This window comes from Anomaloglossus baeobatrachus, chromosome 5 (assembly GCF_048569485.1).
Source record: "Anomaloglossus baeobatrachus isolate aAnoBae1 chromosome 5, aAnoBae1.hap1, whole genome shotgun sequence".
NCBI classification, from domain to species: Eukaryota; Metazoa; Chordata; class Amphibia; order Anura; family Aromobatidae; genus Anomaloglossus; species Anomaloglossus baeobatrachus.
In genome coordinates, this window is record NC_134357.1 from 156,322,798 (window position 1) to 156,466,976 (window position 144,179).

The window sequence follows — 144,179 nt, forward strand, 5'->3', positions numbered from 1 at the left end:
GCACCAGCAGGTAGTGTAAAGCTGGGTTCACACTAAGCGACAGCGACAACGACGTCGCTGTTACGTCATCATTTTCGGTGACGTAACAGCGACCTTGTAAGTCGCTGTTATGATCGCTGCTTAGCTGTCAAACACAGCAGAAGCAGCGATCATAACGTCGCTACATGTTCAGAGAGCAGGGAACCGTGCTTAGCGCTGGCTCCTTGCTCTCCTAGGTACAGTACACATCGGCTTAATTAACCCGATGTGTGCTGCAGCTACATGTCACAGTGCAGAGAGCAGGGAGCCGCGCGCACTGCTTAGCGCTGGCTCCTTGCTCTCATTGCTACAGTATACATCGGGTTAATTAACCCGATGTGTACTGCAGCTACATGTCACAGTGCAGGAGCCGGCACTGGCAGCAAGAGCGGAGGCTGGTAACCAGCGTAAACATCGGGTAACCAGGGAAAGGTCTTCCCTTGGTTACCCGATGTTTACGCTGGTTACAGCTTACCGCAGCTGCCAGTGCCGGCTCCTGCTCGCTTCATTTCGTCGCTCTCTCGCTGTCACACACAGCGATGTGTGTGTCACAGCGGGAGAGTGACGACCAAAAAATGAAGCTGGACATTCAGCAACGACCGGCGACCTCACAGCAGGGGCCAGGTCGTTGCTGGATGTCACACACAGCGACAGCGACGGGACGTCGCTGCAACGTCACAGAAAATGGTGACGTAGCAGCGACGTCGTTGTCGTTGTCGCTGTGTGTGACACCAGCTTTAGGCAATGAACCATAAGTCCTTATCAGGGCTAATTTACATACATCCTATTCTCTAATAATACCACTTGTTGCTGTAATTAGTTTAGGTAGAATTTCTGGAGCAGAGATAGTGTATAAGAGGCATTTACACAGAGCTGAATGTTTTACAGTCATTATTGCCACATACCAACAGTCCTTTTAGGACCAATTTAAGCAGATTCTAGTCTATAATAACCCCGCTGGGAGTCTACAAGTAGTGTAGGGTTAGTTTCTGAATTAAGGATAATGTATTAGATGTATTAAAAGCATTTAGGCAGGGTTCATTGCTGTACAGTCCATTTTTCTGCCACGAACAAGCAAAAAAAATTTCCGGGCCAATTTAAGCAGAATCTAGGTTTTAATAACACTGTTCTGAGTCTGCAAGTAGTGTAGTGTTATTTTCTGGAATGGGGATAGTGTGTAAGAGCCATGTAGGCAGGTCGTCACAGGGAATTGTGCAATCTGCCCTTCTGCACAGTATCCACCCTCCTTGGTTACGGATCCTGGTCCTTTGGTGTTGCTAACAGCTTAGCCAATCAAAATCCTAGGAACACTTCCCACTTTAACCTACTAAACACACCATTTGGGGGCCTGAAGGGAATAGGGCCACCCACATGGGGGGTTGGTGAGGGGAAAGTGAGGAAAGTGACAGTCGAGTGGAGGAAGTCGAGAGGAGAGAGTGAAAGGAGAGGAGGTGTAGTGGTGGCTCTCGTGAGGAGAAGCCACGGCGGAGAGCTACTGTGTACTAGGTGGCAGACGTTGGTCTGGGCCCATTAGGAGCTGGAACCCCGGTCGCAGGGGACAGTGTCAAGGGGCACGGACTGCCGAGGAGGGCGGTTGGCAGCCTTGAGCTATCACTGGGCAGGGGCCAGGGCACGACGGGGTACGTGAACCCTAGGCCAGAAAGTAGCTTCACACGGTTCGGTAATTTACCTGACGGGGTGAAGACTTCAAGTGTCATCCCCAACCGGCTCCAAAATCGGGGTAATAGCACACCGATGGCATAGGACTTTCCCACTACAGTCCAAATAAATCCTATGCGTGAACCCTAAGAGCAAGCTCACTTCGTTAGCCATACGGGTATACAGGTGAGCGGGACCCAAAGAGTTTTATACCTACGGGTTCAACAGAGACGAAGGTGCCAAGGACAGGGCCACAGGCTAACAGCAACACCAAAGGCATGAACCCAAGTGTGCTCCCTACAAGCTACAGTGGTACTCAGAATTCTGGTTTGCAAGCTGTCGGTGTAGTTATTCCAGGACTGAGTGAGTCCCCTTTCCCTATCCAAAACGGCACCCAACTACCATCCCACCATCAACGGGCCCCGGGACACAAAGTCATTACCCACGAAGGGGTTAAACATCAGGCTGCCACACCATCGTCACCAGGCTCCCCAACGGCAGCAGTGGTTCCTCACATTACCACGCACCGTGGGTGGCATCACAAACTTTCCAAACCCCCCCTGTACATACTTCCCCCTTTTTTTTCAGTCCGGAGACCCCTCGAGCCCGGCTGCTGGCACGGGGGCAGCACAAGTCCACTACATACTCTCTGTGATCAGGTGGCGAACCTGACTCAGCTGGTCCAGGATCTAGCTATGGAGCATCAGAAGTTAGAATCTTTGCAGACTCAGCTGCAGGGGCAATTTTATAGTACATTGGCTGTAGGCATGACTTCTGGACTGACTTTCATCCAATTGAGCTCTACCGAACCTGTGGTGTGTTCCTTGATAAGTTTTCAGGGGAAAAGACTAGTTCATAATTTTCAGGGAGAGCTGCAAATTATTTTTTACATTATGACCCCGATCATCAGGGAATGAGTCCCAGCGGGTGGGAATTGTTATGTCCTTTTTAAGGGGGGATCCTCAAACAAGGGCATTTTCTATGTCTCCATTTGCATCAGAATGGTCTTCTGTTGACACATGTTTTTGACACTTTGGGGTTGATATATGATGAACCCTGCAGAATTCAGGTGGCTGAGGCAAAGATCATGAATCTGAAACAGAGAAGACGCACCACTGAGCATTATAGTTCTGAATTCAGACAATAGTTTTCAGAAGTCCTGTGGAATGATGATGCCCTCAGGTGTCAGTTTCTCAGAGGCCTGTCAGATACGTTAAAGGATGGTCTGGCTCTCCATTCTCCACCTTGTTCACTGGGGGAGGCCATGACTCAGACTGTCCAAATGGATCGCAGGATATGGGAGAGATGTGAGATTCAACAGGAGGGACCCTTCAGTCCTCCCAGTCTTGATCATCTACCTGAGGCAGAGCCTATGGAAGTTGGTGCAGCCAACCCTAGAGAAAAGGAGAGAAGATGACGTTACGATCTTGGACTTTGATTCAACTGTGGTTGCGCTGGAAATTTTTGGAAGGACTGCTTGGCACACACCCCAGCAGACAAACTATTGGGAAATGCCTAAGTCTGGGTGATTATTGAGGAGGTCACCCAGACTTCCAGGTACCTCTAAACCTCTCAAGTAAAGTGTTAGTGAATGTGGAACTACTCCTTAAGCACCGATTTATATCAGCATTTGCTTTCATTGACTGTGGATCTGTAGCTAATTTTATTGATTCTGGACTGGTTATGAAACCAGGTTTAGGGACAATTAGATTGGAAGGATCCATTCAGATTGTTGCCATTGACAAAACCCTGTTACTCAAGAACCTGGTCCGGTTTGTAACGGTAGAATTCACACTCAATTTGGGATCTCTTCACACCAAGGCCATCTCCTGTTATGTGATGGATAATTTACCTGTGGGGTTGGTATTGGGAATCCCTTGGTTACCTATGCATAATCCTGTCATTAATTAGTGTCAAAGGGATATTGCCAAATGTGGTTCTTATTGTCATAAGAAATGTCTCAAATCTGTTCAGGTTTTCTCTGCTAGTCCAGAGGATCTTCCGGAGTACCTGAAGGATTTAAGAGATGTTTTTTCGTAAAAAGAGGCAGAGATCTTACCGTCCCATCATCCTTATGATTGTGCTATTAACCTTGTCCTTAATGCCAAATTGCCTGAAGCTCGCTTGTATAATTTGTCTGTCCCTGAGCGGGCTACCATTAAGGCATACGTAAGCGAACGTTTACAGAAAGAGCATATTCATCCTTCCTCCTCTCCTGTAGCTGCTAGATTTTTCCTTGTCAATAAAAATATGGAGGACTCAGTCCCTGCCTCGGTTTCCATGAATTGAATAAAATAATGATTAAAAATACCTATCCACTTCCACTTATTCCTGATCTATATAACCAGCTTACTGGGGCCAAATGATTTTCTAAGCTCAATCTTTGAGTGGCTTATAATTTAATACAGGAGGGTAATGAGTGGAAGATGGCATTTTTAATGTCCCAGGGTATGTTTGAGAATCTTATGATGCCTTTTGGACAGACCAATGCACCGGCTGTTTTTCAAAACTTTATGAACAATATTTTTTCTGATTACATTGGAAGGTTTATTGTGGTTTATCTGGATGATATTTTAATTTAATTTTTTTGCCTGATTTGGATTCTCATTATGGACATATCAGTTCTGTTTTACAAAGGCTTAGAGAAAATTCTTTGCTCACTAAGTTAGAAAATGTACATTTGCCGTTCAAATAATCTCATTCCTAGTGTTCATTGTGTCAGTGATTGGGTTTAAAATGGACCCTAGGAAGGTGAAAGCCATAATTGGTTGGGCCCAACCTAGCAACCTTAAAGCATTGCAGCATTTTCTGGGGTTTGTCAATTACTACAGATAATTTATTAAGGGGTTTTCTCAGATCAGTAAATCTCTGACCGATTTCACACGTAAGGGAGCAAATCTGAGGCTGTTGGTGCCTTTCATCAGTTGAAAATTTGTTTTATGTCTGCACCAGTTCTTATTCAGCCGGACCTCACAAGGTCGTTTATTGTGGAGGTGGATGCTTCTGAAGTTGGGGTAGGAGCTGTATTGTCTCAAGGCCCTAAGACATTAACCAACTTATGGCCATGTGCCTTTTTCTCTAAAAAAATTGTTTAAAAGAACAGAGAGTCCTCAGTGGTTGATACCTTTTAATGGCTAACTGAAAAGATGGTAATAATTGCAAGCTTTCGAGACTACTCAGGTCTCTTCATCAGGCATGGTATAACACAAAATCTGAAGAGTCACGTATTTATACACAACAGGACTTAGAATAGTGCAGTAAAAAAAAAAAAAAAAAATAAAAAAAGAACAAGTTATATGAAACAGAACTATCTCTATGGCAGGGGGACAAGCTGTTCTAGCCATAAATACTGCTGCAGTTCAGTGTGAAAGTTTTATTGTCCTTTGATAAGGGTCTGGTCCAGGGCTGTGACATGCTCGGATGGTCAGAGGAGCACATCTTTTAACTGATGTAAAAAGACATGAATCCATGAGACACATTCATTCCTTCTCTGAATGTGTCAAAGGTCATCATAAGTTTGTACTCCCATAGTCTCCTGTCTCTCTGGGACTTGAAGTTTCCTTTCAATACCAGCAATTTCATGTCCATGATGCTGTGGTCTGGGTTACACTCTTCAGATTTTGTGTTATACCATGCCTGATGAAGAGACCTGAGTAGTCTCGAAAGCTTGCAATTATTACCATCTTTTCAGTTAGCCATTAAAAGGTATCAACCACTGAGGACTCTCTGTTCTTTTAAACAATTTTTTTATCTCTACTGGCTAACACGGTACAAAGATATATTTTACTTTTTCTCTAAAAACATTCTCAACTGCAGAGAAGAATTATGATGTTGGAAATCGTGAGCTGCTTGCTGTTAAACTTGTGTTTGAGGAATGGAGGCATTTTTGGGAGGGTGCTGTTCATTAAATCATGGTTATTTCTGATCATAAAAATTTAGTTTACATTGAATCAGTCAAACGGTTGATCCATAGACAGGCAGGCGGTCAATATTTTTCTCGAGATTCAATTTTTCCATCACGTTCAGGCCAGTGTCTAAGAACATGGAGGCTGACGCTTTGTCACAGTCTGGATCCTGTATCTTCTCCAGAACCTCCATCCTCCATTCTTACTCAGGGTATTGTTATTGCCATGGTTTCCTCTGAGTTGGAGGCAGAGATCCGTTATTGTACAGTTGTTGGCTTCTTCCACTACTCTTGAGTCCAAGTTATTTCATCCTGTATACCTGAGGTTGTGTTTGTTGCAGGAATTTCATAACTCTATGTTAAGTGGTCACCCTGGGGTCATGGCCACCTAAAGGGTTATTTCCAGGCTTTTCTGGTGGTCATCCATTCATAATGATTGTAAGGATTTTGTATCCGCTTGTGAAACTTGTGCACTCAATAAAGCAAGTCATAACCGGCTGGACGGGGAACTGGTTCCATTACCAATTCTTGAAAGACTGTGGACCCATTTGTTCATGGATTTCATTACCGATTTACCTACATCTGGTGGGAAGAGGGTGATTTGGGTAGTAGCTTACCTATGTAGTAAATAAGCATACTTTGTTCCACTATCGGGGTTACCCAATGCCAAAATGTTTTCCAGGTTGTTCATCAGTCATGTGGTAAGATTGCATGTTATCCCCCTGAATATCGTGTCCGATAGCGGGGTGCAATTTATTTCTAAATTTTGGAGGGCATTCTGTAAAAGATTGGGCATTGATTTGTCATTTTCACCTGCTTATCACCCTGAAACCAACAGACAGACCGAAAGGACAAATCAGTAGTTGGAACACATTTTATGGTGTTTTGTTGTGGCTCAGCAGGATGACTGGTGCTTGTTCTTACCTTTTCCAAAGTTTGCCTTTAACAGTTAGGCCAATCAGTCTACTGGAACCTCACCTTTCTTTTGTAATTATGATTTTCATCCTCATTTTGGAGAATTTTGTAGGATGAGTTGTGGGTGTCCTGGAGTAGACATAGCCATACAAAAACCTGGGGATGTCTGGAGGGAGGTACAAAAGAATATCAGGGTGGCCCAATGTCCCCAGAAACTTAAGGCTGATAGGAAACATTCTTCAGGTCCCATCTTTAAGGAGGGAGATAGGCTGTGGTTGTTTTCTAAGAGTATTAAGCTCAAAGTACCCTTGATAATTTTGGGTCCTAAATTTATTGGGCCATATGAGATCTTGGAGTTGGTCAATCCAGTTGCCTTTATACTGAGACTTCCTCAGTCTTTGCATATCCCGAATGTGTTTCATAAGTCCCTGTTGATTAAATTTGCTCCCTCAACCTTGTCTCCCTCATACTTACCTCCTACTGTTCCTATTGATGGAGGTTTAGAAAATGAGGTGCAGAGGATTGTTGCCTCTCATAGGGTCCTGAATTCCCTTTATTAATTGGTTCTTTGGAAGGGATACGGACCCGAAGAGAGATCTTGGGTCCCGACTCATTCGGTGATAGACAATTGATTGGTTAGGGCCTTCCATCGGAGGTTTCCTGAGGTGGTACAATTAGAGAAACAAGTGAACCACTTCAGTATTTGTAAGCCAAAATCAGGCCTGGGTGATAAATGCAGGATGTAAAAAAAACACCAAATATACAACATGGGCATGAGACCTTAGAACAGATGATTACTTGTTTTCACTGGAGAATCTCTGTAAGTGCATATTTCCTACTGTCTAATAGTCACTGGACAGAGAGGGGTTAAACATATTTACTCTCTATTGGAAATAAAGAATCTTCCTCTTATTGATATCAGATAAAAAAAACAACCACAATCTACTGTACCAAGACCAATAATACACATACCACTGAGAAATACTGCCATACCATGACCAGACCACATATTACTACAACATAGTGACCGAATAATATCACATACAAGGAAAAAATTCCAAGAGAACATGACCAAACCATATTATATCACCACAAAGTGACCAAATAATAGTATAATAATAAAATAGAATGAAAATTACAATACTAATATTACCACTAATGACATTATACACAGTAGCTCTGTATATAGTGTCAGTTTACAGGTAATACAGTTATCACCGGTGACATTATACTCAGTATATAGGGTCAGTGTACATGTCTAAATCCTATCTGCAGAAATCTGATATTGGGGAAGAGTCAGGTCTTCATACACTGGTGGACATCAGATCTTGCAGATATGGATCAGAGAATCTAGAATATAACTGGTCATTGACATTAAACAGGGTCTGAAAAGGTAAATTACGGCACAGGGTTCACCCTGAGTTTCTCTACCGCTGCCCCTCAAACCTAACACTATATACTAGGGTTGCACAAAATCTTTTGGTCCAAGGGCCACATTGCCATACTGAACCAATCCCATGAGCCCCCAAAAATTTAAAGGGATACTTCTATAAATACATCAGCAGAACCACCATCAGTAAATTAATATATCACAATAACCAAGTTTTGAGTTTTTTAGGAAGATTTGGAGAGATTATGCTCAGTTTAAAAAAAAATAAATTCTAACATATGCTACCATACATTGAATTTTTGAAGCGGAACCTCAACAATTCCTCCCAATAAAAATCCTCAAAACGTAGAGTTTGGAGATTAAGTTTTAACATAACCATGAAGCAGGTTTTGGATTGCTAGATGTGTACAAGATCACAACCAACGTTAGTAGATGAATATAATACCAGAACAACCGTCAGTAGATGAATGCATTGCCAGAACCACCAAAATCACACTATCACTCCTCTGCATATTGCCTCCATGATACGGTGACTTCAGAGTGATTGTGACAGGAAGTGATGGACTCAGCTGGGTGATGACCTCAGTAGGGTGACAGTGGAAGAAAGATGATCACCTCTGTCGGGTGGTGACCTTTCATAACTTATGGATTGCTACATGTGTCCACAATCAGATTCACCATCAGCACATGAATCCACCAGCAGAACTACCGTTAGTACATGAAAGCTGCACCAAGCGTAATACAGGAATCAATTACAATGTCAGGTCAGCCGCCCAAACACTTATATCGCATAAACCCGCAACTCCCAGTATGTCCTTAAAGAAACCTCCCTCTAAGATTTTGATTTATTAAATGTTTGCGTATGTGCATGTAATGTAGTGTGCATTTATTCATATACTCACCTCCTGCTGCTCTCTCTGGTGTCCAGTGTCATTCTTCTCTGATTCTTAGTGACATCACTGCATAACTATAGTTGCAATTAACCTTTTCACCATATGCTCTCTGCATGACCCAGAAGTCTCTATTACAATGAAAGTCTATAGGGTTTTGTTTGTCACTTCATATAATTACACTGTAAAGCTGTCACGCCCCCGGTGTCCCGGCACCACTCCTTACCCACTGATCCGATCCCGGTGTCCCGGAGCCACCCCGTACCCACTGGTCTGGTCCCGGTGTCCCGGTGCTGCTCCGTACCCACTGATCTGGTCCCTGTGCTCACCGACCGCGGCCGTGGCTCCTGCTCCTGCTCCCCTGCGTCCCCCGTGCTTCCTGCTCGGCGGTCCCCCTGGCTTGCTGCGACTCGGGACTCTGCTTCCGGCTCCTCTGCATCCTTTCCCCAGCCTCCTGTGCTTGCCTCTGGCTCCCGGGCTTCACGCACGCGCATTAGGACACGGGCACGCTCATTCACCTTTTCTTAAAGGGCCAACATTCCTGGAACAGGATATGGCTGATTGTAGGTGCAGAGTATAAAAGACTTCCTCTTACATACGAGCGGTGCTTGTTCAACAAGTCCTCACAGCTTAGTATCTTGTGATAGTGTTCAAGCCCTCTGTGTTCTGTTCCTGGATTAACCCTGTCTCTGTCCTCAGAACCTGATGCCCGGTGTGTCACAGCTGGTCTGGCTCCCTGGAGATTCCCCGGTGTCCGTTTGCAGTGGACCTCTCCATCGTCCCTCTGCTTCACTTCGCCACCGGCTCCGGATTACATCTGAAGTTTCCAGCCTGCACTTGTCACTGGTCCCGGACTCCGCCTGCTGTCTTCAGCCAGCTCCGGTCATCCGTTCTGATTCCCTCCGATCCGAAGTCATCACATGACTGGCCTCAGTATTCCCTCCGGACTTTACAAGGATGCTCCCGGTATCCCACCTGTGTTCCGGCCACTTTACATCTAGGTCCTCTGGGGTGGTCGCCAGAAAGTCCCTGCATAGGGGTTCGCTCCTGGTGATTTCCCTGGGGGAGTCCGGTGCACGGCCCAGTGGGTCCACACCTTGACTGAACCTAACTGATTAAACAAGCCATGGACCCCGCCTAGATACAGGCGTCCCAGCTGGCTGGATTGCAACAGGAACTGGTGTGACAGCGGGAAACCCAAACCCGCATGCTGACTTTCATGTTGTCTGTGGACAACCATTTGAATGCTCTACAGGCCACAGCCACGACCCTGTTGGCGCAACAAACCGCGACAGCGTCCGCACTGGTGTTTCCCTCTGCGTCGCAAGTCCACCTCGTTGCTCCGCCTCGCTATGCTGGGGATCCCAAGACCTGCAGAGGCTTTCTGAACCAAAGCTCCTTGCACTTCAAGTTACTCCCACATCTGTTTGTCTCGGACCAAGCAAAGGTCGCCTTCCTGATGTCTCATCTGGAGGGGGAGGCGTTGGCTTGGATGAACCCCCTGTGGGAGAGAGAAGATCCAGTTACCCACAACATTCGGGAGTTTTTGGAGTCCTTTCGCAGAACCTTTGACGAGCCCGGACGCACCACCTCAGCGGCTTCTTCACTCCTTTGGTTACGCAAAGGCTCCCTAACGGTTCGCCAGTACGCCATTCGTTTTCGCACGCTTGCCTCCGAACTCGGCTGGAATAACGAAGCATTGTCCACCGCCTTCTGGGAGGGCCTTTCCGGTCGCATCAAGGATGAGTTGGCCGGTCGTGATGTACCAACCACCCTGGAAGGCCTAATCACTCTCGCCTCCCGGATTGACCTCCGCTTTCAAGAACGAACCCAGGAAGCAATCCTTGAGAGGAGACCGGTACGCCAGGTTCCTACTTCGAAGACTTCCGTTCTCCCACCGTTGCAGTCGTCCGGTACTCCAACCTCCGAGCCCATGCAAGTGGATCGTCTGGGTCAAGCTGCACTACGCCGGGAAGAACGGCTCGCTAAGGGTCTATACCTCTATTGTGGAGACAACACACACCAGATCCGTTCCTGTCCAGAGAGGCCGGGAAACTCCAAGGCCTAGGGTTGGTAGGAGAGGCCACCCTAGGTGCCAAGTCCCTCTCATCCACGGTCACTCTGACTGTCCAAGTGACAGCAGAGGAGGTCCGGTTCACTGCGGAGGCGTATCTGGATTCCGGCTCAGCGGTAAACTTTATACAACAGGCCACGGTGGACAGATATCACATTCCGGTCATGCCGCTCTCAGATTCCCTGGTAATCGCTTCCGTGGTCGGGAGACCGCTCTCTGAGGCTGTGCTCTTCATCACTACTCCTGTGTGACTCCGTATAGGTGCATTGCACACAGAACAGATTTCCTTCTACGTTCTGCCAAACCTTGCTCACCCAATCCTGTTGGGACTACCATGGCTGCGAGCACATGAACCCGTCGTCAGTTGGCGTTCCGGGGAGGTCACTAGATGGGGTCAGGCCTGCCATGAGACTTGTCTGTAGCCAGTTCATCCACTCCATCTGCATCCGACACCGGATTCCCTACCAAGACTTCCGTCCACCTATTGGTCCTTTGCGGACGTCTTTGACAAAAAGGAAGCTGAGGTATTGCCACCGCATAGACCCTATAACTGTGCCATAGACCTGCAGCCAGGGTCTACTCCACCCCGAGGGCAAATCTATCCCTTGTTACCTGCAGAGACACAGGCCATGTCGGAATACATCGCTGAGAACCTGGTAAGGGGGTTTATACGGAGATCCGCATCCCCTGCAGAGGCCGAATTCTTCTTCGTGTCAAAAGAAGGATGGTTCCCTCCAGCCATGCATCGACTACAGGGGTCTAAACCAGATTACTATGAAAAACAAATACCCTCTTTCTCCCATCCCGGAACTCTTTGATCGGCTCAGAGGGGCCCGCATTTTTACCAAACTAGATCTCCGTGGAGCATACAACTTGGTCCGTATTCGCCCGGGCGATGAATGGAAGACCGCCTTTAACACCCGGGATGGACACTACGAATACCGTGTGATGCCGTTCGGTCTCTGTAACTCCCCGGCTCTCTTTCAGGAGTTTGTGAATGACGTTTTCCGGGACCATTTGTACGTCTGTGTGGTTGTCTATCCGGACGACATCCTGTGTTTTTCCTCGGACATATCGACTCACCGGAGGCATATGCGTCTCGTCCTGCAGAAGCTTCGAGAGAACCGTCTGTATGCCAAGTATGAGAAGTGCGTGTTTGAACAGACGTCCCTTCTTTTTCTTGGTTATGTTATTTCTGATACGGGTCTTCAGATGGATCCGGAGAAGGTGTCCTCCATCCTCAAATGGCCTCTTCCCTCCGGATTGAAAGCCATTCAGCGGTTCCGTGGATTCGCGAATTATTATCGCCAATTCATCCCCCACTTCTCGGTCCGGACAGCCCTTCTCTCCGCCATGACTAGGAAAGGGGCGAATCCCCAGGAGTGGTCTCCTGAAGCTGAGGATGCCTTCCGTTCCTTGAAACAGGCGTTTGCCTCCGCTCCAGTCCTCCATAGACCTGAGCTTAATCGGCAATTCACGTTGGAAGTGGACGCCTCCTCTTCAGCCGCCGGTGCCATCCTCATGCAGAAATCATCTTCCGTAAGAATGATTACCTGCGGCTTCTTCTCCAAGGCCTTCTCTGTCACGGAATGCAACTATACCATTGGCGATCGGGAACTCCTTGCTATCAAGTTGGCCCTGGAGGAGTGGCGATACCTACTGGAGGGAGCAATATATCCGGTCATAATCTACACCGACCATAAAAATCTGGTGTACCTGCAGTTGGCCCAAAGACTGAATCCGCGACAAGCCCGGTGGTCCCTGTTTTTTGCCTGGCTTGATTTTCAACTCCATTTCTGGGCCGCTGACAAGAATGTGCGGGCGGATCCCCTGTCCCGGTCCTTTGTACCTGCAGAGCAGGAGGACAAGAAGGACCTGTTACACCTCGTGGCTCTCCTGTGGCAAGGAATGAAACAGTCTCCTTGCCTGCCACGAGCGCTCCTGCTCCGCAGCGCCGAAGGTCTGCCAGACTGCGCAGAGTGCAGGAGAAACCTCCTCAGAGAGGCAGCACAAGGGTGACACCTAGTGGTACTCCTGTTGCAAGAAATGAGGCGGTCTCCCATTCCTTGCCTGCCGCAGCTCCTCCTGCTCAGCAGCCTCGAAGGTCTGTGAGGTTGCGCAATGTGCAGAGATTTGCTGCTCAGGGAAGCAGTGAGACTCCCGTTATCTCTACACATTGTGAGACCGAGGATCCCGCCTCTATTTCCCAGAGGCAGGAGGGTGAGCATGTGCTATGCTTGGTGGATCCTGATTCGCCCACTGACGTCACACGGCTTGATGACAAGGCTGGTGACGTGGTGAATCCTGACTGGCCAGGCTGGGATGTCGTGGATCCTGATTGGGTCAAGTCCGTCATCTCCGCCTCGCGCCCGCCCTTGGCTGGAGCTACACCTCCTTAAAAGCTCCTCCTGCCATCATGGCGGCGCGCGACCGTCCTTCTATGTTTGGATGTCTGGCAGCGTGCTGCCACGCCACTGCTCAGGCATTATCTTCTTCTGTGGGCTTGGCCCTTGCTGCTTAGGCAGCACCTGGTTTGCAGGCCATGTCCCTGCCTTGCTGCTCCGGCAGTCGCTCCTTCTACAGGCCGTGTTCCTGTCCCAGGTGAGCTCCTCGAGTCTCCACTGGACTCACCTGGTTATTGAAAGCACACGTGCGTGGGCACCTCTGTGCTACCCTCGTGCCATATTCTCGTGACTTCCACTGGCACACGTGCATGGGCACCTCTGTGCTTCCCCGTGCAACAGGTACACCGAGCCGTGTGATCCCTGCCATACAACCCACACGGGTTAGGGCAGACCGGTGTACATAGATCGTCTGTGACATTCCAGACGATCGCTAGCAGCAACCCGCTCACTCTTCACCCACCATAGCAGCGGTCCCTTACACCGCACAGTGGAACTTGACCGGTGGAAGCTGTCCATTCCCCATCTTGGCACGCTTCCCCGGGTCCCCCTCGTAACATTACGGTCGCGCCAAAGGTCTGGCTATGGCTGAAGAGCAGCAGCAGTTTCTGCGTTATGTGCAGCAGTTGGAATCACGTTTGGCAGCAGTGGAGCAGTCTTCCTCCGACAAGACTGCTCTGACGACAGTCGCCACCCAGGCGGCCACCCAGGCTGTGCTATTGGGCGGAAGGTCTCCTCGCCTTGCGCTTCCAGAGCGCTTTAGCGGGGACAGCTCCGAGTGCCGTGGGTTTATAAACCAAGTTACCACCTACTTAGAGCTGTCCGCGACTCTTTACGCTACCGAGAAGGCGAAGGTAGCCTTCGTCCAGTCCCTGCTGACAGGGAGAGCGCTGAAGTGGTCCACGCCGTTGTGGGAGCGCGGAGATCGGGTGGTGAATAACTTAGCATCTTATCTTGGGGCCATGAGAATGGTGTTCCTCGGGCCTCAAGTCACCCACGACTCCGCGCTGCGCCTCCTACGACTTCGGCAAGGGTCCGCTTCAGTCGGGGACTTTGCCGTACACTTTAGGACACTTGCCGCAGAGCTGGACTGGCCCGATAAGGTCCTTGTCCCTGTGTTCTGGGAGGGCCTGGCAGGGTTCGTCAAAGACGCACTGGCCACGCGTGAGGTGCCTGCTACTTTAGAGTCCTTGATTGTGGTTGCCTCTCGCATAGACATCCGCCAGGCGGAGCGGAGGCTCGAGGTCTCTTCAGCACCCACGTCCTCACGGCCTAAAAAGCGTCTGGCTCCCGTATTCCACCAGACAGGTCTCCCAGCCAGCTCTGTAGGCGACTCCGTGGAGTCAATGGAGGTGTCCAAAGCGGTCTCCTCTACCCCAGGTTCTCAGTCTGGTGTCATCTGCTTTTCCTGTGGGCAGAGGGGACACATAGCTACACGATGTCCCAAACCGTCGGGAAAAGACAGCGTCTAGTTTCCATCAGAGGGGGGTTACTAGACGCTGTTTCTCCCTCTAGGTTGACTATCAGCGCCCAGTTGCAGTTTGGCACTACTCTCTTCTCTGCTCTGGCCTGCCTGGACTCAGGCGCTGATGGCAATTTCATTTCGACCTCCCTGGCAACCCGATACTCAGTTCCCCTGGTTCTCTTACCCAAGCCACTCAGGGTTCGGGTAGTCAACGGGTCCCTACTAGTCGATCCCATCACCCAGATCACCATCCCTCTCAGGATGGAAGTACCACCAGGACACCATGAGCAGGTGTCCTTCCTGGTGCTTCCAGGGGGGACGGATGAGATCCTACTGGGCCTCCCCTGGTTGAGACAGCATGCTCCTATACTCAACTGGGCAACAGGGGAGATCTCATCATGGGCAGGATCCTGTAGGGAGCACCTCGTGACTACCGAACCACCCGCTACCATTAGGTCGGTTGGGTCCTCAGGGAATACAGGGGAGCCAGGTTTACCGACACCTTATGAGGCCTACAGGGACGTCTTCTCCAAGAGGGCCGCAGATACCCTTCCTCCCCACCGGCCATACGATTGCCGAATAGACCTGAAGCCAGGCTCCGAGCCCCCTAGGGGCAGAGTGTATCCCCTCTCTGCTCCAGAGACTGAGGCTATGTCCAAATATATTCAGGACAGCCTGGCAAAAGGGTTCATTCGCAAGTCTATTTCACCGGCCGGTGCGGGGTTCTTCTTCGTGCAAAAGAAGGAAGGGGATCTACGCCCCTGTATCGATTACAGGGGATTAAATGCAATCACGATCAAAAACAAATACCCTTTGCCCCTCATTACGGAGTTATTTGATCGATTCCGCGGGGCAAAGATCTTCACGAAGCTGGATCTACGCGGGGCGTATAATCTAGTGCGAGTCCGAGAGGGCGATGAGTGGAAGACCGCCTTCAACACCAGGGACGGTCACTACGAGTATCTCGTAATGCCCTTCGGACTCTGCAATGCCCCCGCCGTATTTCAAGACTTTGTGAATGATGTTTTCCGGGATTTGTATCTTTCCGTGGTTGCATACCTGGATGATATCCTTATCTTCTCCCCCGATCTTGCCACCCATCGGAGGGATGTCATCCGAGTACTTAAGAGGCTCCGCACTCATTCGTTATATGCTAAGCTAGAAAAGTGCGTTTTTGAACGTGAATCCTTGCCGTTCCTGGGGTATATCGTGTCCAGTCAGGGGTTAGCAATGGATCCGGGGAAGTTGGAGACAGTGATGAAATGGCCTGAGCCCCGCTCGCTGAAAGCGATCCAGCGATTCTTGGGGTTTATCAATTATTATCGCCAGTTCATTCCCAACTTCTCGACGGTGGCAGCACCCATCATTGCCCTTACCCGCAAGGGCGCTAATCCCAAAGCATGGACACGGGAAACGGTAGAGGCATTTCACACTCTCAAAACTTACTTCTCCAGAGCTCCCATCCTTCATCGTCCAGACATCTCCAAACCCTTTCTACTAGAGGTAGACGCCTCTTCGGTCGGTGCTGGTGCAGTCCTGTACCAGAAAGACGAACGAGGAAGGAAGCATCCTTGTTTCTTTTTCTCCAAGACCTTTTCTCCGGCCGAGAGGAACTACTCCATAGGGGATAGGGAGTTACTGGCGATGAAACTAGCATTCCAGGAATGGCGGCATCTCCTGGAGGGTGCAAAGCATCCATTTGAAGTATTTTCCGACCATAAAAACCTCACATACCTCCAGACAGCACAACGCCTGAACCCAAGGCAGGCCCGTTGGTCCTTGTTCTTCTCCCGGTTCCGCTTTATTATCCGCCACCTGGCCGGTGAGAAGAACGTACGGGCCGATGCCTTGTCACGTTGTATGGTTGTGTTGGAGGAGGACGAGGAGGAGCCTCGTCTTATACTACCCCCGGACAGCATGAGGATGGTCACTCCCACTTCTTTGGACCAGGTGCCACCTGGCAAGACCCTCGTTCCCCCTGAACTACGGAATGAGGTGCTATCGTGGGCCCATGCCTCCAAGGTCGGGGGTCACTTTGGGGTCAAAAGGACCAGAGACCTTGTGACTAGGCACTATTGGTGGCCGAGACTACCCCAGGACATACAGGAGTATGTGGGAGCCTGTATGTCGTGTGCACGGAATAAGCCGTCCCGGCAGAGACCGGCAGGTCTTCTTCACCCACTGCCAGTGCCGGATCGTCCCTGGGAAGTGGTGGGAATGGACTTCCTGGGAGATCTGCCCAAGTCAGCAGGTCACAAGGTCGTATGGGTCATCACGGATCACTTCTCTAAAATGGTCCACTTGGTGCCTCTCCCACGACTCCCGACGTCACATGCTCTCGCCACCTTATTCATTAGGCATGTATTTAGGCTACATGGCATGCCTGACAAGGTGGTGAGCGACCGGGGTCCCCAGTTCGCGTCTCGCTTCTGGAGAGAGCTCTGTAAGCTCCTGCAGATAGAGCTGAACATCTCCTCCGCATACCATCCCGAAACCAATGGACTGGTAGAGAGGACCAATCAGACCTTGGTAACTTACCTCCGCCATTTTATCTCCGCGCACCACGACAACTGGGCTAACCTCCTTCCTTGGGCCGAATTTGCCATTAATAATTCGGTCCATGAATCCTCTGGTCAGACTCCGTTCCTGCTCAATAACGGACAACATCCCAGAATCCCGGTTCCGATGCCCATTACGTCACCCGATCCTAGAGTGGAGGATTGGGCGACCGAGGCCCGGGAGATCTGGGATAACACCCAAGAGGCCCTTAAGAGGGCTAAAGACCGGATGGTGACAACGGCTGATGAGCGCCACCGCCCTGCACCATCCTTCGCCCCTGGTGACCTAGTGTGGCTGTCCTCTAAGAATGTTAACCTACGGGTACAGGCAGCCAAGTTCGCCCCTAGGTACCTGGGTCCGTTTAAAGTGCTAGAGCAGGTGAACCCGGTGGCATACCGACTCCAGCTCCCTCCAGGCTGGGCTATAGCCAACACCTTTCACGTGTCCCTCCTGAAACCCGTACGACTTAATAAGTTCTCGGGGTCCCTGACGCCTCAAACTGACTCCCCGCCCGACGACTCTGAGGTGGCGAAGCTTGTGGAGACAAAAGTTATACGGGGCAGGAGGTACTACCTCGTGGAGTGGGTCGGCCGTGGTCCGGAGCATAGATCCTGGGAATTGGAGGATCATATCCACGCCCCGGGTTTGATAGCGGCCTTCGAGCACGGGCAGGGGGGGGGGGCCTAGACGGGGGGGTAATGTTACACCTCGTGGCTCTCCTGTGGCAAGGAATGAGACAGTCTCCTTGCCTGCCACGAGCGCTCCTGCTCCGCAGCGCCGAAGGTCTGCCAGACTGCGCAGAGTGCAGGAGAAACCTCCTCAGAGAGGCAGCACAAGGGTGACACCTAGTGGTACTCCTGTTGCAAGAAATGAGGCGGTCTCCCATTCCTTGCCTGCCGCAGCTCCTCCTGCTCAGCAGCCTCGAAGGTCTGTGAGGTTGCGCAATGTGCAGAGATTTGCTGCTCAGGGAAGCAGTGAGACTCCCGTTATCTCTACACATTGTGAGACCGAGGATCCCGCCTCTATTTCCCAGAGGCAGGAGGGTGAGCATGTGCTATGCTTGGTGGATCCTGATTCGCCCACTGACGTCACACGGCTTGATGACAAGGCTGGTGACGTGGTGAATCCTGACTGGCCAGGCTGGGATGTCGTGGATCCTGATTGGGTCAAGTCCGTCATCTCCGCCTCGCGCCCGCCCTTGGCTGGAGCTACACCTCCTTAAAAGCTCCTCCTGCCATCATGGCGGCGCGCGACCGTCCTTCTATGTTTGGATGTCTGGCAGCGTGCTGCCACGCCACTGCTCAGGCATTATCTTCTTCTGTGGGCTTGGCCCTTGCTGCTTAGGCAGCACCTGGTTTGCAGGCCGTGTCCCTGCCTTGCTGCTCCGGCAGTCGCTCCTTCTACAGGCCGTGTTCCTGTCCCAGGTGAGCTCCTCGAGTCTCCACTGGACTCACCTGGTTATTGAGAGCACACGTGCGTGGGCACCTCTGTGCTACCCTCGTGCCATATTCTCGTGACTTCCACTGGCACACGTGCATGGGCACCTCTGTGCTTCCCCGTGCAACAGGTACACCGAGCCGTGTGATCCCTGCCATACAACCCACACGGGTTAGGGCAGACCGGTGTACATAGATCGTCTGTGACATTCCAGACGATCGCTAGCAGCAACCCGCTCACTCTTCACCCACCATAGCAGCGGTCCCTTACACCGCACAGTGGACCTTGACCGGCGGAAGCTGTCCATTCCCCATCTTGGCACGCTTCCCCGGGTCCCCCTCGTAACAAGGACCAGTCCATCATTTGTCCTTGTAAGGTCATCTCGGTGTCTCCGGTCACCTTGTCATAACTTCCCACGGGGAAGACCTTCGTTGCAGAGAATGACAGAAGGTAAGCTCTTCTGTGGGGCCATTCCTCGAAGGTGGCTGGACATGCGGGCTAGAAGAAGACCTAGTGCCTGATTGCCCGTCACTACTGGTGGCCGTCTCTCTCCAAGGTTGTCATCTCTTTTTTGTCAGCATACCCGTCCTGAGCCCGCAACAAGATCCCCCGGCAGTTGCCCTCTGGTTGTCTCTTGCATCTGCCCATTCCGTCCATCCCGTGGCAGCATATCGCCATGGATTTTATCCCAGACTTGCCCTTGTCTTCTGGATATACAGTCATCTGGGTCGTGGTGGACCGTTTCTCTAAAATGGCTCACTTCGTCCCCTTGCCTGGACTACCCTCTGCTCCGGAACTCGCAAACAACTTTATTCAGCACATTTTCCAACTTCACGGCATTCCTCTGCACATAGTATCCGACAGAGAAACCCAGTTCACCTCACGCTTCTGGAGGGGGCTCTTCAAACTACTAGGAGTGTCCCTGGACATCTCGTCTGCATACCATCCTCAGTCCAACAGCCAAGTCGAATGAGCCAACCAAATTCTGACATCCTTTCTTCGGCACTTTGTCAATTCCCATCATGACGACTGGTCCAAGCTGCTCCCGTGGGCTGAGTTCTGCTACAATCATCATGTCAGTGAATTCTCCTCCAGTTCTCCCTTCTGTGTTGTATATGGTCTTCAGCCTGCAGTACCGCTGCCGGTACAGTTTAGTTATGGTGTTCCTGCTGCTGATGCACTCTCCACAGACTTCTCCAACATATGGAGTGCCGTCAAGACTAGAGTTGAGCATGGTTCATGGTTCGTGGTTCTCCAGTTCGCGGTTCGAGTGATTTGGGGGGCGTTCTAGATAGAACTAGAACTCGAGCTTTTTGCTAAAAGTTCGTTAGCTCGAGTTACGTTCGAGAACGGTTCTATTAGCCAAAAGCCAAGCTAATTACTAGCTGGCTTTTCGCTGTAATAGTGTAAGTCACTCTGTGACTCACACTATTATGAAATTTCAGCGTATAGTGTGCGGGGACTGCGCTTTCAGATCACTGCTGCTGGGATAATGGCGATCGCCATTTTTTTTTCTTCTCTTCCTTCCCTAAGCGCGCATCTAGTGGGGCGGGCCAGCATGCCAGCTAATCCCAGACACACACACACAGCTAAGTGGACTTTTTTGCCAGACAAGCAGGGGAAGGAATCATAGGATGTCCATGTCACATGTCCCTGCATTATAAAAAAAGGGTATCTGCCCGTCTGGAGGCCATTATCTGTCTTCTGCGTCTGGGTGTCATTCACCGCTGGTGCAGCTTCTGTCGCCGATCCTGCTGTGTACGCTGTACACACAGCGCTATACAGAATAGGGATATAAGTTTCTTTCAGCCCTTTTAAGGGCTAATTACAGCAGGCTCAGAGCCATAGGTGACAGTCAGGTCTGTGGAAACAGTTTTTAACAGCTACAGATAACAGCGTCTGTGTAGCTAAGCTCAGGGACTTCCTTGCTGCATTTCACCATTACGAGGGATAGAAAGGGAGGCTTCCTTTCTTCTACACTGACCCACAACCCGGCCACTGTACCCTCCTGCCCTTGTTAGCAAAGCCATTTTAATTGCAGAGTGCTGCCAGTTAGTGGCATCCTAAAAGTGTCTGTTGGACTTCATTAGTGTCCCACTGGTGCCAAGCTATTTGCAGCACCTCTGCATTGCACTCTCAAGCTCATTGTTACTAAGCCATTATAATAGCAAACACTGAGGAAACTTAGTGGCATACAAAAAGTGGCTGTTGGACTTCATTAGTGTCCCACTGGTGCCAAGCTATTTGCAGCACCTCTGCATTGCACCCGCCAGCTCATTGTTACTAAGCCATTAAAATAGCAAAACACTGAGGAAACTTAATGGCATCCAAAAAGTGGCTGTTGGACTTCATTAGTGTCCCACTGGTGCCAAGCTATTTGCAGCACCTCTGCATTGCACCCTCAAGCTCATTGTTACTAAGACATTATAATAGCAAACACTAAGGGGCACTTTGCACACTGCGACATCGCAGGTGCGATGTCGGTGGGGTCAAATTGAAAATGACGCACTTCCGGCATCGCATGCGACATCGCAGTGTGTAAAGGCTGGATGATACGATTAACGAGCGCAAAAGCGTCGTAATCGTATCATCGGTGCAGCGTCGGCGTAATCCATGATTACGCTGACGCGACGGTCCGATGTTGTTCCTCGCTCCTGCGGCAGCACACATCGCTGTGTGTGAAGTCGCAGGAGCGAGGAACGTCTCCTACCGGCCGCACTGCGGCTTCCGTAGGATATGCGGAAGGAAGGAGGTGGGCAGGATGTTTACATCCTGCTCATCTCCGCCCCTCCGCTCTGATTGGCCGCCTGCCGTGTGACGTCGCAGTGACGCCGCACGACCCGCTCCCTTAACAAGGAGGCGGGTCGCCGGCCACAGGGACGTCGCACGGCAGGTGAGTGTGTGTGTGAAGCTGGCGTAGCGATAACTTTCGCTACGCCAGCTATCACCACATATCGCTGCTGCGACGGGGGCGGGCACTATCGCACTCGGCATCGCAGCATCGGGCTGCGATGTCGTAGTGTGCAAAGCCCGCCTGAGGAAACTTAGTGGCATCCAAAACGTGGCTGTTGGACTTCATTAGTGTCCCACTGGTGCAAAGCAATTTGCAGCACATCTGCATTGCACCGTCAAACTCATTTTTACTAAGCTATTAGAATAGCAAACTGTGCTGCCAGTTTAAGGGGCATAGTTGCATTGTCAGAGATAGTTATTGTTGTTTATTCTGCTGTCAATAAAGGTAGACCACCGCTGCAATCTACACCACCTCTCAAATTTTACTACCACATTTTAAGTGCACAATCTTGTCACAATCAAAATGAGTGGCAAAATGACAGATGCTGGTGGAAAGGGGAACAGGCGTGTTGGAAAAGGAAAAAAAGTGTTTGTCCGTGGGGAATGTGGCAAAGCTCCATTAACATCTGCTGAAGATAAGCCATCTTCCAGCAAAAGTAAGATGTCTACTACTTACCGTGAACAATTCGATGTGCTCCCTCTTTTACGGACACGAACAACTGGAACAAAAGGTAGATGATGGCCAAAACAAGAAAATGCTTGAATGGATCTCAAGTGGTCCAACAAGAGCCCTCTCTGCCACCTCATCTACCACATCCAAAAAACACCAGTCCTCTGAGTTGTCATCCCAATCACACTTGCTTTCTCCCAGCTCTCAAGTCTCCATCAACCCTGCACAGTATGGTGGAACAGAGATGACTGAATCTGCAGAGCTGTTCAGTCACACTATAGCCGGGGAATCAGAGGTCTGCTCCCAAGCTACAGTGAGTACAGACTAGGAAATGGTCTGCAGTGATGCCCAGAACCTTTGTGAATCTGATTCAGGCCATGATGACCAAGTTTCTAAGCATAATGTTGACCCTTATTCACAAACTGTAACACCTGTAGCAGGCGAAATGTTGAGGAAGGTGCAGGAGAAAATGAATAAATGTAGGTTGAACTGTCCATGGACATGGAAGACTCAGTGGATGAGGGAGACCTTGGTCAAATTTCAGTTGAAAGAGGTTGGGGGGAGATGTCAGAGGAAGAAAGAATAGTTAGCACCTCTATGCCACAAACACAGCGTGGACTTGGTCCGCATGGCTGCGCAAGACACATGAACGCCTTCTTGGTGCACTACCTCCAACATAACCCTCGTATTGTCAAAATTAGAAGTAATGATGACTACTGGCTTGTCACACTATTAGATCCCCAGTACAAGTCCAAATTTTGTAACATAATTCCAGCCATAGAACGGGACTCACATATGCAGGAGTATCAGCAAAAGCTGTTTCTCGATCTTAACTCGGCTTTTCCACCAAACAACAATGGTGCACGGAGTGAATCTCAAAGTTGTAACTTGACAAACATGGGACAGTCTCATCTTCAAGAGTCTACCCGTACCAGCAGCACCGTATCTGGTGCTGGTAACAGAAATTTTATTGAATCTTTTCATAATTTTTTTAGACCATCCTTTGCAAGGCCACCAGAGACAACAAGTCTGATACATAGTCAACGGCTGGAGAGGATGATACAGGAGTGTCTCCAAATGAACATCGATGCCATGAATTTGCAAATGGAGCCTTGCTCATTTTGGGCTTCAAATCTTGAAAAATGGCCAGAGCTCTCCACTTACGCCTTGGAGATCTTGTCGTGTTCAGCTGCCAGCGTTGTCTCTGAACGTGTCTTCAGTGCTGCTGGGTGTGTGCTGACAGATAAGCGCACGCGTCTGTCCAGTGACAATGTGGGCAGACTAACATTCATCAAAATGAACAAGTCATGGATCCACAAGGAATTTACTACCCCTGTGTCATCCTGGGGAGAGTAAATGCTGGTGGATTTGGAATGTGCTTGATGCAAATCAAAACATCCTGTTTGGAACTAGGGCACAAGTGCTGCCACTGAAGGGGTGTCTGTGTGGCCCAATTTTTGGAAAAAAGGGAGAATCCTCTTGGAGTAACCCTTACTGTGTTTTTTAAAAGGAGCCAAGATGAAGTCATGTTTCAGCAAAGACTTTGCTACCTACCCCGGTGTAATCCTGGGGACGGTTAAGTATGGCGTATTTTTTAATGTGCTTAATGCAAATCTAGCTGTGAAGTGTACAACTGGGGCACAAGTGCTGCCACTGAAGGAGTGGGTGTCTGTATGACCCAATTTTTGGAAAAAAAAGTAGACTCTGCTTGTAGTAACAATTGCTTGCAGTGTTTCTAAAAATGATCCAAGGTGAACAGATCTGGGATCAGCAAAGACTTTGCTACCTACCCCGGTGTCATCTTGGGGACGGTTAAGGATGGCGTATTTTTGAATGTGCTTGATGCAAATCTATCTGTGAAGTGTACAACTGGGGGACAAGTGCTGCCACTGAAGTCGTGTCTGTGTGGCCCAATTTTTGGAAATAAAGGGAGACTCCGCTTGGAGTAACCCTTGCTTGCAGTGTTTCTAAAAATGAGAAAAGATGAACAGATCTGGTATCAGCAAAGACTTTGCTACCTACCCCGGTGTCATCCTGGGGACAGTAAGGGATGGCGTAGTTTTTAATGTGCTTGATGCAAATCTACCTTGGAAGTGTACAACTGGGGCACAAGTGCTGCCACTGAAGGGGTGGGTGTCTGTATGACCCAATTTTTGGAAAAAAAAAGGGAGACTCCGCTTGTAGTAACCCTTTCTTGCAGTATTTCTAAAAATGATCCAAGATGAACAGATCTGGGATCAGCAAAGACTTTGCTACCTACCCCGGTGTCATCCTGGGGGCGGTTAACAATGACATATTTTTGAATGTGCTTGATGCAAGTCTACCTGAAAAGTGTACAACTGCGGCACAAGTGCTGCCACTGAAGGGGTGTCTGTGTGGCCCAATTTTTGAAAAAAAGGGAGACTCCGCTTGGAGTAACCCTTGCTTGCAATGTTTCTAAAAATGATCCAAGATGAACAAATCTGGGATCAGCAAAGACTTTGCTACCTGCCCCGGTGTCATCCTGGGGACAGTTAAGGAAGGCGTATTTTTTAATGTGCTTAATGCAAATCTACCTGTGAAATATACAACTGGGGCACAAGTGCTGCCATTGAAGGGGTGGGTGTCTGTTCGGCCCAATTTTTGGAAAAAAGGGAGACTCCGCTTGGAGTAACCCTTGCTTGCAGTCTTTCTAAAAATAATCCAATATGAACAGATCTGGGATCAGCAAAGACTTTGCTACCTACTAGAAATGAGCGAACCGGCCGTGGTTCGGCTCGAGTTCGGTTCGCCGAACGGAGGTCTCGTTCGAGTTCGGTTTGGCGAACCGCTCGATACGCATAGGAAACAAAGGGAGGCAATCACAAACACATAAAAACACCTAGAAAACACCCTCAAAGGTGTCCAAAAGGTGACAAACAACTCACAACACAACACAAACACATGGGAAAGTGACAAGAACAAATTCTCATGTGAAAATAAAACAGTGTTACAAGGAAAAGAGGATGAGACACATGGGCATGGCATGCCCTTCTAAAATCATGTAAAAAACCGCAAGGTTACTCCAAGCGGAGTCTCCCTTTTTTCCAAAAATTGGGCCCCACACACACCCACCCCTTCAGTGGCAGCACTTGTGCCCCAGTTGTACACTTCACAGCTAGATTTGCATCAAGCACATTCAAAAATTCGCCATATTTAACCGTCTCCAGGATGACACCGGGGTAGGTAGCAAAGTATTTGCTGAACCATGAATTGTTCATCTTGGATCATTTTTAAAAGCACTGTAAGCAAGGGTTACTCCAAGTGGAGTCTCCCTTTTTTCCAAAAATTGGGCCACACACACCCACCCCTTCAGTGGCAGCACTTGTGCCATAGTTGTACACTTCACAGCTAGATTTGCATCAAGCACATTCAAAAATACGCCTTACTTAACCATCCCCAGGATGACAGCGGGGTAGCTAGCTAAGTGTTTCCTGATCCCAGCTCTGTTCATCTTGGATAATTTTTAAAAACAATGTAAGCAAGGGTTACTCCAAGTGGAGTCTCCCTTTTTTCCAAAATATGGGCCTCACACACACCCACCCATTCAGTGGCAGCACTTGTGCCCCAGTTGTACACTTCACAGCTAGATTTGCATCAAACACATTCAAAAATACGCCATATTTAACCGTCCCCAGGATGACACCGGGGTAGGTAGCAAAGTATTTGCGGAACCATGAATTGTTCATCTTGGATCATTTTTAAAAACACTGTAAGCAAGGGTTAATCAAAGCGGAGTCTCCCGATTTTTCAAAAATTGGGCCACACACACACCCACCCCTTCAGTGGCAGCACTTGTGCCCCAGTTGTACACTTGACAGCTAGATTTGCATCAAGAACATTAAAAATCCACAAGCATTTACTCTCCCCAGGAGGACACAGGGGTAGTAAATTCCTTGTGGATCCATGACTTGTTCATTTTGATGAACGTTAGTATGTCCACATTGTCACTGGACAGACGCGTGCGCTTATCTGTCAGCACACACCCAGCAGCACTGAATACACGTTCAGAGACAACACTGGCAGCTGGACACGACAAGATCTCCAAGGCGTAAGTGGAGAGCTCTGGCCATTTTTCAAGATATGAAGCCCAAAATGAGCAAGGCTCCATTTTCAAAGTCATGGCATCGATGTTCAATTGGAGATACTCCTGTATCATCCTCTCCAGCCATTGACTATGTGTCAAACTTTTTGTCTCTGGTGGCCTTGCAAAGGACGGTATAAAAAAATTATGAAAAGATTCAATAAAATTGCTGTTACCAGCACCAGATACGATGCTGCTGGTACGGGTAGACTGTTGAAGATGACGAGACCGTCCCATGTTTGTCAAGTTACAACTGTTAGATTCACTCCCTGCACCAGAGTTGTTTTGTGGAAAAGCCGAGCTAAGATCGAGTAACAGCTTTTGTTGATACTCCTGCATACATGCGTCCCTTTCTATGGTTGGAATTATGTCACAAAATTTGGACTTGTACCGGGGATCTAATAGTGTGGCAAGCCAGTAGTCATCATCACTTCTAATTTTGACAATACGATACAAGGGTCATGTTGGAGGTAGTGCAGCAAGAAGGCGCTCATGTGTCTTGCGCAGCCATGCGGACCAAGTCCACGCTGTGTTTGTTGCATAGAGGTGCTACCCGTTCTTTCTTCCTCTGACATCTCCCCCCAATCTCTTTCAACTGAAATTTGACCAAGGTCTCCCTCATCCACTGAGTCTTTCATGTCCATGGACAGTTCGTCCTCCACTTCTTCATGTTCTCCTGCACCTTCCTCAACATTTCGCCTGTTACCATGCACCCTTGTTGATCCCTGTCACCCATGGTCCCATGCCTGCCGCTTTGGTGATGATGAACGTCTGGACGTTGGTGATGTTGTTGTCTCTTGCGCATATGAAGCCTCCTGTAGTTCCTCCCCTTCCTGTTGTCCCACCCCCTGACTCCGAATAGTGTTTAGCGTGTGCTCCATCATGTATATGACTGGAATTGTCATGCTGATAACGGCATTGTCAGCGCTAAACATATTCGTCGCCATGTCAAAACTGTGCAGAAGGGTGCATAGGTCCTTCATCTGAGACCACTCCATCAGGGTGATCTGCCCCACCTCTGCATCTCGTTGACCCAGGCTATATGTCATGACGTATTGCACCAGGGCTCGACGGTGCTGCCACAGTCGCTGTAACATGGGGAGAGTCGAATTCCAGCGTCTCGGCACATCGCATTTAAGGCGATGAACCGGCAGGCCGAAAGACTTCTGGAGCGATGCAAGTCACTCAGCAGTGGTGCTTGAACGGCGGAAGTGAGCAGACAGTTTTCGTGCCCTGTTCAGAAGGCCATCTAGGCCGGGATAGTGTGTTAAAAATTGCTGGACAACAAGGTTCAACACGTTAGCCATACAAGGCACGTGTGTCACCTTGCCCAGGCGAAGGGCCGCACCCAGGTTTGCAGCATTGTCGCACACGGCCTTACCAGTCTGCAGGTTGAGTGGAGACAACCATTTAACAAACGCAGTCTCCAGAGCTGCCCACAACTCAGCCGCTGTGTGACTCTTAGTTCCAAGACATTTCAAGCTAAAGACCGCCTGATGCCGTTGCGCTCTGCTGCCAGCATAGTAATGAGGGGTGTGTGATTCCTTCTGCGCAGTTAGAACGCTGGTGGCCTGACCAGGCAGGCTTGGGGCGGAGGTGGAGGACCCATACGAGGTGGAGGAGGCAAAAGCAGTGGCGGAACTTGGACAGACAGAGATTTGACACAGAAGTCGTGGGCACGGCAAGACTTGTGCAGCAGACCCTTCACCATCTATCACCATAGTTACCCAGTGCCCTGCCAGCGACATGTAATGTCCCTGTCCATGCTCACTGGTCCAAGTATCGGTGGTGAAATGCACCCGTTCACACACAGAGTTTCTCAAGGAAGCGGTGATGTTGCGTGCGACATGCTGGTGTAGCGCAGGCACACCTTTCTTAGAGAAATAGTGGCGACTGGGCATCTGGTACTGTGGCACAGCGACAGACATAAGGTCTCTAAAATCCTGTGTGTCCACCAGGCGGAAAGGCAGCATTTCGGTAACCAAGAGCTTACAGAGGGATAAAGTCAACCTCTTAGCTTTGTCATGGGTCGCAGGAAATGGCCTTTTATTTGTCCACATCTGAGAGACACATCTGGCTGCTGTGTGTAGACGGTGTATAGTAGGGTGTCCCTGGAAAAATGCAGGTTTGTGAGGAAAGTGCAGGCGTAGACATGATGTTACCTTCATCCAACGTTGGTTCTATCGATGTCTGAGAGAGCTGTACACATGCACTTGTTGCCCCTTCCAAACCAACTGACGACCTACCAAGCAAACTGCCTGTTGCGGTTACAGTGGTGGAAGTTGTGCGTGGAAAACCAGGTGTGACAGCTTTCCCCACAGTCCTAGAAGATAAAGAGCGCGCGGATGCACTGGAAGGGGCAGGCGGTGGATGGTTTACTCCGCTAGGCCGCATTGCAGCACGGTGAGCTTCCCACTGGGACATATGATATTTATTCATGTGACGGTTCATGGAAGAAGTTGTCAAACTGCTGAGGTTTTGCCCTCTACTAACAGAATCACGACAAATTTTACAGATCACATAATTTGGGCGATCTTTTGCTATGTCAAAAAAGGACCAGGCTAGGCAAGGCTTAGAGGGCATGCGACCTGCTGATCCAACCCGACTAGTGCTCAGAGGCACAGTGGTGGCTAAGGATGCAGTTGTAGATGTGCTACCAGTACTCCGACTCTGTCCAGAAAGGCGCAAGGTAACTTCGTCGTCAGTCGCATCCTCCTCCACCGCCTCTGTTGACCTCGTCGAGTGCCTGACTGTGGGTTGACAGTAGGTGGGATCTAGAACTTCCTCATCAATTGTTGTGTTTGCACTCCCCTCACCCTCAGACCGAGCCTCTTCTTGCCCTGACCGAATATTTAAGTCGTCATCCCAATCTGGTATCTGCGTTTCATCGTCATCAGTATGTTCCTCATTGTCTATAACAACAGGTGTTACAGTTTGTGAATAAGGGTCAACATTATGCTCAGAAACTTGGTCCTCACGGCCTGAATGAGAGTCTCAAAGGTTCTGGGCATCACTGCAGACCATTTCCTGGTCTGTACTCACTGTAGCTTGGGAGCACACCTCTGATTCCCAGGCTATAGTGTGACTGAACAGCTCTGCAGACTCAGCCATCTCAGTTCCACCATACTGTGCAGGGCGGATGGAGACTTCAGAGCTGGGAGAAAGCAAGTGTGATTGGGATCACAACTCAGAGGATTGGTGTTTCTTGGATGCGGTAGTTGAGGTGGCGGAGAGGGCACTTGTTGGACCACTTGAGATCTATTCAAGCATTTTCTTTTTTTGGCCATCTTCTACCTTTGATTCAGTTGTTCGTGTCCGTAAAAAAGGGAGCACATCGGATTGTCCACGGTAAGTAGTAGACATCTTACTTTTGACGGAATATGGTCTATCTTCAGCAGATGTTAATGGAGCTTTGCCACCTTACCCACGGACAAACCATTTTTTTCCTTTTCCAACACGCCTCTTCCCCTTTCCACCAGCATCTGTCATTTTGCCACTCATTTTGATTGCGACAAGATTGTGCACTTAAAATGTAGTAGGAAAAATTGAGAGGTGGTGTAGATTGCAGTGGTGGTCTAGCTTTATTAACAGCAGAATAAACAACAATAACTATCCCTGACAGTGCAACTACGGCCCTTAAACTGGCAGCATAGTTTGCTATTGGAATGGCTTAGTAACAATGAGTTTAAGTGTGCAATGCAGAGGTGCTGCAACAAGATTTGCACTAGTGGGACACTAATGGAAGTCCAACAGCCACTTTTAGGATGCCACTAAGTTTCCTCAGTGTTTGTTAGTATAATGGCTTAGTAACAATGAGTTTGAGTGTGCAATGCAGTGGTGCTGCAAATAGCTTTGCACCAGTGGGACAATAATGGAAGTCCCAACAGCCACATTTAGGATGCCACTAAGTTTACTCAGTGTTTGCTAGTTTAATGGCTTTGTAACAACGAGCGTGAGTGTGCATTGCATTGGTGCTGCAAATAGCTTTGCACCAGTGGGACAATAATGGAAGTCCAACAGCCACTTTTAGGATGCCACTAAGTTTACTCAGTGTTTGCTAGTATAATGGCTTAGTAACAATGAGTTTGAGAGTGCACTGCAGTGGTGCTGCAAACAGCTTTGCACTAGTGGGACAAAAATGGAAATCCAACAGCCACTTTTAGGATGCCACTAAGCTTACTCAATGTTTGCCAGTATAATGGCTTAGTAACAATAAGTTTGAGTGTGCAATGCAGAGGCGCTGCAAATATCTTTGCACCAGTGGGACAATAATGGAAGTCCAACAGCCACTTTTAGGATGCCACTAAGTTTACTTAGTGTTTGCTAGTATAATGGCTTAGTAACAATGAGTTTGAGTGTGCAATGCAGAGGTGCTGCAAATAGATTTGCACTAGTGGGACACTAATGGAAGTCCAACAGCCCCTTTTAGGATGCCACTAAGTTTACTCAGTGTTTGCTAGTATAATGGCTTAGTAAAAATGAGCTGAAGTGGGCAATGCAGTGGTGCTGCAAATAGCTTTGCACCAGTGGGACAGTAATGGAAGTTCAACAGCCACTTTTATGATGCCACTAAGTTTACTCAGTGTTTGCTAGTATAATGGCTTAGTAACAATGAGCTTGAGTGTGCAATGCAGTGGTGCTGCAAATAGCTTTGCACCAGTGGGACAATAATGGAAGTTTAACAGCCACTTTTAGGATGCCACTATGTTTACTCAGTGTTTGCTAGTATATTGGCTTAGTAACAATAAGTTTGATTGTGTAACGCAGAGGTGCTGCAAATAGATTTCCACTAGTGGGAAACTAATGGAAGTTCAACAGCCACTTTTAGGATGCCACTAAGTTTACTCAGTGTTTGCAAGTATAATGGCTTAGTAACAATGAGCTTGAGTGTGCAATGCAGTAGTGCTGCAAACAGCTTTGCACCAGTGGGACAAAATTGGAAGTCCAACAGCCACTTTTAGGATGCCATTAAAATTGCTCAGTGTTTGCTAGTATAATGGCTTAGTAACAATGAGCTTGAGTGTGCAATGCAGTGGTGCTGAAAATAGCTTTGCACCAGTGGGACAATAATGGAAGTTCAACAGCCACTTTTAGGATGCCACTAAGTTTACTCTGTTTGCTAGTATTATGGCTTAGAAACAATGAGCTGGAGTGTGCAATGCAGTGGTGCTGAAAATAGCTTTGCACCAGTGGGACAATAATGAAAGTCCAATAGCCACTTTTAGGATGCCACTAAGTTTACTCAGTGTTTGCTAGTATAATGGCTTAGTAACAATGAGCTTGAGTATGCAATGCAGTGGTGCTGCAAATAGCTTTGCACCAGTGGTACAATAATGGAAGTCCAACAGCCACTTTTAGGATGCCACTAAGTTTACTCAGTGTTTGCTAGTATAAAGGCTTAGTAACAATGAGTTTGAGTGTGCAATGCAGAGGTGCTGCAAATAGATTTGCACTAGTGGGACATTAATGGAAGTCCAACAGCCACTTTTAGGATGCCACTAAGTTTACTCAGTGTTTGCTAGTATAATGGCTTAGTAACAATGAGCTTGAGTATGCAATGCAGTGGTGCTGCAAATAGCTTTGCACCAGTGGTACAATAATGGAAGTCCAACAGCCACTTTTAGGATGCCACTAAGTTTACTCAGTGTTTGCTAGTATAAAGGCTTAGTAACAATGAGTTTGAGTGTGCAATGCAGAGGTGCTGCAAATAGATTTGCACTAGTTGGACATTAATGGAAGTCCAACAGCCACTTTTAGGATGCCACTAAGTTTACTCAGTGTTTGCTAGTGTAATGGCTTAGTAACAATGAGCTGGAGTGTGCAATGCAGTGGTGCTGCAAATAGCTTTGCACCAGTGGGACAATAATGGAAGTCCAACAGCCACTATTAGGATGCCACTAAGTTTACTGAGTGTTTGCTAGTATAAAGGCTTAGTAACAATGAGTTTGAGTGTGCAATGCAGAGGTGCTGCAAATAGATTTGCACTAGTGGGACACTAATGGAAGTCCAACAGCCACTTTTAGGATGCCACTAAGTTTACTCAGTGTTTGATAGTATAATGTCTTAGTAACAATGAGCTTGAGTGTGCAATGCAGTGGTGCTGCAAATAGCTTTGCACCAGTAGGACAATAATAGAAGTCCAACAGCCACTTTTAGGATGCCACTAAGTTTACTCAGTGTTTGCTAGTGTAATGGCTTAGTAACAATGAGCTGGGGTGTGCAATGCAGTGGTGCTGCAAACAGCTTTGCACCAGTGGGACAATAATGGAAGTCCAACAGCCACTTTTAGGATGCCACTAAGTTTACTTAGTGTTTGCTAGTATAATGGCTTAGTAACAATGAGTTTGAGTGTGCAATGCAGAGGTGCTGCAAATAGATTTGCACTAGTGGGACACTAATGGAAGTCCAACAGCCCCTTTTAGGATGCCACTAAGTTTACTCAGTGTTTGCTAGTATAATGGCTTAGTAAAAATGAGCTGAAGTGTGCAATGCAGTGGTGCTGCAAATAGCTTTGCACCAGTGGGACAGTAATGGAAGTTCAACAGCCACTTTTATGATGCCACTAAGTTTACTCAGTGTTTGCTAGTATAATGGCTTAGTAACAATGAGCTTGAGTGTGCAATGCAGTGGTGCTGCAAATAGCTTTGCACCAGTGGGACAATAATGGAAGTTTAACAGCCACTTTTAGGATGCCACTATGTTTACTCAGTGTTTGCTAGTATATTGGCTTAGTAACAATAAGTTTGATTGTGTAACGCAGAGGTGCTGCAAATAGATTTCCCCTAGTGGGAAACTAATGGAAGTTCAACAGCCACTTTTAGGATGCCACTAAGTTTACTCAGTGTTTGCAAGTATAATGGCTTAGTAACAATGAGCTTGAGTGTGCAATGCAGTAGTGCTGCAAACAGCTTTGCACCAGTGGGACAAAATTGGAAGTCCAACAGCCACTTTTAGGATGCCATTAAAATTGCTCAGTGTTTGCTAGTATAATGGCTTAGTAACAATGAGCTTGAGTGTGCAATGCAGTGGTGCTGAGAATAGCTTTGCACCAGTGGGACAATAATGGAAGTTCAACAGCCACTTTTAGGATGCCACTAAGTTTACTCTGTTTGCTAGTATTATGGCTTAGAAACAATGAGCTGGAGTATGCAATGCAGTGGTGCTGCAAATAGCTTTGCACCAGTGGTACAATAATGGAAGTCCAACAGCCACTTTTAGGATGCCACTAAGTTTACTCAGTGTTTGCTAGTATAAAGGCTTAGTAACAATGAGTTTGAGTGTGCAATGCAGAGGTGCTGCAAATAGATTTGCAAGAGTGGGACATTAATGGAAGTCCAACAGCCACTTTTAGGATGCCACTAAGTTTACTCAGTGTTTGCTAGTATAATGGCTTAGTAACAATGAGCTTGAGTATGCAATGCAGTGGTGCTGCAAATAGCTTTGCACCAGTGGTACAATAATGGAAGTCCAACAGCCACTTTTAGGATGCCACTAAGTTTACTCAGTGTTTGCTAGTATAAAGGCTTAGTAACAATGAGTTTGAGTGTGCAATGCAGAGGTGCTGCAAATAGATTTGCACTAGTTGGACATTAATGGAAGTCCAACAGCCACTTTTAGGATGCCACTAAGTTTACTCAGTGTTTGATAGTATAATGTCTTAGTAACAATGAGATTGAGTGTGCAATGCAGTGGTGCTGCAAATAGCTTTGCACCAGTAGGACAGTAATAGAAGTCCAACAGCCACTTTTAGGATGCCACTAAGTTTACTCAGTGTTTGCTAGTGTAATGGCTTAGTAACAATGAGCTGGAGTGTGCAATGCAGTGGTGCTGCAAATAGCTTTGCACCAGTGGGACAATAATGGAAGTCCAACAGCCACTATTAGGATGCCACTAAGTTTACTGAGTGTTTGCTAGTATAAAGGCTTAGTAACAATGAGTTTGAGTGTGCAATGCAGAGGTGCTGCAAATAGATTTGCACTAGTGGGACACTAATGGAAGTCCAACAGCCACTTTTAGGATGCCACTAAGTTTACTCAGTGTTTGATAGTATAATGTCTTAGTAACAATGAGCTTGAGTGTGCAATGCAGTGGTGCTGCAAATAGCTTTGCACCAGTAGGACAATAATAGAAGTCCAACAGCCAATTTTAGGATGCCACTAAGTTTACTCAGTGTTTGCTAGTGTAATGGCTTAGTAACAATGAGCTGGGGTGTGCAATGCAGTGGTTCTGCAAACAGCTTTGCACCAGTGGGACAATAATGGAAGTCCAACAGCCACTATTAGGATGCCACTAAGTTTACTGAGTGTTTGCTAGTATAAAGGCTTAGTAACAATGAGTTTGAGTGTGCAATGCAGAGGTGCTGCAAATAGATTTGCACTAGTGGGATACTAATGGAAGTCCAACAGCCACTTTTAGGATGCCACAAAGTTTACTCAGTGTTTGCTAGTATAATGGCTTAGTAAAAATGAGCTGAAGTGTGCAATGCAGTGGTGCTGCAAATAGCTTTGCACCTGTGGGACAATAATGGAAGTTCAACAGCCACTTTTATGATGCCACTAAGTTTACTCAGTGTTTGCTAGTATAATAGCATAGTAACAATGAGTTTGAGTGTGCAATGCAGTGGTGCTGCAAAAAGATTTGCACTAGTGGGACACTAATGGAAGTCCAACAGCCACTTTTAGGATGCCACTAAGTTTCCTCAGTGTTTGCTAGTATAATGGCTTAGTAACAATGAGCTTGAGTGTGCAATGCAGTGGTGCTGCAAATAGCTTTGCACCAGTGGGACAATAATGGAAGTCCAACAGACACTTTTAGGATTCCACTAAGTTTACTCAGTGTTTACTAGTATAATGGCTTAGTAACATTGAGCTTGATTGTGCAATGCAGTGGTGCTGCAAATAGCTTTGCACCAGTGGGACAATAATGGAAGTTCAACAGCCACTTTTAGGATGCCACTACGTTTACTCAGTGTTTGCTAGTATAATGGCTTAGTGACAATTAGGTTGAGTGTGTAATGCAGAGGTGCGGCAAATAGATTTCCACTAGTGGGAAACTAATTGAAGTCCAACAGCCACTTTTAAGATGCCACTAAGTTTACTCAGTGTTTGCTAGTATAATGGCTTAGTAACAATAAGCTTGAGTGTGCAATGCAGTGGTGCTGCAAATAGCTTTGCACCTGTGGGACAATAATGGAAGTTCAACAGCCACTTTTATGATGCCACTAAGTTTACTCAGTGTTTGCTAGTATAATAGCATAGTAACAATGAGTTTGAGTGTGCAATGCAGTGGTGCTGCAAAAAGATTTGCACTAGTGGGACACTAATGGAAGTCCAACAGCCACTTTTAGGATGCCACTAAGTTTCCTCAGTGTTTGCTAGTATAATGGCTTAGTAACAATGAGCTTGAGTGTGCAATGCAGTGGTGCTGCAAATAGCTTTGCACCAGTGGGACAATAATGGAAGTCCAACAGACACTTTTAGGATTCCACTAAGTTTACTCAGTGTTTACTAGTATAATGGCTTAGTAACATTGAGCTTGATTGTGCAATGCAGTGGTGCTGCAAATAGCTTTGCACCAGTGGGACAATAATGGAAGTTCAACAGCCACTTTTAGGATGCCACTACGTTTACTCAGTGTTTGCTAGTATAATGGCTTAGTGACAATTAGGTTGAGTGTGTAATGCAGAGGTGCGGCAAATAGATTTCCACTAGTGGGAAACTAATTGAAGTCCAACAGCCACTTTTAAGATGCCACTAAGTTTACTCAGTGTTTGCTAGTATAATGGCTTAGTAACAATAAGCTTGAGTGTGCAATGCAGTGGTGCTGCAAATAGCTTTGCACCAGTGGGACAATAATGGAAGTTCAACAGCCACTTTTAGGATGCCACTAAGTTTACTCTGTTTGCTAGTATTATGGCTTAGAAGCAATGAGCTGGAGTGTGCAATGCAGTGGTGCTGCAAATAGCTTTGCACCAGTGGGACAATAATGGAAGTCCAACAGCCACTTTTAGGATGCCACTAAGTTTCCTCAGTGTTTGCTAGCATAATGGCTTAGTAACAATGAGCTTGAATGTGCAATGCAGTGGTGCTGCAAATAGCTTTGCACCAGTGGTACAATAATGGAAGTCCAACAGCCACTTTTAGGATGCCACTAAGTTTACTCAGTGTTTGCTAGTATAAAGGCTTAGTAACAATGAGTTTGAGTGTGCAATGCAGAGGTGCTGCAAATAGATTTGCACTAGTGGGACATTAATGGAAGTCCAACAGCCACTTTTAGGATGCCACTAAGTTTACTCAGTGTTTGCTAGTATAATGGCTTAGTAACAATGAGCTTGAGTATGCAATGCAGTGGTGCTGCAAATAGCTTTGCACCAGTGGTACAATAATGGAAGTCCAACAGCCACTATTAGGATGCCACTAAGTTTACTGAGTGTTTGCTAGTATAAAGGCTTAGTAACAATGAGTTTGAGTGTGCAATGCAGAGGTGCTGCAAATAGATTTGCACTAGTGGGACACTAATGGAAGTCCAACAGCCACTTTTAGGATGCCACTAAGTTTACTCAGTGTTTGATAGTATAATGTCTTAGTAACAATGAGCTTGAGTGTGCAATGCAGTGGTGCTGCAAATAGCTTTGCACCAGTAGGACAATAATAGAAGTCCAACAGCCAATTTTAGGATGCCACTAAGTTTACTCAGTGTTTGCTAGTGTAATGGCTTAGTAACAATGAGCTGGGGTGTGCAATGCAGTGGTTCTGCAAACAGCTTTGCACCAGTGGGACAATAATGGAAGTCCAACAGCCACTATTAGGATGCCACTAAGTTTACTGAGTGTTTGCTAGTATAAAGGCTTAGTAACAATGAGTTTGAGTGTGCAATGCAGAGGTGCTGCAAATAGATTTGCACTAGTGGGATACTAATGGAAGTCCAACAGCCACTTTTAGGATGCCACAAAGTTTACTCAGTGTTTGCTAGTATAATGGCTTAGTAAAAATGAGCTGAAGTGTGCAATGCAGTGGTGCTGCAAATAGCTTTGCACCTGTGGGACAATAATGGAAGTTCAACAGCCACTTTTATGATGCCACTAAGTTTACTCAGTGTTTGCTAGTATAATAGCATAGTAACAATGAGTTTGAGTGTGCAATGCAGTGGTGCTGCAAAAAGATTTGCACTAGTGGGACACTAATGGAAGTCCAACAGCCACTTTTAGGATGCCACTAAGTTTCCTCAGTGTTTGCTAGTATAATGGCTTAGTAACAATGAGCTTGAGTGTGCAATGCAGTGGTGCTGCAAATAGCTTTGCACCAGTGGGACAATAATGGAAGTCCAACAGACACTTTTAGGATTCCACTAAGTTTACTCAGTGTTTACTAGTATAATGGCTTAGTAACATTGAGCTTGATTGTGCAATGCAGTGGTGCTGCAAATAGCTTTGCACCAGTGGGACAATAATGGAAGTTCAACAGCCACTTTTAGGATGCCACTACGTTTACTCAGTGTTTGCTAGTATAATGGCTTAGTGACAATTAGGTTGAGTGTGTAATGCAGAGGTGCGGCAAATAGATTTCCACTAGTGGGAAACTAATTGAAGTCCAACAGCCACTTTTAAGATGCCACTAAGTTTACTCAGTGTTTGCTAGTATAATGGCTTAGTAACAATAAGCTTGAGTGTGCAATGCAGTGGTGCTGCAAATAGCTTTGCACCAGTGGGACAATAATGGAAGTTCAACAGCCACTTTTAGGATGCCACTAAGTTTACTCTGTTTGCTAGTATTATGGCTTAGAAGCAATGAGCTGGAGTGTGCAATGCAGTGGTGCTGCAAATAGCTTTGCACCAGTGGGACAATAATGGAAGTCCAACAGCCACTTTTAGGATGCCACTAAGTTTCCTCAGTGTTTGCTAGTATAATGGCTTAGTAACAATGAGCTTGAATGTGCAATGCAGTGGTGCTGCAAATAGCTTTGCACCAGTGGTACAATAATGGAAGTCCAACAGCCACTTTTAGGATGCCACTAAGTTTACTCAGTGTTTGCTAGTATAAAGGCTTAGTAACAATGAGTTTGAGTGTGCAATGCAGAGGTGCTGCAAATAGATTTGCACTAGTGGGACATTAATGGAAGTCCAACAGCCACTTTTAGGATGCCACTAAGTTTACTCAGTGTTTGCTAGTATAATGGCTTAGTAACAATGAGCTTGAGTATGCAATGCAGTGGTGCTGCAAATAGCTTTGCACCAGTGGTACAATAATGGAAGTCCAACAGCCACTTTTAGGATGCCACTAAGTTTACTCAGTGTTTGCTAGTATAAAGGCTTAGTAACAATGAGTTTGAGTGTGCAATGCAGAGGTGCTGCAAATAGATTTGCACTAGTTGGACATTAATGGAAGTCCAACAGCCACTTTTAGGATGCCACTAAGTTTACTCAGTGTTTGATAGTATAATGTCTTAGTAACAATGAGATTGAGTGTGCAATGCAGTGGTGCTGCAAATAGCTTTGCACCAGTAGGACAATAATAGAAGTCCAACAGCCACTTTTAGGATGCCACTAAGTTTACTCAGTGTTTGCTAGTGTAATGGCTTAGTAACAATGAGCTGGAGTGTGCAATGCAGTGGTGCTGCAAATAGCTTTGCACCAGTGGGACAATAATGGAAGTCCAACAGCCACTATTAGGATGCCACTAAGTTTACTGAGTGTTTGCTAGTATAAAGGCTTAGTAACAATGAGTTTGAGTGTGCAATGCAGAGGTGCTGCAAATAGATTTGCACTAGTGGGACACTAATGGAAGTCCAACAGCCACTTTTAGGATGCCACTAAGTTTACTCAGTGTTTGCTAGTATAATGGCTTAGTAAAAATGAGCTGAAGTGTGCAATGCAGTGGTGCTGCAAATAGCTTTGCACCAGTGGGACAGTAATGGAAGTTCAACAGCCACTTTTATGATGCCACTAAGTTTACTCAGTGTTTGCTAGTATAATGGCTTAGTAACAATGAGCTTGAGTGTGCAATGCAGTGGTGCTGCAAATAGCTTTGCACCAGTGGGACAATAATGGAAGTTTAACAGCCACTTTTAGGATGCCACTATGTTTACTCAGTGTTTGCTAGTATATTGGCTTAGTAACAATAAGTTTGATTGTGCAATGCAGTGGTGCTGCAAATAGCTTTGCACCAGTGGGACAATAATGGAAGTCCAACAGCCACTTTTAGGATGCCACTAAGTTTACTCAGTGTTTGCTAGTATAATGGCTTAGTAACAATGAGCTTGAGTGTGCAATGTAGTGGTGCTGCAAATAGCTTTGCACCAGTGGGACACTAATGGAAATCCAACAGCCACTTTTAGGATGCCACTAAGTTTACTCACTGTTTGCTAGTATAATGGCTTAGTAACAATGATCTTGATTGTGCAATGCAGTGGTGCTGCAAATAGCTTTGCACCAGTGGGACAATAATGGAAGTCCAACTGCCAATTTTAGGATGCCACTAAGTTTACTCAGTGTTTGCTAGTATAATGGCTTAGTAACAATGAGCTTGAGTGTGCAATGCAGTGGTGCTGCAAATTGCTTTGCACCAGTGGGACAATAATGGAAGTGCAACACTCAATTTTAGGATGCCACTAAGTTTACTCAGTGTTTGCTAGTATAAAGGCTTAGTAACAATGAGTTTTTTGTGTGCAATGCAGAGGTGCTGCAAATAGATTTGCACTAGTGAGACAATAATGGAAGTCCAACAGCCACGTTTAGGATGCCACTAAGTTTACTCAGTGTTTGGTAGTATAATGGCTTAGTAACAATGAGTTTGAGTGTGCAATGCAGTGGTGCTGCAAACAGCTTTGCACCAGTGGGAAAAAAATGAAAGTCCAATAGCCACTTTTAGGATGCCACTAAGTTTACTCAGTGTTTGCTAGTATAATGGCTTAGTAACAATGAGCTTGAGTGTGCAATGCAGTGGTGCTGCAAATATCTTTGCACCAGTGGGACAATAATGGAAGTTCAACAGCCACTTTTAGGATTCCACTAAGTTTACTCTGTTTGCTAGTATAATGGCTAAGAAACAATGAGCTGGAGTGTGCAATGCAGTGGTGCTGCAAATGGCTTTGCACCAGTGGGACAATAATGGAAGTCCAACAGCCACTTTTAGGATGCCACTAAGTTTACTCAGTGTTTGCTAGTATAATGGCTTTGTAACAATGATCTTGAGTGTGCAATGCAGTGGTGCTGCAAATAGCTTTGCACCAGTGGGACAATAATGTAAGTCCAACAGCCACTTTTAGGATGCCACTAAGTTTACTCAATGTTTGCTAGTATAATGGCTTAGTAACAATGATCTTGAGTGTGCAATGCAGTGGTGCTGCAAAAAGCTTTGCACCAGTGGGACAATAATGGAAGTCCAACAGCCACTTTTGGGATGCCACTAAGTTTACTCAGTGTTTGCTAGTATAATGGCTTAGTAACAATGAGCTTGAGTGTGCAATGCAGTGGTGCTGCAAATAGCTTTGCACCAGTGGGACAATAATGGAAGTTCAACAGCCACTTTTAGGATGCCACTAAGTTTACCCTGTTTGCTGGTATAATGGCTTAGAAACAATGAGCTGGAGTGTGCAATGCAGTGGTGCTGCAAATAGCTTTGCACCAGTGGGACAATAATGGAAGTCCAACAGCCACTTTTAGGATGCCACTAAGTTTACTCAGTGTTTGCTAGTGTAATGGCTTAGTAACAATGAGCTGGAGTGTGCAATGCAGTGGTGCTGCAAATAGCTTTGCACCAGTGGGACAATAATGGAAGTCCAACAGCCACTATTAGGATGCCACTAAGTTTACTCAGTGTTTGATAGTATAATGTCTTAGTAACAATGAGCTTGAGTGTGCAATGCAGTGGCGCTGCAAATAGCTTTGCACCAGTAGGACAATAATAGAAGTCCAACAGCCACTTTTAGGATGCCACTAAGTTTACTCAGTGTTTGCTAGTGTAATGGCTTAGTAACAATGAGCTGGAGTGTGCAATGCAGTGGTGCTGCAAACAGCTTTGCACCAGTGAGACAATAAGGGAAGTCCAACAGCCACTATTAGGATGCCACTAAGTTTACTGAGTGTTTGCTAGTATAAAGGCTTAGTAACAATGAGTTTGAGTGTGCAATGCAGAGGTGCTGCAAATAGATTTGCACTAGTGGGACACTAATGGAAGTCCAACAGCCACTTTTAGGATGCCACAAAGTTTACTCAGTGTTTGCTAGTATAATGGCTTAGTAAAAATGAGCTGAAGTGTGCAATGCAGTGGTGCTGCAAATAGCTTTGCACCTGTGGGACAATAATGGAAGTTCAACAGACACTTTTATGATGCCACTAAGTTTACTCAGTGTTTGCTAGTATAATAGCATAGTAACAATGAGTTTGAGTGTGCAATGCAGTGGTGCTGCAAAAAGATTTGCACTAGTGGGACACTAATGGAAGTCCAACAGCCACTTTTAGGATGCCACTAAGTTTCCTCAGTGTTTGCTAGTATAATGGCTTAGTAACAATGAGTTTGAGTGTGCAATGCAGAGGTGCTGCAAATAGATTTGCACTAGTGGGACACTAATGGAAGTCCAACAGCCACTTTTAGGATGCCACAAAGTTTACTCAGTGTTTGCTAGTATAATGGCTTAGTAAAAATGAGCTGAAGTGTGCAATGCAGTGGTGCTGCAAATAGCTTTGCACCTGTGGGACAATAATGGAAGTTCAACAGCCACTTTTATGATGCCACTAAGTTTACTCAGTGTTTGCTAGTATAATAGCATAGTAACAATGAGTTTGAGTGTGCAATGCAGTGGTGCTGCAAAAAGATTTGCACTAGTGGGACACTAATGGAAGTCCAACAGCCACTTTTAGGATGCCACTAAGTTTCCTCAGTGTTTGCTAGTATAATGGCTTAGTAACAATGAGCTTGAGTGTGCAATGCAGTGGTGCTGCAAATAGCTTTGCACCAGCGGGACAATAATGGAAGTCCAACAGACACTTTTAGGATTCCACTAAGTTTACTCAGTGTTTACTAGTATAATGGCTTAGTAACATTGAGCTTGATTGTGCAATGCAGTGGTGCTGCAAATAGCTTTGCACCAGTGGGACAATAATGGAAGTTCAACAGCCACTTTTAGGATGCCACTACGTTTACTCAGTGTTTGCTAGTATAAAAGCTTAGTGACAATTAGGTTGAGTGTGTAATGCAGAGGTGCGGCAAATAGATTTCCACTAGTGGGAAACTAATGGAAGTCCAACAGCCACTTTTAAGATGCCACTAAGTTTACTCAGTGTTTACTAGTATAATGGCTTAGTAACAATAAGCTTGAGTGTGCAATGCAGTGGTGCTGCAAATAGCTTTGCACCAGTGGGACAATAATGGAAGTTCAACAGCCACTTTTAGGATGCCACTAAGTTTACTCTGTTTGCTAGTATTATGGCTTAGAAGCAATGAGCTGGAGTGTGCAATGCAGTGGTGCTGCAAATAGCTTTGCACCAGTGGGACAATAATGGAAGTCCAACAGCCACTTTTAGGATGCCACTAAGTTTCCTCAGTGTTTGCTAGTATAATGGCTTAGTAACAATGAGCTTGAATGTGCAATGCAGTGGTGCTGCAAAAAGCTTTGCACCAGTGGGACAATAATGGAAGTTCAAAAGCCACTTTTAGGATGCCACTACGTTTACTCAGTGTTTCCTAGTATAATGGCTTAGTAACAATGAGCTTGAGTGTACAATGCAGTGGTGCTGCAAATAGCATTGCACCAGTGGGACAATAATGGAAGTCCAACAGCCAATTTTAGGATGCCAGTAAGTTTACTCAATGTTTGCTAGTATAAAAGCTTAGTAACAATAAGTTTGAGTGTGCAATGCAGTGGTGCTGCAAACAGCTTTGCACCAGTTGGACAATAATGGAAGTTCAACAGCCACTTTTAGGATGCCAGTAAGTTTACTCAATGTTTGCTAGTATAATAGCTTAGTAACAATAAGTTTGAGTGTGCAATGCAGTGGTGCTGCAAACAGCTTTGCACCAGTTGGACAATAATGGAAGTTCAACAGCCACTTTTAGGATGCCACTAAGTTTACTCTGTTTGCTTGTATAATGGCTTAGAAACAATGAGCTTGATTGTGCAATGCAGTGGTGCTGCAAATAGCTTTGCACCATTGGGACAATAATGGAAGTCCAATAGGCACTTTTAGGATGCCACTAAGTTTACTCAATGTTTGCTAGTATAATGGATTAGTAACAATAAGTTTGAGTGTGCAATGGAGAGGTGCTGCAAATATCTTTGCACCAATGGGACAATAATGGAAGTTCAACAGCCACTTTTAGGATGCCACTAAGTTTACTCTGTTTGCTAGTATAATGGCTAAGAAACAATGAGCTAAAGTGTGCAATGCAGTGGTGCTGCAAATGGCTTTGCACCAGTGGGACAATAATGGAAGTCCAACAGCCACTTTTAGGATGCCACTAAGTTTACTCAGTGTTTGCTAGTATAATGGCTTAGTAACAATGATCTTGAGTGTGCAATGCAGTGGTGCTGCAAATAGCTTTGCACCAGTGGGACAATAATGGAAGTCCAACAGCCACTTTTAGGATGCCACTAAGTTTACTCAATGTTTGCTAGTATAATGGCTTAGTAACAATGATCTTGAGAGTGCAATGCAGTGGTGCTGCAAATAGCTTTGCACCAGTGGGACAATAATGGAAGTCCAACAGCCACTTTTGGGATGCCACTAAGTTTACTCAGTGTTTGCTAGTATAATGGCTTAGTAACAATGAGCTTGAGTGTGCAATGCAGTGGTGCTGCAAATAGCTTTGCACCAGTGGGACAATAATGGAAGTTCAACAGACACTTTTAGGATGCCACTAAGTTTACTCTGTTTGCTAGTATAATGGCTTAGAAACAATGAGCTGGAGTGTGCAATGCAGTGGTGCTGCAAATAGCTTTGCACCAGTGGGACAATAATGAAAGTCCAACAGCCACTTTTAGGATTCCACTAAGTTTACTCAGTGTTTGCTAGTATAATGTATTAGTAACAATGAGTTTGAGTGTGCAATGCAGTGGTGCTGCAAATAGCTTTGCACCAGTGGGACAATAATGGAAGTCCTACAGCCACTTTTAGGATGCCACCAAGTTTACTCAGTGTTTTCTAGTATAATGGCTTAGTAACAATGAGCTTGAGTGTGCAATGCAGAGGTGCTGCAAATAGATTTGCACTAGTGAGACACTAATGGAAGTCCAACAGCCACTTTTAGGATGCCACTAAGTTTACTCAGTGTTTGCTAGTATAATGGCTTAGTAACAATGATCTTGAGTGTGCAATGCAGTGGTGCTGCAAATAGCTTTGCACCAGTGGGACAATAATGGAAGTCCAACAGCCACTTTTAGGATGCCACTAAGTTTACTCAGTGTTTGCTAGTATAATGGCTTAGTAACAATGAGCTTGAGTGTGCAATGTAGTGGTGCTGCAAATAGCTTTGCACCAGTAGGACACTAATGGAAATCCAACAGCCACTTTTAGGATGCCACTAAGTTTACTCACTGTTTGCTAGTATAATGGCTTAGTAACAATGATCTTGAGTGTGCAATGCAGTGGTGCTGCAAATAGCTTTGCACCAGTGGGACAATAATGGAAGTCCAACTGCCAATTTTAGGATGCCACTAAGTTTACTCAGTGTTTGCTAGTATAATGGCTTAGTAACAATGAGCTTGAGTGTGCAATGCAGTGGTGCTGCAAATTGCTTTGCACCAGTGGGACAATAATGGAAGTGCAACACTCAATTTTAGGATGCCACTAAGTTTACTCAGTGTTTGCTAGTATAAAGGCTTAGTAACAATGAGTTTTTTGTGTGCAATGCAGAGGTGCTGCAAATAGATTTGCACTAGTGAGACACTAATGGAAGTCCAACAGCCACTTTTAGGATGCCACTAAGTTTACTCAGTGTTTTGTAGTATAATGGCTTAGTAACAATGAGTTTGAGTGTGCAATGCAGTGGTGCTGCAAACAGCTTTGCACCAGTGGGAAAAAAATGAAAGTCCAATAGCCACTTTTAGGATGCCACTAAGTTTACTCAGTGTTTGCTAGTATAATGGCTTAGTAACAATGAGCTTGAGTGTGCAATGCAGTGGTGCTGCAAATATCTTTGCACCAGTGGGACAATAATGGAAGTCCAACAGCCACTTTTAGGATGCCACTAAGTTTACTCAGTGTTTGCTAGTATAATGGCTTTGTAACAATGATCTTGAGTGTGCAATGCATTGGTGCTGCAAATAGCTTTGCACCAGTGGGACAATAATGTAAGTCCAACAGCCACTTTTAGGATGCCACTAAGTTTACTCAATGTTTGCTAGTATAAAGGCTTAGTAACAATGATCTTGAGTGTGCAATGCAGTGGTGCTGCAAATAGCTTTGCACCAGTGGGACAATAATGGAAGTCCAACAGCCACTTTTGGGATGCCACTAAGTTTACTCAGTGTTTGCTAGTATAATGGCTTAGTAACAATGAGCTTGAGTGTGCAATGCAGTGGTGCTGCAAATAGCTTTGCACCAGTGGGACAATAATGGAAGTTCAACAGCCACTTTTAGGATGCCACTAAGTTTACCCTGTTTGCTGGTATAAGGGCTTAGAAACAATGAGCTGGAGTGTGCAATGCAGTGGTGCTGCAAATAGCTTTGCACCAGTGCGACAATAATGGAAGTCCAACAGCCACTTTTAGGATGCCACTAAGTTTACTCAGGCTTAGTAACAATGAGCTGGAGTGTGCAATGCAGTGGTGCTGCAAATAGCTTTGCACCAGTGGGACAATAATGGAAGTCCAACAGCCACTATTAGGATGCCACTAAGTTTACTCAGTGTTTGATAGTATAATGTCTTAGTAACAATGAGCTTGAGTGTGCAATGCAGTGGCGCTGCAAATAGCTTTGCACCAGTAGGACAATAATAGAAGTCCAACAGCCACTTTTAGGATGCCACTAAGTTTACTCAGTGTTTGCTAGTGTAATGGCTTAGTAACAATGAGCTGGAGTGTGCAATGCAGTGGTGCTGCAAACAGCTTTGCACCAGTGGGACAATAAGGGAAGTCCAACAGCCACTATTAGGATGCCACTAAGTTTACTGAGTGTTTGCTAGTATAAAGGCTTAGTAACAATGAGTTTGAGTGTGCAATGCAGAGGTGCTGCAAATAGATTTGCACTAGTGGGACACTAATGGAAGTCCAACAGCCACTTTTAGGATGCCACAAAGTTTACTCAGTGTTTGCTAGTATAATGGCTTAGTAAAAATGAGCTGAAGTGTGCAATGCAGTGGTGCTGCAAATAGCTTTGCACCTGTGGGACAATAATGGAAGTTCAACAGACACTTTTATGATGCCACTAAGTTTACTCAGTGTTTGCTAGTATAATAGCATAGTAACAATGAGTTTGAGTGTGCAATGCAGTGGTGCTGCAAAAAGATTTGCACTAGTGGGACACTAATGGAAGTCCAACAGCCACTTTTAGGATGCCACTAAGTTTCCTCAGTGTTTGCTAGTATAATGGCTTAGTAACAATGAGCTTGAGTGTGCAATGCAGTGGTGCTGCAAATAGCTTTGCACCAGTGGGACAATAATGGAAGTCCAACAGACACTTTTAGGATGCCACTAAGTTTACTCAGTGTTTACTAGTATAATGGCTTAGTAACATTGAGCTTGATTGTGCAATGCAGTGGTGCTGCAAATAGCTTTGCACCAGTGGGACAATAATGGAAGTTCAACAGCCACTTTTAGGATGCCACTACGTTTACTCAGTGTTTGCTAGTATAATGGCTTAGTGACAATTAGGTTGAGTGTGTAATGCAGAGGTGCGGCAAATAGATTTCCACTAGTGGGAAACTAATGGAAGTCCAACAGCCACTTTTAAGATGCCACTAAGTTTACTCAGTGTTTGCTAGTATAATGGCTTAGTAACAATAAGCTTGAGTGTGCAATGCAGTGGTGCTGCAAATAGCTTTGCACCAGTGGGACAATAATGGAAGTTCAACAGCCACTTTTAGGATGCCACTAAGTTTACTCTGTTTGCTAGTATTATGGCTTAGAAGCAATGAGCTGGAGTGTGCAATGCAGTGGTGCTGCAAATAGCTTTGCACCAGTGGGACAATAATGGAAGTCCAACAGCCACTTTTAGGATGCCACTAAGTTTCCTCAGTGTTTGCTAGTATAATGGCTTAGTAACAATGAGCTTGAATGTGCAATGCAGTGGTGCTGCAAAAAGCTTTGCACCAGTGGGACAATAATGGAAGTTCAACAGCCACTTTTAGGATGCCACTACGTTTACTCAGTGTTTCCTAGTATAATGGCTTAGTAACAATGAGCTTGAGTGTACAATGCAGTGGTGCTGCAAATAGCATTGCACCAGTGGGACAATAATGGAAGTCCAACAGCCACTTTTAGGATGCCAGTAAGTTTACTCAATGTTTGCTAGTATAATAGCTTAGTAACAATAAGTTTGAGTGTGCAATGCAGTGGTGCTGCAAACAGCTTTGCACCAGTTGGACAATAATGGAAGTTCAACAGCCACTTTTAGGATGCCAGTAAGTTTACTCAATGTTTGCTAGTATAATAGCTTAGTAACAATAAGTTTGAGTGTGCAATGCAGTGGTGCTGCAAACAGCTTTGCACCAGTTGGACAATAATGGAAGTTCAACAGCCACTTTTAGGATGCCACTAAGTTTACTCTGTTTGCTTGTATAATGGCTTAGAAACAATGAGCTTGATTGTGCAATGCAGTGGTGCTGCAAATAGCTTTGCACCATTGGGACAATAATGGAAGTCCAATAGGCACTTTTAGGATGCCACTAAGTTTACTCAATGTTTGCTAGTATAATGGCTTAGTAACAATAAGTTTGAGTGTGCAATGGAGAGGTGCTGCAAATATCTTTACACCAATAGGACAATAATGGAAGTTCAACAGCCACTTTTAGGATGCCACTAAGTTTACTCTGTTTGCTAGTATAATGGCTAAGAAACAATGAGCTGAAGTGTGCAATGCAGTGGTGCTGCAAATGGCTTTGCACCAGTGGGACAATAATGGAAGTTCAACAGCCACTTTTAGGATGCCACTAAGTTTACTCAGTGTTTGCTAGTATAATGGCTTAGTAACAATGATCTTGAGTGTGCAATGCAGTGGTGCTGCAAATAGCTTTGCACCAGTGGGACAATAATGGAAGCCCAACAGCCACTTTTAGGATGCCACTAAGTTTACTCAATGTTTGCTAGTATAATGGCTTAGTAACAATGATCTTGAGAGTGCAATGCAGTGGTGCTGCAAATAGCTTTGCACCAGTGGGACAATAATGGAAGTCCAACAGCCACTTTTGGGATGCCACTAAGTTTACTCAGTGTTTGCTAGTATAATGGCTTATTAACAATGAGCTTGAGTGTGCAATGCAGTGGTGCTGCAAATAGCTTTGCACCAGTGGGACAATAATGGAAGTTCAACAGACACTTTTAGGATGCCACTAAGTTTACTCTGTTTGATAGTATAATGGCTTAGAAACAATGAGCTGGAGTGTGCAATGCAGTGGTGCTGCAAATAGCTTTGCACCAGTGGGACAATAATGAAAGTCCAACAGCCACTTTTAGGATTCCACTAAGTTTACTCAGTGTTTGCTAGTATAATGTATTAGTAACAATGAGTTTGAGTGTGCAATGCAGTGGTGCTGCAAATAGCTTTGCACCAGTGGGGCAATAATGGAAGTTCAACAGCCACTTTTAAGATGCCACTACGTTTACTCAGTGTTTGCTAGTATAATGGCTTAGTGACAATTAGGTTGAGTGTGTAATGCAGAGGTGCGGCAAATAGATTTCCACTAGTGGGAAACTAATGGAAGTCCAACAGCCACTTTTTAGATGCCACTAAGTTTACTCAGTGTTTGCTAGTATAATGGCTTAGTAACAATAAGCTTGAGTGTGCAATGCAGTGGTGCTGCAAATAGCTTTGCACCAGTGGGACAATAATGGAAGTCCAACAGCCACTTTTAGGATGCCACTAAGTTTACTCAGTGTTTGCTAGTATAATGGCTTAGTAACAATGAGCTTGAGTGTGCAATGTAGTGGTGCTGCAAATAGCTTTGCACCAGTGGGACACTAATGGAAATCCAACAGCCACTTTTAGGATGCCACTAAGTTTACTCACTGTTTGCTAGTATAATGGCTTAGTAACAATGATCTTGAGTGTGCAATGCAGTGGTGCTGCAAATAGCTTTGCACCAGTGGGACAATAATGGAAGTCCAACTGCCAATTTTAGGATGCCACTAAGTTTACTCAGTGTTTGCTAGTATAATGGCTTAGTAACAATGAGCTTGAGTGTGCAATGCAGTGGTGCTGCAAATTGCTTTGCACCAGTGGGACAATAATGGAAGTGCAACACTCAATTTTAGGATGCCACTAAGTTTACTCAATGTTTGCTAGTATAAAGGCTTAGTAACAATGAGTTTGCGTGTGCAATGCAGAGGTGCTGCAAATAGATTTGCACTAGTGAGACACTAATGGAAGTCCAATAGCCACTTTTAGGATGCCACTAAGTTTACTCAGTGTTTGCTAGTATAATGGCTTAGTAACAATGAGCTTGAGTGTGCAATGCAGTGGTGCTGTAAATATCTTTGCACCAGTGGGACAATAATGGAAGTTCAACAGCCACTTTTAGGATTCCACTAAGTTTACTCTGTTTGCTAGTATAATGGCTAAGAAACAATGAGCTGGAGTGTGCAATGCAGTGGTGCTGCAAATGGCTTTGCACCAGTGGGACAATAATGGAAGTCCAACAGCCACTTTTAGGATGCCACTAAGTTTACTCAGTGTTTGCTAGTATAATGGCTTAGTAACAATGATCTTGAGTGTGCAATGCAGTGGTGCTGCAAATAGCTTTGCACCAGTGGGACAATAATGTAAGTCCAACAGCCACTTTTAGGATGCCACTAAGTTTACTCAGTGTTTGCTAGTATAATGGCTTAGTAACAATGAGCTTGAGTGTGCAATGCAGTGGTGCTGCAAATAGCTTTGCACCAGTGGGACAATAATGGAAGTTCAACAGCCACTTTTAGGATGCCACTAAGTTTACCCTGTTTGCTGGTATAATGGCTTAGAAACAATGAGCTGGAGTGTGCAATGCAGTGGTGCTGCAAATAGCTTTGCACCAGTGGGACAATAATGGAAGTCCAACAGCCACTTTTAGGATGCCACCAAGTTTACTCAGTGTTTGCTAGTATAATGGCTTAGTAACAATGAGTTTGAGTGTGCAATGCAGAGGTGCTGCAAATAGATTTGCACTAGTGAGACACTAATGGAAGTCCAACAGCCAATTTTAGGATGCCACTAAGTTTACTCAGTGTTTGCTAGTATAATGGCTTAGTAACAATGATCTTGAGTGTGCAATGCAGTGGTGCTGCAAATAGCTTTGCACTAGTGGGACAATAATGGAAGTCCAACAGCCACTTTTAGGATGCCACTAAGTTTACTCAGTGTTTGCTAGTATAATGGCTTAGTAACAATGAGCTTGAGTGTGCAATGTAGTGGTGCTGCAAATAGCTTTGCACCAGTGGGACACTAATGGAAATCCAACAGCCACTTTTAGGATGCCACTAAGTTTACTCACTGTTTGCTAGTATAATGGCTTAGTAACAATGAGTTTGAGTGTTCAATGCAGTGGTGCTGCAAATAGATTTGCTCTAGTGGGACACTTATGGAAGTCCAACAACCACTTTTAGGATGCCACTAAGTTTACTCAGTGTTTGCTAGTATAATGGTCTAGTAACAATGAGTTTGAGTGTGCAATGCAGTGGTGCTGCAAACAGCATTGCACCAGTGGGACAATAATGGAAGTCCAACAGCCACTTTTAGGATGCCACTAAGTTTACTCAGTGTTTTCTAGTATAAAGGCTTAGTAACAATGAGTTTGAGTGTGCAATGCAGTGGTGCTGCAAACAGCTTTGCACCAGTGGGACAAAAATGAAAGTCCAATAGCCACTTTTAGGATGCCACTAAGTTTACTCAGTGTTTTCTAGTATAATGGCTTAGTAACAATGAGCTTGAGTGTGCAATGCAGTGGTGCTGCAAATTGCTTTGCACCAGTGGGACAATAATGGAAGTCCAACGCTCAATTTTAGGATGCCACTAAGTTTACTCAGTGTTTGCTAGTATAAAGGCTTAGTAACAATGAGTTTGAGTGTGCAATGCAGAGGTGCTGCAAATAGATTTGCACTAGTGAGACACTAATGGAAGTCCAACAGCCACTTTTAGGATGCCACTAAGTTTACTCAGTGTTTGCTAGTATAATGGCTTAGTAACAATGAGTTTGAGTGTGCAATGCAGTGGTGCTGCAAACAGCTTTGCACCAGTGGGACAAAAATGAAAGTCCAATAGCCACTTTTAGGATGCCACTAAGTTTACTCAGTGTTTGCTAGTATAATGGCTTAGTAACAATGAGCTTGAGTGTGCAATGCAGTGGTGCTGCAAATATCTTTGCACCAGTGGGACAATAATGGAAGTTCAACAGCCACTTTTAGGATGCCACTAAGTTTACTCTGTTTGCTAGTATAATGGCTAAGAAACAATGAGCTGGAGTGTGCAATGCAGTGGTGCTGCAAATGGCTTTGCACCAGTGGGACAATAATGGAAGTCCAACAGCCACTTTTAGGATGCCACTAAGTTTACTCAGTGTTTGCTAGTATAATGGCTTAGTAACAATGATCTTGAGTGTGCAATGCAGTGGTGCTGCAAATAGCTTTGCACCAGTGGGACAATAATGGAAGTCCAACAGCCACTTTTGGGATGCCACTAAGTATACTCAGTGTTTGCTAGTATAATGGCTTAGTAACAATGAGCTTGAGTGTGCAATGCAGTGGTGCTGCAAATAGCTTTGCACCAGTGGGACAATAATGGAAGTTCAACAGCCACTTTTAGGATGCCACTAAGTTTACTCTGTTTGCTAGTATAATGGCTTAGAAACAATGAGCTGGAGTGTGCAATGCAGTGGTGCTGCAAATAGCTTTGCACCAGTGGGACAATAATGGAAGTCCAACAGCCACTTTTAGGATGCCACCAAGTTTACTCAGTGTTTGCTAGTATAATGGCTTAGTAACAATGAGTTTGCGTGTACAATGCAGTGGTGCTGCAAATAGCTTTGCACCAGTGGGACAATAATGGAAGTCCAACAGCCACTTTTAGGATGCCACTAAGTTTACTCAGTGTTTGCTAGTATAATGGCTCAGTAACAATGATCTTGAGTGTGCAATGCAGTGGTGCTGCAAATAGCTTTGCACCAGTGGGACACTAATGGAAATCCAACAGCCACTTTTAGGATGCCACTAAGTTTACTCAGTGTTTGCTAGTATAATGGCTTAGTAACAATGAGTTTGAGTGTTCAATGCAGTGGTGCTGCAAATAGATTTGCACTAGTGGGACACTAATGGAAGTCCAACAACCACTTTTAGGATGCCACTAAGTTTACTCAGTGTTTGCTAGTATAATGGCTTAGTAACAATGAGTTTGAGTGTGCAATGCAGTGGTGCTGCAAATAGCTTTGCACCAGTGGGACAATAATGGAAGTCCAACAGCCACTTTTAGGATGCCACTAAGTTTACTCAGTGTTTGCTAGTATAATGGCTTAGTAACAATGAGTTTGAGTGTGCAATGCAGAGGTGCTGCAAATAGATTTGCACTAGTTAAACACTAATGGAAGTCCAACAGCCACTTTTAGGATGCCACTAAGTTTACTCAGTGTTTGCTAGTATAATGGCTTAGTAACAATGAGTTTGAATGTTCAATGCAGTGGTGCTGCAAACAGCTTTGCACCAGTGGGACAAAAATGAAAGTCCAATAGCCACTTTTAGGATGCCACCAAGTTTACTCAGTGTTTGCTAGTATAATGGCTTAAAAAACATGTGTATATATATTTATATACTGGTAAGCACTTTGGCACCTTATTTAACAACTTTTTCTGCTTATTATTTTGTAATATACAGCTGAATTTTTCTTCCTATTCTGCTCTTTTTTCTTATTGAGATCGGTTTTTGCCATTTGGCTTGAATATTTTTAAAGGTATTTTGGCTGATTAGTTCCTTTCCTTCTTGCAACTTTCATGCGATTTAAATTGCAGGTCTGTATATTACACTCTGTATTTTGAGACTTTTTGGTCATTATTGCGCTTATATTTAAAGATCTTTACTGAATTAGGCTTTAGTCTTACATTTTCATGTGACTTTTATCATAAATTAGCACTTTGCACATTGCATCTTGTTTTTTACTTTTATTTTTGATTTTTTCAGTGATTGTTTCACCCCTATTTTCACAATAATTTTTTGAGTAATATAGCCTTATGCACATTGTGTGTTCTTAATTTTTACATGATTCACACACTATTTTACCTTGAATATTATTGTTATTAATTTTTATAAAGTCACACGTAGATGTTTCTTATCCATCGGCCTATAAAAAAAAAAAAATTTAAAAAAAAGTAGTAATTATTTTTTCATAAGCGCATGAAGGTTTTAATAAGGATATTTAACCTGTATATATATAAAAATTTGGAATACATTGTTTTATGTTATTTAATCTAAATTTGATAAACAGTTTGGCTTTGTATATTCTTTGGTGCACGTCTTATAGTTATTTTTATATTTTTGCTTATATATCGTCCCTCATGTTGAAGCATCATTATTAATATTATTATTATTGATTTTAACATTGATATGCATATTTTTATGAATTATTCAGAAATAAAACTTATTGAAACCACTGTTTTTTTGTGGACATTCCTTGCTCCTCAAATGTTGTTTTGAATTTTATTAGCAGTGAATATTAATTTCAGACCTTTGTTGTTAATAAATAGCTTTGCACCAGTGGGACAATAATGGAAGTCCAACAGCCACTTTTAGGATGCCACTAAGTTTACTCAGTGTTTGCTAGTATAATGGCTTAGTAACAATGATCTTGGGTGTGCAACGCAGTGGTGCTGCAAATAGCTTTGCACCAGAGGGACAATAATGGAAGTCCAACAGCCACTTTTAGGATGCCACTAAGTTTACTCAGTGTTTGCTAGTATAATGGCTTAGTAACAATGAGCTTGAGTGTGCAATGCAGTGGTGCTGCAAAGAGCTTTGCACCTGTGGGACAATAATTAAAGTTCAACAGCCACTTTTAGGATGCCACTAAGTTTACTCAGTGTTTGCTAGTATAATGGCTTAGTAACAATGAGCTTGAGTGTGCAAAGGGCTGGAGGGTACAGTGGCAGGTTTGTGGGTCAGTGTACAGAAAAGGAAGCCTCACTTTCTATCTCTCCTAATGGGGAAATGCAGCGAGGATGTCCCTGAGCTTAGCTACACAGACACTGTTATCTTTTGTAGCTGTTAAAATCTGTTTCCACGGACCTGACTGTCACCTATGGCTCTGAGCCTGCTGGTATTAGCCCTTACAAGGGCTAATAGAAACTTCTATCCCTATTCTGTATAGCGCTGTGTGTAGAGCGTACACAGCAGTATCGGAGACAGGAGCTACGCCAGCAGTGACTGACACCCAGACGCAGAAGGCAGAAAATGTCGTCCAGACGGGCAGATGCCCGTATTTATAATGCAGGGACATGTGACATGGACATCCTATCACACATGCCGTTGCTTCTCTGGCTAAAAATCCACTTAGCTGTGTGTGTGTCTGGGATTGGCTGACATGCTGGCCCGCCCCACTACACGCATGCGCTTAGGGAAGGAAGACAAGGAAAAAAAAAAAAAATGGCGATCGCCATTATCCTAGCAGCAGTGATCTGAATGCGCTGTTCCCGCACAATATACGCTGAAATTTCATAATAGTGAGAGTCACAGAGTGACTTACATTATTACAGCGGAAAGCCAGCTAGTAATTAGCTTGGCTTTTTGCTGCTAGATTCGTTCTCGAACGTAACTTGAACTATCAAGCTTTAGCAAAAAGCTCAAGTTCTAGTTCGATCTAGAACAGACCCCAAAATCACTCGAACCGCGAACTGGAGAACCACGAACCATGCTCAATCCTACTACCTACCCCGGTGTCATCCTGGGGACGGTTAAGGATGGCGTATTTTTGAATGTGCTTGATGCAAATCTAGCTGTGAAGTGTACAACTGGGGCACAAGTGCTGCCACTTAAGGGGCGGGTGTCTGTGTGGCCCAATTTTTGGAAAAAATGGAGACTCTGCTTGGAGTAACCCTTGCTGTGTTTTTTCAAAGGAGCCAAGATGAACAAGTCATGGTTCAGCAAAGACATTGGTACCTACCCCGGAGTCATCCTGGGGACGGTTTTGGATGGCGTATTTTTGAATGTGCTTGATGCAAGTCTACCTGTGAAGTGTACAACTGGGGCACAAGTGCTGCTACTGAATGGGTGAGTGTCTGTGTGGCCCAATTTTTGGAAAAAAAGGGAGACTCCGCTTGGAGTCACCTTTCGGTGTTTTAAATGATTTTAGAAGGGCATGCCATGCCTATATCTGTGTCTCCTTCTCTTTTTCCTCATCCAGCTGTTTAGTTTTCGCATGTCTATTTGTCCTTGTCACTTTCGCATGTGTTTGTGTTGTGTTGTGAGTTGTTTGTCACCTTTTGGACACCTTTGAGGGTGTTGTCTAGGTGTTTTTATGTGTTTGTGATTGCCTCCCATTGTTTCCTATGGGTTCGAGTGGTTCGCCGAACCGGTTCACCGAACCAAATTCAAACTAGACCTCGGTTCAGCAAACAGAGCTCGAGCCTAACCGCGACCGGTTCGCTCATCTCTAGTCAAGACATCCTTGGAACGTACCTCTCTCCGGATGAAGAAACATGCCAACAAATGACGCCTTAATCCTCCTCACTTCTCCCCGGGAGATATGGTGTGGCTGTCCTCAAAATACGTCCATTTAAAGATCCCATCGTACAAGTGTGGTCCCCGGTACATCGGTCCCTTCAAGGTTCTCCATTGGATTAAAGAAGTCTCGTATAAACTGCAGCTTCCAGCCACGATGCGCATCCCGAACTCCTTCCATGTATCCCTGCGCAAACCAGTCGTCCTCTCGCCTTACTTTCCTGATACTGGTAGCACTCCTCCTCCTCTTTCTTCTAATGATGATGTGTATGAGGTAAGAGACATGTACTTTCTCATTGATTGGGAGGGTTTCGGTCCTGAGGAGCGATCCTGGGAACCTCCGGAGAACATTGCTGCTCCTCTTCTGCACAGGTTCCTGGCCAAGTTGCGGGGAGGGGGGCATCAGGGGGGGTACTGTCATGCCCTTGGTGTCCCGGCACCGCTCCGTACCCACTGATCCAGTCCCCGTGCTCACCGACCGCGGCTCCCGCTCCTGCTCCCCTGCGTCCCCCATGCTTCCTGCTTGGCGGTCCCCCCGGTTTGCTGCGACTCGAGACTCTGCCTCTGGCTCCTCTGCATCCTGTCCCCAGCCTCCTGTGCTTACCTCTAGCACCCGGGCTTTGAAGAATGCGCATTTTCACGCGGGTACGCTCACTTATCTTTTCATAAAGGGCCAGCATTCCTGGAACAGGATATGGCTGATTGCAGATGCAGGGTATAAAAGATTTCCTCTTACATACGGGTGGTGCTTGTTCAACAAGTTCTCACAGCTTAGTATCTTGTGATAGTGTTCAACCCCTCTGTGTTCTGTTCTTGGATTAACCCTGTCTCTGCCCTCAGAACCTGACGCCCAGTGTGTGCCACAGCTTGTTCGGCTCCCTTGAGATTCCCCGGTGTCCGTTTGCAGTGGACCTCTCCATTGTCCCTCTGCTTCACTTCGCCACCGGATTATATCTGAAGTCTCCAGCCTGCACTCGGTGCAAAAACCTAAAAAAATCTACACTATATGGAGAGAAGGTATGCACACCAGATTCACATGCAGATTCCATTTTTCATATTTTCACTCTTACATATAGCTATTGGATTTTTCATGTCAGTATTCACACAGCAGTTTCTGCTTTTCATATATTCCCCTTACATAGTCACTGGTGTGCATATTTTCTCTCCATATAGTGTAGAGTTTTTAGGTTTTTGCACCCAGTTCAGACTCAGAATGGTGTTCCAGACGTTATTTCTTGATTGATTTGGAGTCTTTCGTTTGTGAATCCAGCCCCACCCACAACTATTGCCAGTCCACATTATACGCATATATAGCCTGGGTCTCAGCTTCCCATACACGGTAAGTTTTTTAACTGCATGAGAGAACTCACACTATCTAGGGACCCCAACATAGAGAAATACTTTGGCGTAGTGTTGGGCTAAGTTTTATTGATCAATTCAATAGCTAAATTTCTCTTTATTCATATGTTTATGGCAGTAATGCAGATTCCATTTTTCATATTCTCACTCTTACATATAGCTATTGGATTTTTCATGTCAGTATTCACACAGCAGTTTCTGCTTTTCATATATTCCCCTTACATAGTCACTGGTGTGCATACCTTCTCTCCATATAGTCCAGCCTGCACTTGTCACTGGTCCCGGACTCTGCCTGGTGTCTTCTCCCGCCTTCGGTAATCCGTTCTGATTCCCTCTGAGCCAAAGTCATCACGGGACTGGCCTCAGTATTCCCTCCGGACTATCCAAGGACGCTCCCGGTATCACGCCTGTGTTCCGGTCACTGTGCATCTAGGCCCTCTGGGGTGGTCGCCAGACAGTCTCTGTATAGGGGTTCGCTCCTGGTAGCCTCCCTGGGGGAGTCCGGTGCACGGCTCAGTGGGTCCACTCCTGGACTGAACCTAACAAAAGCCTCAGTTCCACTAAGCGTTTTATATGGACAAGTGCAATCTGATAAAACATCAGATTGCACTTGCAGCAGTGTAAAACTATGAGGTACTGTCCATCTGTTATTTTTTTAATCATGCCATACTGGTATGAGAAAAGAACTGCAGCATGATGCACTTAGCACCGAGTCTTGCATCACAAGGATCTATACCAGTCTATGGGAGCGTGTAAAACATCACACTGCACACAGATGTCATCAAAGTGCAGTGCGACATACATACAGACAGGCAGCAGAGAAGGTGAAGAGATCACTCTATCACTCTTCTATGCACCTGTGATCCGATTGCAAGATCGCAGCAGAGCCAGAGCCTAGGACCATTTGCATATTGCATCCGATTCTCCAGAATCAGATATGATACGCAAGTGGAACCAAGGAAAAAAGTCACCTCTGGGAAGTGCAAAGTAGCGTGTCCCTGAGAGTCTGGAGAGGGATGACATCACTGAGAAGAGGAGAATGGCACTGGACACCAGAGAAAGCAGCGGTAGGTGAGTATATTAGCACACTACATTACATGCACATACATAAATTTAATGAATACAAAATTTAATAGAAGGCTTCCATAAGAATGATAAGATTGTTACCAGGAAATATCTGATTTATCTCTCGATACTGTCCACTCACTTCTCCATATGTCCCCCCTAAGCTCCCACTACCCTATATTGTCCCCCCCCTACACTCCCATTTCTCCATACTGGCCCCAATATGCTCACACTTTTCCTTACTATACCTCCTACTCTCTGACATCCAAATTATCCCCCTCTATGCTCCCACTTATCCATACAGTCCCCCTTTACTCCCTTTTATTCATACTGTCCTCCTACACTCCCAGTTATCCTAATAATCTCCCTATGATCTCACTTATCCATACTTTCCCCCCAAGTTCTTACCTCTCCATAATGTTCCCACCTTTTACATACTGTTAATTCACTTCTTAATGCTGCCCCCCCATTTTTCAAATGGTCCACCCACCCCACCCTGATCTCTCTCACACTGTCCCATAATGTGCACTCACAGAGTCTCTTGTTCCAGTCTCCCATCCTTTCATTGCCACCTCTGTGGCACAGCATGATGCGATAAACAGAAATGGCCATTAAGCGTCACTGCTGTGCGCCACGTGCTGACATCAGTTCCAGGCATATAGCAATGCCATTGAATTTCCAAGAGCCTATCAGAGGCTGCTCACTAATGGGCCTTTGATAGGCCGGTGGCCAATTAATGTCACAGAGGAGGAAGTCTCCAGGCTCCTCTCTTCTTCTCGTCCTACCACTTGCCCTACTGATTCCTTTCCCTCACACCTTCCCCAGTACCTCTCTCCGGTTGTCACTACTCACCTAACTAAACTCTAAAATCTCTCTCTCTCTTCTGGTATCTTCCCCTCCTCCCTCAAACACTCTATCATTACTCCATTATTAAAAAAACCCTTCTCTTGATCTTTGCTGCCCAAGCAACTACAGACCAGTTTCCAATCTCCCCTTCATCACCAACTCTTGGAGTGCCTGGTCTATTCTCACCTCACTTGCTACCTTTCCACTCACTCTCTTCTAGATCCTTTACAGTCTGGCTTCCGCCCTTTACACTCAACAGAAACTGCCCTTGTCAAAGTGACCTATTGACAGCAAAACGTAACGGTGACCACTCTCTGCTTAACCTTCTTAACCTCTCTGCCACCTTCAAAACTGTTGACCAACATCTTCTCTCTATGCTCCCTTCTATCGGCCTAAAGGACACAGTTCTTTCCTGGTTCTGTTCCTATCTTTCTGGCTGCTCATTCAGTGTATCATTTGCTGGCTCAACATTTTCTCCTCTCCTTCTCACTGTTGGGGTCCCTCAAGGTTTAGTCCTTGGCCCTCTTCTTTTCTCCATCTACACTGCCCCAAATGGAATGACCATAGGCAGATTTGGCTTTCAGTACCATCTTTATGCTGATGACACACAGTTATACACCTCATCCACTAAGCTCACCCCCACTGTACTACAGAACGCAAGTGACTGCCTGACTGCAGTTAGCAACATCATGTTTGCTCTCTATCTGAAACTTAACCTTTCCAAAACTGAACTTCTTCTTTTTCCTCCATCTTCCAACCTTCCTAAACCTGACATCTCCCTCTCTGTGTGTGGCACAACGATAAGTCCTAGGCAGCAGGCCTGCTGTCTGGGTGTTATACTTGACACTGATCTTTCCTTCACCTCCCATATAAAATCTCTTGCCTGCTCTGCCACTTACACCTCAAGAACATCTCTAAAATTCGCCCCTTTCTCACAATGGAAACAACAAAAACCCTCACCGTGGTCCTGATCCACTCTCGCCTTGACTACTGTAACTCTCTATTAATTGGTCTCCCCCTAACTAGACTCTCTCCTCTACAGTCCATCCTTAATGCAGCAGCCAGGGTCACCTATCTGGCTAACCACTACACGGATGCCTCTGCTCTGTGACAGTCATTGCACTAGCTGCCCATATATCACAGGATCCAATTCAAACTGCTTGTTCTCACCCACAAAGCTCTCCACAGTGCGGCACCCCCCTACATCTCCGCCCTCGTCTCGGTCTATCACCCAACATGTTCTCTACGCTCTGCAAATAACTTTCAACTAACATCCACACTAATTCGAAGCTCTCACTCCCGGATCCAAGACTTCTTTCGAGCTGCACCAATCCTCTGGAACGTTCTACCCCAAGAAGTTAGGACGAATCATAACTTTCTCATCTTCAGACGCACCCTAAAAATGCATCTTTTTAGGGCGGCCTATTTACACTCCCTAGCCAAACTGAATTCACATAGTCCTTCCACAACTTCTCAGAACATAACCCCACGTCAAACTCCAAGGCACCAAAATGCATCTCAAGGTTCTGGCCAACTGGTCCAGGAAGCCATTATCTATCCCCCATTTTCTTGAGACGGCTGGATTGTTATTGCAAATAAGCACTTGTACCTTGCCCCCCATCTCATTGTAGATTGTAAGCTCTCACGAGCAGGGTTGTCTTTTTTTTTTCCCCCTAAATATTGTATTTTCTATAACTGTTACTTGTTTGTATATGATCCTCCTGAATTGTAAAGCGCTGCAGAATATGTTGGCGCTATATAAAGATTATTATTATGATTATTATTACTGCTATGCGCTACATGCTGACTTCAGCACGTGGCGCATAGCAGTGAAGTTTGATGTCCCAAAGGCCGGCGGACGGCCATTTTAATTACATTAATATGTGTGTGGCTTCTGATAGACCTGTTTTAATAACCGTGGTTACCGATGGTGGGCCCACTCTATATCAAGCATTGGTCCACCAAGGACTGGAGCACACCGGGATAACCTGCTGTCTCGCCAGTCTAGTCTGACCCTGGCTGCATGTGTCAAATATGTAAGCTGTGTGTGCTAGATGTGTCTAATATGTGAGCAGTGTGTGAGCTGCATGTGTTTGATATGTGACCAGTGTGTGCTTTATGTGTCTAATATGTTTGTGCGGCATGTGTCTGATCTGTAAGCGGTGCATCAGCTGAATATGTTTATTATGTGAGTAGTGTATGTGCTGCATATGTCTGACATGTGAGCAGTGTGTTTGCTGCTTGTGTCTAATATGTGACTAATGTACATGTCACTACATAAAACATCACCTGAACAATCAGCTAAGAAATAATGAGCATTTATAAACAATAGTATATATAAGAATTTAATTATTTGTCCACTGTATTAGTACCAGTGCCATATTAGGATGACACAAAGTATCTAAAGTTTTACTCTGATCCCTTTAATTAGAAAAAAATAATAATGCGGCCCTCAGATTAAGCCGGGCTTTACATGCTGCGACATCGCTAGAATCGGCTAGCAATGTCGAGCGCGATAGCATACGCCCCCATTGTACATGCGATATATGGTGTTTCCTGCCGTAGCGAACATTATCGCTATGGCAGCTTCACACGCACATAGCTGGTCGGTGACATCGCTGTGACTGCCGAACAATCCCTCCTTCAAGGGGGAGGTGCGTTCGGCGTCACAGCGACGTCACCGCAACGTCACCAAACGGTCGGCCAATAGCAGCGGAGGGGCGGAGATGAGCGGGACGTAACATCCCGCCCTCCTCCTTCCTTCCGCATTGCTGGTGGACGCAGATATGTTTGTCGTTCCTGCTGCTTCACATACAGCGATGTGTGGTGCCGCAGGAACGACAAACAACATCGTATCTGCAGCAGGAGCGACATTATGAAAATGAACGACGTGACACAAATCAGCGATTTTTGTCACTTTTGCGCTCGTTCATCGTCGCACCTAGGCTTTACACATTGCGATGTCGCTATGGCGTTGGATGTGCTTCACTAACGACGTGACCCCGACGATATATCGGTAGCGATGTCGCAACGTGTAAAGCACCCCTAAGGATGGAGTCACACTTATGACAGACTCATGCAAGTCTCGCATCACATCACTTGGCACGGCCTCACACTCTCCTGACAGGAGCGGGTCGGCTGCATTTATTTCTATGCAGCTGATCTGCTCCTATCCAGAGAACACGCGGCTGTACCAGGTGATACAATGCGACACTCGCGCAAGACTTTTGCAAGTGTGACTACGGCCTTAGTCTGAGGGCCGCATTATTATCTTTTTCTAGAAAAAGATTGTGGACCCCTTTTTTAACCTAACAATAACTTAGCCATCTCTGTTAACAGCAGACCACCCTCAACCAGAAAATATTTAGACAATATACATAGTTTTCTTTGTCAAGCACTGGTCTACAACAGATAGAAATTCCTAACTAGATATGTATGCATTGTGCATTGGCTTCTTTTTACTGATTGATTATATTTTTCAGCACAGCATAAAAGTAAATACAGGTACACTACAAGTTGATGTCAGTAGTGTTTTGGACCCAGCAGGGAATTACAACACGTCAACCTTTGATGTATGAAAGTGCTTCAAACATGAAAAAGAGACAGCTCCTTGTTCTAAACTATTGCAAATAAATGCACCTGAGGGTGACATATTTCCTGCTGTGTAGTAAGACTGAAAAAAGTATCATGATGCATGACTTAAACTAATAACTACTATGTGGAATGTAAAAAATAGTTGACAATAGCAGAAATCTAATAATTTAATATGCCATAAATGAATTGTTTTTATTGATTGTGCCAAACTTTACAGACTTTAATTTTTGAACAAATGTATAATATTTAACAAACTTTATAGCATTGTGTTTTTCATAGCAAAAAAATCAAATTTGTAAATGTTTTATTTTTAATTTGTTACAATAAGTTTACTTTTTCTAATTCAGATGAAATGTAAAAAAGCTGCTTTAATTACCTACAATAATATACCATATGTTTCGCTTTATAAGACGCACCTAATTATAAGACGCACCCCCAAATTTGGTGAAGGAAAAGAGGTTTTTTTTTTTAATGTTAAATGGGGTCCATCTTATAATGCCAGTGTCCCTCTAACAAATCATATAGGGTATATGTCCCTCATAGCCCCCCATCCTAAAATTAGCCCCCCTTAATCTGGATATGGCCCCCTTATATTGAATATAGCCCCCTTGTGATGGCACACATTCCACTGTGCTGCCCATGGCCCCTATAGATCGCACAAGTCCCCCTGTGTTAGATATCGCCCCCATAGTGCTGCCCTTGGCCCCTATATAGATCGCACAAGTCCCCCTGTGTTAGATATCGCCCCCATAGTGCTGCCCTTGGCCCCTATATAGATCGCACAAGTCCCCCTGTGTTAGATATCGCCCCCATAGTGCTGCCCATGGCCCCTATATAGATCGCACAAGTCCCCCTGTGTTAGATATCACCCCCATAGTGCTGCCCATGGCCCCTATATAGATCGCACAAGTCCCCCTGTGTTAGATATCACCCCCATAGTGCTGCCCTTGGCCCCTATATAGATCGCACAAGTCCCCCGGTGTTAGATATCGCCCCCATAGTGCTGCCCATGGCTCCTATAGATCACACAAGTCCCCCTGTGTTTGATATCGCCCCCAGGCTGCTGCCCTTAGTAAAATAAAACACTCTTTCCTTACCTCCTCCAGCGCTGATCTCCCTCCTGTCTCCCTCCGTGCTTCTGTTCCTCCACTTCCTGGTTCTTGGTGCCGGTCATGTGATCGGCACAGCAGACTGAGATCTCTGCGTGCCTGATCACAGTGGAAGCAGGGACACCGGGGAGAAACGCTGGAGGGGGTAAGTAAAGCTTTTTTATTTTAGATTGAGTAGCAGCACGGGGGCCATATCTAACACAGGGGGGGGCATGTGCGATCATAGGGGGGGCGCAGAGTCATATAATATGCACCGCTCACCCAGCCCGTCACTGCGGTGCGATTTCAGCACCACCGGAGATGGACAGCGGCTGTGCATATTATATGAGCGGGAGCAGGAGATCAAATGCAGCGTTCACCTGCCCCCAGCAGCGCCCCCACCTCCCCGGACCCTGCAGTATATATATATACCCCCCTCCCCCGTATATTCGGCTTATAAGACGCACCCCCTACTTCCCCCCAAAATTTGGGGGAACAAAAGTGCGTCTTATAAAGAGAAAAATACGGTATTTAAGAAAGTTTAAACAACCCATAAAGACAATCACAAACAAGTTGTTCGAATAAAAAGAAATAGAAAATTCATTCTCTCTATATTAGATCAATAGTAAAGCATAGGAAGCAAATGTCAAAATGGCCTGGGCTCAGTTTGCTACAATATGTCCATCTTCCACTCTATAAGGCTCTTAAAACCTGACCAGTGTTTTCTACTGGATTTTGCTTGATATCGTTACCTTATTTATTCTTTTGGTTTAGGGTGGATAAAATCAACTACATAGAATAGACTAAACTCTTCTATACTGTTTGTCAGAGGCATCCTTGGTGCCCCTGGCTCAGTGAGTAGACATTTTTAACATTTAACAACCCCTTCCAGCCCTCTATAATTCAGGAAACTGGTGAATTATAGAACATTACAAGAAGCAAATGAGAATCTAGCTGACACATGTCAAGTGATCACCCATTGAACTGTGACACTGTGCAGACACAGTGACTGCAGACATGTCTAGAATCTGGAAAAACCCTTTAAAAAAGTTTTGAAAATGGTTTTTATCATTTTTTTTACTAATTTTTTCCCCTAGACACAAAACCAGCTTTCAAGTTCCTGCCAAAGGTTTTAAGTCTGACATGGTACTTTGTGTGGTAATAACTCTGGAATCTACAGTATTTATATTGTATATTCCAATGATTCTGAAATTGATTTGTTTGTAATACACAGTCATTTTTGTTAGGGGTAAATTTAGATCAATATGGTTTGCATTTATTAAATATCTTAAATTTGCAGAAAAGTTAGAAAACTAGCAATTTTCTCAATGTAACTAAACAATTTATTTTTCCATCTGTCTACTTTCAGTATTAAATAATACTGATATTTCTGGCACGCATAGGAAAAAATATTTCAATATGGTATTGAAGAATATTTTACCATTTTGGCATTTTGGTTGGCTCCTTTTGCAGAATATGAAAATAAAATATTCTTCAATATCATATTGAAATATTTTTTACTATGCATGCCAGAAATATCAGTATTATGTTATACATATTTTCTGAGCACCAACGTATTACATGGTTGTAGCAAAGCTTCTCCCTTCATACTTTCATTATTAAAATATATTTTTAATTAAGATGCTAGAAAGTTTCAAAGTTTAGCAAAAATGTTTCATTCGTTTCAATTAAAAATACAAAATTTGTTTTCTTAAGAGACCACTTATTGTTTAAAGTTACTTTGCAGGGCCTCTACGTACAAAGTATAAAAAGTCAAATTTATTAACAGTGTTATTTCTTCAGGTGTTTCAAATGAGTTAAAGGGAATCGTTTACAAGGTTGTGGCTACCATTCTGAGAGCAGCATGAAGTACAGTCAGAGACCTCAATTCCATTGATCTATCACTTCTCTTTCTGTGTTCTTCAGTTTTGATTAAAAACTGTTTAATCTGCTGTAGATCTAGCAGTTCTCTGAATGCTGAGCCCTGTATAGCCTTCTGTTTGCACTGTGCATGAGCAAAAAGCCACCAATCAATGGTTAGGGTATGGTTGAATTACATAGCAATAGGTCAAGTAGTTAGCTAGTGATAATCTCCTGTTGATAAAATAATGGTTTTATAAATATCTATAGCAATCAGCCCAGTAGGTTACATATTACTGGAATCAGTGTTTCCAGTGCTTCCTTGATTAAAAATGGCATACAAAACACCAGTCTAAATGAATCAGTTCTCAGGTTGCCTTTAATAAATTCTTACAATTGCCATGCACCTCAGTCAGTCAAAATATAAGTCCATTGTTGAGAACATGATGCAACATTTCAAAGCCTTGGTTTGTCTGTTGCATTTAAAAGGTACATTTTTTGCATTCCAACTTGGACTACTTTTCTAAAAACCTTGGTGCTATTAATGTAAAACAGTGGTGGGGAAACTCCAGCCCGCGGGTCGTATGCCACCCGCGATTACCTTTTCTGTGGCCCCCAGCCAGATTCCAGTGACCGTAGTGCTTTGGCGGTAGCCGCGTTTTGCTGGCTGCAGGCCTTTTAAACCATGTGAGATTACGTCCTCACGTTAGCCAATGCCAGCGTGAGGATGTACTTTGTGGGCGGAGTAAGCGCCAAATGCACTCTTTTCCCCCAGGTTTGTTTGTGCTCCCATGCATGTCTGAGCCCCACCAGCATCCCCACAGCTGCCTGTGCACCTGCAGCGTCCCCACGGCTGCCTGTTACCCTGCGACCTCCCCATGGCTGCTTGTGCCGCAGTGGCTTCCTTAGGGCTGCCTGTACCCCTGAAGCCTTCATAGGGCTGCCTGTGCCCTTGCGGCCTTCCCGAGGCTGTCGGTACCTTTTCGGCATCCCCATGGCTGCCTGTGCCCCCTTGGCATCCACAGGGCTAGCTGTGCTCCTCGGCCTCCCCAGTGATGTATAGTCCTCCCAGCCCTCCCAAGTGATGTATATTCCTTCCAGCACTCCCCAGTGATGTGTATTCCTAGCAACCCCCCCATGTGATGTATATGCCCCCAGTCCTTCTTGTAATGCATATGCCCCAATGTCTTCTGTGATATATATTCCTTCAACATTCCTTTGTGATATATACAGCAGTCCTAGCTGACACAAACCTTGAAAAGCAGTTGTGAGAAGCAACAAGATTAATAATGTCTATTATCACAGCGGCACCAAACACAAGAAGCTCCAGCCACCACAAGGAGTTTATTGTTTGACCTATATAGTAGGGTAATTTTCAAGTTGATAATTTTGTGCGGCCCCCGAAAGATGGTAAAAATTTCCAAATGGCCCCTGACAGAAAAAAGGTTCCCCACCCCTCATGTAAAGTAATGAGAAAGATTTCATCATTATGTTAATGGGATAGAATGACGATACCAAAGTAGATGTAACTTGAACATGATAGGGAACTTTTCTGCATGCTTCACAGAGAAGCATATCAAGAGAAGCTTAAAAGAAAAAAGAAAAAGGCACAAGAATGAATTTCCAGAAAAGCTGGAGAATGAATTTCCAATACATTTATATAAATACTAGAAGGTGGCCGATTCTAACGCATCGGGTATTCTAGTATTTATTGTGTAGTTAATGTATGTTTTTTGTTATATATATCGATGTTGTTGTGTGTAATTGCCAGTGTTTGTGTAGGGCACTGTAAATGTTCTGGGTGTTGTCTGGGTGAAGGGGGGGGGTGAGAGAGGTGTTGTTTGTGTGTTGCATTGTGTGTGTTGTGTTGTTTGTGGAGCGCTGTGTGTCTACAGCGTTCTGTGTGTGTGTTGCTGTGTGTGTTGCGTGGTTTGTGTGGGTGTGGAGTGCGTGTGTGTGTTTTGGGGGAGATATGTTTTGTGCAGTGTGTGTTGCGTGGTATGTGCGTATATTTGTGTATGCTGCGGTGTTTGTGTGTTGGGTGTTGTGTGTGTGCGGCGTTGTCTATGTAGGGCGGTGTTTGTGGTTCCCAGTGTGTGTGTGGTGTGTTGTGCGGTGTGCGTGTGGCGCTGTGTGTGTGTTTTGGGGGGAGGTGTGCACCCCCATCGTGCTCCATCCCCCATGCTGCGCTACCCCCATCGTACTCTATCCCCCATGCTGCGCACCCCCATCGTGCTCCATCCCCCATGCTGCGCACTCCCCATCGTGCTCCATCCCCCATGCTGTGCACCCCCCATCGTGCTCCATCCCCCATGCTGCGCACCCCCCATCGTGCTCCATCCCTCATGCTGCACACTTCCATCGTGCTCCATCCCCTATGCTGCGCACTCCCCATCGTGCTCCATCCCCCATGCTGCGCACTCCCCATCATGCTCCATCCCCCATGCTGTGCACTCCCCATCGTGCTCCATCCCCCATGCTGCGCACCCCCCCATTATGCTCCAACCCCCATGCTGCGCACTCCCCATCGTGCTCCACAGTCACACATCAGACAGTATACACGCACACATCTGATCGCATACACTCACACCCCACTTCTCCCTGTGCCCTCCAGTGGGCGGTCCCAGCAGCTGTGCTGCACGCCGTGCTCCTCTGCCGACACTCACAGATCCGATCGCATACACTCACACATCAGAACACACGCACACACCCGATCACATACATGCACACACCCGATCGCATACACGCACACACCCGATCGCATACACGCACACACACTGACGATACGCGCTCACACACTCACAACATGCAGAGATACCACATGCTTCCGGCCATGTGATCCTCCGGCAGGTCCTGGAAGGTCACTGCATGCAAAGTATCGCCGCCGAGAAGTAAGCGATATCACTGGATGTTGTGAGTGTGTGGATGCGATCTGATGTGTGTGTGAGGTGTGTGTGAGAGTGAGTGTGATCTGATGTGTGTGTGTCTGTCCTTATGTGTGTGTGTGCGTGTGTGTGTGTGTTCCGCTGCTGCAGGACCTTGATGCGCTCACCTGCTCCCGGTCGGCGTCTGGTGAGTATGACTAAGGGGTCTTCTTTCTTCTGTCTTCTCTCTTCTGGGGGTGCCCGCTGCCTATAATGAAGTGTCTTGCAGTGTCTTTAACTCTTTCACCGCTGCATTACACTTCATTATTGACCGCAGCGTATGCCGGCTCCCTGCACATGTGTACTGGGAGCCGGTGTACGCTGGAGCGGGCGATGCATGCGGAGGTCTGGGGCAAGATACCGTCACACTAAGCAATGCTCCAGCGATCCCACAAGCGATCTGACCTGGCAGGGATCGCTGGAGTATCGCTACATGGTCGCTGGTGAGCTGTCAAACAGGCAGATCTCCACGGAGATCAGAAATCAGCCACCAGCCACCAGCGACCTGTGTAACGACGCTGTGCTTGGTAACCATAGTACACATCGGGTTACTAAGCAAAGTGCTTTGCTTATAGTTACCCAATGTGTACCTTGGCTACGTGTGCATGGATCAGGGAGCCGGCTTCTAGAAGCTGCAGACGCTGGTAACCAAGGTAAATATTAGGTAACCAAGCAAAGCATTTGCTTGGTTACCCGATGTGTACCTTTGTTACCAGCATCCACAGAAGCCGGCTCCCTGCACATTCAGATCGTTGCTCTCTCGCTGTCAAACACAGCGATTTGTGCTTCACAGCGGGAGAGCAACAACCAAAAAATGGTCCACTGCTCACAGCAGGGCCCAGGTCGCTGCTGGATGTCACACACAGTGACATTGCTAGCAATATCGCTGTTGCGTCACAAAAAACGTGACTCAGCAGCGATGTCACTAGCGATGTCGCTTAGTGAGACGTGGCCTTTAGACTGGACAGGATAGAAGGTAGTGTTAGGTGTAGTTAGTGAATGTACTGTTTGCATCATAGACAATTTACTCTCGTCCGATAGATCAATTAAAGTGGCAATAATAATAATAATATTTATTCATTTATATAGCGCTATTAATTCCACAGCGCTTTACATACATTGGCAACACTGTCCCCATTGGGGCTCACAATCTAAATTCCCTATCAGTATGTTTTTGGAGTGTGGTGGAAACTGGAGAAAACCCATGCAAACACGGGGAGAACATACAAACTCCTTGCAGATATTGTCCTTAGTGGGACTAGAACCCAGGACCCCAGCGCTGCAAGGTTGCAGGGCTAAACACTGAGCCACCATGCCGCCCTAAGAGCACATTGTTCTTCAAACATGAAATCATAATCCGGCAAAGTTTCCAGTGTCCTATTGCATACATCCATTGAATCATTAGATTCTGTATCAAAAATATGTCTTTTAATTGTTAGAAGTCTGGCAAATTTATTAACATAAGCATTTACGATTACCATTCCTTTGCCATGTGTTTGCTGTATCATTTGCTTGCAATATTGATTATTTTCATGTGAAATATGACTATCTGCTATTGGGATTTTCAAATTCATACTGTAGGGGTTTTAGGTAATATTTTAGATAGTATAGGATAACTACCAAATATATACCAATGTTTTTTTACTAATCCCTCTACTTTTCTATAGTAGCTGCTGAAAGTGATGACCAAACCTAATTTAAATTTTGAAGTCTCAGATTTTCCATCACTGCTGAATCCATTCTTTTATTGTTCATTTTTGTTTCTTCCCTCAATTTTGTCCAGAAAATCCTCCTGGTTGATTTGTTTACTTCTATTAAAACATCCTCAATTAGTTTTAGTTTTTTTCAATAAATATCAGTTTTAAAATACGTGATTCTTGTATGAACTCTAGATTATCACTAAAAGTTTTCCTGATCTGCCAATATTGGCTATATGGGACATTCTTCAGCCACTTGGGAAGATGACCACTACTAAAACCCAAGTAGCTGTTCACATCCACTTGTTTAAAATTGGTGGAAGTTTTAATTTCTCCTTTCGCATTTTTCGATATATTGAGTTCAAGAAAATAAATCTGCTCCTCAGAATAAGTCTGTAATACTATTGTATGTTTTGAGGATTTCGATAGCGTAGGGCAATGATCAGCAGAGACGAGTTTGTGGTACAAGATGTTTATGATATGTAACCACGGTAGATACACAACGGAAATACACAGTATAACAAACACACATAAAAATACCTTTCTGAAACGGAGCGAAGGGGATTCCCGGGGCCACGCACCGGACTCCCCCAGGGAGACCACCAGAGCGAACCCCTATACAGGGACTGTCCGGCAATCAACCCCGGAAGGCCTAAATGCGCCGCAGCCGGGACACAAGGGGCAAGCGGTAAAGTCCAGAAGTGTCCGTACGGAATGAAAGTCCAGAATGGTTATGAACCGGAAGAAACCGGGCAGACGTGCTGACAAAAGACGGCAGACGGAGTCCGGGCACAGTTTGAAGAAACCGGGTATGGTCCAGAGTCGGTCGGTAGATTTTCAGGAGGATCCAAAGGTAATCCAGTAGCAGCAGCAGCAAAGCAGGAGCACACAGCAAGCAGTATACTCAGGCACTGGACTAAGCTTAGAGGCGGCCTTTTAAGCAGCTGGACAGGAAGTAGGGCAACAGAACACAAAACTCCATGTTAACCGAGGGCAAGCTTTTTCAAAAGAGGACTGGAAAACCCGGAAACCTGACATTACTCCCCCCCCCAGAAACGGCCTCAGGACGGGTCAGGGCCCGGCTTGTCCGGGTACCGTCGATGAAACTGAGCGATCTTCCGTGGTGCTCGAAGGTTACCCACCGGTTCCCAGGAATCGTCCTCGGGGGCGTACCCCTGCCAACGTACCAGATACTGAAGCCGACGACGATGAAGCCGGGAGTCAATAATGTCCTCAACCACGAACTGCTCCTCGCCGTCGACCATCACAGGCGGAGGAGGAGGCACGACACGACCATGAAACGTATTGGGAGAGACGAATTTGAGGAGAGAAACATGAAAGACCGGGTGTACCTTTAGATGGTGCGGTAACCGCAGCCGACAGGCCACAGGGCTCACGATCCCGGTGATCTTGAACGGACCGATGAATTTTTGTCCCAGTTTCTGCGAAGGAACACCCAATCTCAGGTTCTTGGTGGACAACCATACAGAGTCCCCTACCTTATACATGGGTGCCGGTCTCCGGTGAGCGTCTGCCGACCTCTTGTAACGCTCCTGAGCTGTAGCCACAGTGTCCTTCAGAACCTCCAGATTTTGTCGTAGCTCTGTTAATCTGTCCTCCACCGCAGGCACTGAGACCGCAACCGGTGACCTAGGCAAAATAGTCGGATGGTAACCCAAGTTAGCAAAGAAGGGCGTTACCTTAGTGGAGCTGCTCTGAGTGTTGTTATACGAGAACTCCGCCAACGGAAGCATCTTCAACCAATCGTCCTGCAGATGGCTGACATAACAGCGAAGGTATTGTTCCAGTGTTTGATTGGTCCGTTCGGTTTGCCCATTTGTCTGAGGATGGTATGCAGAAGACAAACAGACATCAATCTGGAGTGCCGTACAAAACCCCTTCCAGAACCTAGACGTGAACTGCACGCCCCGGTCAGAGATGATCTCGTCTGGTACCCCATGCAATCGGAATACGTTCTGGATAACCAGATCCACTGTCTCTGCGGCTGAGGGAAGACCGGCACACGGAATAAAGTGAGCAGCTTTAGTCAACCGATCCACCACCACTAAAATGGTATTGTGACCGTCTGAGACGGGCAACTCCACAATAAAATCCATTGAGATAGACCCCCAAGGGCGAGATGGCACGGGTAACGGTTGGAGGAGTCCTGTAGGAGCCACACGAGGGACCTTGCACCGGGCACAAACCACACATGAGTGGACATAGTCCTTTACGTCCTTTAAACAGGTAGGCCACCAGAAAAAACGGTTCAGAAATTCCTGCGTCTTCTGTACCCCCCTATGACCAGCCAACACGGAGTCATGGACCAACTTGAGAACCCGAAGTCTTACGGCCTCCGGGACATAAATGCGTCGCTCTCTCAACCACACACCATTCCGAAGAACAAGAGTTACATCATTCGGGGGGGCAGCAAGAAATACGTCACCATCATAGGCCAGCTTGATGTCCTTCCACAAGTCCTGGTCCTGGATTACTCCAACGAAATTGGCATCCGATAACACGGTCTGAGACGGGGTTCCAGGCACGGAGTCCACGGCGTGGATTCGGGACAAGGCATCGGCTTTCCCATTACGTGAACCTGGACGGTATGTAACGACAAAATTGAACTGGTTAAGGAATAGGCTCCAACGGGCTTGCCGTGGAGACAGGCACCTGGCAGACTTAAGAAATTCCAGATTACGATGATCTGTGAGTACTATCACTTGCTGCGCGGCTCCCTGTAAGTGGTGTCTCCATTCCTTGAAAGCGGAAATAATCGCTAACAATTCCTTGTCCGCAATGTCATAGTTCCTTTCTGCAGGGGACAACCGGCGGGAAAAGAAAGCACACGGATGTAAGAGACTCTTGTCCCCAGTCCTTTGTGAAAGGATGGCCCCTAATGCGTAGTCGGAAGCGTCGACTTCCACGATAAAGGGAAGTGCGGGATTCGGATGTACCAATATAGGCGCTGAGGTAAAACAAACCTTGAGACGATGGAAAGCTTCCTGGGCCTGGGCGGACCACACAAACTTCTGTCCTTTCTTGGTTAACAGAGTGATGGGACGAACGATCTCTGAAAAATTACGGATAAAACGTCGGTAAAAGTTGGCAAAACCGACAAAGCGTTGTACCTCCTTGATGTTCCCCGGTTCCGGCCAGTCTAGAATTGCTTGTATCTTGCCAGACTCCATGTTCAGTCCCTGAGGAGAGATGACATAACCTAAGAATTGTATTTGTGAGCAGTGGAACTCGCATTTCTCCAGTTTGATGTACAGGTGGTTTTCCCTCAGCCGGGTAAGTACGGTCTTGACGTGTTCCTGGTGTTCCTGTAGGGAATCAGAAAAGATTAGGATATCGTCCAGATAAATCACCATGAATTGGTCCATGATATCCCTAAAAATATCGTTAACTAGATGTTGGAAAGTCGCGGGAGCGTTACAAAGTCCAAAAGGCATCACTAGGTACTCAAAATGTCCATACCGACATCGGAACGCGGTCTTCCACTCGTCTCCGGGACGTATACGGAGTAGATTGTATGCCCCACGGAGATCCAATTTGGTGAATATTTTTGCCTGTTGGACCCTCTCCAATAGCTCAGGAATCAACGGTAACGGATACCGGTTCCGGATAGTTATTTTATTCAGTTCCCGGTAGTCAATACAGGGTCTCAGAGTCCCCTCTTTCTTTTTCACGAAAAAGATGGGTGCCCCTGCTGGTGAGGTAGACGGACGAATGAATCCCTTAGCTAGACTTTCATCAATGTATTCTTTTAGTGCTTCTAGCTCAGGTGCCGCCAACGGGTAGACATGACCAAACGGGATCTCCGCCCCTGGGAGTAAGTCTATGGGGCAATCATACGGTCTATGCGGGGGAAGCCGATCTGCTTTTCTTTTGTCGCATATATCCGCAAAGTCATTATACACCGGGGGTAGAACAGGTACCTGTACAGTGCCCTCCGCATTCGGTGTTACTGGAACCGGAACAGTTGGACTAATGGTCGGAATACTCTGCGGTGGGAAGGATATTTCCTTAGTTTCCCAATCGATGACCGGATTTGTAGACCGTAGCCATGGAATACCTAGAATAATCGGAAAATGAGGAGAAGAAATTAACATGAAAACAAGGGTCTCCTGCTGACCTGGCTTCATGACGCATTCTAGCGGTACGGTTTCCCGATCAACTGGTCCAGAGACTAACGGAGATCCGTCAACCGTCTCCATGGTAACCGGTGAGGATCTTTGCTGAGTCCGGATACCGTGTTTCCTGGCAAAAGAGGAGTCCATGAAATTTCCCCCTGCCCCAGAATCTATCATTGCAGAGGTAGGTATTAGCTGTCCCTCCCACCGGATCTGAATGGGGAGCGAGCAATGGGTATATTTCCCTTCCGAGTCCTTCGGTGAGGTTGACATTACAGTCAAGGGAAATACCGCATCCAGGTGTCCACTTGCCTCAGAGATATCGGACTCTGCGTCCGTGTTGTCACACTCTGCCATGGCTGCCAATACCTTATTTGGGCGATTCGGACGTTTCGGGCAGTCGATCAAGAAATGGTCCGATTGACCGCAATAGAAACACAAACGCTCACGGAGCCGGTGTTCGCGACGTTCATTGGTCTCTCGCTTTTGCAGAGAGTCCACTTGCATAGGAACGTCCTCGGCCTCCCGTGGCGTCCTGAGAGCGGGTTCTCTGGAAGGAAAGGCAAAGTTGTTTACACGGTTTACAGCTGCCCATTTTTCCTGTCTACGTTCCGTCAAGCGGGTATCAATACGCACACAGTGCTGGAGAAACAGTTCAAACTCCCCTGGAGATTCGGAACGAGCTAACTCGTCTTTGATGGTACCGGACAAACCCTTTCTGAAAACAGACAATAATGCATTGTTTCCCCAGTCGGTGTCTACCACTAACCTCTTAAATTCAGTGGCGTATTCAACGACAGAACGCTTTCCCTGACGTAAGGAAAGGAGAGCCGATTCAGCGGTAGCACGGCGATTCGGATCATCAAACATCTGCGCCATTGCGGTCAGAAAGTCCTCTAGGTGATTTAAACGGATGTCCCGGTTCTCTATCATAGGATTAGCCCTAGCCAGTGCTCGTGAGGTTAATAACATAATTATACATAACACTTTGGACCGGTCAGAACGGTAATAATCAGCATGTACATCAAAAAACAGTATACATTGGTTCACAAATCCACGAAACTGACTACGGTCACCATTGAAACGGAATGGGGGTAACCTAGGCATACCGGCAGCTGATACGGACGTAGTGGGGCCAGCTTCCTGAGCCTCCACTCTGACTTGCAAATCCTGTATAGCCGGACCCAGTACCTGGTGATCATGGCCCAGCTGTGCCTCCACATCTCTAAGTTTAGTCTGCACCACCTCCATCTCCTGCTGCAAGGAGTTAATCATAGAAAAGAGCTGATCTACTCGTGTCTCAGTCATTGCCCCAGCGAAATCCTCTTAAGGCCTGAGTATAATGTAATACTATTGTATGTTTTGAGGATTTCGATAGCGTAGGGCAATGATCAGCAGAGACGAGTTTGTGGTACAAGATGTTTATGATATGTAACCACGGTAGATACACAACGGAAATACACAGTATAACAAACACACATAAAAATACCTTTCTGAAACGGAGCGAAGGGGATTCCCGGGGCCACGCACCGGACTCCCCCAGGGAGACCACCAGAGCGAACCCCTATACAGGGACTGTCCGGCAATCAACCCCGGAAGGCCTAAATGCGCCGCAGCCGGGACACAAGGGGCAAGCGGTAAAGTCCAGAAGTGTCCGTACGGAATGAAAGTCCAGAATGGTTATGAACCGGAAGAAACCGGGCAGACGTGCTGACAAAAGACGGCAGACGGAGTCCGGGCACAGTTTGAAGAAACCGGGTATGGTCCAGAGTCGGTCGGTAGATTTTCAGGAGGATCCAAAGGTAATCCAGTAGCAGCAGCAGCAAAGCAGGAGCACACAGCAAGCAGTATACTCAGGCACTGGACTAAGCTTAGAGGCGGCCTTTTAAGCAGCTGGACAGGAAGTAGGGCAACAGAACACAAAACTCCATGTTAACCGAGGGCAAGCTTTTTCAAAAGAGGACTGGAAAACCCGGAAACCTGACAAAGTCGCAGTGAACATTAGACCCCCACAGATTTTTATTTAGTTACTTAACAAAGGTTAAAATTTCTTTTGTTGTTCTGATCCAAATAAGAAATAAATCATTGCTAAATCTATGATATAATGCAATGGGGCCCATCGGTAGGAGGGACCATGCCATGAAGCGCCAAATTACTGTCTTTTTTCACCTATCAAAATAGACACAACAAACATGGAAGTGGAGGTGGCATGTATGCTTTGTAATAGCAAGATTGGAGATGTTCATGCAAGCACCTTGCGGCATAAGTTACACAAGTCTGGAATGATGGCCTAATACAGATGAAGGAGCTTCGACTTCAAAGTCATCATCTAAGTCAGCTCGAGTTTTCATAGAAGTATGAAAATTGGAGAGTAGAAGATTGGAAACAGGTGATTTGGAGCCGTGAGATAAATGTCAATAGACTGGGCTTTGAAGCATCTAAATGGGTCTGACAGAAATAAGGAAAAAAATGGACTAATGGATTGAGAAATTAAAGACACTGTCAAGGGGAGGAAGCCTGATGATATGGGGGTGTTTCTCAGCCAAAAGTGTTGGATACTTGGCCAGGATCTATGGTGGTCTCAATGCTGAGCTATATGTGAGTATCCTACAAGATGAGTTACTTTGTTCACTCGAGTGCTATGGATATGAAAAGGACCACAGTGTTTCAGCTGGACAATGACCCAAAGCATACATAGATATTGGTGAAATGGTTCAATGACAATAAAGTAGCAGTGCTGGCTTGACCACCAGAGGCCCCTGACCTTAAGCTCTACCTACAAGTGTTCATTTGGGTTAACAAAATCTGTATACATACGCAAGTGAGTCGATCAGTACGCACAAACATTGTGACTATGTAGAAGACACCTGGGATCAGATTTCAATTGACATATGCTGGAGTCTGATCTAGAATATAGCCAGAAAGGTTCATACAGTGTTGAAAGCCAAAAGGTGGTTTTATATAATACTAACAACATAATAAAAATGTAAAATTAGATTTTTAGGAGCAAAACAGTAACAATGCATTACATTAGAAGAATCTGCACACCTAATCATAATCATATGCTAAATAGTTGTAAGGTAAATTATATATATATTATATATATATATATATATATATATATATATATATATATTTACATGAAAGAAAGTTCAGTCAGGGCTTGTGAACCATATGAGATGCCAGCTTTTAGCAATCTTAAGTAGTTAGACAAATACACACTCATGCTTGATGCACTGCTTTGGGTAACAGCACATATGGTGTGCAAATATTCTTCATTGCATATGAGTCAATATGTTCACTAAATAATCTGACATGTGGTATGAACCATTTGAAAATGATTTTTGTCAGTTAAATTGTAAATTCCTCTATTTTTAGGAAAGTTTCTGCAGATTGCATATTATTGTTTTCTTTCTAAAACTGTCTTTGCTTTAAACACATTTTCCTTTTCCTTACCACTTTAATTGTTCTGTTCTTTCAGTCCGTAATAGCCCATTTCCTAAAAACAAAGTTGATGAAACACTTTATTAATTATTTATTACTTACTTATATTTTTTTACTCTGTAGATACTCTTGAAAGAGAAATAAAAAGATATGTATTTTACTCACCTAGTGTTTTTCCATGATTGTATCTCTTCTTCTGCTCCCTATAATTTTTTAGATGATTGTAGTAGTAACATTATACGTACAGCATGTGAAAGCTGCCTGTAATCACTGGGCTCTACGGTGATGCCATGGTAGATGAAACTAGAGTGCCGAGCTTAATGATTGGCTGTAGCGGGCATATGCTATAACTTTCACATGACTTCTTCAAACCATGTCAACAAAACAAGAAACAATAAATAAATATAAATAAAAATGAAAACCCTATTAATACTTGGGTTGCCTTCTACTATTCAAGCAGCTTATTTAAGTTGAGCAGCCCTTTCTTTTACAAATCAGTTAATTAACGTGCATGAAATTATTGAAAATTAGCTGCTTCACACATAACTGCCACATGCAGCTTTGAAGAAAAAGGTTGCACCCAGCAGTGGATTAGGCATCAATCCACACTATTGTCCTTCAAAACACAAAAAAGTCACTTTAACAAAAAGATTGTGAAAATGAGAAAAATGAACAAATTTAGTTGATTCAGTTTGATATGTGGTTAGAAATTAGCTTTGAGGCATCCATAGGCACTTGCCTATCCCTTTTTCAAACAGGTACTATCTAGCCTTGAGGTCCCATTAACTCCTTCCTTCACAAGTTCAACCCACAGCTGTTTCTGAAGGAAATAAACTTATGCTTTCCTTATATTCTTTCCAAGCTAAGGAAATTTGGTGATGTTGGCAAATTCAAATTTCATAAGATCTGCTCATCCTTAGAAAGCAGATAACCCAATGCAGTATGGGTGTGCCTCAAAAAATGATATACTTAGAACAGGTTTTTAAGATACTATATGACTGGCAAACCTTTTTCCAATAATTTATTTTCAAACTCGCCTAAAATTGTTATTATGTATTAAGTAGTACAAATACAGCAGCTCCGTCTATTTTTCATGGTTACAAAACTTACCTCAAAGCCTTAGAATTGGAATTTTATTATCTGCCACTCTTGACTTTTTACATCTTTGACTCTTACCTTATCTAAGATGGTTTGTAAAAAGAAAAAAAGTCAGAAAAAAAGATAAGTAAGTTCTTATATTGATGATTGTTAAAAGAACCATTTATTTTACTAATTTTATTAAATTAAACACTCATTTTATTAATGAGTGTTTTGGATACCGGTCAGCCCGTGGATTAAGGTCTGTTCTCTTTCCCAAGATTGAAAGGTTTTTCATGCTGTGTAAATCATTCAATATAAAAAATACACTTCCTTTTAAACTCATAAATGACATCTCCATTTGGTTGAAAACGTCTGTAAAGCGAGGCTTTCAATTCTACACTATTGATGTTCCAAATCACCACTCATACACTATTTGCCAGTAGTTTTAGAAGATTTTGAATTGTTAGGTTGACCAAATAGCTGAAGTTGTAAATTTACCTGTAAACAATAGTCAACCTATATTAAGACCCATCATCTTAAAATGTAGGTACTGTACGAAAGAGTATTTTTTACTACCCTCTATTTTATCTAATTAAAAATGTAACTTTGAAACAAGACATAGTTTTAGTTATTTAATTTTATATAACTGCATTAACCTAAGTGTTATCATTTGAATGTAAATTACCTAATTAATATGTTTGTAAATGTGATAAATTTAGGACTACGGTAGATGAATATTTTTTTTAGTTAACAAATCTTTAGACAAATGTGAGCAGCGTAAACATGTATACAACAGCATAGAAAAAAACAGTGTAACATTCAAATTCTGTCTGTGATCATGCAATGACTACATTGAAACTATATTATAACCAATTAAATACATTAATCCCTAAACCTCTTAAAGAAGTCCTATGAATCTCCATGACTGATTTAGCAAATATACAATGTGTGCAGAATTATTAGGCAAATGAGTATTTTGATCACATGATACTTTTTTATACATGTTGTCCTACTCCAAGCTGTTTAGGCTTGAGAGCCAGCTACCAATTAAGTAAATCAGGTGATGTGCATCTCTGTAATGAGGAGGGGTGTGGTGTAATGACTTCAACACCCTATTTAAGGTGTGCTTAATTATTAGGCAACTTCCTTTCCTTTAGCAAAATGGATCAGAAGAGAGATTTGACGGGCTCTGAAAAGACCAAAATTGTGAGATGTCTTGCAGAGGGATGCAGCAGACTTGAAATTGCCAAACTTTTGAGACGGGAACACTGAACAATAAAGCGTTTCATGGTAAATAGCCAACAGGGTCGCAAGAAGCGTGTTGGGTAAAAAAGTGCAAAATAACTGTCCATGAATTAAGGAAAATTAAGTGTGAAGCTGCCAAGATGCCATTTGCCACCAGTTTGGCCATATTTCAGAGCTGCAACATTACTGGAGTATCAAAAAGCACAAGGTGTGCCATACTCAGGGACATGGTCAAGATAAGGAAGGCTGAAAAACAACCACTTTTGAACGAGAAACATAAGATAAAACATCAAGACTAGGCCAAGAAATATCTTAAGGCTGATTTTTCAAAGGTTTTATGGACTGATGAAATGAGAGTGACTCTTGATGGATGGGCCAGAGGCTGGATCAGTAAAGGACAGAGAGCTCCACTCCCACTTAGACATCAGCAAGGTGGAGGTGGGGCACTGGTATGGGCAGGTATCATCACAGATAAACTTGTGGGACCTTCTCGGGTTGAGGATGGAGTGACGCTAAACTCCCAGACCTACTGCCAGTTTCTGGAAGACAACTTCTTCAAGCAGTTGTGCAGGAAGAAGTCGGTATTGTTCAAGAAAAACATGATTTGATGCAGGACAATGCTCCATCACATGCATCCAACTACTCCACAGCATGGCTGGCCAGTAAAGGTCTAAAAGATGAAAAAATAATGACATGGCCCCCTTGTTCACCTGATCTGAACCCCATAGAGAACATGTGGTCCCTCATAAAATGTGAGATCTATAGGGAGGGAAAACAGTACACCTCTCGGAACAGTGTCTGGGAGGCTGTGGTGGCTGCTGCACGCAATGTTGATCATAAATAGATCAAGCAACTGACAGAATCTGTGGATGGTAGGCTGTTGAGTGTCATCATAAAGAAAAGTGGCTATATTGGTCACTAATTTTTGGGGTTTTGTCTTTGCATGCCTGAAATATTTATTTCTTAACTTTGTGCAGTTATATTGGTTTATCTGGGGAAAATAAACAAATGAGATGGGAATATATTTGGTTTTTATAAAGTTGGCCAATAATTCTTCACAGTAATAGTTACCTGCACAAACAAATATCCTGCTAAGATAGCCAAATCTAAAAAACCCCACGCCAACTTCCAAAAATATTAAGCTTTGATATTTATGAGTCTTTTGGGTTGATTGAGAACATAGTTGTTGATCAATAATGAAAAAAATCCTCTAAAATACAACTTGCCTAATAATTCTGCACACGGTGTACTTAGCCCACCTGGTCGAATAGTATGGGCATCATCAATAGGATGTAAGTCAGACATTGTGCACCTACATGTATGAACAGTATCCTATACAATCCATTTGTGTGCAATTTTAATACTAAGCAATTACCCGCTCCATGGATTGGCAGTGTGTGAGTGGTTGCTCTATCAGTCTATACATCTTTTGAGTGCATTTGTTTCTGTGGCCTGGGCAGGTAAATATTGTTGCTATTATTGCAGGTACTGTTATAGTTACTACTCGCTATACACATAGTGCTCTGAAATCACTTCATGGCACATTAGTTGACATCCAGCTCTGCATACATGTTGCAAAGCAGGCTGTAAATTTATGTACTTGGGAGTGATTATAGTGCACTAAGTTTCTAGTGGCTGTAACATCTCCTTGCACCTTTGTCTTCCTTTACGCAGTTTGATAGCCTTTCACAAAAATTATAATGCTTCTAAAAACTCCAAGCACAGTCTGATGTCTAACACAGACCTCATAAACTCAGTATTACTGCCCCAAAGCCCTGTTATACATAGTATAATGGAACCAAATATCCTCTAAACACAATATTAAGGTCCCACAACTTGACAGCTGCAGGCTGCCATTTTTAGGCTAGTGAGGTAATAACCATGGGCCTCCCCAGCCTCAGAATACCATCCCTCAGCTGTTTGCTTTATCATTTCTAGGTATCAAAATTGGAGGGGATTGGGGGGGTGTCCTGGCTATGGAGGAGTGAGGACGTGTTTGTCTCAGCTCCTGCCACCAGACTACATTACTGACAATTAAACCAGCCCAAGTGCCTGGAAGAAAAAGATATGCAGCGCAGGAGAAGGGAGAGCATCCAGGGGCCCAGCAGAGGAGCGTCACAGATAGAGGAGAAGGGAATTAGAGGCTTCCTTACCAGGCCGAAGCAGAGGACAGCACTGCAGACATCTCCCAAGATGGAGAGGCAGGGGAAGCCCCAGCAGCAGCAGAGACAGAGGGAGGAAACCACCCAGGCAGCGAAGGAGAGGCAGCTGATAACCCCAGACAGCCAGCATGCAGGGTCTCAGGTAGAGGGCAGCCCTGGAGCAGGGAGCATGGGTAAAACCCCCACCATTGCTGATTGCAGACCTGCAGTGGGGAGGCCTCAGGAGGGGGGAGAGGTGTCCTTACCCCTGTCACAGATGGAGGACAATAATAAATGTCAAGCAGAGGCTATTAATGCTGCAAATGGGGAACAGGGCCCTGCTAGTGGAAATCTCCTATCTTCAGTGAGACACAGCCTGAGTCAAAGTGTGTATGATATGGAAATGCAAGCAGAGTTAGAGCCTGCCACAAGTACAATAAGATCACATGAACCAGGAGTGCTAACAGAGCTTAATGAAATCCGGGCACACATCTCTTCTATGCCCACCAGAGAAGATATGGAGACATATATAGCAAGGCTGGAACAGGCATACCGCACAGAGCTGTCGGCCCTGAGGGGGGAGGTGGAAAGAGTGGACACTCAGAACCAAATACAGGCAGCTAAAATACAGAATATAGAAGACACCACTCAGGCACAAGGGGCCATTTTGGATCAACACTCCTGCCAATTACAATATATGGTGGAAGCAATGGACGGTGCTGAAAACAGGGTCCGGAGAAACAATTTAAGGGTCCGGAGTTTACCAGAGTCTGTTGAACCCAAGGATCTCCAGAGAGCCCTCCAAGTGATGTTTAATGAGATCCTGGGTGAACCATCAAGCCAACCCCTGGAGCTAGACAGAGTGCATAGAGCGCTTAGCCCTAGACCTACACAGAATGACAGACCTCGAGATGTGATTTGCAGGGTCCACCATTATGTCCTTCAAGAGGCCATCCTGTTTAAGCTGCGCAATGGAGTTTCACCAGCATACGAGGGGAGCCAAGTCCAGATTCTGCAGGACTTATCCCGTTTCACTTTACAAAGAAGGAGAGCACTGAAACCTCTCCTGGACAAGCTCCTTTCGTATGAGTTTCAATACAGCTGGGGATTTCCCTTCCGCCTGCAAGTCCGACACGCGGGAAGAATGTATGTTCTTAGGAACCCGACTGATATGCCATCGTTTGCTGCAGCCCTGGACATTCCATTGGTGCCTATAGAGGAATGGCCGGTGTTTCCAATGGGGGGATGGGGTGCTTCCCCAGATGGTGATCGGATACGTGGCCCTCGAAGAGAAAGAAGAGGAAGACCAGTCTGATGTTTAAGGAGTTATTGGTTTATAAACAAAAATTCATTGGGTTGTTTCTCAATAGAATGTACCTCCCAGTTTTGCCATAATGTTTTTGCCAGGGGGATTAAGTCTTTCCGATTCCTGGAAGTGGGGGCGGGGGGGCACCCCTTGACGGTGTATAACACAATATTCTCTCTAGACCTTGTGTCCTCACATTATATAGGGCTCTGGCTGACAAACTAAGTTGAATAATTGCTTATTGTTAGTCCGGGGCAGGGGGCTCCTTTGTAGAAAGTTCCCTCCCTGATTGGGATAACACGCCATAAAGGAGTAGCGTAGTCTCACGATCCCTAGGTTAGACAGTTTGGTATTCTCTTATACCTATACAGTTACTTTTAGTCTTTTTAGACCCGACGTTAGGGTCTTGTTGTGACCTTGCAGGCGGGAGGCACTCTGACCTCCTTGCCTTTGGTTTCTACTGCTTTGTTGGTAGTTTCTTTTGTATTCTCAACCTTTTTACCTCTTCTCTTTTATTTCCTCTTCTCTTTCCCTGCTCTTCCTATCCTACTTGCCTGGACATCTCTCTCTCTCCCTAATCCCCGAACCTATCCCTAGAGTCCCCACTGTTCCTCCGCATTGGAATGACGCAGATTAATTGGGGTTCACTAAATGTGAGGGGACTTAATGTCCCACAAAAATGCTCCCAGATATTTTTTGACATGCACAAAAAAAGAGTCCATATACTATTGATCCAAGAAACACATTTTAACACGGGCCACCTCCCCATCTTTAGAGACAGATATTACACTAACTGGGTCCACAGTTCCAACCCAGAGTCAAAATACAAGGGAGTGTCCATAGGCATCCATAAGTCCCTAGTGCACACAGTTCTAGATACACGGTTGGACACGGAGGGAAGATTTATATTCCTGAAAATTAATGTTAACTCATCCATTTTTACCATTGTCAATTGGTATCTACCGAATAGAGATCCGGCGATGACCTGCTCCTCTCTCCTGTCATCACTGGATGAATTCGCAGAAGGGACTGTGATCATGGGCGGTGATTTAAACTTCACTTTGGACCCTAAGCTAGACACAACGTCGGGACATAACTTTCTTTCAATAAGGAAACTAACGAAGGTTAAACGTTGTATATAGGAACTCAGATTAGTGGATGCATGGAGAACACTACACCCAGTAGACCGTGACTACACATTTTTCCCCGGCTCACTCTTTGTACAGCCACATAGACCTATTCCTTGTAAGTAAGAAGGCCCTGACATGGCAGATACAGGCCTCTATAGGCAGTATCTCTTGGTCAGATCATGCCCCCATATTTTTGAGCCTCACTATCCCGGATGGGCCTGGTATGCCATGGTCTTGGCGGTTGAATGATAGTCTGCTGAGGGACCAGGGATGCTTGAAAGACCTGCAGAACACAATAGATAAATTCTTGGAGATACACTCAGGAGACACTACTACCCTACCTGTTCAATGGGAGACACTCAAGTGTGTGTTGAGAGGGATTCTGATCAAACATGGGGCTAGGATTAAGAGGGAGAGAGCCCAAACCATTCTGTCTCTACTTCAGAATATTTCAGACCTAGAGAAGATCAATAAGCAGACAGTATCCCCGGTGACACTGACAAAGCTAGTTAAAAACAGAGAGGAACTTAAATCCATTTTAGACTGACAATACGAGCGCCACAGGAATAGACTAAAAAGATTTATGTATGAATATGCGGACAAATGTGGCAGACCACTAGCTAGGTTATTACATCCAAGGGGGGACCCCAGTCACATCCCTACGATCAAAAAATCGGACGGCCTTTTGACTCAGAACCCAATCCACATAGCGGAGCAGTTTCAAAAATATTATAGTGACCTTTACGACATAAGGGGCAAATTTGGGGATATGCCACAAGAAGCTTTGGACACTAAAATAAATGATTACATACTTAAAACAGCCCTGCCGACTATACCCAATACTGAGGTTGAAAACCTAGAAGCAGACTTTACAGAGACAGAAGTGGCATCTATTATCAGGGATTCTCCCTCAGGCAAAAGCCCAGGTCCAGACGGGTTTACCCCTAAGTTCTATAAATTTTTTCAGACTCAGTTATCCCCGTTCATGACCAAAGTATTTAACTCCATATCTTAAAACTCCCAGTGGGTAGCACAGTCTCTTGAAGCACACATATGTGTTATCCCCAAACCGGGAAAGGACCACTTGCTGGTTACAAATTACAGACCAATCTCACTGATTAATTTAGATTTGAATTTTTTCTCTAAAGCACTTGCCAACAGACTTACCCCATCCCTGCCTGGGATAATACATATGGACCAGGTGGGATTCGTAAAAGGCCGGGAGGTATGGGACAACACCAACAATTTGTTCCTCCTGATGGCTCGGTCGAAGGCTCAATCTCTCCCCATGTGTTTACTTTCAGTGGACGCGGAGAAGGCCTTCGACCGGGTCAGTTGGAGCTTTATGATGGCAGCCTTGAGACAGGTGGGTTTGGGTCAGAAATTTTTGGGTAGAATTGCGTCCCTGTATACGAGACCCTCAGCAAAAGTCAGGACAAATGGGTTTCTATCATCATCCTTTCTGGTCCACAATGGAACGAGACAGGGATGTCCCCTGTCGCCCCTCTTATACGTCATAGTCATGGAGCACCTTGCGGTCGCCCTGAGAAACAACACAAGCATCCACGGGATAGAGGCGGGGGGGAGAACCATAAGCTGGCTCTATTCGCGGATGACCTTCTCATGTTCATTTCCCAATCACACATATCCTTCCCGTCCTTGCTCAAGGAGTTCGAAGAGTTTGGCAACTTAAGCAACTTCAAAGTAAATTTTTCCAAATCAGAGGCCATGAACGTGACTTTATCGGCAGAAGACCTTGCGAGAATATCACAAAACTTCCCTTTTAAGTGGCAACCGTCAGTTTTAAAATATCTGGGAGTCATGGTACCTAGGGATCCAGCAAAAATTGTACATCACAATTTTTTCCCCTTATTAGAAAGGACAATCAGGGACTTAAAGAAATATGACAAAAAGAGATTGATGTGGTTTGGGCGTATAAACGCGATAAAAATGGATGTGTTACCGAGGTTCCTGTTCCTGTTTCAGACAATACCCATACAGCTACCGCTAAGTTACTTCTCCAAGATCCAGACAGCCTTGTCTAGCTTTGTCTGGGGGAACAGGAGACCCTGAACAGGAATTAAAACTCTGACCAGACACAAAAGTGACGGGGGGGGCGGGGCTCACAAATTTTCAGTTATATTACAAGGCAGCTATCCTAACGAGATTACTGGACTGGCATTTTCATAATAATTCGAAACAATGGGTGGTGATTGAACAGGATATGCTGGGAACTCCCTTACATTTACTTCCATGGTCAGAGAAAGAAAGTAGGATCCAGATAGCGAAAGGAATGGAGTTCACGCGGACAGCGATGGGGATGTGCGATGGAGAGATAAAAAAGGGATCTCTCTCTCAGGAGCAGGGCCCACTTACCCCCGTATTCGGTAATAAGAAGTTCCCCACAGGACTCCACTCCCATAGATTCGGGGGATTTACTCGGGCGGATGATACTCGTTTTTGTCACGTGCTCCAGGGACACACCCTACCAACTTATACTTCCATGCAGGCCACAGGGAGAGAGATTTCCTGGATGGAATATATGCAGTTGAAATCTTTCCTCTCGTACCAGGACAGGGAGAGAAGGATGAGGACACCCCCTACTCCTTTTGAGAAAGTATTTTTACAGGGGTCATCACCTGGACATGGCATCTCACTCATTTATAAAATGCTGAACCAGAGAAATAGGGTGCATAAACCTCACTTTGTCTGTAGGTGGGGAGAGGAACTGGGAGAGGATATTCCAGAGGATGATTGGAGCAGAGCGTACCTGTGGACCCACAAGCTTTCCTTGGCGTGCGCCGCTCAAGAGAAAAGTTCTAAAATTCTCTCAAGGTGGTACCATTACCCTACTAAATTACATGCTATATTTCCCTCTGTGTCTGATGTGTGCTGGAGGTGTGGCACAATATGGGGAGATAAGGTATGCACACCAGTGACTATGTAAGGGGAGTACATGAAATAGCAGAAACTGCTGTGTGAATACTGACTTGAAAAGCCTGGGTCTCAGCTTCCCATACACGGTAAGTTTTTTAACTGCATGAGAGGACACACACAAGCTAGGGACCCCAACGTAGAGAAATACTTTGGCGTAGTGTTGGGGCTCTATTGCATTGATCAATTCAGTAGCTAAATTTCTCTTGATTCATATGTTCATGGCAGTAATGCAGATTCCATTTTTCACATATTCACACTTACATATAGCTATTGGATTTTTCAAGTCAGTATTCACACAGCAGTTTCTGCTATTTCATGTATTCCCCTTACATAGTCACTGGTGTGCATACCTTATCTCCCCATAGTGATGTTTTTTTAGGTTTTTGCACCCAGTTCAGACTTAGAATGGTGTTCCAAACGTTATTCCTTATTGTTAGTAGTTTTTCGTTTGTGAACCCTCCCCACTCACACCTATTGCCAATCCATATCATACGCATATATAGCCTGGGTCTCAGCTTCCCATACACGGTAAGTTTTTTAACTGCATGAGAGGACACACACAAGCAAGGGACCCCAACGTAGAGAAATGCTTTGGCGTAGTGTTGGGGCTCTATTGCATTGATCAATTCAGTAGCTAAATTTCTCTTGATTCATATGTTCATGGCAGTAATACAGATTCCATTTTTCACATATTCACTCTTACATATAGCTATTGGATTTTTCAAGTCAGTATTCACACAGCAGTTTCTGCTATTTCATGTATTCCCCTTACATAGTCACTGGTGTGCATACCTTATCTCCCCATAGTGATGTTTTTTTAGGTTTTTGCACCCAGTTCAGACTTAGAATGGTGTTCCAAACGTTATTCCTTATTATTGGAGGTGTGGCACAGACACAGGTACAATGCTACACATATGGTGGAGCTGTACTAAGCTGCAACCCTTTTGGGACTCAGTGTTCTACCTGTACAAAAAGATGAGCGGAGGTGAAATAGAAAAGTTCCCCCAGGTTGCCCTTCTTTCTATGCTCCCAGGAGCTATTAAAACACAAAAAAGGGACATGTTGCGATTTTGCCTGGCGGCTGCCCGTATGATTGTCCCACGATTTTGGAAACAGACTAGATGCCCTACGGTGCTGGATTGGTTGGAGGAGATGACAAACCTCCAGAGAATGGAGGAGCTGACAGCAGAACTAAATGGGAACACAGAAAAATTTACTACAGTTTGGGGACCATGGATTATGTTCATGGAGTCCCCAGGGTTTGTGGAGAGTTTGGCAAGCTTTTTGAACTGAGAAACAGTTGGGAGTCTCATTCCTCCCCCCTTTTTTCTTTTCTTTTCTTGCTTTCCCCCCTCTCCCCCCTTCTCTCTAATTTCCTCTTTTTTATGCTTGTATCTTTCCTCTTCTTTCTTTCTTTTCTGAACATTAATCTGCATTTTTCTAGTTTCATTTTTTATATGAAAAGATTTATCAATAATCCTTAGACAATAGACATACAAGGAGAATGAGTATATTAGGATACGGGAAGTCAAAAGAAGTGGGAATTCTCACCTATAATTTATAAGTGGTTGTATGGTAATAGCACAAAGATAATTTGAAGAATTCCAAGAAATTTAGTAATGTAACAATTTCTGGATGTTATCCCGGCATTGAGAAAATGATGTTTATGTATTGTAATTGCACAAATGATATGTTTGTATGTTGACAACAGTTTCATCAATAAAACAGATTTGAAATAAAAAAAATGGAGGGGACTGAATGCCATTTATTTATCTATAAAAGTCCAGATTTATGTGGGTTCAAAAGTACCTGAGCACTAACTCCATGTAATCATCTGGGCCAGAAACTCGAGTAATTAAAAAAATAAAGGAAAAATAAAGAAAAAAAAAGGGAAAGCAGGCACGTTCTACTTACCGAATCTTTTGCGCAGCTGTACACAGTTAACAGGTAGTTCATACTTTTTCTTGGGTTGCTCATTATCCTTCATGCATATGCACTGCAGCCCCCACCCACTGGCAGTTCCCGCATCTCTGGTTGCAGTCACATATAACCCCCACCCTGAATGACAGCATGTCTGACTCATTTTAATTAGCGACTCTGTCTGTGTGTCTATATTATTAGTGTAACAATAAATCAATAAACAAAAGAATAGGTGTAGGATCCCCTTATATTATGTTAACCAGCACAGATAAAGCATATGGCTACAAGCTGCAACTCCCAACCGTGTGCTTATCTTGGCTGTATATCAAAAAAAGAGACCACATGCGGCTTTTTAAAATTATTTAATTAAAGGATTTTTTCGGTGTTTGTATTTATTTATTTTACTTACAGATTGGTAATAAGGGGTCTCATAGATGCTTCTCATTACTAATCCAGGGCTTAGTGGCAGCTGTGAAATGTTATTAACCCTTTATTACCCTGATTGCCACTGCACGAGGGCAATTGGGATGAGCCAGGTAAAGTTCCAGGATTGTCACATCTAATGGATGCAACAATCCTGGGTGGCTACAGACTGCTATTTTTAGGCTGGGGGGGCCTATGCATGAAGAATAAAGAGTAGCCACGTAAGTAGCGTTGCAGCCGCACGGAGACTCAGTAAATATAAATCCATAAAAAGAATTTCATCTAAAATAAAAGAAGTGGAACAAGCTCAGATTGAGAATGTAAACACTCAGAACTATTAAAGTTGAGAATGGACCTACAATCTCATTTAATCAGAGATTATGACAGGATTCTATAAAAAATTAAAACAAAATTTTATTATTCCAATAATAAACCATTTAAATTCATGAGGAGTAGAATTAAACAAAGGAAAGCAAAAACAAGAATTTCAGCAATTAATACAGATAAAAAAAACTAGAGATGAGCGAACCCTCTCTTTCGAGTTCGGTTCGGCGAACCGGTTCAGCGAACCACTCGAACTGCATAGGAAACAATAGGAGGCAATCACAAACACATAAAAACACTTAGAAAACACCCTCAAAAGGTGTCCAAAAGGTGAAAAGCAACTCACAACACAAACACATGGGAAAGTGACAAGAACAAATTCTCATGTGAAAACAAAACAGCGTTACAAGGAAAAGAGGATGAGACACAGATATGGGCATGGCATGCCCTTCTAAAATCATGTAAAACACCGCAAGGTTACTCAGAGCGGAGTCTCCCTTTTTTCCAAAAATTGGGCCACACACACACCCACCCCTTCAGTGGCAGCACTTTTCCCCCAGTTGTACACTTCACAGGTAGATTTGCATGAAGCACATTCAAAAATATGCCATCCTTAACTGTCCCCAGGATGACACAGGGGTAGGTAGCAAAGTCTTTGCTGAACCATGACTTGTTCATCTTGGCTCCTTTTAAAAAACACAGGAAGCAAGGGTTACTCCAAGTGGAGTCTCCCTTTTTTCCAAAAATTGGGCCACACACACCCACCCCTTCAGTGGCAGCACTTGTGCCCCAGTTGTACACTTCACAGGTAGATTTGCATCAAGAACATTCCAAATCCACAAGCATTTACTCTCTCCAGGATGACACAGGGGTAGTAAATTCCTTGTGGATCCATGACTTGTTCATTTTGATGAACGTTAGTCCGTCCACATTGTCACTGGACAGACGCGTGCGCTTATCTGTCAGCACACAAGGCGTAAGTAGAGAGCTCTGGCCATTTTTCAGGATTTGAAGCCCAAAATGAGCAAGGCTCCATTTGCAAAGTCATGGCATCGATGTTCATTTGGAGATACTCCTGTATCATCCTCTCCAGCCGTTGACTATGTGTCAGACTTGTTGTCTCTGGTGGCCTTGCAAAGGATGGTCTAAAAAAATTATGAAAAGATTCAATAAAATTGCTGTAACCAGCACCAGATACGGTGCTGCAGGTACGGGTAGACTGTTGAAGATGACGAGACCGTCCCATGTTTGTCAAGTTACAACTGGGAGATTCACTCCCTGCACCACGATTGTTTGGTGGAAAAGCCGAGCTAAGATCGAGAAGCAGCTTTTGCTGATACTCCTGCATACGTGCGTCCCTTTCTATGGCTGGAATTATGTCACAAAATTTGGACTTGTACCGGGGATCTAATAGTGTGGCAAGCCAGTACTCATCATCACTTCTAATTTTGACAATACAAGGGTCATGTTGGAGGTAGTGCAGCAAGAAGGCGCTCATGTGTCTTGCGCAGCCATGCGGACCAAGTCCACGCTGTGTTTGTGGCATAGAGGTGCTAACCGTTCTTTCTTCCTCTGACATCTCCCCCCAACCTCTTTCAACTGAAATTTGACCAAGGTCTCCCTCATCCGCTGAGTCTTCCATGTCCATGGACAGTTCGTCCTCCATTTCTTCATGTTCTCCTGCACCTTTCTCAACATTTCGCCTGTTACCATGCGCCCTTGTTAATCCCTGTCCACCATGGTCCCATGCCTGCCGCGTTGGTGATGATGAACATCTGGACCTTGGTGATGTTGTTGTCTCTTGCGCATATGAATCCTCCTGTAGTTCCTCCCCTTCCTGTTGTCCCACCCACTGACTCCGAATAGTGTTTAGTGTGTGCTCCAGTATGTAAATGACTGGAATTGTCATGCTGATAATGGCATGGTCAGCGCTAAACATATTCGTCGCCATGTCGAAACTGTGCAGAAGGGTGCATAGGTCCTTGATCTGAGACCACTCCATCAGGGTGATCTGCCCCACCTCTGCATCTCGTTGGCCTAGGCTATACGTCATGACGTATTGCACCAGGGCTCGACGGTGCTGCCACAGTCGCTGTAACATGTGGAGAGTCGAATTCCAGCGTGTCAGCACATCGCATTTCAGGCGATGAACCAGCAGGCCGAAAAACGTATGGAGCGATGCAAGTCACTCAGCAGCGGTGGTTGAACGGTGGAAGTGAGCAGACAGTTTTCGTGCCCTGTTCAGAAGGCCATCTAGGCCAGGACAGTGTGTTAAAAATTGCTGGACAACAAGGTTCAACACGTGAGCCATACAAGGCACGTGTGTCACCTTGCCCAGGCGAAGGGCTGCACCCAGGTTTGCACCATTGTCGCACCCGGCCTTACCAGGCTGCAGGTTGAGTGGAGACAGCCATTTATTAAATTCAGTCTCCAGAACTGCCCACAACTCAGCCACTGTGTGACTCTTATTTCCAAGACATTTCAAGCTAAAGACCGCCTGATGCCATTGCGCTCTGCTGCCAGCATAGTAATGAGGGGTGCGGGATTCCTTCTGCACAGTTAGAACGCTAGTGGTCTGACCAAGCAGGCTTGGGGCAGAGGTGGAAAACCCAAATGAGGTGGTTGAGGCAGAAGCAGTGGCGAAACTTGGACAGACAGAGGATTGACACACAAGTCGTGGGGACGGCAAGACTTGTGCAGCAGACCCTTCACCATCTATCACCATAGTAACATCCCTGTCCATGCTTACTGGTCCAAGTATCAGTGGTGAAATGCACCCGTTCACACACAGAGTTTCTCAAGGAAGCGGTGATGTTGTGTGCGACATGCTGGTGTAGCGCAGGCACACCTTTCTTAGAGAAGTAGTGGTGACTGGGCATCTGGTACTGGGGCACAGCGACAGACATAAGGTCTCGAAAATCCTGTGTGTCCACCAGGCGGAAAGGCAGCATTTCGGTAGCCAACAGCTTACAGAGGGATAAAGTCAACCTCTTAGCTTTGTCATGGGTCGCAGGAAATGGCCTTTTATTTGTCCACATCTGAGGGACAGATCTGGCTGCTGTGTGTAGACGGTGTTGAGTTGGGTGTCCCTGGAAAAATGCAGGTTTGTGAGGAAAGTGCAGGCGTAGACATGATGTTGCCTTCATCCAACGTTGGTGCTATCAATATCTGAGAGAGCTGTACACACTCACTTGTTTCCCCTTCCAAACCAACTGACGACCTACCAAGCAAACTGCCTGTTGCGGTTACAGTGGTGGACGTTGTGCGTGGAAAACCAGGTATGACAGCTGTCCCCACAGTCCTAGAAGATGAAGAGCGCGCGGATGCACTGGAAGGGGCAGGCGGTGGATGGCTCGCTCCGCTAAGCCGCATTGCAGCACGGTGAGCTTCCCACTGGGACATATGATATTTATTCATGTGACGATTCATGGAAGAAGTGGTCAAACTGCTGAGGTTTTGCCCTCTACTAACAGAATCACGACAAATTTTACATATCACATGATTTGGGCGATCTTTTGCTATGTCAAAAAAGGACCAGGCTAGACTAGGCTTAGAGGGCATGCGACCTGCTTATCCACCCCGACTACTGCTCAGAGGCAGAGTGGTGGCTAAGGATGCAGTTGTAGACGTGCTACCAGTACTCCGACTCTGTCCAGGAAGGCGCAAGGTAACTTCGTCGTCAGTTGCATCCTCCTCCACCGCCTCTGTTAACCTCCTCGAGGCCTGACTGTGGGTTGACAGTAGATGGGATCTAGAACTTCCTCATCAATTGTTGTGTTTGCACTCCTCTCACCCTCAGACCGAGCTTCTTCTTGCCTTGACCGAATATTTAAGTTGTCATCCCAATCTGATATCTGCGTCTCATCGTCATCAGTATGTTCCTCATTGTCTATAACAACAGGTGTTACAGTTTGTGAATAAGGGTCAACATTATGCTCAGAAACTTGGTCCTCACGGCCTGAGTCAGAGTCACAAAGGTTCTGGGCATCACTGCAGAAGATTTCCTGGTCTGTACTCACTGTAGCTTGGGAGCAGACCTCTGATTCCCAGGCTAGAGTGTGACTGAACAGCTCTGCAGACTCAGCCATCTCAGTTCCACCATACTGTGCAAGGCGGATGGAGACTTCAGAGCTGGGAGAAAGCAAGTGTGATAGGGATGACAACTCAGGACTGGTGTTTTTTGGATGCGGTAGTTGAGGTGCCACTTGTTGGACCACTTGAGATCCATTCAAGCATTTTCTTTTTTTTGGCCATCATCTACCTTTGTTCCAGTTGTTCGTGTCAGTAAAAAAGGGAGCACATCGGATTGTCCATGGTAAGTAGTAGACATCTTACTTTTGCTGGAAGATGGTCTATCTTCAGCAGATGTTAATGGAGCTTTCCCACCTTCCCCACGGACAAACCCTTTTTTTCCTTTTCCAACATGCCTCTTCCCCTTTTCATCAGCATCTGTCATTTTGCCACTCTTTTTGATTGTGACAAGATTGTGCACTTAAAATGTGGTAGTAACAATTGAGAGGTGGTGTAGATTGCAGTGGTGGTCTATCTTTATTAACAGCAGAATAAACAACAATAACTATCCCTGACAATGCAACTACGGCCCTTAAACTGGCAGCATAGTTTGCTATTAGAATGGCTTAGTAACAATGAGTTTCAATGTGCAATGCAGAGGGGCCGCAAATATCTTTGCACTAGTGGGACAATAATGAAGTCCAACAGCCACTTTTAGGATGCCACTAAGTTTCCTCAGTGTTTGCTAGTATAATAGCTTAGTAAAAATGAGTTTGAGTGTGCAATGCAGTGGTGCTGCAAATAGCTTTGCACCAGTGGGACAATAATGAAGTCCAACAGCCACTTTTAGGATGCCACTAAGTTTACTCAGTGTTTGCTAGGATGATTGCTTAGTAACAATGAGTTTGAGTGTGCAATGCAGTGGTGCTGCAAATAGCTTTGCACTAGTGGGACAATAATGAAGTCCAACAGACACTTTTAGGATGCCACTAAGTTTCCTCAGTGTTTGCTAGTATAATGGCTTAGTAACAATGAGTTTGAGTGTGCAATGCAGAGGTGCCGCAAATATCTTTGCACCAGTGGGACAATAATGAAGTCCAACAGACACTTTTAGGATGCCACGAAGTTTTCTCAGTGTTTGCTAGTATAATGGCTTAGTAACAATGAGTTTGAGTGTGCAATGCAGAGGTGCCGCAAATATCTTTGCACCAGTGGGACAATAATGAAGTCCAACAGACACTTTTAGGATGCCACGAAGTTTTCTCAGTGTTTGCTAGTATAATGGCTTAGTAACAATGAGTTTGAGTGTGCAATGCAGTGGTGCTGCAAATAACTTTGCACCAGTGGGACAATAATGAAGTCCAACAGCCACTTTTAGGATGCCACTAAGTTTCCTCAGTGTTTGCTAGTATAATGGCTTAGTAACAATGAGCTTGAGTGTGCAAAGGGCAGGACGGTACAGTGGCAGGGTTGTGTATCTGTGTGGAGTAAAGGAAGCCTCGCTTTCTATCCCTGCTAATGGGGAAATGCAGCGAGGAAGTCCCTGAGCTTAGCTACACAGATGCTGTTATCTTCTGTAGCTGTTAAAATCTTTTTCCACAGACCTGACTGTCACCTATGGCTCTGAGCCTGCTGTAATTAGCCTTTACAAGGGCTAAAAGAAACTTCTATCCCTTTTCTGTATAGCGCTGTGTGTAGAGCGTACACAGCAGTATCGGAGACAGGAGCTACGCCAGCAGTGACTGACACCTAGACGCAGAAGGCAGATAATGGCATCCTGACGGGCAGATACCCGATTTTTTAATTCAGGGACATATGACATGGACATCCTATCACACATGCCATTGCTTCTTTGGCTAAAAGTCCACTTAGCTGTGTGTGTCTGGGATTGGCTGACATGCTGGCCCACCCCACTACACGCGCGCGCTTAGGGAAGAAAGACAAGTAAATAAAAAAAATGGCGATCGCCATTATCCCAGCAGCAGTGATCTGAATGCGCAGTCCATGCACACTGTACGCTGAAATTTCATAATGGTGTGAGTCACAGAGTGACTTACAGTATTACAGCGGAAAGCCAGCTAGTAATTAGCTTGGCTTTTTGCTGCTAGAACCGTTCTCGAACGTAACTAGAACTATCGAGCTTTAGCAAACAGCTCGAGTTCTAGTTCGATCTAGTACAGCCCCCAAAATAACTCGAACCGCGAACTGGAGAACCACGAACCGCGCTCAACTCTAAACAAAACATGTAAACACCCAAATGAAATAGCGGACTCTTTTGCTGACTAATATAGTAAGCTTTATAATTAGAGTTGAGCGCGGTTCGCGGTTCGTGGTTCTCCAGTTCTAGGCTCGAGTGATTTTTGGGCTGTTCGAGATCGAACTAGAACTCGAGCTTTTTGCTAAAAGCTCGATAGTTCTAGAAACGTTCGAGAACGGTTCTAGCAGCAAAAAGCAGGGCTTTTTACAGCTACAGTGTGCAGGAGCCATCGCTGGCAGCCTGCCACAAGCTGGTAACCAAGATAAACATCGGGTATCCAAGCAAAGCGCTTTGGTTAGTAACCCGATGTTTATCTTAGTTACGTGCAGGAAGCCCACACTTCCCCGCTCAGCTCACTCCGCCCCCTCCTGCCCGCGGCATGTATACATACATATACACACACACACTCTCACACACCCCCCCCCCCGCTCGGCTTACCTGCGGTGATGAAGTCCCGCCATCCCGACCTCAGCGCTGTCACTTTCCTCCATGGCCGCCGCTTGTCACATCACCTATCGCTTCCGACCCGAGACTGACACTGGCGGTGACGTCACGGACCTCTCGCGATACTTGATGTGAAGGCGCCGGTCATTGACCTCAGTGACAGGGGCTGTCGGCAGTGCTGGAGATCAGCGCAGGTAATGTACCTCGCTGACAGCAGCACTTGTCACCCCCCTGCAGTGACCTGGGCTGACCCATTGATGTTAGCTCAGGTCACTGCATTGCTCTCCCAGCCAATGGGGAACATTCTGCTCTTCATTGACTGGGACAGTGTGGATCGTCATGGCAACCCCTTGGATTACACCAGACCTGGATTTGTTTTTCAATCTAATAAATTGGTTAAAGAGGGAATGTTTTGGAGAGTGTTTTTTCAAATAAAAATGTTTGTCGTCTATTTTTTTTATTACTGACTGGGTTGGTGATGTCGGGTATCTGATAGACGCCTGACCTCACCAACCCCAGGGCTTGATGCCAGGTGACATTACACATCTGGTATTAACCCCATATATTACCCCGTTTGCCACCGCACCAGGGCGCGGGATATGCTGGGGCGAAGCACCAGGATTGGCGCATCTAATGGATGCGCCACTTCTGGGGCGGCTGCGGCCTGCTATTTTTAGGCTGGGGAGATTCCAATAACCATGGACCTCCCTAGTCTGAGAAAATCAGGCCCCAGCTGTCTGCTTTACCTTGGCTGGTGATCCAATTTTGGGGGACCCCTACGTGTTTTTTTTTTAAATTATTTATTTAATTTAAAATAACAGCGTGGGGTGCCCTCAGTTTTGGATTACCAGCCAAGGTGAGGTTGCCAGCTGTGGTCTGCAGGCTGCAGCCGTCTGCTTTACCCTAGCTGGCTACAAAACTAGGGGGAACCCTACGTCATTTTTTTTTCATTTTTTTGGCTAACTACAAAGCTAAGCACCCCTTAGTGCCACATGAAAGGTACCAAAGGGTGCTCCACTTTTTCTCCATTTTTTTTCTCCACTTTTTCTCCACTTTTTTCTCCACTTTTTTCTCCACTTTTTCTTCCACTTTTTTCTCCTCTTATGCTCCACTTTTTCTCCACTTTTTCTCCTCTTAATCTCCACTTTTTCTCCACTTTTTCTCCACTTTTTCTCCACTTTTTCTCAACTTTTTCTCCACTTTTTTCTCCACTTTTTCTCCTCTTATGCTCCACTTTTTCTCCACTTTTTCTCCACTTTTTCTCCTCTTATGCTCCACTTTTTCTCCACTTTTTCTCCACTTTTTCTCCTCTTATGCTCCACTTTTTCTCCACTTTTCCTCCACTTTTTCTCCTCTTATGCTCCACTTTTTCTCCACTTTTTCTCCTCTTAATCTCCACTTTTTCTCCACTTTTTCTCCACTTTTTCTCCACTTTTTCTCCTCTTATGCTCCACTTTTTTCTCCACTTTTTCTCCTCTTATGCTCCACTTTTTCTCCACTTTTTCTCCACTTTTTCTCCACTTTTTCTCCACTTTTTCTCCTCTTATGCTCCACTTTTTCTCCACTTTTTCTCCACTTTTTCTCCTCTTATGCTCCACTTTTTCTCCACTTTTTCTCCTCTTAATCTCCACTTTTTCTCCACTTTTTCTCCACTTTTTCTCCTCTTATGCTCCACTTTTTCTCCACTTTTTCTCCACTTTTTCTCCTCTTATGCTCCACTTTTTCTCCACTTTTTCTCCTCTTAATCTCCACTTTTTCTCCACTTTTTCTCCACTTTTTCTCCACTTTTTCTCCTCTTATGCTCCACTTTTTTCTCCACTTTTTCTCCTCTTATGCTCCACTTTTTCTCCACTTTTTCTCCACTTTTTCTCCACTTTTTCTCCACTTTTTCTCCTCTTATGCTCCACTTTTTCTCCACTTTTTCTCCTCTTATGCTCCACTTTTTCTACACTTTTTCTCCTCTTAATCTCCACTTTTTCTCTTCTTATGCTCCACTTTTTCTCCACTTTTTCTCCACTTTTTCTCCTCTTATGCTCCACTTTTTCTCCACTTTTTCTCCTCTTAATCTCCACTTTTTCTCCACTTTTTCTCCACTTTTTCTCCACTTTTTCTCCACTTTTTCTCCTCTTATGCTCCACTTTTTCATGTTGGGTTTGGAGACCCCTTGAGGTACTAAACAATGGAGCTCCCCCACAGTTTCCCATTTTGGAAACTAGACCCCTCATGGAATTTATCTAGATGTTTAGTGAGCACTTTGAACCCCTGGGGGCTTCACAGAAGTTCATTACGTTTAAAACGTATTGTGCAATTTCTCCTGAGTACGCGCGATATCTTATATGCGGTGGAAATCAATTGTTTGGGCGCATGGCAGGGTTCAGAAGTCAAGGAGGGCCATTTGACTTTTCAAACGCAAAATTGTCTGGAATCATTAGTGGATGCCAGATTGTGTTTGGAGATCCCCTGAGGTGCCTAAACAATAGAGCTCCCCAACATGTGACCCCATCTTGGAAACTAGACCCCTCATGGAATTTATCTAGATGTTTAGTGAGCACTTTGAACCCCTGTGGGCTTCACAGGAGTTTATTATGTTGTGCCGTGAAAATAAAGAAAATAAATTTTACCATAAAATTGTTACTTCAACCAGGTAGCTTTTTTTTCACAAGGGTATCAGGAAAAAAACACCATAAAACGTATTGTGCAATTTCTCCTGAGTATGCCGATATCTCATATGTGTTGAAAATCAATTGTTTGGGCACACGGCAGGGCTCAGAAGGCTCAGAAGGCAAGGAGGGTCATTTGACTTTTCAAACGCAAAATAATCTGGAATCGCTAGCGGATGCCATGTTGCGTTTGAAGAGCCCCTGATGTGCCTAAACAGTTGAAACCCCCCACATGTAACCCCATTTTGGAAACTAGACCCCTCATGGAATTTTTCTAGGTGTCTAGTGAGCACCTTTATCCCCCAGGTGCTTCACATTAGATTGGAGCATTGAACTGAGAAAATAAAAAAAATCACATTTTCTGCACAAAAATGCTCTTTGAGCTAAAATTTTTTAATTTTCTCAAGTGTATCAGGAAAAATTGCCTCATAAAATTTGTTGTGCAATTTCTCCCGAGTACGCAGTTACCCCATATATGCTGGAAAACCACGGCAGGGTTCAGACGGGAAGAAGTGACGTTTTGGAGTGCAGATTTTGATGGACTGATCTGCGAGTGTGAAGTCGCATTTGGAGAGCCCCTGATGTGCCTAAACAGTGGAAACCCCCCCACATGTGACCCCAATTTGGAAACTAGAACCCCAAAGGAACCTATGTAGATGCGTTTACTGCTGTGATGATGTGATGAGATGTGTGCTGAGCACTTTGAACCCCCATATCCACCATGTTGATCCAGAGGAAGGCAAAAACCCCATGCGGCAAAAACTCCACATTAGGGGAAAAATTCCTTCCCGACTCCTCATATGGTAATCAGACTAGTTCCCTGGATCAATGCCCCATCCCAAAATCAGTGTTGCATCTTGAAGATAAAAGTATGTGTTTTTGTTATGGGAGTGAACGTCAGGTTGCCATGTGATGGAGGTAATGTCAAGTTGGCATGCGAGTGCTTTTTTTTAAAAAAAATGTGTTGGCTATGTGTGTGTTATGTGAGTTGATGGGACTATGTCACAATGGTACGTGTGAGTGCTGTTTTTTTTGTGTGTATGTTGTGTGAGTTGTGAGGGGTATGTCAGGTTGGCATGTATGTGTGGTAGATTCTGAAACAGTCCGTGATGCAGAGTCCAGGTTTGTCGGGGCAGGTGTCGCATTGCCATGTTGTGTCCTTTCTAATCCCGTTCCTGTGGCACACTCTACACTTTCTCTGTGTCCTACCTTTTCTGGCTGCTTGCAGGACCTTGCTTGGGAAATGTTGCCCTCGTACAAAACAAGAACCTTTAGTTCCAGAGGTACTGGGGGCTGCTACCTCCTGATCTCCAAACATTAGGGTCTTGACCACTATCTCCAGGAAGTGAAGGAACGTGTTGCTGCTGCCTGCACATCATGATAGCACAAATGCGTTGTACAGTGCCATCTGTACGAGGTGCACAGCCAGCTTCTTGTACCACACCTTAGCCTTTTTTGCTGCACTGTAGGGCTGGAGGACTTGATCAGAGAGATCAACTTCCCCCATGTACCGGTTGTACCCCAGGGCACAGTTAGGTTTCTGGACCTTTGAAAGAGAACCCAGAACTGTGGTGGTGGTGGTGCCAGGATCATGGATTGTGGTCAAGAATAAGACATCCCTCTTGTCTCTGAATTTGATCACAAGCATGTTGTTGCTACACTGGGCTCTGCTCTTGCCCTTTCAGAGCAGCTGCCCAGTAAGAGACGTAAGGAGACCCCTCTGGTTTCTGCGCACAGTACCGCACGCTGCAGTAGCTCTGGCAGAGAGGGACCTAAATAGTAGGATGCTGGTATAAAAGTTATCAACATATATGTGATAACCCTTATCCAGCAGTGGATGCACCAAATCCCACACTATTTTTCCACTTACCCCCAGAGAAGGTGGGCATTCCGGGTGTTCGATCTGGGTGTCTTTTCCCTCATAAACTCTAAACCTGTGAATGTACCCTGAGGTACTCTCGCAGAGTTTATAGAGTTTGATTCCATACCTGGCCCTCTTGTTGGGCAGGTACTGACGTAATCCAAGCCTCCCCTTGAAGTGGATGAGGGCTTCATCCACGCAGATTTCCCTTTCGGGAATGTAGACTTCAGGAAACTTGTTGCTGAAGTGATCGATGACTGGACGAATTTTGAAAAGTCTTTCAAAATTCGGGTCATGTCGGGGAAGACACTCCGAATTGTCCTTGAAATGAAGAAATTTATGGATTGACTTGAAACGTTGATGGGTCCTTACCATGCAAACTACTGGAGTGTTATATAAAATATCTACACTCCAGTATTGGCGGATTTCAGGCTTCTTCACCAACCCCATATGAAGAACCAGACCCCAGAACTTCATTTCAACTGCGTCAATGGGAGACCAGTCCGAAAATGAGGAAGCAGCGTTTTGAGCCAAAAAACGTTCGGCGTACAAATTAGTTTGCACCACCATGAGGCTTATGAACTTCTCAGTGAACAAGACTTTGAAAAAGTCTTGTTCACTGAGGTTGTCAGTCTCAAACTGGATTCCTGATTGGGGAATGAAATCCGGAATCCGTGGTGCAAAGTTTGCAGGGACCGGGGACCAGAGGAGATTATTAGTGCCAGGCTGGGGGGCACTAGTGCTGGGTTGGGGGCAGTAGCACTAGTCCTGGATTGGGGGGCAGTATGCTTCATGGATCTGCGCTCGGTGGCTGAGGTGCAAAAAGCAACCACTGATACGGAAAAAAAAAAAACTCCTGCGCAAAACTGAGCTTGGACGCATCATGGATCTGCGGCGGCTGCAGGACACACAGACAGATGAAGAACAAAAAAGTAACAAGGGATAGGGAGAAAAAAAATAAAAAATTTTTATACTCACAGGACCAGCAGGAATATCAGTCACCAGACTGCAGAAGGTACAGAAGGCAGCTAGGACCCAGGAAGGACGCAGATGAGTCTGATGAAGACGTCAGACACCGAGGCAGGAGGATCCGGACAGTGGCGGCAGCAAGGCAAGGGGACAACGGGGGGGGACAGCAGAAGCCGAGGGGGAACAGGAGAAGTGGAAGGGGAGTGCACAGAGCAATCAGAAGGGGGGGCAATTGGAGAGGCCAAAGGGGGCAGATCAGGCAGCGGTGGATGCAAAGATCAGGCAGCGGCAGCAGCAGGCAAGGGGACGATGGGGGGAATGGAGAGGCCGAGGGCGGGACGAGAGAAGCCAAGGGGGGCGGCACAGAGTGATCAGAGGGGGGGGGCAGATCAGGCACCGGCGGCTGCAAAGATCAGGCAGCGGCGAAGGTGGTGACGGCAGCAGAGATCGGGGGGCAGCAGAGATCAGGGGGGTAGCACAGATTTGGGAGCAGCACACAGATCGGGGGGGTGCAGCACAGATCATGGGGGCAGCACAGATCAGGTGGCAGCGGAGCTGAGGTTGTGCACTGGAAAAGGTGGCGACAGCAGCAGAGATTGGGGGGCAGCAGAGATCAAGGGGGGCAGCACAGATCAGGGGGGCATGACAGATCAGGCGGTGGCTGAACTGAGGTCATGCAACGGTGAAGGTGGCGACGGCAGCAGAGATGTGGGGGAAAGCAGAGATGCGGGGCAGCAGAGATCAGAGGAGGGGGCAGGGGAGATCAGGAGGGGGGGCAGTAGAGATCAGGGGGGCATCAGAGGTCAGGCACCTGCAAAGGCGGCGACAGCAGCAGAGGTCCGGCAGCAGAAATCAAGCGGCGGCAGCAGTGGTCGGGCAGAGATCAGGCTGTTGGAAAGCGGCGGCAGGCAGCGTGGCACTACAACTCCCAGCGGGTGCACAGCACAGAATGGCTGGGGGAGGGCTCTCCAGGCTAAAACAAGCTTTGGGAGAGTCGCCACTGCCAGGTCAGACAGCCCCCTTTGCACGCTGATTGGAGCAATTGTGTATCATAGCATGATCGCTCCAATCAGTGCTGCGGGGGGGGGGGGGGCACCATGTCTGCTGGCTTCCAGATAATGATCGAAGCTGCTGCAGCCCCTGTTCTAGCTGAATATTACTGGATCACACTATTTTGGCCATTTTTTTGCCGAAAACAGTGTGATCAATGTGATTGGCTGTTCAGATTTGAACTGCCAATCACAATGATCGTCGATGAGGGGTGGCGATGCCACCCCACCTGGGGTCAAGTAAAGGTCCCCTGCTGTAAGAAACAGCAGGGAACATCTGACATTTGAAGTCATATAAACTTTAGACAGTAAAGTTACATCTCTGGTCGTTAAGTCACGTAAAAATAGGACGTAACTTTACTGTCCGCGGTCGTGAAGGGGTTAAGGGTCTAATTATAAACTCTATTTTGGCCCTGTACTCTCGGCCGTTGACAAAAAAATGTATCAATAACTGCTTATCAAAGGATTTTTGTATAACCAATGGCACGAGACAAGGTTGTCCATTATCACCAATATTGTTCGCGGTATTAATGGAGCCACTAGCGGAGACTATCAGAATAAATGACACAATGAATAGTGTTTTCTTAAATTTTAAACAGTTTTAGATAACATTGTATGCTGACAATGTTATGTTATCAGTATCCCGTCCTTTACATTTTCTGAGATCTGCTACCAAGGTACTGCAAGAGTTTACAGAAATCTTGTACTATAAGGTTAAGCAAGAAAAAAAAAAAAGGATCAAGACTTCAGCTTACCCTAGGCAACTGCGCTCCAAGACTTGCAGGTGCTCGTGGTCCTCCAGGCCGGCCAGGCTAGTGTATAGCTGAGAAAGAGTGAAGAGTGGACCCAGCACCACAATCCAGTATATTAAAATATAAAAAATGTATTAGATATTCAAAATCCAATGGATCCAAAACTTAAGAGAACACGCATAATGGCACCTTACGTGTTTCGGACAATAAATAAAAACAAGTCCTTAGTCATAGGTCTATGACTAAGGACTTGTTTTTATTTATTGTCTGAAATGCATAAGTGCCCCTATGCGTATTCTGTTAAATTTTAGATCCGTTGAATTTTGAATATCTAATAAATTTTTGATATTTAAAATACTGGATTGTGGTGCTGGGTCCACTCTTCACTCCTTCCAACTATATGGTTAACTATTCTAAGTCACACATGTTAGGAATTAATATAGATCCCATGACACAAGAAGGTATTGAAACAGAATTTTCTTATAAATGGGAAAAAACAAGTATCCAGTATTTAGGTATAATAATTCCAGCTAAATTGAAAGACTTGATCCCTAGTAATTTAAATATATTATTAGAGGATATTAAAAATAAAAATAACACATATTGCTAAAACAGAAATGTCATGGTTAGAGAAAGTCATTACCTATAAAGCTATTGTTGTCCCAAAAATTTTGTATCCTTCTTGATGCATTCCAATCCTCATGACAAAGCTCGAAATTTCAAAATTGCATACCCAACTATCTAGACATGCATGGAGAAACAACAGGCCAAGATTATCTAAGGTGCTTTTGTTTAAACACAAGTAAAGAGGAGGAATTGGTTTGCCAAACATTTACGCCTATTATTTAGCAAATTTATTAAAACAGTCACAGAAATGTCTTTTGGATGATCTGGAATCTAGTTGGGTACAAATGGATAAAAGTGTAAATAAAAACAGATCTATGAGAGCCACAATCTTAGCTCACTTTATAAATTCAAAAACTCCCTTACCTTCATTTCTAACAATAAAAGCTACAATCTCTGCATGGAAACAACTCAATAGGATTTTATGTAAAAAAAAAGTGAACTTGTAGACATCAAGACAATCTCTATTGAAGTATTTGAAGTATTGGTCCCTAGGCTACATTTAACAACTTGGAGGAAGTATAATATAATTAACAGTTTTAATGATATTTCATGTTATAACAGCTTATTACCTTTCCAGACAATTAGTCATAAATTTAATCTCCTTTTAAACAAATTGGACACTCCACAACCAGTACTTAAATATAAACAAAAAGTTAACTTTTTCACTACCAGTAGATTTGTTGGATATTTTATTTAACCCACAAAATAAATTATATTGAAAAACTAGCAATATTTATGCCATTATTAATGAAGTCCTCCAATTTGAGAAAAGATCAAATATTCTGAACTGGGAGAAAGATCTTGGTCAGACTTTTCAATTGGAACAGTGGCAAAAATCATTGAATTTAACGTTATTTAACACTTTCTGCGCCATGTTGAAAGAAGCGTATTTTAAGGTGCTTTCACGCTGGTATTTTACTCCTCAAAAGCTGCACAAAATTTCCCTATCTAACTCTCCTTCATGCTGGAAAGAGTGTGGAGAAAATGGGTCTATTTTGCATATTTTTCAAGCTTTAAAAAAGATGTGGGAAGATGTGTGTGATCTAATAAAGTTACATCAGAATTACATCAGAGTTTCATTCTCTCCCCCCAACTGGCACTATTGATAATTGGTATAGAAGAGTTTAAAGACCCCTGCAGACACATAATTTGCCATATTCTACTCGTGGTAAAACATCTTATTGCTTCAAAATGGAGACAGGTAGAGGCACCTTCCATAATAGAAATTATTGAACGGATATCAGCACATAATTCATATGAGTATAGTTTTGCATTCAAAGAAAATAACTTTTTGAGATACGAATTGAGATGGTCTTTATGGGCGGAAACATTTATGCCTAGTCTGCATAAACTTATCCTCCTGACATGTAATGATTATTATTTCTCATATATATTATTGTTTTTGTTGTTCCAAGAACGTTGGTAAGAAAACATTTGATATTAATACTTTTGAAGCATTGGCCATAAAGGCGACACTTACCTGTTGGTTTTTCATTTTTTCTTTATGTCTATTGCTGTTTTCCCTTTCCTTAATTCCTCCCTTATTCCTTGTCTAAAAATTTGAAAAATGTTAATAAAAAGATGCAAATACAAGTAAGTATAAATCCGTTGCTCCAATCCCCCTATTCCTTCTAACACCATATTAAAATAACTATTTTGGGTCCCCATAGACTTACATTGGGACTGCTGTTCGACCAGATATCAATCAATTGCGAGCCCAACATCGGGATATGTTTTTTTTTGTTTTTTTTAAAAAGACCTGGTTGGACCCGCCATTCTAATGTATCTGAGACTTCACCCATCTATAATTATAAGGCATCCACAGCCGCTACAAGTAATGACTGACAAAATAATAATAATATTAATAATAATAATAGTCTATGGTAGGGTTCTGAAAACCTTGGTAACTAAATACAAGGACCTCTTTGTCCAATAACTCAGGAAGAAATTGAAAATGATTCCAATAACTATAAAATGTGACAACTGTACAAAATCAGAGAGGAAGTTCTCAATGAGCTATTACAAATGAAAGAGTTTGTCATAAAATCTTTGGACAAGGTGGGAAATAATTTTATATTGTTAAAGAAACAGTACAAAAAGGAGACATTACAGTGTACCAATTACCAGGATTTTTTTTATATAACCTAAAGCCAGTGTTATATTGGCACTATTAGGCTGATTCTATATTTATATATATATATATATATATATATATTTGTTCATGCCAGATGGGAGTGAAATAATTTTTTACCGACGCTGTCATTTACTGTAAGGTGATCATCGGTATACGGTGTATACCGGTGATTACGTGAGCGGGGACCGGAAAAACCGGCCTAAATCATGATCTCCAGGGTCTCAGCTACCCCCTGCAACCCCGGAGATTATCTGACACTGGGGGGCGCTATTCACTTATTTCTGCCTGCTGTTTATAAACGGCAGATCAGAATAAGGCTACATTCACATGACCGATCCATTTTTGCGGTCCGCAAAAAACGGTTCGTTTTTTTTACGGGTGCATTCGTGTGGCATCCGTTTCTGTTCCATATACGGTCTGTATGTCATCCGTGTGCCTTCCGTTTGTTTGCATACTGCAAAATAACTAAAGGAGGGAAAATACATCAATTTACCCAGGATCTGTGATGCGCTGGACCCCCAGGGGTTACAGGTAACAACACACAACACCACACACACCCCCACCACAGTGAGGCACCAGCAGCCAACAAGTCCTCACCGCCTCCCTCAGGTCTAGCAAGGCACACCAGGTGGGCGGAGCCAGGCGCATAGGCACGCCCTCCGAGGAGTCTGCTGGCCTGAGGCAGGGAAAGGACAAGTGAGTTGAGTGGGGAGAGGAGTAGTGAGAGAAGTAAAAGTGGCAAGCTGAGAGTCAGGGGCCTAGGACGGAGCCTAGGACCCCTTGGAAAGGTCAGGCAGGAAGATGGTGGTGGTCGTCTGCAGGAGTCCAGGCAGGGACTGAACTGCGGAACCGTAGGGATCGAGAAGAGGGTGGTGACACTTCGTACCCGAACCGAGGAGCTAACAATTCAACTGGAGCACCAGTCAGGGTACTCAGACCCCGTTTTAGCCCAGAAGTAACCGGGCTCAGACAAATCTACTGATTGCGGTCTGGACCTCAGGGGTTCATTCCCACCCAAAGTCCCGATAGACGGCAACAGCCCACCGATTCCAGATAAGAGCCACCGCCAGGGGCCAGAGATCCAAAGGGCCAGCGCCTGCGGGCAAAAGGGTTCCTCCGGTACCCAAAAGCCGGGGAGCGGACTACCGTTGCTGAAGCATAGGAGTCATTATAGCAAATTTAAAGGTGCAGGAGAAAGGCAACATCACCAACATCACTGAGAACACACGCAGCCGGCTGCGGGTACCGATCTACACCGAACTTGGTTTACCATTGACTCTGTGTGGTTTAATGGTGAGTACACCAGTGCCATCAGGCACAGCGCTGCAAGCGAGCCCCTGCGTCCTGCAACCCCCTGCTCCTGCCACCTGGCCCCGGGACCAACAAACCCCCTACCCACGGAGGGGTCAACACGTAGCTGCGACCCACCACCGATCCCGGACGAGCCCCCGCACCCTCACCGCAGCGGTGGTGCCCACCACCTCACCATGACCCATGGTGAGGTTACGTCACGAACTGTTACCGGTCACCGCGGCTCCGGCCGTGAAAACAGTCCACCCCAAACCAAACAACCAAACCCCCCCTCCTTTTCAGAGCGACGTGGCCCCCGGTCCGGAGGCGCTCGAGCCACCGACAACCCGAGCCTGGATCCGAGCGGCTCGGCGGAGAGCAGCCGAGCCCCCAGGGCGGTACAGATCCATAGCTTCAACCTACATGAGGCGGTCACATGATCACTCCAGTGCCATTTACTACTGCTTTTCACAGCGTAGAGCGCTCTGGTGATTTTCTTGTGCTTGTACACTTCATATCAGTCTTTTCTGTCATTATAATGGCAGAAAGACACATAATGTCCCACTCTCCTGCATTTTGTAATTTTGCGCCCTTTGGTGCCTTTCATGTGGCACTAAGGTGTGCTTAGCCTTGTATGTAGCCAAAAAAATGAAAAAAAAAATGACGTGGGGTTCCCCCTATTTTTGTAGCCAGCTAGGGTAAAGCAGACGGCTGCAGCCTGCAGACCACAGTTGGCAGCTTCACCTTGGCTGGTAATCCAAAACTGAGGGCACCTCACGCTGTTATTTTAAATTAAATAAATAATTTAAAAAAAAAACAAAACACGTGGGGGTCCCCCCAAAATTGGATCACCAGCCAAGGTAAAGCAGACAGCTGGGGTCTGATATTCTCAGACTAGGGAGGTCCATGGTTATTGGACTCTCCCCAGCCTAAAAATAGCAGGCCGCAGCCGCACCAGAAGTGGCACATCCATTAGATGCGCCAATCCTGGTGCTTCGCCCCAGCTCATCCCGTGCCCTGGTGCGGTGGCAAACGGGGTAATATATGGGGTTAATACCAGATGTGTAATGTCACCTGGCATCAAGCCCTGGGGTTAGTGATGTGACGCGTTAATCAGATACCCGACATCACCAACCCAGTCAGTAAAAAAAAAAAAATAGACGACAAACACATTTTTATTTGAAAAAACACTGCCCAACACATTGCCTCTTTGACCAAATTATTAGAAAGAAAAACAAATCCAGGTCTACTGTAATCCAAGGGGTTCCCATGATGATCCACACTGTCCCAGTCAATGAAGAGCAGGATGTTCCCCATTGGCTGGGAGAGCAATGCAGTGACCTGAGCTAACATCAATAGCCCAGGTTACTGCAGGGGATGACAAGTGCTGCTTTCAAGAGCGAGGTACATTACCTGCGCTGATCTCCTGCACTGCTGACAGCACGTTTCACTGAGTTCAATGACCGCCGCCTTCACAGCCAAGTATCGCGACGTCACCGCTAGTCAGTCTCGGGTCGGAAGCGAGAGAAGGTGATGTGACAAGCGGCGGCCATGGAGGACAGTGACAGCGCTGAGGTCGTGACTTCACAGCCAATAATCGCGAGCGGCCCGTGACGTCACCGCTAGTCACAGTCTCGGGTCGGAAGCGAGAGGTGATGTGACAAGTGGCGGCCATGGCGGACAGTGACAGCGCTGAGGTCGGGAGGGCGGGACTTCATCACCGCAGGTAAGCCTAGCGGGGTAATGTGTGCAGAGTGCCAGGTGGGAGGAGCCTAGCGGGGTAATGCGTGCAGAGTGTCAGGTGGGCGGAGCCTAGCAGGGTAATGTGTGCAGACTTCCAGGTGGGCGGAGCCTAGCGGGGCCATGTGTGCAGAGCGCCAGGTGGGCGGAGCCTAGCTGGACCATGTGTGCAGAGTGACAGGTGGGCGGAGCCTAGCGGGACCATGTGTGCAGAGTGCCAGGTGGGCGGAGCCTAGCAGGGTAATGTGTGCAGAGGGCCAGGCGGGCGGAGCCTAGCAGGGTTATGTGTGCAAAGTGCCAGGTGGGCGTAGCCTAGTGGGACTATGTGTGCAGAGTGCCAGGTGGGCAGAGCCTAGCGGGAGCATGTGTGCAGAGTGCCAGGTGGAAGGAGCCTAGCGGGACCATGTGTGCAGAGTGCCAGGTGAGCGGAGCCTAGCGGGACCATGTGTGCAGAGTTCCAGGTGGGCGGAGCCTAGCTGGACCATGCGTGCAGAGTGTCAGGTGGGCGGAGCCTAGCGGAACCATGTGTGCAGAGTGCCAGGTAAGCGGAGCCTAGCGGGACCATGTCTGCAGAGTGCCAGGTGGGTGGAGCCTAGCGGGGTAATGTGTGCAGAATGCCAGGTGGGCGGAGCCTAGCTGGGTAATGTGTGCAGAGTTCCAGGTGGGCGGAACCTAGCTGGACCATGTGTGCAGAGTTCCAGGTGCGCGGAGCTTAGCGGGACCATGTGTGCAAAGTGCCAGGTGGGCGGATCCTAGCGGGACCATGTGTGCTGAGTGCCAGGTGGGCGGAGCCTAGCGGGGTAATGTATGCAGAGTGCCAGGTGGGCGGAGCCTAGCAGGTAATGTGTGCAGAGTGCCAGGTGGGCGGACCCTAGTGGGACCATGTGTGCAGAGTGCCAGGTGGGCGGAGCCTATCAGGACCATGTGTGCAGATTGACAGGAGGGCGGAGCCTAGCGGGGTCATGTGTGCAGAGTGCAAAGTGGGCGGGGCCTAGCAGGGTAATGTGTGCAGAGTGTCAGGTGTGCGGAGCCTAACGGGACTATGTGTGCAGAATGACAGGTGGGCGGAGCCTAGCGGGACCATGTGTGCAGAGTGCCAGGTGGGCAAAGCCTAGCGGGGTAATGTGTGCAGAGTGCCAGGTGGGCAAAGCATAGCGGGGCCATGTGTGCAGACAGCCAGGTGGGCGGAGCCTAGCGGGGCCAAGTGTGCAGAGTGCCAGGTGGGCGGAGCCTGGCGGGACCATGTGTGCAGAGTGCCAGGTGGGTGGAGCCATACACGCATACACACATTCAGCTTTATATATTAGATATGCATCTACATATATATATATATATACATATATATATATATATATATACACATAAAAGAATCAGTCGCACACTGCAAAACCACAATAAATTCTACCTAATAAAATATTAATGGAGGTATTTAGAGTATTAAAATGGCCATTGTAATACTAGCCCAGCACCACTTCACGGCACCCTCCTTTGCTGGGTCTTACTCTAAACTGCATCTTTTCTGGGCTTTAAAAAGCTACAAGATCAGCAGGTGAACACAAAAAAGCTAATGAAGCTGCCAAGAGCTAGAGTGCAAATCCAGCAAACCAGAGCATCACTCCCTGTTAGATGCAATATACTGTATAATGAAAACAGAATGAAAACAGGGGTTCCCTTGCGGTTTCCCATGCTGGTACTAACCTGACTTCAAACTGGACTGGCAGCACCTACCAATGTAAACAGGTGCGTATCTGTACGTGATGTGAAATATATGAGAAAAAAAGGAACCGTCGCACACTGCAAAACCACAATTAATTCTACCTAATACAATATTAATGGAGGTATTTAGAATATTAAAATGGCCATTGTAATACTAGCCCAGCACCACTTCACGGCACCCTCCTTTGCTGGGTCCTACCCTAAACTGCATCTTTTCTGGGCTATAAAAACCTACAAGATCAGCAGGTGACCACAAAAAAGCTAATGAAGCTGCCAGGGGCTAGAGTGCAAATCCAGCAAATCAGAGCATCACTTCTTGTTACATGCAATATATAATGAAAACATAAATTTCACATCATGTACAGATACGCACCTGCTCACATTTGTATAGGTGCTGCCAGTCCAGTTTGAAGTCAGGTTAGTACCAGCATGGAAAACTGCAAAGGAATCCTTGTTTTCATTCTGTTTTCATTATATACAGTGCCTACAAGTAGTATTCAACCCCCTGCAGATTTAGCAGGTTTGATAAGATGCAAATAAGTTAGAGCCTGCAAACTTCAAACAAGAGCAGGATTTAATAACAGATGCATAAATCTTACCATCCAACAAGTTATGTTGCTCAGTTAAATTTTAATAAATTTTCAACATAAAAGTGTGGGTCAATTATTATTCAACCCCTAGGTTTAATTTTTTGTGGAATAACATTCGTTTGCAATTACAGCTAATAATCGTCTTTTATAAGACCTGATCAGGCCGGCACAGGTCTCTGGAGTTATCTTGGCCCACTCCTACATGCAGATCTTCTCCAAGTTATCTAGGTTCTTTGGGTGTCTCATGTGGACTTTAATCTTGAGCTCCTTCCACAAGTTTTCAATTGGGTTAAGGTCAGGAGACTGACTAGGCCACTGCAACACCTTGATTTTTTCCCTCTTGAACCAGGCCTTGGTTTTCTTGGCTGTGTGCTTTGGGTCGTTGTCTTGTTGGAAGATGAAATGACGACCCATCTTAAGATCCTTGATGGAGGAGCGGAAGTTCTTGGCCAAAATCTCCAGGTAGGCCGTGCTATCTATCTTCCCATGGATGTGGACCAGATGGCCACGCCCCTTGGCTGAGAAACAGCCCCACAGCATGATGCTGCCACCACCATGCTTGACTGTAGGGATGGTATTCTTGGGGTCGTATGCAGTGCCATCCAGTCTTCAAACGTCACGTGTGTAGTTGGCACCAAAGATCTCGATCTTGGTCTCATCAGACCAGAGAACCTTGAATCAGTCTGTCTCAGAGTCCTCCAAGTGATCATGAGCAAACTGTAGATGAGGCTTGACATGACGCTTTGAAAGTAAAGGTACCTTATGGGCTCGTCTGGAACGGAGACCATTGCGGTGGAGTACGTTACTTATGGTATTGACTGAAACCAATGTCCCCACTGCCATGAGATCTTCCCGGAGCTCCTTCCTTGTTGTCCTTGGGTTAGCCTTGACTCTTCGGACAAGCCTGGCCTCGGCACGGGTGGAAACTTTCAAAGGCTGTCCAGGCCGTGGAAGGCTAACAGTAGTTCCATAAGCCTTCCACTTCCGGATGATGCTCCCAACAGTGGAGACAGGTAGGCCCAACTCCTTGGAAAGGGTTTTGTACCCCTTGCCAGCCTTGTGACCCTCCACGATCTTGTCTCTGATGGCCTTGGAATGCTCCTTTGTCTTTCCCATGTTGACCAAGTATGAGTGCTGTTCACAAGTTTGGGGAGGGTCTTAATTAGTCAGAAAAGGCTGGAAAAAGAGATAATTAATCCAAACATGTGAAGCTCATTGTTCTTTGTGCCTGAAATACTTCTTAATACTTTAGAGGAACCAAACAGAATTCTTGTGGTTTGAGGGGTTGAATAATAAATGACCCTCTGAATAACCTTTTCACAATTTAAAAAAAAAATAAAAAAAGAAATAACATTCTTTTTTGCCGCAGTGCATTTCACACTTCCAGGCTGATCTACAGTCCAAATGTCACAATGCCAAGTTAATTCCGAATGTGTAAACCTGCTAAATCTGCAGGGGGTTGAATACAACTTGTAGGCACTGTATATATATACACGTGTCTTTGTAGAAAAGGTGATCGGATGGATCGGAGGTGTGATGGTGTGGGGGTGCTTTGCTGATGACACTATTGGGGATTTATTCAAAATTGAAGGAATACAGAACCAGCATGGCTACCACAGCATCTTGCAGCGGCGTGCTATTTCATCCGGTTTGTGTTTAGTTGGACCATCATTTATTTTTCAACAGGACAATGACCCCAAACACATCTCCAGGCTGTGTAAGGGCTATTTGACTAAGAAGGAGAGTGATGGGGTGCAACGCCAGATGACCTGGTCTCCACAGTCACCAGACCTGAACTCAATCGAGATGATTTGGGGTGAGCTGGACTGCAGAGTGAAGGCAAAAGGGCCAACAAGTGCTAAGCATCTCTGGGAACTTCTTCAAGACTGTTGGAAAACCATTTCCGGTGACTACCTCTTGAAGCTCATCAAGAGAATGCCAAGAGTGTGGAAAGTAGTAATGAAAGCAAAAGGTGGCTACTTTGAAGAACCTAGAATATCAGACATACTTTCAGTTGTTTCACACTTTAAGTATTTCATTTCACATGTTTTAATTCATAGTTTTGATACCTTCAATGTGAATCTACAATTTTCAGAGTTATGAAAATAAAGAAAACTCTTTGAATGAGAAGGTGTGTCCAAACTTTTGGTGTGTACTGTGTATATATATATATATATATATATATACACACATACACACACATGCACATATGTTTATGTATATACATATACATACACATATACAGTATATATATATATATATATATATATATATATATATATATATATATATACAAACACAAATTCATACATACAAATGTATATATACATACAGTATGTATATATATTGTGAGACAGGGGATATAGCTCAGCTGGGATCTTTGCTTTGGTCCAAGCAAGTGGCTATGGAGTCACAGATGACAGCGGCAGACTGGCAGGTTCCTCACTGATATGGCCACCGCCATGTTTATTGTGCACTGTACACTTATCTCTCAGTGTTACACATGAAAAAACAGGAAAATAAATGTCTAAGGCCACCTGGCCACTAACTAACAACAGAATGATAACTTCAAAATAAACCTATGTAACAAACAGAACAGTATTCTCTTACTGTGTCGGTTCCTCAGCAAAGCAAGCGGAGGTATGGAGTCTCAGCACTAGCAGCCATGAGCCTGGACTGCTCTCCTCAGCAGTCTCTCTGTTCTGAATGCCTCCTGATTATTTCAGCTGATCCAGTGAGGAATCAAAATCTGGATTGAATGTGGAGAAGGGAGCAACCAGTCCCACTGCCATTCCTACTGATTGCTCCAGGAAAAACGGAGCCCAAAATTACACTGAGATAAACAGGCTTCAGTGACTAACTTATTGCTGAGCCAGATATAACTTTCCCAGCCTTTCCCAGTCATTTTGCATGGGCTGACTGCTCCACAGTCAGTACATGGAGACATATGAAAGAACCGAGGGGAGACATAATGAACCGAGGGGAAACATACCTGTTCTCTAGTACTTCTCCTCTCGGCATCTCACAATATATATATATATATATATATATATATATATATATATATATATATATATAAAAAATATATATATCTATATACGCACACACATATATACACACTTATACACATACACATACACAACATAGACATATATACACACACACACACCTAGAGTTATATAATGTAATATAATGCAATACCCCCTCATGCACTCTTTTTTCCCCCCTGCGGTCTCTCTTCCCTCCCCTGTGATCTCTATCTCCCCCCAGCGCTGTCTCCTCTCTCCCATGCTTTCTCTTTCCCCCCTGCGGTGTGATGAGGGCAGTGTCCTTACAGCTAAGCAATGTCCCAGAGATTCAGATCAGTGCTTCTGACCGGTGGTGTCAGGTGATATCCCTGCTCTCTGAACCCGGCAGTATTCAATAACCAGGACCTCAGGATGCTGCACTCATCACATAGTGCAGAGAGACATTGCATGGGTAGGGGGAAAACAGTTAACTGGCCCCATACATCATGCCGGGCTGGTGATACCGTTGAACAAACAGCACTGATGGTGTCCCCAACAGCCCTTGGGTCCCCCTGCTTGTCCAGGACCCTGGCACATACAGTGCACTGGAGAAGACAGCACACAGATAGAAGAGTACAGGGTGCGGGGTAGAGTACGGAATGTAGGGAGGGTGCAGGGAAGTATGAGAGGGGCAAGGGCTGCGTCACACTGTACTTGGTCAGCAGCAGGGCGGCAACATGATGTTGGCTGTGATGCCTGTCAACAAGCTCCTGCCCCTGTTAATGTGACATCAAAGGAAGCAGCAAAATCCCAGCAGGAGTGGTCACATGACAGGGGCAGGTAGGTAGTTGGTATCTACCTACCTGCCCCTATGTAGCCCAATGGTTAAATAAAAAAGAATAGGCAAAATAAGCTGGATAACCCCTTTAATGCATGAAAAGAAGCCATTATTGTGGGGACTGTGGAAGAAGTTTACGTGACAAAAAGGAATATTAATTTCCATCACATGATACTCATATGAGACAATGAGAAACAAATATAAAAGCAAGAATTTTACTTTATTTAAACAAAAGTGGTTTATTTGGCTAGTGAACACTAAGTGGATAGTAAACATCCTACCACCATTGCTGAATTAAAAAATAAACAATAAAAAACAATGATGGGATGGAGAAGGCCTCATTCACTGTAACTAGTGAAGAGCAGAGGGTCAGAACAGTTCAGTTGAAGAGAATGACTGGCAGCAGATCAGCAAACTGGCAACCCAAAGAGACTGATCTATGCCTGCAGGATGTGCATCGTGAGTCACTGTCTGTGGCCATTTTCTCAAAGGCTCATGTCCTAAGAGAGAAGTTTAAAAATAATAAGTCTCCTAAATTGCTAAAGCTTGTGCACTTAGTGCAAGGCCAAGGTATTATGTAAACTAGAAAATGCAGTACACACTGGAAGATAAGTAGAGGCGAGCCTCAGAAAACATTTTTTTCCCATTTGTAAAAAGGGGGACTCCTAGACTGCTAAAGCGTATGTACGTAATGCAAAGCCTACTAAAAATTAGAAAGAGACAATCTTATACGAGAGACGTGGAGGAGCGCCTCAGAAAATGTTTTTCCCTATATTAAAGGAGTGGGACTCCTAAACTGCTAAAGCGTATGCACTATATGCAAGGGCTAACAAATAATTAAAAGGAGGTGTAGTGGCCCGGTCCAGATTGTGTCTGTTTCATTAAGTACATTTACTTATATGTAATATTATGCTATATGTTATAAGTAAAGCATTTTTCATTTGTTGTGTTCTAGCACCATCTACTGGTGAAAACTGTAAGAATCTGAAGTGTTCATCGGGTGTTATCCTATTGGCTAGTTGTTGGTCACATGGCTCAATAGGTGGAGCTATTCTCCAGCCTCTGTCTAGAAACAACTGGAATGAGCTGGTTCTGGCTGAGTCTCCTCTGAGGGAAGACATTATGTGGAGAATCTCTTCACCACAAGACTCCTCCTAGGCCCGAGGCCTCGAATTTCATCATTTCCTGATTTTTACAGCCAATATGCTGAAGGCTTCCTATCCTGACATTGTGCATCTCTTCAGACAGTAGGGCATACTGACTATATACCAGACCCTACTGCACGCAGATTGGAGAGGTTTGAGGGTCTCCCGCCCCACAGCAATATTAGTGGCTTTCATGCCATTGTCCACGCACCAGCCGTCCGCTCCCCGTAGCACGCTGGGCAACTGTCTTCATTTGCTTACAAGTACTGCACGTGTCTGAACTAGCAGTGAAATTAACCCCAGGACTCCAGGTCTGTACAATCTTATCATATCTACCCTCTAAACTCAAGAGACTCTGAACCTAAAGCATACCAGTAATAATTCTGAACCAAATCGTGCACTTAAAGCTCCAGTACCCTAATTGCACTTCAGCATTCAACTCCAAGCTGTATTTGCCGTGGCCTACCCACGAGGGCCCTTACAAAGGTCGAATTTGGCGTCACGAACAGGATCATTCCTCTGTGCCTATCTTCTCTTACTGCACTACAAGTCTCAGCATTGCTCATTAACCTCTATCTTGCCAGTGAATACTGCCAAAGACTGTTTCCTGTTTTATGCTGGGGTTAGCAGCACCTGCACCAGCTCTTCTACTCTGCTGCCTTTCAAGTTACTCAAATAAGTGCAAATCCTCATTCACCACAGTGCTATTTTCAAGAGGGGGAGCCTTCCATCTCAGAGACTGTGTTGGTGCATAACAGTGCATCCATTAAAGCTACATTGTCATCATTATTCTTAAAGAGACAGTACTTGCATCATAACCAAAATGTCTGAACCTCTTCATAATGGCCAGGCCGAGTCTGTTAACTCTGTATCATCATCCTCATCAGCTAGTGCTCCAGTGGAACGGGCTAATGCCGCCACCCCAGTTCCAGCCCCTGTCATGGCTACTGGCATGCCATTCTTCATTGGAACCTCTAGTCTCCCAAGCTACAGAGGAGATCCTCATACACTTGCTGGGTTCAAAGAAAAGATGATGCATACTCTTGAGCTTTTCTCACTTTCTCCCCATCAGCAGGTACAACTTCTCCTGGGACAGCTTGATGGACCAGCTGCTGAGGAAGTCCGTTCCTGGCCATAACATACATACAAACATTCAACATACTTTGTCCCTCTTTCCTTTATTGAATAGTTGGGAGGTATGCAGATGCAAAATACCAATGAAATATCCCCTTACTAACCCACTGCTTATCAGGGAGGTGGTTGCCTAGGGTGCCATTCACACCATTAAGTGACATGCTTCGCTGTCTAGATAACAGCCTATTACCAACACTCCTACTATTAGGGCTGCCTAATACCATATGTACACCCCACAGGACAGACACCCCAAATTACCCAGCCATCACTGAAGGGTCCAACCTGCATGCTGCATACAAAAGGAATAATTAGTACAAGAAGATGTACTGTATATAATGTATGAGGTATGGGGAGATAAGGTGGGGAGATTAGGTTTTTTGCACCCAGTTCAGACTTAGAATGGTGTTCCAAATGTTATTCGTTATTGTTAGTATTTTTTCGTTTGTGAACCCTCCCCACCACACCTATTGCCAATCCATATAATACGCATAAATAGCCTGGGTCTCAGCTTCCCATACACGGTAAGTTTTTTAACTGCATGAGAGGACACACACAAGCTAGGGACCCCAACGTAGAGAAATACTTTGGCGTAGTGTTGGGGCTCTATTGCATTGATCAATTCAGTAGCTAAATTTCTCTTGATTCATATGTTCATGGCAGTAATGCAGATTCCATTTTTCACATTTTCACTCTTCATATAGCTATTGGATTTTTCAAGTCAGTATTCACACAGCAGTTTCTGCTATTCCATGTATTCCCCTTACATAGTCACTGGTGTGCCTACCCTATCTCCCCATAGTGATGTTTTTTTAGGTTTTTGCACCCAGTTCAGACATAGAATGGAGTTCCAAACGTTATTTCTTATTTGTTAGTTGTTTTTCGTTTGGGAACCCTCCCCACACACACCTATTGCCAATCCACATCGTGTATATATAGCTTGGGTCTCAGCTTCCCATACACGGTAAGTTTTTTAACTGCATGAGAGGACACACATAAGCTAGGGACCCCAACGTAGAGAAATACTTTGGCGTAGTGTTGGGGCTCTATTGCATTGATCAATTCAGTAGCTAAATTTCTCTTTATTCATATATTCATGGCAGTAATGCAGATTCCATTTTTCACATTTCATCCTTACATATAGCTATTGAATTTTTCATGTCAGTATTCACACAGCAGTTTCTGCTATTCCATATATTCCCCTTACATAGTCACTGGTGTGCATACCTTATCTCCCCATAGTGATGTTTTTTTAGTTTTTTGCACCCAGTTCAGACATAGAATGGAGTTCCAAACGTTATTTCTTATTTGTTTCTCCACAGAAACCTGACGTATTCCAAGATCCATCGAGATAGAAAACTCTTCAAAATGAGTTTCGTGTCCTAGGTGAGATCTATGATTACCTGACTACTGGGAGAATACCTTTCAGACGACGCAGAAGATGTCCTGATGTTGAGCTTAATCATCTCTGGAGACAGCGCAAAAGACTCTTCATTCAAAAGGGCTTGATCCTGCGCAATACCTTAGACCCGGTTTCAGGTGAAAGGCTACATCAGATTCTAATCCCACGGCGAGATGCCAGAATTGTTCTTGATGCCTACCACGACCAGTCTTGGCACTTTGGAGTGCACAAAACTGTAGCCACCATATGCCAACACTTCTATTGGATTGGGATGCGGTCAGACATAGAAAATTGGTGTAGTGAATGTCCAGCTTGCAACCTCACCAAAGTCGGTAAGAAAGATGCCAGAGCTCCTCTTCATCCAATCCATTCTCAGAAACCAAACGAGCTAGTAGCTCTTGATCATGAGAAGCTAGCAAAAACTCGTTCAGGCTACACGTATGCCTTAACCATGGTGGATCACTATACTTAGTGGGTTGCTGTTGTGCCAGTAAAAAACCTTACAGCTCGGACTACAGCTATCACCTTCAACCGTGAATATGTGAGACATTACGGTTGCCCTGAAGCAGTCCTCACAGATTGTGGATCTGCCTTTGAGTCACAATTATTTCAAGAACTCTGCCAATTCCATGAGTGCAAAAAGCTGAGAACAACCGCCTATCATCCCCAAGGGAATGGCCTCTGTGAGAAAGTCAACCAGACCTTCATCAATATGCTGCGAACAGCATCTGTTACCAAACAAGCTGAATGGCCTCAATTGCTTGACAAGTTAGTGGAAATCTACAACAAGACTGTCCACTGTTCTACAGGCTACTCGCCATATTATCTGATGTTTGGAAGACAAGGTCAGCTCCCAAAAGATCGTTCTCTTGGAATCCAAGTCCCTGACGTGATCAATCCCCTGCCAAAAACTCATTGGGTCTCAGAGCATCAGCGAAGAATACACGAAGACCAACAGATTGTTGATTACTGCATGGGTCAAGCTCACCGTCAACAAGAAGAGAGCTACAATCAAAGAGCTAATGCTTCCCCACTTCAAGTTGGAGACAAGGTATGGCTAAAGAAGTACCACCGTACAGGAAAACTCGACTCACCCTGGGAAACAGAGCCATACACAGTTACAGCTATCCCATATCCTGAGTCAGATGTCTATGAAGTGAATAAACCCGGATTTGCCCCACAGACAGTGCACAGGAACCGCATGAAGCTATGCACCAATGAGGATCTACTGGTGATGTCATCACCTCCTCCACAAGTCTTCCTGGTCTACACACCAATTCCTGCAATGGAAACACCAGCCAGATAACCTACTGTGGAAGAGTCCCTCTACAACACTCAATTTATCCTTCCATGCTATCAATATGTCCCCGTCTCGGTTCCTGCTCCAGTTGCTGCTCCTCTGCCAACTTCACCTGAGCCAGCAAACAATATCTTTCCTGCTCAAGAGGAAGATCAAGTGTTGAAGCGTTTAGAGCGAAGCACAAAAGGAACACTTCCAGCCCGCTACAGAGACTAAAAGGTCATATCCTTTTCCATGAGTATATAATCTTGTGTTTATTTATTTAGCTGGATGGTCAGTTTAGTAATGTTTAAGCCTCTGCACCTGAGTAATACCAAGCACCTTGTTTATTATTTGCACATTTTTCTGTATACAGCCATGGACTTATAGACTGGACCACTAAAGTGCCTTTCCAGAGCCATTCATATGGACGATAGTATATTGCGGAAAGAGACTCTATCTCATATTGGCACTACCACATTCATGTTTTGCATTTGTTCATTGCCTTATTGTTACTGTGCCTTAAATATATATTTCCTTCCTTTCTTAGCAGTCCTCCACTCGCACAATCGTCGAGGACGGCTCACCTTCAGATGGGGAGTATGTAGTGGCCCGGTCCAGATTGTGTCTGTTTCTTTATATGTAATATTATGCTATATGTTATAAGTAAAGCATTTTTCATTTTTTGTGTTCTAGCACCATCTACTGGTGAAAACTGTAAGAATCTGAAGTGTTCATCGGGTGTTATCCTATTGGCTAGTTGTTGGTCACATGGCTCAATAGGTGGAGCTATTCTCCAGCCTCTGTCTAGAAACAACTGGAATGAGCTGGTTCTGGCTGAGTCTCTTCTGAGGGAAGACATTATGTGGAGAATCTCTTCACCACAAGACTCCTCCTAGGCCCGAGGCCTAGAATTTCATCATTTCCTGTATTTACAGCCAATATGCTGAAGGCTTCCTATCTTGACATTGTGCATCTCTTCAGACAGTAGGGCATACTGACTATATACCAGACCCTACTGCACGCAGATTGGGGAAGTTTGAGGGTCTCCCGCCCCACTGCAATATTAGTGGCTTTCATGCCATTGTCCACGCACCAGCCGTCCGCTCCCCGTAGCATGCTGGGCAACTGTCTTCATTTGCTTACAAGTACTGCACGTGTCTGAACTAGCAGTGAAATTAACCCCAGGACTCCAGGTCTGTACAATCTTATCATATCTACCCTCTAAACTCAAGAGACTCTGAACCTAAAGCATACTAGTATTAATTCTGAAGCAAATCGTGCACTTAAAGCTCCAGTACCCTAATTGCACTTCAGCATTCAACTCCAAGCTGTATTTGCCGTGGCCTACCCACGAGAGGCTGTGAAACATATATTCCGTATTGATTTGCTTTGTTCCTGCTATATTAAAGCAACTGTTATCCCCAAGACCGTGTCTGTGGACTGTCCATCAGCTGTGGATACTGTGTGGGGGTGGATAGCAGGGAACATATGGGCCCTTACAGAGGCACTCCGATACACCCTGAAATAGACGTAGAGGAGGGCTTGAGAAAACATTTTTCCAATTATTGTGGTGTGGGACTATTAGACTTGTAAACCCAATGCACTATGTCCAAGGATTGCCAAAAATTAAGATGAGGCACTCCGATACACCCTAGAAGAGGTGTAGAAGAGGGTCTCAGAATATATTGTTTAGCATTTGGAAGGAGTGGGACACTTACAAAGATAAAGCCGATGCAGTAAGTGTTAGCACTGAAAAAATGGAGGACTTTCTGTGTAATGGAAAAAATGCCCAGGGAACTGAGGTAAATCTATATTTTTCATTACTAACAAAAGAGATTATAACTTATTATTGCATTAACCATCTAAGGATAATCAGGCACAACGGTATATACAACGCAGATTTCTACCCTGTAAGCGATATTTCGTAAGTTTTCCTTTTTTTGTTATTACGCTAAGGTCACAGATGGATTTCCTTACTACCCAAGTGAATATATTTTCCTCTGTATACATGTAACGACCTCAGAAAGGCGGAAATCTAGCAAAAGAGTCCAAGGAATAATAAAACTGAAAAATGTATTGAATGATATTAAAAGGTCCATGTAAAAAGTCCAAACAGGGTACTGAACAAACAGAGAGGACGCGTTTTGAACCTAGTGGTTCTTAGTCAGTCTCTACCGAATGAATAAAAATAGACTAATTAAAATAAGCTGAGAACCCAGTGAGGACAGAAGTGGGCGGAGAGTAGACGCCAGAAAGAGAAAAGACGGAAAATCATGAGAAAAAGTTAATACAGGCACATTCAATGTCCAGGGTGATAAAAAATAGTTGACAGGCACATCAGGTGACTGTAAAATGCCAAATTGTGACAGCGAGCACATTGAATGACTACAGATTTTGTCCCAAGCTTGCACAACCTCTTCAAACTAAACTGTAATTAGAGATAGACTAATGATGTGTAAAATATTAAACTTTTCCTTTAACCCCTTCACCCCCGGCCACTAAAACACCTTAATGACCGGGCCATTTTTTGCAATTCTGACCAGTGTCACTTTGACAGGTTATAACTCTGGAACGCTTCAACGGATCCTGGCGATTCTGACATTGTTTTTTCGTGACATATTGTACTTCATGTCAGTGGTAAATTTAGGCCGATACTTTTTGCGTTTATTTGTGAAAATTTAGGAAATTGTGCGAAAATTTGGAAAATTTTGCAATTTTCAAACTTTGAAAATTTATGCCCATAAATCTGAGAGATATGTCACACAAAATAGTTACTAAATAACATTTCCCACTTGTCAACTTTACATCAGCGCAATTTTCGAAAGAAATTTTTTTTTCGTTAGGAAGTTAGAAGGGGTCAAAGTTCATCAGCAATTTCTAATTTTTCCAACAAAATTTACAAAATATTTTTTTTAGGGACCACATCACATTTGAAGTGACTTTGAGAGGCCGAGGTGACAGAAAATACCCAAAAGTGACCCCATTCTAAAAACTGCACCCCTCACACTGCTCAAAACCACATCCAAGAAGTTTATTAACCCTTTAGGTGCGTCACAGGAACCAAAGCAATGTGGAAGGAAAAATGAAAATTTTACTTTTTAACACAAAAATGTTACTTTAGCCATAAAATTTTCATTTTTACAAGGGAGAAAAGAGAAAGTGCACCCTACAATTTATTGTGCATTTTCTCCTGAGTACGCTGATACCCCATATGGGGTAAAAATCAATTGTTTGGGTGCACGGCAGAGGTCGAAAGGCAAGGAGCGCCATTTGAATTTTTGAACACAAAATTAGCTGCACTAATTAGCGGACGCCATGTCGGGTTTGAAGACCCCCTGAGGTGCCTAAACAATGGAGCTCCCCCACAAGTGACCCCATTATGGAAACTAGAGCCCTCAAATATTTTTTCTAGATGTTTGATGAGCACTTTGAACACCTGGGGGCTTCACAGAAGTTTATAACGTTGAGCCGTGAAAAGAAAAATTTTTTTTTTTACCACAAAACTGTTGCTTCAACTTGGTAGCTTTTTTTTTCACAAGGGTATCGGGAAAAAATGAAACATAAAATGTATTGTCCATTTTCTCCTGAGTACGCAGATACCTCATATGTGGTGGAAATCAAATGTTTGGACACACAGCAGTGCTCGGAAGGCAAGGAGCGCCATTTGAATGCAAAATTAGCTGCACTCATTAGCGGACGCCATGTCAGGTTTGAAGACCCCCTGAGGTGCCTAAACAATGGAGCTCCCCCACAAGTGACCCCATTTTGGAAACTAGAGCCCTCAAATAATTTTTCTAGATTTTTGGTGAGCACTTTGAACACCTGGGGGCTTCACAGAAGTTTATAACGTTGAGCCGTGAAAAGAAAAAAAAAAATTTTTACCACAAAACTGTTGCTTCAACTAGGTAGCTTTTTTTTCACAAGGGTATCAGGAAAAATTGCACCATTAAACGTATTGTCCATTTTCTCCTGAGTACGCAGATACCTCACATGTGGTGGAAAGTAATTGTTGGGCGCATGGCGGGGCTCAGAAGAGAAGGGCACCATTTGACAGCAAAATTGATTGGAATCATTAGCGGACGCCATGTCACGTTTTTAGACCCCCCCCCATGGTGCCTAAAGAGTGGAGCTCCCCCACAAATTACCCCATTTTGGAACTAGACCCCTCAAGGAATTTATCTAGATGTTTAGTGAGCCCCTTGTACCCCCAGGGGCTCCACTTAAAGTTGATAACGTTGAACCGTGAAAATTATTTATTTTTTTTTTAAATTTTTTTTTAAAATTTTTGCAGCAACAAGGTAGCTTTTTTTTTTTTCTTTTTACAACGGTATCAGGAAAAAATGCACCATAAAACGTATTGTGCAATTTTTCCCGAGTACGCAGATACCTCACATGTGGTGGAAATCAATTGTTTGGGCGCATGGCGGGGCTCAGAAGACAAGGAATGCCATTTGACTTTTCAAACGCACAGACGCGGTGCACTGATCGGCCGCTGCAGGAGGCACGGTCGGATGAGATACAAAAAGCGCTGGGGATACGGAAAAAAAAACAAAAACGCCAAAAATTGAGCAGGGATGTTGATCCGCGCTCAGCGGGATGCACGGACAGATGCGATACTTTTTTTTCCGTATCCCCGACGCTTTTTGTATAGCATCAGTCTGTGCATCCCGCCGAGCGCTGATCAGGGATGCACATAACGGATCGGCATCCCTGCTCAATTTTTGGCGTGACTTTTTTTTCCGTATCCCCGATGCTTTTTGTCACGCCATAAATTGAGCAGGGATGCCGATCCGTTATGTGCATCCTTGATCAGCGCTCGGCGGGACGCACGGACAGATGCGATACAAAAAGCGTCGGGAATACGGGAAAAAAAGTCCTGCCGAAAACTGACCACGGATGCAGATACGTAATCTGCATCCTTGATCAACGCTCAGCGGGACGCACGGATGCATGAGGTGTAAAATTAGAAAGGGGATAGAGGAAAAAAAGGAAAAAAAAAAAAGTTATACTCACAGTACCCAGAGGATTAGCAGGAGGAACAGAAGGCAAGGAACAGCTTTACAGCAGCAGCCAGCAGGCAGGAAGTTGGACAGCTCAGCAGAAGACCCAGGAAGAAGGACCCAGCGATGGAGGCAGATGTGATCGGCCGGTGAAGACAGGTAAGAGGACATCGGGGGGACAGCAGAGGGGGACGGAGACAGCAGAGGGGGACGGGGACAGCAGAGGGGGACAGCAGAGGGGGAAGGGGAGAGAAGAGGGGGAGAGCAGAGGAGGGAGATACCGGAGGAGCTGCAGAATAGAGATCACGGGGGAGGCCGGCAGATTGGGATGTCGGGGGGCAGACTGGGATGTCGGGGGGCAGACCGGGATGTCTGGGGGCAGATCGGGATGTCTGGGGGCAGATTGGGATGTCTGGGGGCAGATCGGGATGTCGGGGGGGGCAGATCGGGATGTCGGAGGGCAGATCGGGATGTGGGGGGGCAGATCGGGATGTCGGGGGGGCAGATCGGGATGGCGGGGGGCAGATCGCAGGGGGGCACGGGCAGGGGCCATTACGGGAGCGCGCAGGAGCAAATCACAAGAGCGCGCAGGGGCTGCAAGAGAGCAGGGGAGGAGGGATACCAGAGGAGCTGCAGAATAGAGATGGCGGGGGGCAGATCAGGATGTCGGGGGGGCAGATCGGGATGTCGGGGTGGCAGATCGGGATGTCGGGGGGGGGGCAGATCGCAGGGGGGCATAAGCAGGGGCCATTACGGAAGCGCGCAGGGGCTGCAAGGTGAGCACAATACTCACCGCTCCTGCTCCTGCTCCGTGACGTGACAGCAGCGGCAGCATCAGCGGTGGCATGGTACCACTAGTACCAGCCAGTGCTGCACGCTGCAGACATGTTGGGGGAGGGTCCCCAGACCAGCACAGGCCTGGGGAGGGCGGCCACCGGCACATCAGACCGCCCCACTGCACAGTGATTGAAGCGATTGCGCGTCATAGCACGATCGCTCCAATCAGTGCTGCAGGGGGGGGCACGGTGTCTGCTTGCTTCCAGCCAATGATCGGAGCTGCTGCAGCCCCGGTCTTAGCTGGATTTTACAAGATCACACTATTTTTGGCATTTTTTTTTGCCGAAAACAGCGTGATCAATGTGATTGGCGGTTCCGATTTGAACAGCCAATCACATCGATCGCCTATGGGGGGTGGCGATGCCACCCCCCCCTGGGGTCAAGCAAAGGTCCCCTGCTGTAAGAAACAGCAGGGGACATCATTTGAAAGCCGTTGCTATGGCCACGGCAATCAAATGAAGTTTAGGCAGTAAAATTACGTCCCTGGTCGTTAAGTCACGTTAAAATAGGACGTAATTTTACTGCCCGCGGTCGTGAAGGGGTTAAAGTAGATAGATTATGGCTAGAGAAGAGAAAATTAATTCACCAAACCCTATTTCAGAGACCACATAAATAATTCATTGTCGTCATACTATGACCCAAATCCTACCTGCCAGAATCATGGGACCACTTTTGATTTGTTTATCCAGCTGGACATCATTGTTGACTCAAGTCAGGTCTACTAACCAGAAGAGGCACCATGGAATCAGGCAAACAGGAAATTCTATCCAATGTCTATGTTCTACTGATGGGCTTGCCAGGCCAAGGTCTTGAATACAATTTGTTTATCTTTGATATTAAAATGAAGCCATTATTCTGACCACTATCTTTTATTCACAGAAAGTACTGAAGATATACATTTTTACTATTTAGACATTATATATTAAAACAATTTAAACTATTTAAATAATCTGCAAAATAATTTGAGAATAACTTAAGTAATTTTGCACTAAGCAGGAGGTAAAAATTTAATTACAAAATCTCCGTACATTTAGAGACTTGCACGGTTCATTAGTACAGATTTTGGTGTGCGTTTTAAATTACCAGCTGGTGTCAGGTTATGGTTTGTCTGTAATGACCTTAATATACTTTATCTTTGAAAACTCTCAAAAGTTGAAAAGATTTCATTATAAAATATAAACAGTTTATATAGAAAAATAGAAATTTAGAGAAAAACAAATATATTTTGATCAATGACAGTATACATTTTTGTGTTAACTCTAAATATTTGTTTTTAAATATAAGGACATATTAATATGTTGTCTTCAGTCAAAATTATATATAAGTAAATTTGATATAAATGAGAAAAAAAGAATAAAATGAATTGACACATAAAATTTTTTAGCAATAAAATAATTCTTTAACAAATTCAGTGAAAAAGCACAGTACATGCACTTAAAATACTAACTTGTGAAAACATCATCCATCCACAAACAACATTGAATTACAAATAATTATAATATGTATTAAAGCAAATGCACAGCAGTATATGAAAGTAGAATAATATAAAGCACAGATATCAAATCAAATAAAGAGCTATCCAAAATGTAACAAAAAGTAATCCTATGTTAATACAGGCAAAATAACAAAAATGGGACACTTTATTTTATAAAAAAATAAAATAAAATGCATGATGTGCACACACAGATATCTAGTGATAAGTACACTGACAACTACAAAAATCCAGATACAACCCCTGAGACATACATTAGTGTAAAAGGTAAATGTAAAAAAGATATGTACAGTACATACTAAACAATAAACCTAATAGTTCTAAAAGCTAAATATGAACGATAGAGTAAAGTGAACCAGTGAACAATCACAAATTACATTGAAGTAACTACAGTAAAGGGGGCTTTACACACTACGATATCGTTAATGTTTGATCATCAGGGTCACATTGTTAGTGACGCACATCCGGCGTCATTAACAATATCGCAGCGTTTGATACTTACCAGCGACCTTAGGCGACCTCAAAAATGGTGAAAATCGTTTACCATGGAGAGGTCGTCCTGAACTCAAAAATCGGTAAGGGTTGTTTAGCGTTGTGATTGTGACCATACTGTGACCATTAACTGGGTGGGAAATACAGTGAAGAGCAAAATGGTAACATTGTTTTGAGCTTTTCATTTTCAGTTTCATCACATCTGACTATCCACTACAGCAGGGGTCTCAAACTCGGGCTACACAAATCTTTTTTTTTTTTATTGGAGGGCCTCATTTCTTGCAGGAAAAAATTACATTTTTAGTAATACAATTTTTTTTATACACTTTTAGCTTATTTTTTTTTTTTTTGCTCGTTTTTTAAAAGGCATTCATCATATCGGTTATATTACACTTTTATAGCTTGAACTGTTATGGATGTTGCAATAACATGCAAGTTTTTGTTTATTTTAGTTGATATGTAAAAAAAGCATTTCTAATGGTAACAAAATCCATGCTTTATTTACAATTTTATTTTTTTTACATTTGAACCTCTTACTGACATTGGACATCCTGTGTACGTCCTGCCTCATGTTGGTATACTCACTATCGGCTGCCGCGGGCAGCCAGCAGTGAGTTCCGCACATGTCAGCTGATTTGAACAGCTGACATGTGCGGTTATTAGGCACAAGTGTATCCGCTCTCCACTCGTGCCTATTAACACCTTGGGTGTACATCCCAGCCGCGGTAAGCACTCACTCACCCAGCTCCATCGGAAGTCATGTGACATGATCACATGGATCCAATTCAGTATGCAGACCACGATTGATCCTGGTAAGGTATTCAATGCCTTTGGCTGTGAAACAACACCCTATTATTAGGCTTCCTCCACCGAATGAAACAGATCCTTTAATTTCTTAATCTGTTGATCACTTTTTTCTTCTTTTTTCAAGACGCATTTGCAACTATCAGAGTCTCGTCTATTGACTTTAGCCTCAGCGCTCTAAATGACCTGTTTCCAATCTTCTACTGTACACTTTTCATACTTTTTTGCTAAATCGAGCCTACGCTTCATATGACAATTTTGAAGTGAAGGCTTCGTCCCCTTTTGTCCTGCCACCATTTCAAATAATGTGTCGCTCATTGCTTGAATGCACATCTGTGATCTCACTATTATGAAGCATGCGAGCCACCTCCACTGTCATGCTTATCAGACCTTGTGGATAAGATGAGTTACTGGCTCTGATATTTTGCCTCAACATGCACCTATTGGCTTTTGAATGTATTAACAAACTTCATTTCACATTCTTTCAACTATCATGGCAGCTCAGCAATGTTCTTGGCCAAGAGACGGCTATCGATGAGCTGTATGATGCTGCTTCGATTTTCTTTGTAAATCTTCTTCATAGCTACTCCATGATTCAAACCAGTGACCTTTTGCTTGGGAATCAACCCAATAACATGCAGAGGTATTAGGAAATGTGAGAACAGGTTGTAAATTTTAGTATAAGTGAAGAAAATATTTTTACACCACCAGTAGCAATACAGTAACAATGCAGTCATATGATAAGAATTAGGGATGATCAAATACCTCAAATATTCGGCTTCACGAATAACCGATGAATAGGTCGCCGCTATGCGAATATTCGATGCGCAATGTAAGTCTATGGGGAGCGCGAATAGTTCCGAATAGTTGTTATTCGGGTTTCCCATAGACTTACATTGCGCATCGAATGTTCGAATAGCGGCGACCTATTCGGCAAATATTCGCAAAGCCGAATATTTGAGGTTTTCGATCATCCCTAATAAGAATCTGCATAACTAATAATATGGTAACTAATGGCAAATCAAATTTGTATACAGTATGAGATAGCCAAGATGATTGTCCATAAAATGAAGGTAATTTAATGCTTAAAACTGTAGTGGATGGTGAGATATGAAGCTTGAAAGTCAAAAGTTTAAAACATTGTTACTAGTGATGGGCAAATATGATCGTCACTGCTTGGTACTCGATCGCGCTTTAGGGTGGTAGAGATGCTTGATACTAAGTCGAGTATCCTTAAACCTTGGCTTCATGCTAAAATTCCTGCCCCACAAATTTTGGGCTGATTTCAGTCACTAAACATGCAGGGATTTCTTGCCAATCACACTAATGTTGAAGAAAGTTTTTTTCTGGTGAATGGACAGTGTGGTAGAGCATTACAGTACCTGCTGTTCCAACATTAAACCAACTTTAAACCAACTTTTGCGATATCTACCAAAAAATGTTTTTTTTTCTCTTTCGTATATAAAACCTAGAGAAGCTCCATGGTTTAATAATATTGCTAATTTCTCAAAAGTTTGTTTGGTGGGTTTGTATGTAAGTCTGTGGTAAGTAGAGGTGTTGGACAACATATAATTTACTTGCAATCATTTATGAACAAAATTTTGATCTACCATTTTCTTTTTTTCCCCAGAGTGATTGTTTTTTCAAATGTATCAATATTATACCACCAAATACATTCAATATTTGTATTTCTGAAAGTAATTTTCCAATGCAGCTGCACTGAATTTAATATATTTTGTGATAACTAAGTTGTGATAGATTGTTATTAACTATTGATGTGTTTAGATGAAGTGCGATAATTGTGACATTTGTCAGCTATCGTGTCTGAATACAATTCAATAGAATGGAATTAATTAAATCTACGTGGACACAGATGGGCCTTTCCTGTTGCCCTTCCTGTTGAGCTTCCTTCAGCTATTTGTTGAAATAGGGAAGTATTTTGTATAAAGTCTTGTCAGTTTTAAGATAACTCTGTCATGATTAAGAGCATTAGGTGCTTGAAACACGTAGCCTGGACCTGGTGCCTACGTATTTTTCATCCTTTTTTAATAATGGAATGAACATGAGGTTTTAGTTCACTTCTCTTAATACAGATTCTGTTTTTTTCCTACCTTTGTGAGTGGCATTATACTGTTCAGGAGGCCAGTTGGCGTCTTTGTGTACCAAACCCCATTTAAATAATCACCCAAGCATTTATGCAAATTGGTGAGCTGATGTTAAAACTCTTTTTAAATTCTAACCTTACAGACCTTGCTGCTATGTGAAAATTCCATTCTATTCTATAATAATACTCTTAACTAGAGATGAGCGAACCGGTCGCGGTTCGGCTCGAGCTTGGTTCGCCGAACCAAGGTCTGGTTCAAGTTCGGTTCGGCGAACCACTCTAACCCATAGGAAACAATGGGAGGCAATCACAAACACATAAAAACACCTAGAAAACACTCTCAAAGGTGTCCAAAAGGTGAGAAACAACTCACAACACAACACAAACACATGGGAAAGTGACAAGGACATATACTCAAGCGAAAACAAAAGAGCTGGACAAAGAAAAAGAAAAGGAGACACAGATATAGGCATGGCATGCCCTTCTAAAATGAAGTAAAACACCGCAAGGTGACTCAAAGCGGAGTCTCACTTTTATCCAAAAATTGGGCAACACAGACACCCACTCCTTCAGTGGCAGCACTTGTGCTCATGTCGTACACTTCACAGTTAGATTTGTATCAAGCACATTAAAAAATACGCCATCCTTAACTGTCCCCAGGATGACACCGGGGTAGGTAGCAAAGTCTTTGCTTAAACATGACTTGTTCATCTTGGCTCCTTTTTAAAAACACAGCAAGGGTTACTCCAAGCGGAGTCTCCCTTTTTTTCCAAAAATTGGGCCACACACACACCCACCCCTTCAGTGGCAGCACTTGTGCCCCAGTTGTACACTTCACAGGTAAATTTGCATCAAGCACATTCAAAAATATGCCATCCTTAACCCTTCCCCAGGATGACACCGGGGTAGGTAGCGAAGTCTTTCCTGATCCCATATCTATTCATCTTGGATCATTTTTAAAAACACAGCAAGCAAGGGTTACTCCAAGCGGAGTCTCCCTTTTTCCAAAAATTGGGCCACACAGACACCCCTTTAGTGGCAGCACTTGTGCCCCAGTCATACACTTCACAGGTAGATTTGCATCAAGCACATTCAAAAATATGCCATCCTTAACCGTCCCCAGGATGGCACCGGGGTAGGTAGCAAAGTCTTTGTTGAACCCTGAATTGTTCATCTTGGCTCCTTTTTAAAAAAACTACAAGCAAGAATCACTCCAAGCGTAGTCTCCCTTTTTTCCAAAAATTGGGCCACACAGACACCCCATCAGTGGCAGCACTTGTGCCCTAGTTGCAAACAGGATGTTTTGATTTGCATCAAGCACATTCCAAATAAACAAGCATTTACTCTCCCCAGGATGACACAGGGGTAGTAAATTCCTTGTGGATCCATGACTTGTTCATTTTGATGAACGTTAGTCTGTCCACATTGTCACTGGACAGACTTGTGCGCTTATCTGTCAGCACACACCCAGCAGCACTGAAGACACATTCAAAGACAACGCTGGCAGCTGGACACGACAAGATCTCCAAGGCGTAAGTGGAGAGCTCTGGCCATTTTTCAAGATTTGAAGCCCAAAATGAGCAACGCTCCATTTGCAAAGTCATGGCAACGATGTTCATTTGGAGATACTCCTGTATCATCCTCTCCAGCCGTTGACTATGTATCAGACTTGTTGTCTCTGCTGGCCTTGCAAAGGATGGTCTAAAAAAATTATAAAAAGATTCAATAAAATTGCTGTTACCAGCACCAGATACGGTGCTGCTGGTACGGGTAGACTGTTGAAGATGACGAGACCGTCCCATGTTTCTCAAGTTACAACTGGGAGATTAACTCCGTGCACCACGGTTGTTTGGTGGAAAAGCCGAGTTAAGATCGAGTAACAGCTTTTGCTGATACTCATGCATACGTGCGTCCCTTTCTATGGCTGGAATTATGTCACAAAATTTGGACTTGTACCGGGGATCTAATAGTGTGGCAAGCCAGTAGTCATCATCACTTCTAATTTTTGCAATACGAGGGTCATGTTGGAGGTAGTGCAGCAAGAAGGCGCTCATGTGTCTTGCGCAGTCATGCGACCAAGTCCACGCTGTGTTTGTGGCATAGAAGTGCTAACTGTTCTTTCTTCCTCTGACATCTCCCCCCAACCTCTTTCAACTGAAATTTGATCAAGGTCTCCCTTATCCGCTGAGTCTTCCATGTCCATGGACAGTTCGTCCTCTATTTCTTCATGTTCTCCTGCACCTTCCTCAACATTTTGCCTGCTACCATGCGTCCTTGTTGATCCCTGTGCCCCACCGTCCCATGCCTGCCGCCTTGGTGATGAGGAACGTTTGGACCTTTTTGATGTTGTTGTCCCTTTCGCATATGAATCCTCATGTAGTTCCTCCCCTTCCTGTTGTACCACCCCCTGACTCTGAATAGTGTTTAGTGTGTGCTCCAGCATGTAAATGACTGGAATTGTCATGCTGATAATGGCATTGTCAGCGCTAAACATATTCGTCGCCATGTCAAAACTTTGCAGAAGGGTGCATAGGTCCTTAATCTGAGACCACTCCATCAGGGTAATCTGCCCCAACATTGCATCTCGTTGGCCCAGGCTATACGTCATGACGTATTGCACCAGGGCTCGGCGGTGCTGTCACAGTTGCTGTAACATGATGAGAGTCGAATTCCAGCGTGTCGGCACATCGCATTTCAGGTGATGAACCGGCAGGCCGAAAGACTTCTGCAGCGATGCAAGTTGCTCAGCTGCGGCGGTTGAACAGTGGAAGTCAGCAGACAGTTTTCGTGCCCTGTCTAGAAGGCCATCTAGGCCGGGATAGTGCGTTAAAAATTGCTGGACAACAAGGTTCAACACGTGAGCTATTCAAGGCACGTGTGTCACCTTGCCCAGGCGAAGGGCCGCACCCAGGTTTGCAGCATTGTCGCACACGGCCTTGCCAGGCTGCAGGTTGAGTGGAGACAACCATTTACCAAACTCAGTCTCCAGAGCTGCCCACAACTCAGCCGCTGTGTGACTCTTAGTTCCAAGACATTTCAAGACAAAGACCGCCTGATGCCGTTGCGCTCTGCTGCCAAAATAGTAATGAGTGGTGCGTGATTCCTTCTGCGCAGTTGTTATGGACAAGATTATGAATTATAATGAGTATATAAGAGTTACATGGAGATATCCATAAAGAACAGGATTTAAGATGGTGTTTGAACTGTACCACACATATCTCTTGGCATAAGACTCAGACAGACAGTCTGGGCTATTCTTGTGACCAGTGAATCATGCTGACATTGCTTAATATAAATGAGGAACTAAGCACATTACAGTAAATTGTATATCACAGAATAAGCTGTTCTACTTTATCCAATAGAAGACGTGTTACGTATTCTTGGCACACAAACTTCCGGAATAAAGGAGTCTTACTTTCAATTCATATCTGAGTATGTCTCTGGTGTGGGTGAAAGATAGTGGTTATGCATGCTACCACGAGTGACTCATAATTTGGACTGCAGACAGTTTAAGAGGGATGCAAGACTGAATGGCATCAATCTAAATTAAGGCCTTATCATTTGGCGCCCAACGAACCTTAGGACGGAGCTCTAGATGGCGGACGGCTGTGCTGACACCTTCAGTCGAAAGGCAACTACGCGAGAGGTGGAGATGCGCACTCCAGCTGCAGGTGAGAACATTTGTATAATCTCACCTTGCAACCTCATGCGTGTACTTGCATTTCGAAGGGGGGGGTTGGGATGTCCCAGTCTAGACACCTAATGACCGCCATCTCGCATGAGATAAGCCGTCCTAAGAGATCTCATACCAAGGTGGTCAGGTTAACCTTAAGCTGTCTGTAATGTAACTCTAAATCAAATGAAATGTAATGTGGTTTGAGGTTTTGTCTGCTCGTTGGAGAAAAGCAGAAGTTCTATGTTATTTTTCTCTGACTTAACTGCAGGGGAAAATGAGGAAGTTGTTATATACGCTGGATATATGGATACATATGGTTATATCTGCAGGGGAGATCAGCCACCTGGATGGTGTATATAGTGTCCTTATTGTTATGTCATTGTGTTGACCTGTGTCTACCTGTTGAAATGTCTGTCTATTTGCAGCAGGTGGAGTTCTTGCTGGTATCGCTCTAATCACTGTGTTTGCAGCGAGGCTGGCTGTAAAAAGAGGAAGTTCTATGTGCTTTGTTCGTACTTACTGGTTTACGAAAAAAAGAGGAAGTGCCACGAGAATGTACTTTGATATATTGAAGCTGTACTTTGAAGTATGCTGTTTATACTGTTTAGGTATATAGTGTATACACTGGTGTGTGACGTGTCCGGTTGATAGTCAGTAATTGATAAATCTAAAGGGCAGGTACAGTGTCATGGTGAGACCCTGACTGTATCCTGGTGCGTCTTCCAGGGAGAGGAGACGATAGGGGGATTGGTTTTGGCTGGTACAGTGTCATGGTGAGACCCTGACTGTATTTGATGTTCTCCGCGATCCTAGGTAGGAGGAACATTGGCAGAATCCCTTGACTTTGGTTTTAAACAGTATTATTGATGTTCTCGACGGACCGTTCGAAGAAGGTGTATATAGTGTGAACAGAGGTTACTAGTACATGAAGTAAGAGATAGTGAGGGTGAATTTAGTTTCTATCACCCACATGACACTTCTTCCTGGTAGGACAACCCGTTTGTGTTGTGGTTTGTGGACTGAGGTAGAAATTCTGTGTATTCTGTGGATGTGTGTAGTTGCTGGTCCAGGAGAGAAAGTGCACTATGGCACAGACCAGACATCCAGGTTGACGTGTTAGTTTAAACAAGGATTTAGGTCGTGTACCCTTTAAGCATGGGGTCTAATCAGTCCACACCTGTCAAGTTAACGGCAGATGAATTAGTAAGCGAGGAAAAAGGTAAAAAGTATATTAAAAATATGAAGTTGCTCTTGAAGGTGGCAGGAATCACTGCCAAGAAAGGGAGATTAGAGGAGCAAGAATGGAAAGATGTTTTGTTAAATAAGCGAGGGATCTTGAAAGATAAAGATCTCTTTATGGATGCTGAGGCATGGTATAGAACGTCAAAAGATGTTAGAAAATTGTCATGGAAATAGGAATGGGATGGAGATAGTAGATATTTCTATATTGCACCAGATCAGAAAATGGCACCTCAGGAAGTGGCCAAGCCCATTAGGAAACAACGCCCCCCCCCCTCATAAGTCGTCCCCAGAGGGTTGGACTTGTGTAGTTTGTCCCCCTGCCCACCAAACGCCCTCCCTAGCCTGCCCAGACGTCATTTCAGGTCGGGCCGCACCTAGTTCCCTTTTCCAGTCATCTTAAGTCCCAAGGCCACTGGCCTATTTGTTGCTGGAGCAACAGAAGCCACCGAGGGGGGGCAGGAAGATGACAATGATTTAACAATGATCCACCCCACCACCAACACTGTCCCTAGTAGAGGTAAACCACAGGCGCTGTCCTTATTTGAGGACATCAGGCCACACATGGCATCGCACCATTATTCCGATAGTCCCAGACAAGAACGCCCTAAATATGTGACATGGAAGCCTCAAGAGGCTGCAGTCCTTGTGAAGGAACACTGAGATATATACACCTATGAGTGACGTGTCATCAATAATTGATGTTTGATACCTTGGACCTGATCTACAGGTGCAGTGTTAAGGAAAAAGTGGGTGAAAGAGCCCTGACTGTTACCTGGTACGGTTTTCCTGCTAAGCAGTGAGTTGAACGTTGTATGCGTACTCACTGGTCTTGTTTTGGTGGATGTCAATGTATTCTTACCTAGAATTGAATACATTGGGGAAGACCCCTAAACTTTGGCCTTAATCGGAATTATTGAGTATTCGATAGACCGTTCTCATGGAGGTGTATGTATATCGTGAATTCTCTCCCTGACATAATATCTCATATATAGTTTTCCCAGAAAGATGTTTTCACCCAAATTAAAGCTGGGGATTCTTTCTGGCCAGTAATGGAGCCAGGTTTGCAGGTTTACAGTGAGGGTGCATGTACCTTATCACCCAAGTGACACTGGAAGATGTTTATGTATAATGTACGCAGTTTTTGGTGTATAACACCGTAGGGTTGAAATTGGAAGAAAGGAAAAAAAAAAAAGGAAGTGTTAGTTTCTATTTCAGTGTCCTGTGAATGTACTTATGTTGAAATGGAGAATTCTCCCAAGGGGGAGATTAGATGAGAATTGATGAGTAATTCTGAATCTAGCAACTACACTATGTGTATTTTACCTGTCTGTGAAAATAAGAAACATAAGCTGAATAATAGGGTGGACTTGTGTGCTGTCTGTGGAGCACTGTGTCCACGTAAGCCCACCCCATTATTTCCTGTCCTGAATGTAGATTTCTTGCCTAGCCCTGGGTGGGGTATGGTATGGGGATATTATTGCAGGGGCTGACAGGAGATAGGGATACGCTGGAGGCTCGGCTCTGACCACCATCAGGTCTACCGTAGAGATGAGGGCAAGCACAGGGTCCCTAGTTACAGGGTCAGCCCAGGGGTCCCTATATAATCCGTATTCCCAGTGACAGATTAAATACCTCCTGAATGTAGATGTCACAATACATGTCACTCCCTCCCAGGACTCTTCAGACGCCATTTTTGGCCAACACCTACTTCCTCTTTTAGCGGCTGTTTCTTATCGGTAATTATCTTTAGTGGACGTTTTAACTCAGACACTACATAGTTCATCTTTAGACGCCATTTTAGTCCAGCCGACACCCAGTTCCCTATTTTTGTTTTAGCAGCCAAAGTCACTGCTCTGTTTATTGCTGACATAGCAGGGACTGCAGAGGGGGGAGACAGGGACCTGAAACACACACTCCGTTTTTGGTCATATATGCAGTTGTTCCCCATCGTGTTCCCACTCATGAGGTTATTGCTGATAGTCCTGTGGAAACTTTTCCCTTCACTTTTGCATGTTTGTTTTTGCTGTATCTAGTATACAGTTTAGTAGACCATATAGACTGCTCACTATTAGTCCTGGTGGACAGTGAATATTTTTCTGCCTATGGCAGTTGTTACTTAGCCTAGGTTTGAGATATTCTCACTTGTATGTTATCCTACCTGGTATCTTGCACAAGAGTTCCCTGATAGAGAGGGTGGAGGTTCATGTGGTCCCAAGGGGACATTGATCATCAGGAGTTGTCATATATTAGGGTTTTCGTTGGCAGCACCCAGTAATCCTTTGTGTCTTAGTTTGCAGGGTCTGACAGGAGAGAGGGATACGCTGGAGGCTCGACCCTGACCACCATCAGGTCTACCGTCGGGATGAGGGAGAGTGCAGGGCCCCCAGTTACAGGGTCAGCACAGGAGAGGTAGAGTAGATACGCTCCACTGCTTTTTCCTAGTTGTGTATATGTAGTCAGGGGGTGCTGCTTGCTAGTTTCCAAACACTCTTGTGCTCTTCTCTTTCCCCAGGGTTTTAGGGGATCTTAGTTTTTAGAATTTCAGTGTTCTTCTGACCCCAAGTTACACTCATTGCTCTTTCTTACAAACCTAGGTATAGTCCTTTGTATCAAGTCTCCGAGAGCCCATATGCAAACAACTACAGCTGGTAACTCCTGAGTTACAGTGACAGTCACCTGAGTTACAGTCACAGTCACCTGAAGAGTATCATCACGTCATCTCCAGCCCAGAAGTCATTCTACATGGTTGCCATGGAGGAAGACAGCAGTCCTTTGAACACTACTCAGCCAGATTGAACACCTACCTAAAGCACCAGTTGAAGATCAGTGCCCGTATGACATCACTGCTCCCTGACAAAGTCACCAACTCCCGGTGTGGGGTCCTTAATCCTGCTGAACTTCTCCCTCTTCCAAGGGGGGAGTGTCCCACCTCTGACACCTTGGTGGAACAGGTAGTCGACTCTGGCATAGCTGAAGAAACTCTGGATTCGATACAGTGACGGATACACCTTTGGACCCTGACTTAACCCCTTTGCGGATGGATCAAGATGTGCAACAAGAAGACGGTTCCACATGGGTATGGTGCTGGTAGCAGAAGACGCTGTGCTGATAGAGCAGTCGCTACCCGCATGCCTGTCTGTGAAGAAGCAGATGTATGTGCTCTCGCTGAAGCCTGCAAGATGGCAGCCAGCATCTACTCTGTGTGGAGGACAAGAGACTTGATCACTGCCAATGGAACTGTACGCCGCCATGAGGCCATAGAATAACGGATGGAAGCTTTGCTATTGCCAGACAGAGTCGCGGTGAGCAGGGTTGAGGCCTACATTGGAGGAGTCAAGGGAAGCAGTAAAAAGTGCCCTCACTGACAGAACATCCAAAGAAGCCCCAAGACCACTTACCAAAGAAACAGTCAGTCAATCTGTGCTTTTTGAGTGACCCCGATGTGAAGAAGAAAGGAAAGATGGAAAGTCTTGAGAAAACGTTGTTCTGACCCTACAAGAGCAAGTCTCAGAAGAAGAAGAGGACTGGGATAGGGTGCAGCTGTGGGCTCCCGGAGACCATAGAAAGTGGCTAGTGACCTGCTTTCACTGCCAGCCAGAGATATGGCAGGCCTTAGACACAGAACTGACTCTACACACCCCATACCAGCCACAGAATAGAGGGAAGGTTGGGAGGATGGGGCAGTGTAGAAGGCAAGGGCATGAGAATCTTCCCCTTGAATTGTTCAGTGTCAGACACACCCCAGCAGGGACCACTAGGTTGAGACCCTATGAAATCCTGTTTAGAAGTACTCCCAGATACTTCAACTAAGCTTGTTGTTTGTTTGTTTAAACATTTGCCTAATACACGTTTTTGAGTTTTCTCCTCCAGATCCAACCAGATCTAGATTTTCCTCTCTTTTCTTTCTCTCTCTTTTCTCAATCTTTCTCTCTCTCTTCCTCTCCTCTCAATCTTTCTCTCTCTCTCTCTTCTCTCACTCTTTTTCTTTCGGACGAAGATCCATGCATTCCACTACAAAGAGATGTCGGACCTGCCTGAGACCAGGAGATGGCTGTCTTCCCTCTTCTATCCGATACTTTGTGCCAGGACGATGATATCTAAGCATGTGGACCAGAAGACGACTGTGCATCCCACCTTTGATGATGTCCCACCATTACCGCCTGAGGACTGAGGAGCATGAGACTTCGAGTGAAACCAACCATGATAAATATTAGCCAATTAAAGGACTACTGCCACGTTCCCCCTTCCTGAATAACGTGTGCCAGCGGAATATAGCCATGAGGACAGTCTAGAGAATACGGTCAGGATCTGGCTTCCTATGTATAGTCTGTTGGGTGGGGAGATTCATCCACAAGGGATGGGTTATTTCGTATGTGAGTGAGGTAACCATCGGCATTAGGACAGATCAATAGACTCGGGAAAAGTAAGGAAAGACTTTTTGGCTATCTCCAAAGGGGGGACTGTTATGGACAAGATTATGAATTATAATGAGTATATAAGAGTTACATGGAGATATCCATAAAGAACAGGATTTAAGATGGTGTTTGAACTGTACCACACATATCTCTTGGCATAAGACTCAGACAGACAGTCTGGGCTATTCTTGTGACCAGTGAATCATGCTGACATTGCTTAATATAAATGAGGAACTAAGCACATTACAGTAAATTGTATATCACAGAATAAGCTGTTCTACTTTATCCAATAGAAGACGTGTTACGTATTCTTGGCACCTAGCCAAGAATACGGTTATATATATCTGTACAAACTTCCGGAATAAAGGAGTCTTACTTTCTATTCATATCTGAGTATGTCTCTGGTGTGGGTGAAAGATAGTGGTTATGCATGCTACCACGAGTGACTCATAATTTGGACTGCAGACAGTTTAAGAGGGATGCAAGACTGAATGGCATCAACCTAAATTAAGGCCTTATCAGTTACAACACTGGTGGCCTGACCAGTCAGGCTTGGAGCGGAGGTGGAGGACCCAGACGAGGTTGAGGAGGCAGAAGCAGTGGAGGAACTTGGACAGACAGAGGATTGACGCCCAAGTCGTGGGGACGGCAAGACTTGTGCAGCAGACCCTTCACCATCTATCACCATAGTTTCCCAGTGCCCAGCCAGCGATATGTAACGTCCCTGTCCATGCTTACTGGTCCAAGTATTGGTGGTGAAATACACCCATTCACACACAGAGTTTCTCAAGGAAGCGGTGATGTTGTGTGTGATATGCTGGTGTAGCGCGGGCACACCTTTCTTACAGAAAAAGTGGCGACTGGGCATCTGGTACTGGGGCACAGCGACAGACATAAGGTCTCTAAAATCCTGTGTGTCCACCAGGCGGAAAGGCAGCATTTCGGTAGCTAAGAGCTTACAGAGGGATAAAATCAACCTCTTAGCTTTGTCATGGGTCGCAGGAAATAGCCTTTTATTTGTCCACATCTGAGGGACAGAGATCTGGCTGCTGTGTGTAGACGGTGGTGAGTAGGGTGTCCCTGAAAAAATGCATGTTTGTGAGGAAAGTGCAGGTGTAGATATGATGTTGCCTTCATCCAACGTTGTCGATGTCTGAGAGAGCTGTACACATGCACTTGTTTCCCCTTCCAAACCAACTGACGACCTACAAAGCAAACTGCGAGTTGCGGTTACAGTGGAAGTTGTGTGTGGAAAACCAGGTGTGACAGCTGTCCCCACAGTCCTAGAAGATATAGAGCACGCTGATGCACTGGAAGGGGCAGGCGGTGGATGGTCCGCTCTGCTAGGCCGCATTGCAGCACGGTGAGCTTCCCACTGGGACATATGATATTTATTCATGTCACGATTCATGGAAGAAGTTGTCAAACTGCTAAGGTTTTTGCCTCTACTAACAGATTCCTGACAAATTTTACAGATCACATGATTTGGGCGATCCTTTGCAAGGTCAAAAAAGGACTAGGCTAGGCAAGGCTTAGAGGGCATGCGACCTGCTGAGCCACCCCGACTACTGCTCAGAGGCTGAGTGGTGGCTGAGGATGCAGTTGTAGACGTCCTACCAGTACTCCACCTCTGTGCAGGAAGGCGCAAGGTAACTTTGTCGTCAGTAGCATCCTCCTCCACCGCCTCTGTTGACCTCCTCGAGTGCCTGACTGTGGGTTGACAGTAGGTGGGGTCTAGAAGTTCCTCATCAATTGTTGTGTTTGCACTCCCCTCACCCTCAGACTGAGCCTCTTCCTGCCCTGAATGAATATTTAAGTTGTCATCCCAATCTGGTATCTGCGTCCCATCGTCATCAGTATGTTCCTCATTGTCTATTACAACAGGTGTTTCAGTTTGTGAATAAGGGTCAACATTATGCTCAGAAACTTGGTCCTCACGGCCTGAATCTGAGTCACAAAGGTTCTGGGCATCACAGCAGACCATTTCCTGGTCTGTGCTCACTGTAGCTTGGGAGCAGACCTCTGATTCCCAGGCTATAGTGTGACTGAACAGCTCTGGAGACTCAGCCATCTCTGTTCCACCATACTGTGCAGGGCGGATGGAGACTTGAGAGCTGGGAGAAAGCAAGTGTGATTGGGATGACAACTCAGAGGACTGGTGTTTTTGGATGCGGTAGTTGAGGTGGCGGAGAGGGCACTTGTTGGACCACTTGAGATCCATTCAAGCATTTTCTTTTTTTGGCCATCATCTACCTTTGTTCCAGTTGTTGGTGTTCGTAAAAAAGGGAGCACATCTGATTGTCCACGGAAAGTAGTAGACATCTTACTTTTGCTGGAAGATGGCCTATCTTCAGCAGATGTTGATGGAGCTTTGCCACCTTCCCCACAGACAAACCCTTTTTTTCCTTTTACAACACGCCTGTTCCCCTTTCCACCAGCATCTGTCATTTTGCCACTCATTTATATTGCGAGAAGATTGAGCACTTAAAATGTGTTAGTAAAAATTGAGCGGTGGTGTAGATTGCAGCGGTGGTCTACCTTATTGACAGCAGAATAAACAACAATAACTATCCCGGACAATGCAACTATGGCCC